Below are 144,179 nucleotides of genomic sequence, written 5' to 3'. Positions count from 1 at the left end.
GGGCAGGAGAGGGGGAGAAGCTTATGAGGCGATCGGATAGAATTCGAGCTCTACAGGGGAAGGATCATGGGAGTGAGAGGGGGAAGGTTCAGGGGGTGGGAGGGGATCAGAGGGGGGAGGGGGGGCAAATAGAGGAAGGAGGGCGGGGGGGTTTGTCTTTGTCTGAAGAGGAGGGGGGGTTGGATGAGTCTAAGAAGAAGAAGGGAAGGAAGAAGGGCGGGGGGGAGGGGGTGGGGAAGGAGGGAGGTTTTGAAGCCGGGGTTAGGGATTGGGCGGAGGAAGAAGTGGTTGAAGAAGGGGTCTGGGCTCTAGGTAGGGGTGATGTGAAGGAAGCAGTTAAGCAGGAAGAGGTTGGGAGACAGTCATCTTTCCCTACATAATGGCAGGTATTATATTATTATTTGCCACTCTGAATGTGGCGAGTGTGGCCTCCCAGAGGGCGCAATGTTTGGCCTTTGAGGGTGTTGAGAAATTAGGGGTCCCAAGCCCCCCCAAGAAGGCTAGGGTGACCTTAATCTGACTCCATCCCTAAATAGCACTAGTACTGGGGTAATCAGGGGGTTGTGAAGTTCTAAGAGGAATTGCCACTGAGAAAGACGTTAGATCTAAGAGACCCGCATTAGTCCGCCTCTCAGCACTGGCAAGGAATAGATACCAGCCTTATGACAAACTGGATTTAGGTTACAAGTTATATAATGCAGCGAGTGATAGCCTGATACAGCAGAAGCATTTATACTTACAGCCTTTCATCATTAAGTTAAGCCCACAAATCATCATTTGGAATAAGGATTTTTATTTGCACATCAGACTTTAATCAGGTACATTCAGCAGACAGATTCTGGGTACAACCGGACAGAGCCCTGCCGTTCCTCAGCTGCGTTGGGGATGGACTCCGAATCTAAGGCAAAATCTCCCCTCTTTTATACACAAACCTCTCCATAGAAGTGAATGGTGAGAAACCTTGCTCTCAATTTCTGAGATGATACTTTCCCACGCGGTCTTATCAGCATGTTTTGGGAACAAGTTCTTTTTCTCATCTCACGGTCGAGATGCCAGTTTCACATCTCCCTGTCGCAATACTTTTCACACCATCTTATGAACTCTGTATGACCTCTGTATCATTTTATACAAAAATTATAAGCCCTATTTTATTCATCTGATCCATCATTCTTTCATTACAGGTGCTGTATTTGATTTAAACATTGTACCAATTGTGGCAGGACTCATTGTTCAGACCTGCTTTTTGCAGATTCTCAAATATTAACTCATTTACTTGTTGTTTGGCCTAGTCAGTACTTTTTCAGTTGTTTTAGGCTGCATAGCTTTGGCCATCACTATTCCAGTGGTAGCCTTAAAGCCAGGCCATATATTAACATTCCCCTCTTCACCCTATCCCATAGGGTGACACCAGGGTTAACGTACCTTGGTACCATCCGTTCCAGAAGGTGGCAAGCTATCAAACGAGAGGGGAAGTTTTGCTCTTATGGATTGCTAGCAGATATTATGCCAGACAGAAAACTTTATTCGTAGGTGGTATATTTCTGGGCATATGGAATTCTCTTTATATTACCCAACCCCTTGGGCTTAACCCTGATGTCATCTCTCTTGAGACTTACTCAAACCTGTAGTGAGAAATGTTTTTATGAATGGGACTGATCCATGAGTTCATTTAAAAAATCCCATGAAGTATAGGTATACGGGTAATAGCAATTTCAGGTGGATCATACTAATACTTTCAGGTTTTGCTATGACTTCTATTGTATCTGTTGCATAGTACATGGGGAGATAATCCAATGTATCTATCTCAGTGGTCCTCGGAAGGAATAGTGGTTTTGATCAAGCATTGTTATGGTGGCTCAACAAATATATAGTTAGTACTCAGATTGCAGGCTGTTTTAGGTTGGAATGCCTGGACCTTCATCATTAGCATCCAATCATGAGCACTAAAAAGTGGATAGCAAGTATGAGGTTGTCTTATACAGCAAAAATGGTCAATCCTAGGAAAATTTATATTAACAAAGGTCATGCATGGATCTTGACATATGCATAATGACCTGGAAGTATGGGAAGCATTTTATATATCCTTTACCCCACTTGGAGCTTAGTCAAACCTACAGAAAGACATGCAGCTTAAATAAGCCTACACCAAAGTTAAACAATTGCATAACTGTTTGATACTAACAGAGTTTACATCTACATTATGATATCTTAGCCAGTATTAGGGTTTGATGTTACCCTTGTATCTGAGCAATATCAACTTCAATTTTAAATTACCTAAACAGAAATAACAGGGAAACTCTTAGAAAAACAATTAGAACGATAAAGAACAATAAAGAAAATAATAGGAAAATAAAATAAAACCTTTTCTAGACAGGATTACTGCTAAACTGAAAATAAAACAAAATATGAATCTATAATGTCCATAAACAGCAACAGTAATTCTCAAATTAAGTATCAGTTCTAAAGTCTCTTTCATCGATCATGGTTGAGGCGGTGGAAGCGCTGAAGAATCTGGACGGAGATCTGGAAGATCTAACAGGGCTGGGTTTTCAGGCTGGCTGAAGGAAGTTGCCGGTCTTGAGATGGTTAGGCTTGTAACATCTGGTTCTGTGGCTGAGTAAACCCGTATATCTTTCACATGGACCCAAAACTTGTGGTCCAGTAGTTTGCAAGGTGTAAAGATTATTGCCACAACTTTGGGGGATCTAACATCATTTGGGCCTGGATAGATCTTGAAGACGTACTTGTGGTGTACAAAGTGGGATCTTTTCATGTCTTTATTCTAGGCATACACTATCATAATCAGTCCATCAAGAATCAGGCTGGCAAAGGAATAAGCAAAATAACTGTATGCTTGAATGACACATAGCTATATCTTAGTGGGCATAATCAGTGTGAATTGAATAGGCATGAAAGACAATGTAAACATGGAGAAAACAGTGCTAATTAAGTGCAAAAACAAAAAGGGAAACCAGAAGGGTTCAATAATGAAAAGCCAATTTACATAAATAGCAAAATTTAGAGATGATGGTAAATGTTCAATTATTGATGTATGGAGGGCAATGCGTCGCAATCTATCGCCAATAGATATGGAATCTTCACCTACGATGACTACCATTCACCAAGGGTTGAGCCCTCAGCTGCAGGAGGCCAGCAGGACTTACGAGCTAGATGATTCAGAAGGAAGGGTAGAGGCCAAAGCTTTTTGTAACTCCAGTAAGTGGGGAGCCTATCTCTTTTGCTCATGGACCAATTGATGCATCTGTCGAAATTCACGCTGAATAATGTCTCGTTTCTCACAGCAGGTAATGTTGGGGTTTGTGTATCTGTCTTTTAATTTAGCGATTCTTTGCTGCAACATAGCCTTCAGATCAGATACATTATCGGGTAGTTCTTCTTTGCTAGTAGTCGTCTCCTCGGTGAGGGACGTCAACGGAATTCCTGTATCCATCTGGGGAAAGGCAAAACTTAAACAGACCAGTAAATTTATTGAATGAAGTCATAATGCTAGGAGGTGGGTCGTGGGTATAAATGGGGGCCAGGAAAGAGGCTTGGTAAGAAACAAAGCATCGAGAATGAAAAAAATTAAAAAAATTAAAAAAAATTAAAAAAATTAAAAAAATTAAAAAAAAAATTGAACAAATTAAAAAAGCACCCTGAAGGGTGTAAGATAGGCTTAATAAAAAAAAATAAAAATAAAACCAAATATGATACATCTGAATTGTAGCAAGGCGTATTCAGACGGCAATGCAAGACGGTTCCTCGAAAAAGACAAATGGAAGAAAAAAACATTAAAAAGTGCAGCCACTTGATTGACCTTTACATAGAGTTTAAGTAACCCTTTTCAATCAGTCAAAGAAGTAGGGAGAAGCATATCGCTTTAAGACAAAGCCACCACGTGGTAAGAGTTAGTTGAAGCAAGGTGTTAGTTAAATACACAAAGCATAAATTCAAGGACCGCTGCACACGAATAATGTACACCAGTTCTTCTCACAATCACTCACAGTGAAAGACAGAGAGATAAAAAGAGTAATAGTTGCCATATTGTGAAAACCTGTTTTAAATAGAAAGGAATCAGAAAGTGGAGTGTATAATTTTCCCAATTTATGTCTGAAAGCTTCACCAATTCTCAGTCCAAGACTACTATAAAATCTATGATCAGCGCAAAATGCTCCCCCAAATGGCCAGTTCAAGGGAATATTTCTCGCATTCATTCCATATAACGGATAATGGTTATTAAATATTTCTTCTTTCTTAGACAAGGAAATAATGAAAAGCTTTCAGATGTCACACATATCATAGAGAGATTTCAAAAATGAAGGCTTTATATTCATGAAAAAATTAAAGAAATGAATGTCACATCAATTTAAACAGCGTAATAGTTAAAGCAGAAAACATTTTAAAAAAATGTGCAATACACAGCTTTTATTTAAAAGGGATCCCGTATAAAGTAAAATGGCATAAATAAGTCAGTTAAGGTTCATATAAAAAAACATAAAATGAACATCCTCTGGGGATCGCTCATCCCTGCAGTTGATAAGAACTCCCCAGGGAAGATATGCATAGACACAAATAAATAATTTGCTGACTCAGTTAGGTCATTTGTGTGGTACCATAAATATACACTTGCAATTAAACCAGGAGACATATAAAATAAAAACATGTTATCTGTACTAGAAACAGAAACATCACACCAATATATATATACAGAGAAATGGTTTCTGGATACTAAATGAGAAGCTGAGTAGTATGAGTAACTGAGAGCAACAAAATTAGATCGGGTTCGGATTACGTCCAGTCATTATGGGGCGGTTAATATTGATCCCTAGGTCTGTGGTCACTGCAGTCTACGTTGATCCGGGTTCCACAAAGGGAATGACTGTCGTTCTGGGGGATTTTGACGGACCTGCGGTTTTCTAAATCTATATGGCTGCGTCTGAAGACATTCAGCAGCATAATGACCATATTGTTGGCAGCGATAACAGAGCACATCAGGATAGCGATCAGGGCTAGGCCGGGAACGATAGTCCCTAGGTCGTCTATTATCATCAGGAGGGCCCCTTAGGGGACCTCGCTGAGGTTGAGCGCGACGACCTCTTTCTTCTGGGTAAACAGTTCTACGGTCTAGGCGGTAGTACCGTGGGCCCTGATTTTGGCCGTTATTGTCATAGCGTTGGTCAGCATACATAACAATAACAGGGGGAGAAGTGTCAGGAGTATTGGTATCAGGGTCAGAGCTCTTAGAGGCTCTTTTCTCTTTGAGATCTTCAGTCTGTAGCACCTCCAAGTTAGTGTGTACTGTCTTACGGTGTTGGGCTTCATCTTGCTTGCTTTTAATAAGCCGTCTGCAATGATGAAGGATGTGTTCACGAATTTTAGGCCATTTTTCCAATTGGAGACCCACGGTGTTCTCTAACTTAAGTTTAATTTCTGAAGGTAAGGTTCCCTTCAGTAAATGGTAGAATACTGGAAGAGCATTATCAGAGTCAAATTTTTCCTCTGTTTCTTCCTTATAGAGGTCTTGGAGTCTGAGTAAATAAGCCTCAATAGGCTCTGAATCCATTTCCCATCTTTGGGAAGTGATAACCGAAAAGTCTTTAAGGGTCGGATACATGGTCCGGATTTCCTGAAATATTTTTGTCTGAATTTCAGTCAAAGGGTTACCATCATATTGGGTATCTGTAACAAATTTTGCATAGCCCGATTGAGTGAATATGTCAGTGACACTAGCGTGTGGGGTTCTGCCAAGGAGCGCTTTCATATCACCGACTGATAGAGTAGTCCCCAGGGTAATGTCCTGTAATTTCCTCAACCATCGGTTACCTCCCTGTGCAATGTCCGGGAGCTGTAGTATGAGGCTATTCAATTCAACAGCTGAAAGTGGGGTGTATTCCGTATGAGGGACACCACCTGACATTTTATTCAGCAGGGGAAAAAGTTTCACTTTCTCAGAGGGTTTAACCAATAGATCTATTGTGGCAGTTGGGGGAAAATGATTCTCATATTTTTTCCAAACTTGGAGACCTTGGATTAGGTAGAGGGTTGTTTTCTGATCCCAATGGGGGTCAGGGTGATCATAAATAAGATCTCTCACTAGTGAGAGCTTGTCTGATCGTAAGGATCCTTCACGCGGGAAAAGGGCGGACTGGGGCTGGAGTGCCTCAGACCATCCTGCAAGGTTATCAATCCATGGTTGAACATAATGCCATGAATTTTCATGTAATGCCACATATTGGGCAGGTGTGCTAGGTGGACCAGATAGGATAGGTTCTGTACTGGTATTTAGGGCGGGCAAAACTGTAGGATGATGGGGACTATCAATGACTGTAAGGCAGCGGCTAGATCCCTCATTAGTAAGATAACTTTGAGGGTGGCGTTGTCTGGTATGATGAGAAATAAGATCATGTTGTTGAGGAAAATCAGATTTTGGTGCAACAGATACCACGGTGTCCGGGGTATCAGGGCGCGGTTGTGTTGTTAGGGACTTGCGTAAGGAACGAAGTCCTTCTGAAACAAACGCGAGGCCATCTCCCATACTAGCCAATGTGTGACCGTATTGTTCTTCCGAGGGGACTGGGGTATTAGGTAACGTGAAACGAGGTGAATCGTCTGCAAGGGAAGGGATTACTTCACTATCTGAAAAAGGGGAGAAATGGAACATCGGAGGAGGCTCGTTTCGAATATCCTCTATGTCCGATTTTGTGGGGAGTTGTTGTTTTAAAACTTCCCATGCTTCGTCTAATGGGGAGAGTCTAACCTTCGGTCGCTCCTCATTAGCTGGTTTGGCTGGGAGTACCAAGGGACGCATTGGCCGTGCACCTAACGTGTCCCATCTAGGAAGAGTAGAACACTGAGGTTCTAGAATGGGCATTGAAGGGTTCACTGGGGCAGGGGGCGGTTTAATGAAACCCCGATCATAGAGTTCCTGACAAATAGCCCGTGTTTGTGTAGCAGGACTACATGGAATGAAACCCATTTGTCGCAATTGGGATAGGATAGACTGTAGGGATTCAGCGGGCAAGGGACCAGTTTGGACAGAAGAGTCCAAACGTAGTGGTGGAGGTGATGTTTGAGTTGTGTGCCCCATATGTGGGTAGGTAGTCGTTTGGGTGGTCATGTGTGAGGTCAATTCTGATTTTGGCTCAGGATAAGTGGAGGTCTGGGCAGCCACATCAATTTGACTGATAGCAGGGCGCTGGACGGTGATCGGAGCCGATGGGTTCGGGACACAAGGGTATTGCTCAATAATGGGGGGGGTATCTCAATCTCATAGCCTCCAATAGTACGATGTACATGAGGCGGTGGTGGGGTTAGCGTCTGGGTAGTTGCTTGCATCGTTGGAGCAGCAGTAATAGTAGGCAAGTGGGCGGTGGTCGTGGCCACTGGGATTGTTGAAGGGGTTAGGGGCGTCTGAGTTTGTGCCGACCCCTGAGATATAGGAATTGAGTCTTTTTGTGATGAGGGAAGAGATAGTTCCACTACACCGGCAATGTGCACGGTTGTAGGTGGGTCAAATATCATAGGCGCGGGAGATACCACAGGCAGCGGGGGTATCACTGTCTGTGATCCTTGAGATGAGGGGGTCTGTGTCTGAGATCCCTGAGAAATTTGTAGCTGGGGTTTATCACAATATCCCTGGGGTATTGGTGTATATCCCACTGCACATGGTAGAAGCTTGGTAGTACCTGCAGCATCATAGGGTGGAGGGGCCGTAGGTGTTATTGCCTCTTGGCAAGGGGCTTGATCGGTATCGAATTTAGCTAGACTCCTATCGTGCTGGTTTTGAGCAATAAGTATGAACTTATTAATAGCAGCTAAATGCTTATCCCTAGATTTTCCTGTTTTGTTGGATTCATTGTAGCAGACCAAGGCTTGGAGCTTGCCCTGATCAAATGAGCCCTTTGATGGCCATTCCAGTCCTTGATCCTTAGCGGACCAAGCGGTATGCCATGTCTGACATAAGCGGGTAAGTTCTTTTCTATCAGCAGGGAAAAAGTTGAGAACTCTTTCCAGGGGGCTAGTGGAGGACTGAGTGGACATAATGGATTTAGGAATAAGGGGAAAGCAATCCACATAGGTGGAGGTGTGCAGTGTAATATGGCAAATTAAATTCCCAATTGGATCCTAGTTCAAAGGCAGATCATTCAAAGGAAAACATGCATCATGCGTATAGAAAACACCTTAATACTCACGCGTCTTCAAGAGCGTCCCAGAAGTGGAACCTAAAACATAAATTACTAATTGGCGGAAAGCTCAATGCTTTTGCCGCAGGTTATATTAACAAAGAAATGATAGCCATGAATATGAGAATAGTGCAGGAGTCAGTTGTGTCACTTACTATATATAACCTACTCTAAAAATACTGCCCTCCAGAGTATGCTTCTATAGAAATTGACCATGGGATAACACTCGCCTTGGATCGCACATGGGATAACACTCGCCATATTGAAAACCCCAAAAGTGGGGGAAGCAAAAACTCCAACAAGATTTTAGCGAACAGCGAAAATAAGTTCTCTAAAATTAAAGGGCAGCGATCTAATTGGTTTTCGCTGGTTAGAAATATGGGAATACACTCGCCATATATGGGAATACACTCGCCATTTTGTCGCTAACCCCCAATAGATGCTTAAATATTCGTCTAGAAGAGAACAAAAATTTAGGGCCCCAGTCAACCTGTATACAATCTCAACCAATGCCTTAGGCGTCCCTTTATTGTCACGGCGATCATCTATACAGGTAACCCCTATATGGGCAATAATGCCGAATCCGCAGGCCACTCCGAAAATGGAATGGAAGTCTGCTCCTACTAATTGGGATACCGTCATCCATCGAAGGGGCACCTTCGATGGGTGTAAGTCTCAGACATCGGTATCAAAGTTAATTGCATGACACTAGTAGAGGAAAGTAAAAAAAAAAAATTTTTGAAATAAAGGGAAAAAGGAAATAAGAAATATAGCATGTCCCTAGAAAGAACCTCTGAAACCTAATCCAGAAGAAGCAAGCAAAAAAATTGTTTTAAAAGGAGGAAAAAAACATGTAAGCTCTTCAGGTAAGGCACAGTAATCCGACAACATAGAATAAGGTTGCCACACAGCAAACTATGAGAGGAAAGCTTAAGGGTGGTAGAGCAGAACAGGAAGGAAGCTAGGGTAAGCAGTACCAAAGCAATCATGCAAGACAAACAAAGCTGAAAAAGTCTGAGAAATACTTAATCTTGTAGAACAGTTTTAGCTAGGCTGAAAATCTAGAGATAAGGACCCTTGCATAAGTCCACCGTCGAGAATATGTTGAAAAAAAAAGTTCTACCAGTTTCGAGAGATGAAACCGGATTTGAAAGATACGAAAAAGATAAGAGAGGGAGTTAGTTAGATGGATTTAGGAGCAATACAGTTGACAGAGGATAGACAGTGAGAGGTAAAAAAAGAATACCTGTGTAAATGACTGTTTAGCTTGTACCACTTCAGCATAGAACAGGGACAAAAAAACGAACGGAAAAGGAGGAGGGAAAAAAAAAAATCACTTTCTGATCTTTTAAAAGTGAACTGTAGAGCCTCCTCTGCCGAAGCAGTGCTGGACTGATAAGGCAGCTAAAGTGGGCAAGCTTCCCAGATTCTCATGTCCTTGAGATAGTGAACTACAGCACTTGTTAGGGAAAACTTTTAAAAGTTACGGAAAGAAATGGCAGTTTCGAGAGCCTGGATAAGGATAAGGATATTAAAAAAAAATGTGAGAAAAAGGGGTTTAGAACTTACAGCTCTTCGGGCAAGTTTATTCGAAGCCCAAGAGGGAGTATATAATCAAGACTCACACCACATGGGACTGAGAAGGAAAAGGGATAGTTTTATAGGGAATCAAAAAAAATGATTTCTCGTTTGCACAGGAAGCCAAAAAGGTGTATGTAAGGTGTTAAGTTACCCCAATTGGTATCATGCGGGCCACACCCTTATAAATTTTACACGGACCACGAACAGTCGGTAGAGCATCAGAGAGGAGGGCAGGGAGGATTATTGTGGCAGAAAAAGGGGGACAAGAACAAAATGTTGTGAAGGAAGGGATTCAGATTGGACTTAAGGGAAAAAGAACGGCTATGGGGGTGGGGTGAGAGCACAGAACTGAGCAGCTGTGAAAAAGAGCAATCAGTTGAACTACGCAGTAGATAATAAAAGACAGGAAATGCGCTTCAAAGTGAAAAAAGCCAAGCCAGATTTAGACAGGTGGAAACCGGTGCCTTGTATGACAGCGGCATACAGAGATAAGAACTAAGAAAAGCAGAGACGGAACAGTATAGTTCACACAAAAATCCAAATCAGACGGAGTGCAGAGACATACACAAAGATGCAAAAAGAAAAAAAGCGGACACTCCTACTGACAAAAAAAAGGGGAAATAAGAGATACAAGACCAGGAAATATGTGTAACAGCTGAAACGACAGCACTAAATCATCAGATAGAAAGTATACATCTGTCACATAAGTATACCCACTACAGTTTCCCACAAGCATACGGAGAAACGGAAATCAGAGGTTGTAATACAGCGCTAAGAAAAAGAGCCGAGAAAAGTACAGGAAGAAGGGGCTGTGGGCTGAGTGGTTAGAGAGAAAACATAGTTCAGAGGACTGAAGGAACTGATTATACTTAGAGAGATAAGGGGAAAACAGCGGTTGGACGGCGGTAAGCCGCTACAAAGCTGAACATCGTAATTACTGTTGTCAGCTGAAAAAGAAAGAAAGTCGTAGAAAGTCCAACAGAAAGAATGAGGAGGAATAGAGTTGCACACACAGAGTGAAGGCAATAGCAGATGTGAAAAGGTGGGGGCTGTCAGTTTTGAAGAGTGGTTATAAGAACAGAGAAACCAGAAGGATTTTAGAGGAGAGCAATCTGAAAGCGTGCTGTTCTCCTAGAGTAAAGGAAATCCCCCCGAGACGGGAACATCAAAGAAACTGTACAGAAAAGAGAAGAGCAGGAATAGCCCCAGGGGACTAATAGGAAGAGGTAGGCAGAAGAAGTTAGGATGAAGGAGAACAGGAAAAGGGATTGGGGAGGAAAGTAAGATCGACAGAAGAAGAAAGAACAGAATACACAGTGAGAACGAGGGGACAGGGATTTGAAAAGGAGGGATTACGACAGGACCCAGGGTGGGATGTGAAACAGAAAATGCGCAATCTCTAAGGATTGTTAAGCGAGAATGCTAGCATAAAGACCAATCCAAAGATTTTGAACATTGAAATAAACTTGCAGCAAACCCCAAATCGCAGTCGCCTGGATTCGGTGTTATGCATCATTCACACAACAAGCACATCACGTGAATCAAAGAGATGGACAGGATAGGAGAAAAAAAAGAGGGTGAGAAAGAACAGAACAGAATATTGAAAGACAGTGACAGAATTTTAGTCAAGAGCTAGAATCAATCCCCACTTTGACAAAAATTCTCATGGCGTGTTCAAATCGAACGCTGGGTCACCAATGTTGAGAAATTAGGGGTCCCAAGCCCCCCCAAGAAGGCTAGGGTGACCTTAATCTGACTCCATCCCTAAATAGCACTAGTACTGGGGTAATCAGGGGGTTGTGAAGTTCTAAGAGGAATTGCCACTGAGAAAGACGTTAGATCTAAGAGACCCGCATTAGTCCGCCTCTCAGCACTGGCAAGGAATAGATACCAGCCTTATGACAAACTGGATTTAGGTTACAAGTTATATAATGCAGCGAGTGATAGCCTGATACAGCAGAAGCATTTATACTTACAGCCTTTCATCATTAAGTTAAGCCCACAAATCATCATTTGGAATAAGGATTTTTATTTGCACATCAGACTTTAATCAGGTACATTCAGCAGACAGATTCTGGGTACAACCGGACAGAGCCCTGCCGTTCCTCAGCTGCGTTGGGGATGGACTCCGAATCTAAGGCAAAATCTCCCCTCTTTTATACACAAACCTCTCCATAGAAGTGAATGGTGAGAAACCTTGCTCTCAATTTCTGAGATGATACTTTCCCACGCGGTCTTATCAGCATGTTTTGGGAACAAGTTCTTTTTCTCATCTCACGGTCGAGATGCCAGTTTCACATCTCCCTGTCGCAATACTTTTCACACCATCTTATGAACTCTGTATGACCTCTGTATCATTTTATACAAAAATTATAAGCCCTATTTTATTCATCTGATCCATCATTCTTTCATTACAGGTGCTGTATTTTATTTAAACATTGTACCAATTGTGGCAGGACTCATTGTTCAGACCTGCTTTTTGCAGATTCTCAAATATTAACTCATTTACTTGTTGTTTGGCCTAGTCAGTACTTTTTCAGTTGTTTTAGGCTGCATAGCTTTGGCCATCACTATTCCAGTGGTAGCCTTAAAGCCAGGCCATATATTAACAAGGGCCTCTCCACGATCCAGGCAGACTGTTTCCTAATCCAGGAGACACGCTTGCAAACTATGGAGGCAATCAGGCGTGCGAGGAGGGCCTGGAGATGGGGGCCTTCGGTTTGGGGCTTGGCAGGGGACAGGTATGGGGGGGTAGGGATATTATTTAAAACACATAAGGTACAGATTCAAAGGGTGATGGAATTAGGAGTAGGGAGGTGTTTGGTGGTGGATGTTTTGTGGCACGGGGTGGCTTCCCGGATTATTAATGTTTATGGGCCACAAAGTAAGAGGGAACGTTCACGGTTATTTGGTAAAATTAAACCTTATTTATACACGGCACGTCAGGTGGTTTGGGGGGGGGGATTTTAACACCATTTTGAGGAAACAGGATAGTGGAGGAAGGGCAGCGCAGGTGAGGTATGATGGGATACGGCTAGCTGGGATAATGAAAGGGGCAGGGCTGGTAGATGTGCACCTTGAATTTTCACCAGAGGTGGAGGGTTTCACATTTGCACGGGGACAGTGTAGGAGCAGGATAGACAGATTTTTGGTCCAGGAAGGGGCATGCGTTCGGGGGCCCAGGTTGGTGGACGTGGACTTCTCGGACCATAAACTGGTGTTGGTGGAGGTGGGGGGTTGGGCGGGGCATAGGCCGGGGAGGGGGTTATGGCGGCTTAACCTTAAATGGGTTACCGATGAGAAGGTCAAGGAGGAATATCGGGCCTTTTTGAGTGACCAGCTTTCGATCCAGGGTATTTTTCCCTCCATTGGAGAGTGGTGGGAGTTAGTGAAGAGGCGGACGAGGTTTTTTTTTCACCCGTCAAGCTCGGAGAGAAGGAAGGGAGAGAACTCGGCTGGGGACTGCCATTAAGAAACGAAGGGACTATCTACTCTCCAATGGAGGGAGAAAGGAGGATATTCTGGATTTGCAGGAGCAACTTGAAAAGGTCCAGTATGATCGATATGCCTCCTTGGTCTATGAACGGGACTTTGGGAAATTGGTCAGCCCAGACCCATTTATGTGTTGCAAGGAGCGGAGGGAGCATAGGATTGTGGGGGGTTTAAGGGACATGGGAGGGGTAGTTCAGGTGTCGAAGGGGGGGATTCTAAAGGTGGTGGAAGAGCACTTTGCACGATTTTTTTCAGATAAGCAAGTGGATAAGGAAGTGATGGGTCACTATATTGCGGGGACACCGGGGGTGGGAAGAGGGGGCCCGTCTCTTCAGGCCCTGTTGCGCCCCTGGTCGCTGGGGGAGGTAGAAGAGGCCATTGGGGCCTTAAGGAGGAAGACAGCACCAGGGCCAGATGGACTCACAACAGAGTACTATCAGGCATTTAAGCACCTTCTGGCCCCAATCCTGCTGCAAGTCTGGGAGGCTGCACGTCAGCAGGGGGTTTTACCCCAATCCCTGACCGAGGCAGCGTTGATTCTTCTGAGTAAGGGAAAAGATCCAGAGTCCTTGGCCAACTGGCGTCCAATTGCCCTGCTCAATGGTGATCGGAAGATATTCGCGCATATGCTTCTGAATAGGATGAAGGAGGTGGTGGGGGGGGTGTTGGCAAGTTCACAGGCCTGTGGGATTAAGGGGAGGGGGGTTCTGGAGGCAGCGGCTTGGGTAAGGGAAGGGGTGGAACATAGTCGGGGGGAAGACTAATGGTGGCATTAGATCAGGATAAGGCTTTTGACAGGGTACAGTGGGCGTTTCTTTGGCAGGTTTTAGAGCACTATGGGTTTCCTAGGGAATGGGTGGCTCAATTACGTTTATTGTACACGAGGGCACGGTGTTTTCCCCTGGTGAACGGTTGGAAAGGGAATAGGTTTGGGGTGACAGCAGGGGTGCGGCAGGGATGTCCTTTAAGCCCGGTACTTTATGCTTTTGCAATTGATCCCTTTGTTAGGCGGTTAGAGCAGGGAGGGAAGGAGGGACTTCGGGGGGTGGAGGTGTGTACAGGGTCTCAATTAAGGGTGGTGGCTTACGCTGATGATGTCACGGTGTGGGTGGCGGACACAACAGAGGGGGAGAAATTGAAAGGGGTCATTTCTGGGTACTCACAGGCTACAGGGGCTTTGATAAACTTCCAGAAAAGTCAGAGTCTGTGGGTGGGTCCTCCAGGGGGCTCTTTTGATTTGGGAGGGGAGTTTCCGGAGGCCATTAGCAGACTGCGGGTATTAGGGGTATATTTTGAACAGGGGGATTATGCAACCTTTAATTGGCAGCTGTGCATACAGGGAGCTAAGGAAAAGGTTGACAGATGGAAAGGGTGGAGGATGTCCATGACTGACCGGGTTCAGCTGATTAAATCTCACCTGGTGCCTATGTTTTTGTTTATCAGTTATATTTGTTTGTTGCCAGTGCATTGTTATACCACCCTATATAGTGTTTTTTTTCAGATGTTGTGGGGGAATCGGCTGAACCCGGTCAAGCGTAACATCACATACTTGGCCCGGGAAGAGGGGGGGGTAGGGATGGTAAACCCTGTACTTTTCTTTAGCTCCCTGTTTATTCAGTTTAACCTGGGACGGGCACTGGACAGAGATCCGCCAGGATGGGCAGGTAGCGTTCTGTCTTGGTGGGAGAGATTCTGGCTCCCGTGGAAGTTGGGAAGGAGGGTGCGGGTGGTAAGGAAGGGGGCTCCGGACCAGGTTGGGTACTATAGGCCCTTAGTTCGGCTGGTACGAGTTTGGGGAATTTTGGCAGAGGAAATAAAGACAGGGAGGAGGGAGGTATGGGTGGAACGGGTGAGGTCCCAAACATTCTCATCGCCCCTGGTACTGAAGGATGCACCTGGTCCAGTGCTGAGGCAGGGCTTGCGGTTGGTGGCCTCACGGAGGATCCCGCCGAAATACAGAGACATTGCTTGGCTGTCTTTTCACGGGAAATTGTATGTCAGAGGGAATATTAACTACAGGAATGTGCAGGAACGGGATTGCCCAAGGGGGGAGTGTGTGGGGAGGGAGGAAACGATGGAACATTTTTTACGGGAATGCCCTTTTACACAAATGGTATGTGGCAGGGTAGCAGCATTATTACACATCCCGAGTTTTAACTCATATTCATATGCAGATTGGGTTTACGGGCGGCAGGGGGGAGGTGGGTGGTTAGATCCGGTGACGGAGTTCCTCATCTCGGTGATACTCCGGTTTAGCCTCTGGATGGCTCGGTGTGGGGTCTCCTTGCACCAGGACTACCGATCAGCCGACAGCGTTAGTTGGGAGGTGGTTCGGGCGGTCCAGGGGGTAGCCCAGTGGGAACGGGTGGCGGAGGGGATAGCAAGAACCAATGTTTGGTGGAGGCATGTGCACTTGAAACCTCCATAGAGGGGTTGGACAGTTTATTTTGAATTGGCTTCGAGTTTTATTTGAATTTTATGTTCATTTAATTTCATTTTAGGATGGGTGGGGGTTGACAGTGTATATAGGTAGATAGGTGGATTTAAGGTGGGGGACTTGTTTGTATATATTTGGTTTGGGGTTATATGTTTCTGTATGGCTTTGCGTTTCTTTTTTAATAAAAGAGTTCTCCAAGCGTCTACCACCCTCTCCGTGAAAAAATACTTCCTGACATCTTTCCTGAGTCTGCCCCCCTTCAATCTCATTTCATGTCCTCTCGTTCTACCGCCTTCCCATCTCCGGAAAAGATTCGTTTGCGGATTAATACCTTTCAAATATTTGACTTTGTGTCCACTGGCAGTACTGCAGCCTCTTCCATTTGTATGGCTTGTAAGAGATGAAATAACTTGAATCATTAAAGGGATCCATGTCTGTCTGGCTGTTTGTCTGTCCAACAATGTAGAATGGGGTTGCCATCTCTTCCACTGTTCCAGAAGGCATTATCTGTGACTTTCTTGATTTTATACAACTTTTTTTCTATCTGTTTCCATTTTCATGTTGTTCTGTACTCTCTCAGATTTTATAAAATCAGGTGCCCCTTAAATGTTCTTGTGGGAACCCTTTCTGCTCTGGTTAGCGAATTTTCTTGTTTTTTTTGCTTAGGTTTTTGCATTCTTTTAGATGTTTTGTGCTTGAACCGCTTTATTAGTTCTGATTTTGCAAACTTGAATACAGTGGCGTACCTAGGGTAGTTGACACCCGGGGCCGGTCATTTTTTAACACCCCCCCCCCCCCCCAAATCCAGTACTAGGCATACCGAGAATACAAAACACTCAGGACCTATAGAGCAATTCTACCATACCATAAGCAGTAATTTGTACGAGTCACACAAGGAAAAGGAAAGCATCTTAAACACTACAGTGAGCACTAGAACATCAATTCACCTATTGTAAAACGAAAACAGACAGATTAGTACAGATCGTCGATCCTGCAGTCAATGCCAACCAAAAGCCATGTCTTTTTCACAAACACAGATACACCCTAATCCACTATAGAATAAGTAAGCATACACTTTCTATTTAGACAAAAATTAAACTGAACCCTCGATGCCAGACTCTGCATACAATGCAACACCACAGAAACAGAAAATGTCCCCTAGTACTGTGCAAAATATAAAGACAGCAGATGTAAATTTGAAAAAACTAACACCAATCACCACTTTACAAATTAACAAATAGAAATAAAACAAATACTGAAAATAAAATAATGCCATTTTATTGGACTAATACATTTAGCTTCCAGAGGCCAAAATCTCCTTCCTCAGGTCATTACAGTATAGTGCTGTTACAGTATCCTATCCTGACCTGAGGAAGGGGGTTTTGTTCTCTGAAAGTTAAATCAAAATGTATTAAAATTAGTCCAATAAAAAGATTACCTTATTTACATGTTCTATTTACAAACATTTATTAACACAGCTACAATACTATATCCTAAAGCAAAATAATAAAAATATATATTTACAGTTTGTTGTCTCTGGTTTCTGCTTTCCTCATCTTCTTTTCACTGTCTTCCTTCCATCCAGCATCTGTCTTCGCTCTCTCTCTGCCATCCAGTGTCTGCCCTCTCTAATGTCCCTTCCATCCACTGTCTGCCCTCTCTCTTCCTTCCATCCACATCTGCCCTCTATTTCTTCCCCTTCCATCCACCATCTGCCCCAGTCTGCCATCTCTCTCTCCCCCTTCCATCAACATCTGCCCTCTCTCTCTCCCTTCCATACACATCTGCCTTCTATCTCTGCCCCTTCCATCCACCATTTGCCCAGTGGCGTACCAAGGGGGGGCGGTGGGGGCGGTCCACCCCGGGTGCATGCCGCTGGGGGGTGCTGTGGCGCGCGCCTGTCGGCTCCCAGTTCTCTACGCTAAATTCTCTCGTTCACTGCAGCTCCCTCCTTCTGCCCCAGAACAGGTTACTTCCTGTTCCAGGGCAGAGGGAGGGAGCTGCAGCGAGCGAGAGAATTTAGCGTAGCGAACTGGGAGCAGACAGGTGCGCGCTGTGGCACCCCCCCAGCGGCGTGCACCTGGGGGGGTGTCATTTCGCCGGGGGGGGAGGTGTCATTTCACGGGGGGGATGCGCTGCACCCGGGGGGGGGCACATCAGCAATCCGCCCCGGGTGTCGTCGAGGCTAGGAACGCCACTGCATTTGCCCCAGTCTGCCCTCTTTCTCTCTCCCCCTTCCATCCACCATCTGCCCTTTCTCTCTGCCCCTTCAATCTGTCTGCCCTCCCTCTCCCATCCATCCAAGGTCTGCCCTCCCTCTCCCATCCATCCAGGGTCTGCCCTCCCTCACGCTCCCCACTTCCATCCAGGGTCTGTCCCCTCTCTCTCTGCCCCCTCTTTTCAGCCCCCAGTTCCAGCCCCCTTATTCCACCTGCCCCTAGTTCCAGCCCCAGCCCACATCTCCCACCTGCCCCCCTTTTCAGCCCCACTATCCCACCAGTCCCCAGCCCTTTTCTCCCATCAGTCCTGAGCTTCAGCCCCCAGCCACTTCTCCCTGTCCCCTTTTCAGCCCCTAGTTTCAACCCCAGCCCTTTTCTCTCACCAGTCCCGAGCTTCAGCCCCAGCCAGTTCTCCCTGTCCCCTTTATAGCCCCCAGTTTCAGCCCCTGCCCCATTTCAGCCCACAGTTCCAGTACTAACCCCCTTATCCCAAATACCCTCCTTTTCAGCCCCCAGTTCCAGCCCCCTTCATCCACCACATGCCTTGCATCCCCCCTTTTCAGCCCCAGACCCATTTTCCTACCTGCCCCAGGCATGGACCCATTCTCCCTCCTGCCCCCTTGTCAGACCCCAGGTCCAGCTTCAGACCCCTTCTCCCCTCTGAGCACCCCACTGAGCTCCCCAATCCCCTTCTCCCCTCTGAGCTCCCCCACACCTCCCCAATTCCCGTCTCCCCTCTGAGAACCCCTCTGAGCTCCCCCCACCTCTCCCCAATTCCCTTCTCCCCTCTGAGCTCCCCCACCCCTCCCCAGTCCCCTTCTCCCCTCTGAGAACCCCTCTGAGCTCCGCCACCCCTCCCCAATCCCCTTCTCCCCTCTGAGCTCCCCCACACCTCACCAATCCCCTTCTCCCCTGTGAGCACCCCTCTCAGCTCCCCCACCTCTCCCAAATTCCCGTCTCCCCTCTGAGAACCCCTCTGAGCTCCCCCACCCCTCCCCAATCCCCTTCTCCCCTCTGAGCTCCCCCACACCTCCCCAGTCCCCTTCTCCCCTCTGAGAACCCCTCTGAGCTCCCCTCCCCAGGCCACTACTCCCCTTTGAGCTCCCCTATTTATTTATTTATTTATTTATTTGTAGCATTTGTATCCCACATTTTTCCACCTATTTGCAGGCTCAATGTGGCTTACAATTGTTCTTTAATGGTGATCACCAATTTTGGAAAAGAAAAATACATAGTTAAGGTGGAGGAGACAAAGTAGATTAGGTGTTCAAGTAAGGGAGTTCATTTTCATAATAAGAAATAAGAGGTAATGGATAAGCACTCCCCTCAGCAAAAGAAACAGTGGATCCAAAAAAGTCCTCTCTCACGTGGTGTCTTCTTAGACAAGGTCTTTATTTGAAATCAATAACACAACAACCCGACACGAAACGTGTTTCGGCCGTAACGGCCTGCGTCAGGGGTCTATAGATAAACATAAATATAAAATCAATAAAAACATATGGATACTAAACTCAAACAAAAACATATATATCTTTGCAAAATACCATATATCCATTAGAGTAAAATGAAATAAAAAGGTAAAAAATGTGTACAAAAAGGAACGTACCTATTGGTTTTCAATATAAAAAATAATCATGTAGATCAAATTACCAAGCATTTAGCACTCTGCTGAGATTATCTATGATAAAAAAATATATATAAAAACATATTACATATGAATATTACGCAAAAGCATACAACTGTAATAACCAATACATAAAAGAGTATATATTTTTACACCACATATAAAGGATTCGTACAAAACAAGGATAGATGATTTGTATTATTATTATTAATAATGAAGTACAGATGTGTGTGCATCCCTATAACAATTGACATTTCAAAGGGAATCAAAAAAACAATCAAAAACACATTCAAAAAGACAAAACAACAGGGACATTTTGTGACTAAGCATCTAACGGGGCCCGAGTAATAAAGATACGGATTTCTAATAACTCAATAATAATAATTTAAAAAAAGGTTAAAACAAACCACAGAACTAGATGCAAAGGTTGAAAAATATAATATAAAAAAGTGTATATATACAGCGAAAAATAGTACATAAAGAAAAAATGAAATTATATGTAGAGGAAAAATATGTGTTATATAAGAATATATATAGCCAAATAAGTAGTGGAGCATGTAAAAATATATGTACTGTATGTACGTTCTGACTACAATAAGGGAGACATTAATAATAGATGTTTTAAAATGGAAAAATATTCCATGATGATGTACCAGCTTGTAAACTACGCTAATGTGAAAAGAAAATAGAGAAAATCAACAAAAAAATATATAAAAAATATATATATAAAAAAGGTGGTGGAGGTGCACTTTGTAACGTGTACCTGAACGAGAATAGAGAAAAATGTAGTAAATCTCGAGGACATTTCTAAGCATGGCTGCCGAGTTTAAATACGTTTCGTGTCGGGTTGTTGTGTTATTGATTTCAAATAAAGACCTTGTTTAACAAGACACCACGTGAGAGAGGACTTTTTTGGATCCACTGTTTCTTTTACTTTGCGTTTCTCCTGTGGAGAGGACACCTTCTGTGTGTGTAAGCACTCCCCTCTCCAGTCCCCTTCTCCCCTCTGAGCTCCCCCACGTCCTTCTCCCAACTGAGCCCCCCTCTCCCATCTGAGCCGCCCCCCCCCCCCCTCCGTGGAGAACCAACAGAGCCCTCTTCTCCTGCCACCACCCTGCGTTTTTTTTTTAAATCCATGTGTCTGCCCTGCTGTGTGCTGTGAAAAAAGAAAATCGCTTCGCTAGCGTCGGGCCTTCTCACGCTATGTCCCGCCCTCAAGGAAATAGGAAGTTACCTCAAAAGAGGGCGGGACATAGCGAGAGAAGGCCTGACGCTAGCAAAGCGATTTTCTTTTTTCACAGCACACAGCAGGGCAGACACGAGGCGCTGCCTGCGTCGCTGCATGGATTAAAAAAAAAACGCAGGGTGGTGGCAGGAGACGACGGAGCACTCCCCCACCCGCCCACACCCGGGGCGGACCGCCCCCCGCCCCCCCCCCCTTGGTACGCCACTGCTTGAATACCACTCCCCACCCCCCAGCTCCCCACAAGCACACTTAAAGCCCCTCACTCCTCCTCCCTGCACCCAGACACACATGTTCCACCTGCACTGCCCCCTTGTGGCAGGACTGGATGGATCTACTGGAGTCTGTAACTTCAGGAAGGGGAAAGACACTGTGATGTCAGATTGAAAGTTATACTTTTTATCTTGTTTAGTATTGATGTTTCTGAGGCTGTTGGTATTTTTCTTTACTTTGTATAGATTTTGCTGGTATTTGCTGTGATCCATTGATGCACAGGATTATTTGCCTGTGGTCTGATAGATAATAAGATTGAGGTCTGTCAGTTAAGGAGTTTATCACTTATATATACAGCAGCAGCAGATAAAAGTATAGGTATTTTATCTATGGGATTTTAAGGACACTATATCTGAATAGTGCCAGTGTGAAGTGATCCACAACAAGTACTGAGTTCTCCAATCCCTTCCTCTCCCTCAGAGATCCTCTGTGCTCAAATCTTCTGCTCGGTGTGTGGTGGTGGCCAAAAAAGCAAACAGGATGCTATGAATTATTAAGAAAGGGATGGTGAATAAGACTGAAAATACTATAATGCCTTTGTATCACTCCATGGTGCATCCGCACGTTGAGTATTGCGTTCAGTTCTAATGGCTGTATCTCAAAAAAGAAATTAATGGTGAATTGTGAATTTGAACTGCCTGTAGTGCAGACTAGAATAAAACTTTTTCTCTTTTCCCCTCATCTCCGGTTTCTCAGAAATGGGCCAAAATAAGAATGAGGGATTTCAGGGTAGAATACACCACCCCGGGGGGGGGGGAGGGGGGGAGGGGGGAGTGTAAGGGCCGCTTTAGGCTTAAAATTACAAAATGTGGCTTACAGGGGAAAGGATGGGGCAATTTCTTGCTGCACATGGAATACATCGTGAAGTTTATGTGATAATTGGAGATGAATAGCTTCAAGAATTCGGAATCTGGCACCAGTTAGGCTGCACAGCAACATGCAGCCATTCAGAAGCCTTCCTGCCTGCTTTTTTAACATTCTTGCTGCTATGCTTGGGGAATCGGGCCTAGAACCTGGAATCCCATGTGCACACTCATTAGGACCTCATCAGGGGCAATAGATCTCTATAGGAAGCTCAAGACCAGGTAACAAAAATGTTTTAATTTGTGTAATACCAGGTTTAAACAAAAAAGTTGTGTATTTAATGTTGGTGGGTTTCTGGGTGGGGGTGGGCTCTGTAGTGCCAAGGACGTTAAAAAAATGTTCATATATAAAACTTTTTTTTTTTTTAAAGTGGGCACTGCAGAGACCACCCCCTACCGAGAAACCCATCAACATTAAATATAAATGTTGGTAGGTTTTATATTTAATGCTGGTGTGCATCAGGGTTGGGGGGGGGAGATTGGGAAGGGTAGGGGAGATGGCTACAGGGATGACGTGATGGGGGGAAGGGTAGGGCTGATGCTGGGCTACAGGGATGGATGGGGGTAGGGAAGGGCAGGGCTGATGCCAGGCTACAGAGAGGGATGGGGGTAGGGAAGGGCAAGGCTGATACTGAGCTACAGGCCAATTTCAAAATTTGGTCCTCTATTCTCAATTGATGAGGGTGGCCGTATCTCAAAAAAGATATAGCGGAATTAGAAAAGGTTCAAAGAAGAGTGTCCAAAATGATAAAGGGGATGGAATTCCTCTCGTATGAGGAAAGGCTAAAGAGGTTAGGGCTCTTCAGCTTGGAAAAGAGACGGATGAGGGGAGATATGATTGAGGTCTACAAAATCCTGAGTGGTGTAGAAGGAGTAGAAGTAAATCATTGTTTACTCGTTCCAAAAGTACAAAGACTAGGGGACACTTGAGGAAGTTACATGGAAATACTTTTAAAACAAATAGGAGGAAAACAATTTTCACTCAACGAATATTTAAGCTCTGGAACTCTTTGCTGGAGGATGTGGTAACAGCGGTTAGTGTATCTGGGTTTAAAAAAGGTTTGGACAAGTTCCTGGAGGAAAAGTCCATTGTCTGCTATTGAGACATGGGAAGCAACTGCTTGCCCTGGGATTTGTAGTATGGAGTGTTTCCACAATTTGATTTTTTGCCAGGTACTTGTGACCTGACTTGGCCACTGTTTGGAAAACAGGATACTGGGCTAGATAGACCATTGGTCTGACCCAGTATGGATTCTCTTATGTTCTTATGTTGTCCCAAGCTTTCTTGAATTCAAGTAGTCTTATGCTCCACCACTTCCACCGAGGCTATTCCAGGCATCCACTACTGTTCTGTCCCATCTTCATCCTATGCCCGCTTGTTCCGGAATTGAAAGAGACCTGCCTCCTCTGCATTTATGCTATGAAGGTACTTAAATATCTCTATGATATCTCCCCTCTCCTGCCTTTCTTCCAAAGAATACATAGTCACATCTTGTCTGTCCCAATACACTTTATGATGAGGACCAGTGAGCATATCAGTAGCCGCACTGTGGACCAACTCCATCCTGTTTATGTCTTTGTTGAAGCTTCATCTCCAGAATTGTACACAATATTCTAAATGAGGTCTCACCAGAGTCTTATACAGGGGCATCTTCACCTCCTTTTTCCTGTTGGCTGTTTCTCTCCCTATTCACCCAAACATCTTTCTGGCTTTTGTTGTCTCCTTTTCTACCAGTTCAGACAACTTAAGATCATCCCAGCCATACGATCACAGAAAAGCTATTCCCCTCCTAAACTGTACTGTTCCCTGCAGCTCAAATGATTGACCCTGCATTTTTAAGTATTAAATCTTTCAATTCTTCATCACTAGATCCCTCCTGATTTTATCCACATTGTCAGGCGTGTGTACTATCTGCAAAGAGACAGACCTTACCAAACAGCTCTTCTGCAATATTGCTTATAAAAATGTTAAAAAGAATCGGACCAAGAACTGATCCTTGGGCTTCCCCTGAAATTGGCCGTTTTTTCTAGTAAATAAATAAAAGATGGCCCTAAATTGTATTGAAATGTGATAATGAGGTCAGGAAGTATTCCTTTGCAGTGCACAGGACGTGATGGTCTCAAATGTTTTCGCCAGGTGAGGGGCAGCGTAGAAGGTTTTGAGCACAGGATTTCCTGTCAGTTTTTCACCCTGAACTGCTGGTTTTGTCTTCTTTAACATGGGGACGGAGGTTCCTGCAAGTGTTCAAGACAGACAAGAATGTAAATATAATTTGCTTCAAGCATCACTGAGCTAGTTACTCACAGACAGATGTTCAGAAGTGCTGCTCCAGGGCACAGAGACTCCTTAATCTGAGAGCTATTGGAGGTGGAGATCTGAGGAGAGGTAGCTTTATTGCAGGGGAGAAAGATAGTTGAACAGGTAGAAGTAGTGCAAAGCTGGGTGACTGGAATGTGCGATATCTCATTAGGGAGAAGATATTTTCAAGGTAAAAACCCAAGTTCGTTGCAGGGAGTTCCAGCAGGACAAAGCTGTCTAGGCCAAGATGGTGAATGCCTCATGGCTGAAGGGCCAAAGGGGTGTTGAGGCTTCACACAGGCTCAGGGAGGAGCAGATAGAGACCAATGGGGACAGAGCCTGCCACCGGGTAGCAAAGGAGGTGATAGAGGACAGCCCTCGATTGGAGGGAAAGGTCATGCCTGGCTGACCTCCCAGGACAGAGATAGTGAGAATAACCAGGAAATGATAGCAGGAAGACAAAAGAGCCAAGCTTGGCAGGGAGAGAGAGGAGGTCTGGGCAGCCTCACAACCAGTGGTAACAGTTCTCATACAGCCAAGCAAGTGTGATTGCATTGCTTGTGAACTACATTACACACAATGCTTTGCTCACATATCTTTGCATAGTGAAAACTGCAGCAATGACAGTCCTTAGAAATGATAATAACAGTAAAAGCATTACACACATTTTAGGATCACGTTGTAAACTAGTGCGAGGCTGTCAGAGGACAGAACAGTCAGTCACTTTAATGCGCCTACAGGGATCAGTCAGTTTATTTATAAGTCATCTATGTGGAACTTTGTCAAAGACTTCACTAAAATCTAAATAAATCACATCTAGCCTCTCCCTCAGTCCAACTCTCTGGTACCTGGACCAGGCAAAGAAATTAATCAGATCCATCTGGCAAGACCTGTCTCTAGTAAAACTCTCTCCTCCAATTCCTCATGTCTCTCTTAAGATGTGACGGTCTCTGCCACTGTCTCACCCTCTGAGTATTTCTTTGTTTCTCTGATGTTTCCCTGGATAAACAGTTTAAAGTAGAAGATAAATAAACCAGATACAGTAAAACAAGGTAATAGAAACAAATGAAAAATAAACCAAATATGAGAAACTGTGAAGAATTGAAGAGAAGAGCAGGAGAGAGGGCTGAGAGAGGAACCGTGTCATTATCCATCATTTTGCACTCACAGACCTGGAGGAGCATAAAAAAGGTACCTTCCCTAATTCTGTACAACTACCCCCACCCAAAATTCAGCTTTCCCCATACTTAATCCGTAATCTAGGCCAGTAGAATAGTCTCTCTCTCTCTCTCTCTCTCTACCCTCTATCTTTCTCCCCCCCCCCCTCTCTCTCTCTCTCTCTCTCTCTCTATCTATCTATCTATATGTATATTCTTTTTGGGGGTGGGGTATCACACTCTCTGCCTGTCTCCCTGGGAGTGGCTGTTGTTCATGGTTTGAGTGCGTGTCACATGGTCGGACAGTCTCTCATTCATGCTGTCAGTTTGTGATGGTGTCTCTTTGTTCTCTATCAGTTTGTCTGAGGCTCTGATGGTTAATTTATCTACTGAAGTGTGGCAGTCTCTCTCTCTCTCTCTGTCTTTGTCTCATAGTTCTTAATTTTTAGGGCTTTTCATTTTCTCTGATGGGCTGTCTTTCTGTCCCAGGGGGGTGAGTTGGTCTTTTTCTCTGACTGTCAGAATATTACTGTCTCTCTCTCTTTCATGCTTTCTCTTTTTATGTTTCAATAATTTTTATTCGGGAGAACATATCAACAGATTTAAACAGTGCTTAATTTCTCTTGTTTTGCAAAATAAACCACATATCTTTACTAGCAAGCACCCTGCAAGATCTATACAACTGTTTATCTCCCCAGTAACTTTTTACATTTTATCCCCTGCCCTCCCTTTACCTCCCTCATCCTCCTTCCCCCCCTCCCGTTATCATCACAGTCTCTTACTTTGCAGGTCCCATTTTCTAAATGTTCTTAAGCATTTTCACATGTTCATTATTTGTCCTTTAGCTCGATTGGTCAGCGTAAGCCAAAACGGAGTCCAACAAGCCCAGAAGATCCGAGCATGGAGGGGTCGTTGAGTTCATGCTTTCTCTTTTTAAGGGCTTTTCAATCCCTCTGTGTCTCTCTGCATGTGATGAATGGTGTCTTAAATGTCTCTCAGGGCCAGAGGTGAGACGGTCTCTTTTTCTATCTCTCTCTGGCTGTCAAGGAGTATGACAGTCTACAATACAATACAATACAACTGATATTTCTTTCCGCATTTACCCCATTTAGAGACACATTACTGGGCATTTCTAGAAAGTACATTATCTGATCGATATTAACATTTAAGAAGCATTTACAAAACTCCCCAAAAGATAGGTTTTAAGATCTGATAACCTGAGAACTGAGCTCCAATGAGGATAATGTAAACCCAGATGGAAGGATCACAGTCTGTCTCTCTCTGGGGGTTGGATTCTCTTTAACTTTCAGGATGACAAGGTCTGTCTGTCTCTCTCTGTCGGGATGTGATCTGTGGCCTATTCCTGTCTCTCGGGTAGAGGTAGTCTCTTTGATAGGCACCGGGTATAAGAGGCTTGGAGAGGCTAAGCCTCCGCAGGGGGTTTAAATTGTTGATTGCAGCAGCTGCAGTGAAAGCCTGTCTCCAGCCTTGTGTAACCAGTTGTAGAAATTGGTGTAATTTGATTACCTTACTGCTGGGAGAGCAGAGCAGGGGGGGTTGGCTGGAGGTGTCAGCTGGAGGTGTCCTGGGTTGCCAGGGAGATATTTAACTAGAATTCCTGCACTTGAGCAGTTCATACCAAAGAGACTTGCACTGACCCCTGAAATTTTAAAAGTGCTAAAAATAAGTTTTAAAAGTATTTCCATTAAATCTAATTGCAGAATTTAGGTGCTAGGAAGTGGGATTGGTATGCTATGTACTCAAATTTGCTCAAGCCATATGCAAATTAGTCTGTTTTTGGGAGGTTCTCATTTGCATATTTATGGGTAAAAATGGTTGGGAATGTTTACAGCTTTAATATTAGGGCATGGCTCTGATCAAAAATATGAAGTTTCATCCAAAATCGAAGGGTTTATCTAGTGTTTTTGACTAAAAATTCCCATTAGAGTGTATGTATGTTAATCTGCATTCAAATAGAGCTCTCTGATTGGATGAGCAGCTCCTGTTAGAAAATCTGCCCGGTAATAGAGAGATTTGACTGAGACAGGATCTGCATGTTTGAGCTCCTTGTGTAAGAAAGGAAAGAAAGAATTGTTGTTTGATCTAAGTTGACTGAAATTATAAAAGAGTGCCTGATTATGTGGTAAATGAGAAAATATGTGAAAAGAGATTGGTGTTTGAGGTTTCTCTATTGAGAAAAGGATCTGAATATTTCACTTGTAAGCCTTCCCTTCGGATACTGGGCCAGCATGATCAGAAAAACAAAGTCACCAGACAACAAAGGTAGAAAAGATCATTTTATTTTCGTTATAGTGTTTGGAATATGTCCACTTTGAGAATCAGATGCTCAACATTAAAAGTTTATATTTATTTATTTATTTACTTATTTATGGCATTTTAGCCCACATTAAACATGAATTAGGATGTTTTGTGGCTCTGCATGAGAATTGTGATATTATGATCCCTTGTTTCATATTGTTGACGGTCTGCATTTTCCGTATGGGTGGTATATTGGTGTATTAGGTTCTGCCCAGTGTAATATTTATGGTACAGTAAGGTTCTGAGTGTGTTTTTGCACAAAGTTGTGCATAGTGTTTTGCAGTTGAGCAATTGTGCTTAGAATATGCTTTGAGCAACCACTTTATTCTTTGACATATAATACATATCTAATATCTAAATTTAATAAAAGGTATTGTGACTTTTATTTTATTTCTTTATTTTTTCTGTGTGTTATCAGACAATTATGGATTTAAGCGCCACCCCTGGCCCCACCCCTAACCCCCTGGCCCCACCCCTAACCCCGTCCCCTTTAGCCTCCCCAAACAGTTGGGCCACCGACCACCTAGACTTTCTATCTCCCTGTTTTTCTGCCAGACTATTACAGTCTCTCTATCTCTCTCTGTCTCTCGCAGCGGTTTTCCTCTATCAGTGGAAGGCTGAGTGTCACTTCGGAGCCGGCGGGCAGGGGATGCGGTTCCTGGATTGGGAGTTCATTAACCGGAAGGAGTTCATGTACTTCGACAGTGACATCGGGCACTTTGTGGGCAAAACGGAGGAGGGGGTGCGCAGGCGGATTATTACAACAATGACACAGCGTGTTTGGAGAAGAATCGGGCTGCGGTGGAGACATTCTGCAGATTCAACTATGAGTTGGATAAACCCTTCACCGAGCAGAGGAGAGGTGAGAGCAGAGACACCACAGGAGAGAGACGAGACAGAACAACCCCCCCCCCCCCCGCATTATCCAGAGCCAGGTCAGAGCACAACCCCCCCCCCCTCCCAAAAGAAAAAAAAACCGAGCACAACCCCTCCTCACCACTTCCCACCAAACGGGGATATAAATCCTGGGAGAGAAGAAACCAGGGACCCCAGAGAAACTCCACAGAAGACGGAGAGACACCCCCCCCCCCCAGTGCTAACAGCACACAAAAGAGGTGAGAACAGAATGGCCTCCTCCCCACGAGGAACAAGGGGGCAGATAGGGCAACGGCCCACTCAAGGATTAGCAGTCAAGTGACCGGTTTCTCTTCTGCTCCAAACTCCCTCCCTCCCCTTCTCTTCCCTGAACAGAACTGGGGGAACCAGTAAAGACCCCAGCTTAGGGGTTTAAAGAAAAAGATGTCCCCCTCCCCATAGGCTATTCTCCAGCTACCAGTCCCTGTGAGATGCTCCAATTGTTACCCTGTGTTCCTCTGTCCCTGCACCCATCATTTTCTGTCCCTCTATCCTCTGGCCATATGCAACAGACTCCCCTCCCCATTGCAGGCAGATAATTCTCCTTCAGTTATTACTTTTGACTTCCCCCCCCCCCCCCCCAACCAATTTCAACCTGCAGCTGAATATCAGCCAGTGTTCAGATCTGGCACCATCAGCCTTCACCCCCCCCCCTCCCCTTTATCTTGTCTGGTCACTGCAGAGACATTCCTCTGTCTGGGGAGTCCTGTAATCATTGATCTTTATTCCAGCCTCTGGATGTCACCATTAAGTGACTCCTTCCCCACCCCAGGCATAGAGCCAGGATCCTCCCATCATTTAATGCTTCCTGGGGTCTCAGTGGTGCCTCTTCCCTCTCCCATCAGCTCTGATGAATTTACTATGTGGAGTTCCAAATCTCACAGACCATATCTGCCCCTCCCCGGAGAATAATAATCAGGCTGTGTGTCTGTTTTACAGTCATCCCCAAAGTGAAAATCACCCCTACGAGGTCTCCCAGTTTGGAACACCAGAACCTGCTGGTTTGTATGGTCAGCGGATTCTTCCCCTCTGAGATTCAGGTGAAGTGGCTGAGGAATGGGGTGGAAGAGAGCAGGGTGGTCTATGCACAGCTCTTACAGAATGGAGACTGGACCTATCGGGTGGATGCGATACTGGAGACTGTCCCGGACCACGGAGACACCTACACGTGTGAGGTGGAGCACAGCAGCCTGCAGCAGCCCCTCAGAGTGAACTGGGGTAAGATCGCTACCCCCCCTCTTTATCTGAGTAATAATTTTATAGCAAATTCCCTAGGTTGCAAGGACAAGTAGATACGTATTTTAAGGCTGATTTATAAATACACTTAAAGGCCTAAAAAAATCTGCTGAAAGGGTGGTTAAAATGCAGCCAGGTTCCATTCACACCTGCTCAGGGGTTGGTGTAAGTGTATAAAGCTGAAATATGTGCATCAGTGAGTGTTTTATAACCGTTGTGTGCACTTCCTGACTCCAACCACACTGTGCACAAGCTACGGCCCTGAACACTCTGGTCGTGTAAAAGTGAGAAACCTTCTTGTCACCAGGCGCATTTTCATGAGGGGGACAATTTCATAAGAAGCCTTTTATGTGCCGACAACAGATTTTGTGAAAGGAAACACCTTTATAAAATGATCCCCCCTCCCCAGTGTCCATCTATTAGGAGTGCAGCCCCCCATTTCCTATTTAGCCCCCTAGTGTCCTTCTATTCAGAGTGTAGCCCCCCCAAGTGTCCTATTAGGAGTGTAGCCTCCCATCCCCCATCTTCAGCAGGGTGAAGAGCTCTTGGTCCTTTGTCTCATGGAGGGGGAATGGGAACTTTTAGGCTCTTAGGTCTGAGCAGATTGAACCCAGACCCTCACGTTTCACTCTCAGCTTGTGGTTCCAGTGGAGAATAAACCAGAGATTATCATGACACCTCTGGTGCCACCACATCTTGAATACTGTGTGCAGTTCTGGTCTCCATCTCTTCAATCAGATTCAGAGGAATTAGAAATGATTCAGAGAAGGGAGATCAAAATGAATAAGGGGATAGAATTACTATTACTACTACTATTTAGCATTTATATAGCGCTACAAAGCGTACTCAGTGCTGCACAAACATAGAAGAAAGACAGTCCCTGCTCAACAGAGCTCACAATCTAAATTGGACAGACAAACAGACAGCTAGGAGTGGGGAAATTGCAGTAGTGGGGGTGATAAGTGAGGGTACTGAGTAAGAGAGTCATGGTTAGGAGTTGAAAGCAGTAGCAAAGAGGTGGGCTTTAAGCCTAGATTTGAAGACAGCCAGAGACTGAGCCTCATATGAGAATGACTCTCATATGAGCAAGGTCTAAAGAGGTTAGGGCTGGTCAGCTTGGAGAAGAGACAGCTAAGGGGGGATACCATTGAGGAGCAGGTAAATGCAAATTAATTGTTTACACTGTGTAGGATCAAGGCTCAAAGCTAAAGCCGGCACTGAAAGGGGGTTTCCACCGGGTCAGCAGTCACGTTATTGTGCACCAAATGCTCTAATGGTTTCAGCACATGCACTAAAACCACTACCACAGACCACAGCAATTCCTTAAAAAAAAAAGACTAACTGGTGCATTTAGGACTGGAAGCTTAATGCCAGGTCCAAGCTCCCCCCGAAATGCCTCCCCCTCAAGCATACCCCCACATAACTAAGAAAAACTCCTGGTGGTCTGGTGGCCCCCCAACCCCCTCGGTGGCCCTAGATACAACCCAAATCAGAAGTTATCCCTGGTGGCCTAGCGTTGTCTTCCACCCCCCCCCCCCCCCCCCGGTAGCTGTAAGATGAAAGCAGGAGCAATACCCACTCGCTCCCGCTTCTCTTAGCTGCCATCTACGAAATGGCCCAGCCCAGTTCACGTCATCCTAACTACCGTATTTTCCTGGGGACCTTTCTTCTCATGATTCAAGCAAAATTCTTCTTGCACAAAGCAGGTGCAAGTGACCTGAACATACTCTAAACCCTCCTATTTTCAAAGTAAAGCTCTTCATGCACTTTCTTTATGAAAATTGTTGCAGAGATCATGTGGGGAAAAGACCCCAAAGATGATGCACTAGTGTGGGGAGTTTCAAAAATGCCCCCAAAGGGCACTGAGAGCGCACGATTCTCGGATGTCTAATTTATGAGAATCAAATGCTTTTTATTTAAATAAATCACTTTTCCACAGTCCCATCATTTTAGGGACACATGAGTGTGAGGAGACACTCATGTGTCTGTTGTACACATCACCTAATAGTCTCTAATTCCAGGGGATTGGCAAATGTTTTGTGCTCCCCATCATTCAGTCTGTGTAACTCCTATAGCTGAGCCTGGGCCTCTGCTCTCTCTGTCTATCAGCCTGTGAACACTTAGGCTTTGTGTTGTGTTTTATACAGAGCCTGAGACCTCGGAGTCTGCAAGGAGCAAACTGCTGACGGGAATCGTGGGGTTCGTGTTGGGGGTTGTGTTCATCATAGTGGGACTCATCATTTACCTGAAGAATAAAAAAGGTAAAATAATCAGAACTCGATAATCTCACCTCTTATTACTGTCAAATCACTGTTCAAGGTAACCACACTCACAGCCAGATAATGTCATCTCTCCTGGGATGCAGTGGGTGAGGCCCATCTACCATATAGGGGAATTTCTCCTTTATATGGTAGACAGGCCCCATATGGTATATCCCAGGATGCACTGTGTGGGGTGGTGTCGCGTCTTTGATGTTTTTTCTGTTGGTGAGCCCTCGAGTTTCCCCGAGCCCCACAAGGCCCCAGGGGACAGCCGAGCACCCCGAATCTTCACCCGCGGCGACCGCCGTTCACCGAGGGTTGAGCCCTCAGCTGCAGGCGGCCAGCAGGACTGCTGGAACCGTGGGGTGACGGCTGGCCTGGCTGGAAGTCAGCACGCAGTCTTTAGGAGAGAACTAGTAGAGGCGGCTTATGGCTCCAAGAGGAACTTCAGGCTCCAGAGGCCCTAGCAAGATGGCTAGCTGAAAACACAGTCTCTGCAGGTGGCTAGCAAGACGGCTAGCTGGAGAGGAACAATGTCTCTGGAGTTGACTAGCGAGGACGGCTAGCGGAAGGAAACACAGTCTCCGCAGGGGGCTAGCAGGACGGCTAGCTGAAGAGGAGCAAGGTCTCTGGAGATGGCTAGCAAGGACGGCTAGCTGAAGAGGAGCAAGGTCTCTGGAGATGGCTAGCAAGGACGGCTAGCGGAAGGAAACCCAGTCTCCGCAGGGGCTAGCAGGACGGCTAGCTGAAGAGGAGCAAGGTCTCTGAAGATGGCTAGCAGGGACGGCTAGCTGAAGAGGAGCAAGGTCTCTGGAGATGGCTAGCAAGGACGGCTAGCGGAAGGAAACCCAGTCTCCGCAGGGGCTAGCAGGACGGCTAGCTGAAGAGGAGCAAGGTCTCTGAAGATGGCTAGCAAGGACGGCTAGCGGAAGGAAACACAGTCTCCGCAGGGGCTAGCAGGACGAGACCCCTGTGTCGGCTTCTGACAAACGAAACGGAAGCACTGGACCCCTTCCGTTTCTTAGTTTAAATCCCCCGCTCGTCCTTCCTCTGATAACAGCTGGAGCCAATCCTCTTCGCCCAGGCAGGCAGAGGGACCCGGATTGGTCCTCCCGTCCGGCGGGCGGAGTTTCCCCGTGGATGCGCCAATCCGGCGCGAGTGGGCGGAGCTACCTCGCTGGTCCTGCTCCAGCGAGGAGGACGAAGACGCCGGCGCCGCCATCTTGGCCGGCGGATCCCCTTCTCCGAGGCCGGCGCTTGCTCCTCTGGATCGCCGGCCTCGGAGCAGCTTGCGGCAGCGCCGATCCCTTCGGCAGCCTCTCCCTGCCGTCCCGGATCCCACGGGCGCCCCTGGTTCCCGCTCCTTCCCGCGGACCGCCAGGTAAGGGCCCGGAACGGGACAGGTGGGGTTCCTCCAATTTTGTGTTTCAAGTTTAATCAATATTTGATATACCGCCTTTTAGAGATCTGTTGTGAGCTGTTTAGATTAAAATAATTGAAGGAAGAAAGGAAAAGGGAAAATAGTAACTGAGAGAGAGAGAACGAAGAGGTGCAATTCAACAGTATCAGAGCCCATAGGCAGCAGTGAGTTTGCATTGCTCTTTGGGCAAGTTACGAGGTCGGGGGCTAGGCTTAGGGTCATGGGGGATATGGGGTCCCGCTAGACTAACAGAGATTTTCTTCTATACCGGAGAATTTGTGTGGGGTTCAGACTGGGGGAACAGGGGTTGGGTTAGAAGGGGGGCATTAGACCACCAGGGATTTGATGTCAAGGGGAGAGAGGGGGAGCTGCCAGTCGGAAAACAATCGGGGAGCCCACTAGACTACTGGGGAGGAATCTAAGATGGGGATGGGGGAGGTATTTGAGTAGAGTCAGGAACAGGGAGGGAGGGAGACTGCTAGTGTGCTATAGGCTGGTGCACCAAGAAGTCCAGGGCAGGGTGCTTGAATTGAAGGGAGAGAAGGGGGTGTCACTAGACACCCACTCCTTTCAACAAACCCTTCTACTTTACCCCGAACTTGGTGAACAGTTTCCTGCGTTAAACGTGCATTGGAATCTTATGAGCATGGCTGCAAGGTACATAATGATCACGTTAACATGCATTTAAATACATTTTAATGTAGTCTGCGGTAATAGTTTCAGCACAAGTTAATATCATTTGAGCATTGATTGGCCAGTAAAACCAGGTTAAAGCTGAGCTGATGGTTTGTGCATCAGCCCCTCAGATTGCAGCTGTCTAGGAACATGAAAATACCTACAGCACTTGAATGTTTGCTCTAAACCTAAAATTCCATATCATCAAGCTGATCAATCCATAGACTGGTGGGTTGTGTCCATCTACCAGCAGGTGGAGATAGAGAGCAATCCTTTTGCCTCCCTATATGTGGTCATGTGCTGCCGGAAACTCCTCAGTATGTTCTCTATCTCAGCAGGTGGTGGTCACACACAGCAGCAGCTCTGGCTAGGTCTCCAAGCCTAATTTTTAGGTTTTGTTGAGTACCTGGGGTTGAGGGCTCTTCTTGAGCAAGTGCAAACCTGGTGGCGCCAGGTCCCTCCTTTTCTCCCCCCTCCCGCTGGCTCCGTAAAAAAAAAAAAAATTTTGGACGTCCTTAAAGGCGTTTATTTCGACGTTTATTTAAACGTTTATTGCAGCTACTCACTGGGACACCAGGTCGTTACAGCTCAGAGCGAGAAGCAGGTAATTTTTACCTTTTTATAGCGGGCAGGGGGTTCCCCGATCGATCTCCACGTGGCCTAGGGCGAGGGCGCGAAGAATCGCTCCCCGGACCGCGTGTGCGCTTCTAGCGGGGATGCGGGGTCTTAAAGTCTGATTCGCCCTTGTTGGGTGTCAGTTCGGAGGCCGGTCAGTGTCCCGGGTCTTCCTCCGGTGCGGCGGTTTTTCCCGCCATAAACGCCCATCCCCCGCTGCTCGCCTCCGCCATCTTGGCCGGCCACTCTGCTCGGACGGCTTCTTCTTGGGCCGCCCTTGAGCTGGGAGACGTTAATGCCATGGCCGCCCTTGATTTGGGCGACGGCAAAAAAGCGGCTAAAGTTAAGCGCCGTTCTTCCCGCACGGCTCCTTCGATGAGTGTCGCGCCGGACGCCATCTTGGATGCGCAGCATGTTTCTCCCCCGCTCTTGCGAGCGCCGGTTGAGGGTGCGTCTAGGGCTGTGGCCCAGGCTGCTGAAGTGCACAGTCTGGGGGGTTTCTCCCCCGAGTTTATTTTGCTGCTGCATCAGGCCTTCCTTATGCAAAACGCTGCCCCTTCTTCCTTGTCCGATAAAGGGGTTGAGGCCCCCGGCAGTAAACGCCCTCGGGTGGATTCCCAGGCCTTAGAGGACTCTGTTTCCTCTGATGTAGATGAGGGCAGCGTATCTGAGTTCTCCCAACGGTCCTTTGGGGATTCCTTGGAGGAGACGGATTCCCGCTCGGATGGAGCGGATGACCCCTCTGCAGCGCGGATCTTTCGCTCAGAGGATTTCCCCAACCTGTTAGTGCAGGCCATGAGCATTTTGAAGATTTCCTCTCCAGAGGACGTCTCTCCCTCAGCCCCTGTTGGCTCCGCCATTATGCTGGGGACAAAGCGCCCGCCTAGAACCTTCCACGTGCATGATGCCATGCACACCTTAATTTCGGCTCAATGGGATGTCCCGGAAGCGAGCCTCAAAGTGGCTAGGGCTATGTCCCGCCTCTATCCTTTGCCTGAAAGTGAACGGGAGGCCTTTCTTTGGCCTACCGTGGATTCTTTAATCACTGCGGTGACTAAGAAAACGGCGTTGCCGGTGGAAGGTGGCACGGCCCTAAAGGACGCCCAAGACAGAAGATTGGAGGCGGCCTTAAGGTCGTCCTTCGAGGCGGCTGCCTTAAGTTTGCAGGCCTCAGTTTGCGGCTCCTACGTGGCCAGGGCGTGCCTGACGATTGTGCAGCAGGCTTCCCCCTCGGATCCTTCCTTGAGGGCTGATTGGCCGGCCCTGGAATCGGGCTTGGCTTATTTGGCAGACTTACTGTATGATGTCTTGAGAGCCTCGGCTAAAGGTATGGCTCAGACAGTCTCTGCGCAGCGGTGGCTTTGGCTGAAACATTGGTCTGCGGACCACGCCTCTAAGTCCCGCCTGGCTAAGTTGCCTTTTAAAGGCAAGCTGCTCTTTGGGGTCGAGCTGGACAAAATTGTGACCGATCTCGGCACGTCTAAGGGCAAGAGGTTACCAGAGGTCAGGGCTCGGGCCAGTGCTCGCCCCGGTATCTCCAGAGGACGGTTTCAGGAAGCCCATCGGTACCGCCCGGGCAAGTCGGGCTCCTCTGCCCCCTCTTCCTTCAAGAGGAACTTCTCCCCCAAGCAGCATTCCTTTCGCAGAGACCGCCGTCCCGGAGGTGCGCCCTCCGGTCCTCCTCCAGGGTCTCGTACCCAATGACGGGGTCCTGGTCCATGGCCCAGTGCAGATTGGAGGACGCCTGTCCTCGTTTCTGGGCGAGTGGACCAGGGTAACTTCAGACGCTTGGGTGCTGGAAGTCATCAGAGACGGCTACAAGCTAGAGTTCTGCCGACCCTTAAGAGACGGGTTTGTACTCTCTCCCTGCAAGTCTCCGGTCAAAGCTGTGGCAGTGCAGCAGACCTTGGACAATCTGATCCGCCTGGGTGCGGTCATTCCGGTGCCAGAAAATCAGCTTGGCAAGGGACGTTACTCCATTTTCTTTGTGGTACCAAAGAAAGGAGGTTCTGTACGGCCTATCCTCGACCTCAAAGGGGTCAATCGGGCCTTGAAAGTTCGGCACTTTCGCATGGAGACTCTCCGCTCTGTTATAGCGGCAGTGAAGGCAGGGGAGTTCCTGGCATCCTTGGACATCAAGGAAGCGTACTTGCATATTCCCATCTGGCCTCCTCATCAACGCTTTCTGCGTTTTGCAGTCCTGGGCCGACACTTCCAGTTCAGAGCCCTCCCGTTCGGGTTGGCTACTGCTCCGCGGACCTTCTCCAAAGTAATGGTGGTCATCGCGGCCTTCCTGCGAAAGGAAGGAGTACAAGTCCATCCTTATCTGGACGACTGGTTGATCCGAGCCCTCTCTTATGCAGAGTGCGGCAAAGCTGTGGACCAGGTGATTGCTCTTTTGAGCTCCCTGGGGTGGATCATCAACTGGGAGAAAAGCCAGCTGCGCCCGACTCAGTCCCTGGAGTATCTGGGAGTTCGATTCGACACCCAAGTGGGCAGAGTGTTCCTGCCGGACAATCGGATTGTCAAACTTCAGGCTCAGGTGGACCAGTTCCTAGTAGCCTCTCCGCTTCGGGCTTGGGACTATGTGCAGCTGTTGGGCTCTATGACGGCCACGATGGAAGTAGTGCCCTGGGCCAGGGCTCATACGAGACCACTACAACACTCTCTGCTGCAGTGCTGGACTCCGGTGTCGGAGGATTATGCTGTGCGCCTTCCCTTGGACCCAGCAGTGCGCAAGGCGCTGAGCTGGTGGCTGAAGACAGACAAGTTGTCTGCAGGGATGCCTCTTGTTACTCCGGAGTGGATTGTCGTCACGACGGACGCCTCTTTGACGGGCTGGGGAGCCCACTGCTTGGGAAGGACAGCGCAGGGGCTCTGGTCTCCTGCAGAGGCAAAGTGGTCTATCAACCTCCTGGAACTCAGAGCCATTCGGTTGGCGCTTTTGGAGTTCCTCCCGGTACTGGCGTTGAAGCCAGTACGGGTCCTGTCGGACAATGCCACGGCTGTGGCCTATGTCAACCGCCAGGGAGGTACCAAGAGCGCCCCTCTAGCCAAGGAAGCCATGAATCTATGCCAGTGGGCGGAAGCGAACCTGGAACAGCTGTCAGCTGCCCACATTGCCGGAGTCATGAATGTCAAGGCGGACTTTCTCAGTCGCCATACCTTGGATCCCGGAGAGTGGCAGTTATCGGCTCAGGCGTTCTTGGACATCACGAAGCGCTGGAGCCAGCCGAGCCTAGATCTGATGGCGTCATCGGCCAATTGCCAAGTGCCGCGCTTTTTCAGCAGAGGACGGGACCCTCGATCTCTGGGAGTAGATGCTCTTCTCCAACAGTGGCCGACACAAGAGCTTCTCTATGTGTTCCCGCCCTGGCCCATGTTGGGCAGGGTACTAGACCGGGTGGCAAAGCATCCGGGCCGGATAATCCTGGTGGGTCCGGACTGGCCCAGACGTCCCTGGTATGCGGACTTGATCAGGCTCTCAGCGGACGACCCTCTGCGGCTGCCAGTGGAGCAGGGCCTGTTGCATCAGGGTCCCGTGGTGATGGAGGATCCCTCCCCCTTTGGTCTTACGGCCTGGCTATTGAGCGGCAGCGTCTGAGGAAGAAGGGCTTCTCAGACAAGGTCATCGCCACTATGCTGACAGCGAGGAAGCGCTCTACTTCTACTGCTTACGCCAGGGTTTGGCGTACCTTTGCAGCGTGGTGTGAAGCAGGCTCACTTTCTCCCTTCACTGCTCCAATTTCTTCAGTGTTGGCGTTCCTGCAAGAAGGTCTGGAGAAAGGCCTGTCGCTCAGTTCCCTTAAAGTCCAGGTAGCGGCTCTGGCTTGCTTCAGGGGCCGCCTGAAGGGTGCTTCCCTGGCTTCGCAGCCAGATGTGGTACGTTTTCTCAAGGGAGTTAATCACCTGCGCCCTCCTCTGCGCTCAGTGGTGCCTGCGTGGAATCTCAATCTGGTGCTAAGAGCCTTGCAGAAGCCGCCTTTTGAACCCTTGTCGAGGGCATCTCTGAAAGACCTGACGTTGAAAGCAGTCTTTTTGGTGGCTATCACTTCAGCCAGAAGAGTTTCCGAGCTCCAGGCACTCTCATGTCGAGAGCCTTTTCTGCAGTTCACTGAGGCAGGAGTGACTATTCGCACAGTGCCTTCCTTCCTGCCCAAGATTGTTTCTCGCTTCCATATGAATCAGCAGCTCTGCCTCCCTTCTTTTCGTAGGGAGGACTACCCAGAGGAATACTCTGCTCTCAAATATCTGGATGTGAGACGAGTCATCATCAGATACTTGGAAGTGACCAATGATTTCCGGAAATCGGATCATCTGTTTGTCCTGTTTGCAGGTCCTCGTAAGGGTCTGCAGGCTGCTAAGCCTACAGTGGCAAGATGGGTCAAGGAAGCCATTGCAGCGGCTTATGTGGCTGCGGGGAAGGTGCCACCTATCCAGCTGAAGGCTCACTCCACTAGAGCTCAGGCGGCCTCGATGGCAGAGGCCGGGTCCGTCTCCTTGGAAGAGATTTGCAAGGCGGCAACTTGGGCATCGGCCCATACCTTCTCCAGGCATTACCGCTTGACTGTGGCTGCTCGGGCGGAGGCCCGGTTTGGAGCTTCAGTGTTGCGGTCAGGGATTTCAATGTCCCGCCCTGGGTGAGTACTGCTTCGGTACATCCCACCAGTCTATGGATTGATCAGCTTGATGATATGGAAGGTAAAATTATGTATCATACCTGATAATTTTCTTTCCATTAATCATAGCTGATCAATCCATAGCCCCTCCCAGATATCTGTACTGTTTATATTCTGGTTGCATTTCAGATTCAAGTTTAGTCTTCAGTTCCTGTTCAGGAGGACTTCGTGTTCAAGTTTTTTCAATTGGATTCTTCAAGAGTTGAGACGAGTTTGTGTTACAGTGAGCTGCTGCATTCCTCTCCCCTCCGTTTTACGGGGCTGGATTGAGACATAAATTCTGCCGGTGCTCCCTCCCGCTTCGTGCGGCTGTAGGGCAGCTTTGTACCCCTCCCGCTTCGGCGGTGTTAGGGTCAGTCAGCTCCTCCCGCGGTTGCGGTTGCAGGATAAGCCAGATCCCCCCGCATCGGCGGGTGTGGTGTCCCTCCCCCGCTCCGCGGGGATGAGCTGGACGGATTCCCCTCCCCCACTTGTGTGGGGATGAGCTGGGTTAATTCCCCTCCCCCGTTTCGGCGGTGGTGAGCTGGGCAGAGTGTCCCTTTGTGGGTGTAATTCTCTAAGTGCTGAGTCCTGCGGATGGAGCTTGGATATCGACATACTGAGGAGTTTCCGGCAGCACATGACCACATATAGGGAGGCAAAAGGATTGCTCTCTATCTCCACCTGCTGGTAGATGGACACAACCCACCAGTCTATGGATTGATCAGCTATGATTAATGGAAAGAAAATTATCAGGTATGATACATAATTTTACCATCTTCACAGGCTCAAATTCCTGATCTTCCTGTATCTAGATTTAGGAATAACTGAATTGATTGATTGATTTCTTTCTTTCTTTCTTTTTTCAGGTACAACTCACCTTAGGATTCCTCCCAATGAAGGTAAATAATCTCTAGAGAAAGACTGTACCTGACGGTTTCCCTCAGCATATAGAAAGATGATGGATGAGACCGTGTGCAGAAAACACCCAGGAGAGTTTGTCTAGAATGCACCCAGAGAGTAGGGGACCTTGTAGTTAATATAATAGGTGGGGGTGAAGGCTTTGCAGTATATACCTTAGATGGTTTCCTACATAGAATTCACCTGGAAGGGAGCCCTTGCCCGTAACATTTCTTGGGGATTCTTTGCCCACAGTACAGTTGGGCAGGAAGCATTGGTGGGGAGGAGGCTGTGTTCAGAATATCCCATATTGTTTTAATCCCAGTAAGAGATATGTTAGGAAAGCTGTTTCATAAAGCATGAGAAGGTGATGGAGCGTGATGGAGAGACACAGACATAGAAACTTGGCCCAGCTGTAGGATGGGTTGGAGAGAGGGGGAAAGATGTACAAATCCAGGACTTAATGAGGTATCGGAGGACAGAGGAGAAGTTTGAGAAATAACCCCCTCCCCACCTCTCATTTATAGCTTTCTAATTCTTGTTACCCTTGTGATAGAGTCACATCCAGGATAGTTGGGTTAAGGCAGTTTCAGTCTGAAATACAAGTCCCAGAAGGCATTGCAGGCAAGGAGCCAGGGGGTGAGATGAAGAACCCGGACTAGACTCCTAGCTGCAATAGGGGAAGACATGGGTGTAAGCTGGCAGGACGTGTAGATTGGCTGCCACTAGTGGGAAAGAGAGATAGGAAACCCTGTGTGCAGGAGCTAATAATCAGTCTAATGTAAACTCCCTAGTCGTGGAGCAGGTACATTTGAATAATTAAAGAAATAAATGTATGGAAAGTCACAATTTCAAATAGGGTTCCCAAATAAACTCCACACAACCAAGGGATTTAACAAGAAAAGAAATATTAAAGGTTTATTAAAGGGTAAAGTAAATAGAAACACTGAGATATGTTTCTTAAAGGTGGTACCAATTTTTACAGGTTGATGGTATCAAATAGAACTAGTGCAAGATGTTAAATGCTTTGTGATAAGTTACAAAGGAAATAAAGGCAATTACAATTTTACAATTTCGATCACAGCTACCAAGACCCCAACTCCACATGTGCAGTAACCCAAAACATCCCACACATGTACACAGCTCTAATTAGTGTACTCAGATCTGATATATATAATTTGTTAATTTGTGTGCACACAATAACACTACCAGTATATCAAAATCTTCGCTAGCATCGCGTTGGGTACCTTGGTCTTCTCCACATCCACATCTCCTCAGTTGGTGAGGTCAGCTCACTGGTTCAGGGACTCCACGATACCTACTACTCTGACTCAAAAAACTTGTGGACTAACTAGATTCAAATAAAAGATAAGCAGGGGGAATTCCTATCTAAAACCTCCCAAAACACAACCCCTTTTTTTCTTGTTCTGCTACACCACTCCTCTAATCACACTGATGGGCTGCTAAACTAAATCCCCTAAAGGCAGGTAGGCTCTTAAATGCAGGGCTCGAGGGCAGACTGAGACTGGACAGTTTTCTTCCCAGGACAGGCTTCTGATATTTTCTCCTGAGGCAGACACTTGCTGGCAGGTACTCAAAAAAAAGTTCCTTTAGAGTCTGGGCATTCAGTGCAGGGGGGGATGTCTCTCTGTCTCTCTCCTGCTCCGGAGCTTCTTCCCTCTCTGAATCAGCCTCCCCTTTACAGGACAGCTCTCTCTCTCCTCTCTGAATAGGCAGACAGACACACACACGGATACACTGAGTAGACTTCTCTGGGATGCAGGGACCTTGTCACGTGGCTATTCAGCTCTGCACAGCTCCCAACCAGCTTCCCAGTGTTACAGCAAATCTTCTGCACCAGCTCACTCCAGGCCCCCTTTCTCCTCTTCTGTTCCTGTCTGCTTCAGTGCCCAGCCACACTCACCAGCACTCTTTTTCTCCTCATCTGGGGTTCATTAGTGAGTCCTCTATCAGCCTGCTGCTGTCTCTCCTTGTCTTGATTGGATCTTATCCTCATCCAGCCTGCTTGAGCATGCCCCTCTGCCTGAGTCCGATTTCTCCTCTCAAGCCATGCTTGCAGTCCCCATTGTCTCCGATTGCCTTCTTCTTCCCAGGCAGCCACTGCACTGCAAAACTTCTTTGTCCCACTTCTCTGTCCCCTGGATTGGCTTGAAATTAGCGCCAATCTAAGGATCAGACTGCCTCCTGCTGTCCCATTGGTCCAAATTCTTGCCTTTAGCAGATCCTGGCTCCTATTGGCTATCTTCCACACTGTCCCCTCCTCTATTTCCAGCTCTCAAACAGCAAATCAGCAGCCTTGTATTGGGCTCTCAGACAGCCAATTGGAAGATTTGTAATACGTTTCCTGTCTTTCTCCCACAGTTACAAACTGCTGAAACTTTATTAAACCTCCAGCATTTATGGACACCTGAGTTCTTTGTTTTATAGCAGTGCTGGAGCATTCTAAACACTTTAAACATTCTAACAAAAAGGTGCTAGTATTGTTGCTGGCTCTCAGCTTGTCCTCTGTGTCTCCCTGCCCTCTGCAAGATGCCCCCCCCTGGGAAAAAGGGGAAGGGGGAGACAAGGTAAAGGCTTCCTTTTTTTTCTATATTTACACTAATGCTTAACTCAGCTGGTATGGATGTGGGGGAAGCTAATGGAAGGAGAATGATTGGTTGTGGTAGCAGAAGCCAGGGATTGATTAGGCAGGTGGGAAAGAGTCCCAGGAGAAGAGAGGGGAGAAGAAGGTAGAGTGAAGCAGATGCAGGGTGAAATCCCTTGGGTGTGAGAAAGTCCCCAAAGCATTTGCAGGCTGAAAACCCTTGGGTAAGAGAGGTCCCTAAAGTATTTGAATCTACCAGTGAAGCGGATGTAAGGTGGAATCAATCCCTTGGGTATGAGAAATCCCTAAAGTATTGAACCCCTTCCAAAGGTAATGAGAGTAGAAGGTAGAAATTGCTGCTTTGTGATTGAACTGATGATGAACTGAATGAACTGCCTATGTGGAATTGAACTGTGTTGAAAAGCATTGCTGAACTGAACTGAAAGGGATAGCCTTGCTAATTGAATTGAATTATGCCTGACAGAGGGGGAAGCCTGGAGATGTATTAAGTAGTGAATCTCCTGTTTCCTGAGGCACTATTTGCAGAACTTTAATCCTGAAAGGGCTTGGGGTGTGATACTGAGAAGGAAGAGACTGTGAAGGTGCTGGAGTGGTGAAGATACAGCGGGTGATCGTGACAACCTCTAAAATAAATAACTTCTCAAGTTATCACTTTTGATAGTCTCTGATGCTTGTCCTCCTTTGGTCTCCTGAGTTAAGCTGATCTCTGAGACCTCCAATCCATCATCTGAGACAGCAATGCAACCTTATGTCTAAAGCCTCCCACAGCCTAAGGATCAGGAAGGCGCCTCCGGCATCAGCAGCCAGGATTTAGAGGAACCGCTGCAGTCCCTACTGACACCTTGGGGTTTCCACTAGTGCTCCCAATACCTACAGCTGAGACCCTTCTCTGACCATGGGGAGAGGACTGAACCCCACCTGTAAGGAGCCCCTGCACCGTATGTTCTGAAGCACTTAAGAATCTCAGATCTATTCCTGTATGATATGTGACTGACAGAAATATTCTCTCCCATTTATTAACACCCTCTAGACTGGATCATTTCCTCCTCTCTGCTACACACGAAACTTACTGCACTATGGTACTATCTTCATTCTGAAACCAGCTGATGGACTGGGTGGACTTGTGATATGATCACATCAACAGGACAGTCACAACTAAGGACTGACATGCAAGTGGATCCTACTGTGAGAACCTTAAAGCAGGGGATGGGGTCCTTCAGTGCAGTCAGTGTTATTGGTTGGTTTGTTTTGAAACCAGTTGTTGTAGCTGTGCAAATGGGAGCAGCCAAAAGAAAAAACTTCTGATCAATTGGGGCAGTGAAACAGGGCTGGTGCACAATGAGATCTTCCCAATTAAACTGAACAATCCTGATTATCCCAACATTATCCATCCATCCTGTAAAAATGCAGAAATGGACTCTCACTTTTAAATATTAAACTTTGTTTGAAAGGTGATATATAATGCAGGTGATTTCCAAAAGTCATTTACCAGATAAGTGGCTATTAAGCCAGGAAAATGGGCTACTTGAAAGTGATTGGTTTATAGTTAATTTTGCTTAAATAAGAAATCACTCTGGAAAATATTTTAACAGAACGGTGTACAAGATCAAAACAAAACCTCCTGATGCATCAGGGCAAAACAAGGGGGATCCTTATTCCTTGTGGAGGATTTTGAAGTCCTTTCAACAACGAGGACTATGGTTTGGATACACCACCCTCTTAAATATTAAATCTGGAACACGGGAAAAGTGGTGAAATCCACGTTCAGATAAGTGCACAGCATGAAGCTTGATTTTTGAGAAACTGTTTGATAATGTGAGTCTGTTAATTGAGAGAACTTGGATATTGGAGCCATTAAATACTTTTTCTATACTCGGCTTTTTCGGAAGCAATATTTTCTCCCTTTGGGGAGCTTTTCATTGCTCTTTTTACCGAGTATAATTTGTTGGAAACCAGTGGTAGGAAGCCATTTTGAGATGGACAGCGTTGGATGATCTCTCTGGGCAGTTGTTTATATAGGTTGTTTATATTCACCAGAACATAATCTGTTATTCAGGTTTTGTTTTAATTTGTTTGAACCAATAAAGAAATATTCATCCATTTCTTAATGTCTTCCGCCTTCCCATCTTCTTCTATAATGACTCTGTGTGTGATTCTGTGTTCACTGTGGTAAGTGTGTGACTCTCATAGAGTGGCATAATGAAACGGCGCCGGCCATCTATATGACCAGCCATCTTCGGCGCCGGCTCTGCAAAGGGGCGGAGCCAACTGTATTATCAAAAAAGATAGCCTGCCATCTTTTCTTTCAATAATGCGGTTTGGGCCGGCTAAATGTCAACATTTAGGTCAAATGTTGAGGTCGCCGGGTTTACAGATGGCCGGCTTCAAAAAAAGTGGAAAAAAAATCCAAGTGCTTGTCTGGGATGTCTTTAAGGACATCCCTAACATGCACTTTTTGAACGGGCCACCTCTGGATTACAAGACCAGTGCTCTAATCACTTGGCCACAGCTCCACTTACGGAGCTGTCCCTCCCTTTTGATTATGCCCCTTCAGGTCTCTCTCAGCCATTCACAGACAGGGGTCTCTCTCAGCCACTCACAGGCAGCTAAATGCGCTGTGATTGGCTGAGAGCAACCCCTGTCTGTGATTGGCTGAGAGAGACCTGAAGGGGCATAATCAAAAGGGAGGGCCACCTAAGTAAGTGGAGCAGTGGCCAAGTGGTTAAGGCACCAGTCTTGTAATCCAGAGATGGCTGGTTCAAATCCCACTGGTACTACTGAAAAAACCACACAGAAATACTTCTGATTTAGGATGTCCCTGACAAGAAATTGGATTTTTTTTGGGGTGGGAGGGGATTAGTGACCACTGGAGGAGAAAGGGGAGGTCATCCCCGGTTCCCTCCGATGGTCATTTGGTCAGTTGGGGCTACTTTTTGAAGTTTGGTTGTGAAAAAAAGGGACCAAGTAAAGCCGGCGAAATGCTCGTCAAGCCTAGCTTTTCTTTTTCCATTATCGGATGAAGCCAGCCATCTCGTGAGCACACCCCTGTCCCGTCTTCACTACCCTACCGACACGACCCCTTGAAATTTCACCGGCTCCACGATGGAAAGCAGTTGAATCCGGCCAAAATCAGACGGCCATCTTCCGATTTGTGTCGGAAGATGGCCGGCGATCACTTTTGAAAATGAGCTGGATAGTACCATAGGACTGCAGCTTATTTGGAATTTCTGGTTCAAGCCCTGAGTTGGCTATTCTGCTCCACAGGTTGGCCAGACCTGCGGTGCTGCGGAGGTGGTGTTTGCAAATCCTAGGAGGAAAGTGTCATGGTCATCACTCAAGGGTAATATCTAATAGCTGGATTCAGGATTACAGGAAAGGATCCCTAATACATGTGGTTTCACCCAGGGCCAGTGCAAATCAGGTGACAGGGTCAGCTCTGGCACGAAAAAACTCCAGCAAAGGCCTTGGCTTGGTTGGGCCTGTGTAGAAGACTAGATGGCCAGGGAGGAGGGTGTTTAAGCGGGTCAAATTGGTCTCCCCCCCCCCCCAATCACCTACAGCTGTCATGTTATTAATACTGTATGGGGCAGAAAGTTGCTTGGGTCACAGCCTCAGGCTCCCCCCCCAATTGTGCTATTTATGAGGAGGTGGGGGCTGATGAGGACAGGAAGAACTAGAGGGTAAAAGATAGGGAAAGAAAGAGGAGTGAGGGAGAAAGAGGACTGAGATTTACCTGAAAGTGAAGAAAGAACATAAAGTAATGAGGATGTAAGGAAGAGATTTAGGGACAGAACAAAAATGAAAGAGAATGAGATTGAAGGAAAAATTAATGTCTGTTGAGGAAATGTAATGAAAACAGCAGAGAGAAGAAAAAGTGGAGAGACTGAAAAAGGATTCAGAGGACAGAGAATAGAAAATCAGAATAAGTGACCAACATATACAAAATAAAACAAACAGAAAACACATGTAGAAAGAAGCCTCTTATTTTAGGTTTTGTGACTGGAATATGTAAGGTGATGCTCGTCACTTTATAGATGGAGGCTTTTGCAGGCAGTGATGGTTTTTATCAGATCTATGTGAGTTTTATCCAAAAATATTAACATGAGCTTCTAAGACCACTGAGGTCCCTTCTTCAGATGTGAATAATTTCTCAGATGTGACAACTGAAGCAACATCCTGAAACAGTACAACATGCTGCTTATCCTAGAAATAAGCAGTGGATTTTCCCCAAGTCCATGTTAATAATGGTCTATGGACTTTTCCTTTAGGAAGCAGTCCAAACCTTTTTTAAACCTCACTAAGCTAACTGCTTTTATGAAATTTTCTGGCAAGTAATTCTAGAGTTCAATTACATGTGTGAAGAAATATTTTCTCTGATTCATTTCAAATTTACTACTTTGTAGCTTGATTGCGTGCCCCCCTAGTTCTAGTATTTTTGGAAAGAGTAAACAAGCGATTCATGTCTACTCATTCCACTCCACTCAATGTTTTATAGACCTCTATCATATCTCCCCTCAGCCATCTGTTCGCCAAGCTGAAGAGCCCTAGCCGCTTTAGCCTTTCCTAATAGGGAAGTCGTCCCATCCCCTTTATCATTTTCATCGCCCTTCTCTGTACCTTTTCTAATTCCACTATATCTTTTTTGAGATGCGGTGACTAGAACTGAACACAATATTCGAGGTGTGGTCAGACCATGGAGCAATACAAAGGCATTATAACATCTTTATTTTTGTTTTCCATTCCTTTCCTAATAATACTTAACATTCTATTTGCTTTCTTAGCCGCCGCAGTACACTGAGCAGAGGGTTTCAACGTATTATCAACGACGACACCTAGATCTATTTCCTGGTCGGTGACTCCTAACGTGGAACCTTGCATGACGTAGCTATAATTCGGGTTCCTGTTTCCCCCAGAATGCATCACTCTGCACTTGCTCACATTAAAGGCCATCTGCCATCTCGATGCCCACCTTCCTGGTGGGAGGGTGGAGTTATTTTGGGAGGAGGGAGTGAGTGTTTTAAACCTTAATTAAAAAAAAAAAAAACCTTTAGAAAAGTGAGGTTGTGCTTAGTTCCCTTTATGCCTGATATAAAGCAAGCGGAGGATGTCTTTATAGTGATTTGGGGCTACATTGTTTTTACTCTTTTTATAGTATACTAGTAAAAAAGGCCCGTTTCTGAAAGAAATGAAACGGGCGCTAGCATGGTTGTCCTCTAATGGCCATTATGTTTTTAATGGAACTGTTAGGAGAGAGTATGTGTGAGAGAGTGAATGAGTGTGTGTGAGAGAGTGAGTATGTGTCAGAGAGAGAGAGAGAATGTGATTGAGAGACAGAATGTGTGTGTGTGTGTGTGTGTGTTTGAGTGAGAGAGTGTAGTGTGTGTCCCCTGTGCACCAATTATGCTCTCTCCCCTGCATTCATCCATATGCAGCAAAGTCCTCTGTGCCCTGCCCCCTTCATCCATCCATCTGCAGCATCTCTCCCCAGCCCCCTCCATCCATCCTGGTGCAGCAATTCTCCTCTGTCCCTTGCCCTCCCCCCCTACATGTGCATCAACTCTGCTTTCTCCCCTGGCCTCTCCTCCATCCACACATATCCAGGGCCCCCCTACCTCCATCTCTCTCCCCTCTGAGTTCCAGGCCCCCTCCCTACCTCTCTCTCTGTGTGCCCTCCGAGTTCCAGGCCCCCTCCCCTTTGAGTTCCAGGACCCCCTCACCTCCCCTTTGAATTCCAGGACCCCCTCCGCTCCCCTCCCCTTTGAGTTTCAGGACCCCCTCCCTCCCCTTCGAGTTCCAGGATGCCCTCCCTCCCTCCCCTCCCCGTTGAGTTCCAGGATCCCCTCCCTCCCCTTCGAGTTCCACACCCCCGCGCCTCCCTCCCTCCCCTTCGAGTTCCAGGACCCCCTCCCCTCCGACTTGCAGGATGCTCCCTCCCTCCCTCCGAGGTCCACGCCCCCCCTCTCCTCCAACTTCCACGCCCCCGCACCTACCTCCCTGCTGGCTGTATTTTAAAAATTCTTACCTTGGGGTGCGGCGTTCACAGTGAAAGCGAGCGGTGCTTCACACTGCCTTTGCATGTATCTCAGCTCTGCCCCTGGTCCCACCTTCATTTCCTATTTCCTGCTCTCACTGGCAAGCAGCTGCCGGTCTTTTTTACCGCTGCCGTTCAGCTGTCAGTGTCTTTCGAGTGCTGAAGCAGCTCCCACTCGTCTTTTTTGCCAGTGCCGTTCAGCTGTCACTGGTGTTAAACATCTGAAGCGGCACCTCGAGAGTAACATCTCTGCCCTCTCTTCGTTATTGTGGTTGCGCGCTTCCCGTCTCCCTGCTAGGAGTAGTAACATCTCCTGACATCAGGCAAGCAGGGTTCTAGTGTGGGCCAGTGATGTGAGGAGATTGTTACAATCCCAGTGAGACACATTGGAACGTTGCAGGTGCAAATTATTATATAAACCTTGGAGCTGGGACCCGTTTGACCCCATCTATCCCCCCCGCCCCCCCCTTTGGCCTGCCCCGCCAATAACTCGCCGACACCAGAGTTGGGTAACCATAGGCCGCAGCTTGCTTTATTAACCATGTACTTAATTAACTTCATTAGTTTGACGAAGCAATAGGCCCCCCCACCCTGAGCTACATATGTCCAGGCTTAACAGCAGCAGTTAGCCCCCCCCCCCCTCTGCCGCTCGCCATGTTAGCAAAGCGGCAACTTCTCGGCTTCTTCCGGGCCCCACCATCACAGCAAGGGCTCTAAGCCTTGCGGACCTCCGCACATCTTCCGGGTCGCCCGACCCGCCTGTCAAGCCCTGGCTCAGCCCCCATGAGCCATAGCTCCCGTAGCTCAGGGTTTGATTGCTTCTTTTTGCCACAGGGGGAGGTTCTTGTGCCTGCAAGGACTCTCCCTCCCCCCCAAGAAAGCTGTGGCCTACTCAGACCCTGTCCCCCCAGTTGTTTTCCAGACATTCCTGGATATCCCACAAAACAAGTCCACGCCCACCTCGGACAAATGCACCTGGTCCCTCGCAATTAATCCCACACATTGGGTGTCCACCCAGTCATCCCTGATTTTGGAGACCCCCCCCCCCCCCCCATCCACACCCTGACCTGCCACAACCAACCAACAAGTGTGGTAAACAGGCCTAGCAGCCCGTAGTTCAAGGCGTTGTACCCCTCACCCCAACCTCTCAAGAAGGCCAGATGTACCTCCCATAGGCTCCCAAAGCCCACCTGCCACTACTGTGAATGGTGTCCACTCCTAAGCCCACTTGACTGGCACTTGCTGCCGCCCCAATGCAGAAGGAATGCATCCCAAATTGCTCGGGATCTCCCCCGCCACTCCAAGTCACAGACGGAGTACTGCTGCCAATGGGTACCTCGTCAATACCGTGCCGTCGGCGTGCACCAACCATGAGGGGGAGCCCCCAGGCCGAACCTCTAAGTAATCTGTCAACAAGGCTACTGGACCGGAGTCCCTACCTTGAACCCCCCTCGACCCTATTGTGCTCCTAAGCCCGCTTGACTGGCACTTGTTGCCGCCCCAATGCGGAAGGAATGCATCCCAAATTGCTCGGGATCTCCCCCGCCACTCCAAGTCACAGACGGAGTACTGCTGCCAATGGGTACCTCGTCAATACCGTGCCGTCGGCGTGCACCAATCATGAGGGGGAGTCCCCGGGCTGAACCTCTAAGTAATCTGTCAACAAGGCTACTGGACCGGAGTCCCTACCTCGAACCCCCCTCGACCCTATTGTGCTCCCTACCCTCCTCTGGTCTGCTTTAGACCGTAACAACTTGATGCACCACATGCCGTCCTGAATGCGTACATTCTCGTGCAGTAATCGCCACCAGCTCCCCCACACGAAAAGCCCCATAAAAGCCCAGGCAAAGGTGCCCGGAATGGTCTGGCTTCGAAAGCCGCCCGAGCCACCCCCAAGTATGTGCAACAATCGCACTAACAAGCCGTGGGTGATCAGCCTATGCGCATCCTCCATTGGAGGAACCATTCTGCTCCAACCTTTTACGGCACTGCCCACTAGGAAATGGGTACTAGGTTGACCCCCATTCAAAAGCCTTGCTGAAAAACGTGAAGCCCGCCAGCGCTGCCTAACCGCACTACTCGATCTCCCTTGACTCTGAGCGTTGTCGATGTATGCGGCGAGCTGCTCATCGGTAGCCTGCCCCCTGGACCAGCCCTCACTCTGAAGTAAGATAGACACTTGGACATAGCCGCTGACATAGGCCCTCAGCATCTTCCACACCTTGGGTCTCCGAGTCGCCAAAGCTGCTCCGTCCTCTGCTGCCCTTCCAAGTCCGCTTCCAGTTCTAGGCCCTGAAAGGCTCAAATTGCAAGCGAGACAGTGCATCAGCTACCCGATTATCCAGCCCAGAAACATGTCTAGCCTGAAGGTGTACATTCAGACGCAAACAGCGCCGCACAAATTCCCGAATCTGGGAGTTCACTGACAAACGCCGCGCCGTCCACCACCTCCATGACCCCCTGATTGTCGCACCACCCTAGTATGCTCCTATCCCGCAGCCGCCCCACCACAGCTCGCGGGCTACCCCACCGGAAACAATTCCAAAAAGGTGATGTGCGCTGTAAGTCCCGCCGCAACCCAGCTGACCGCCATGGGGCAGCACACCAAGCACCCACACAGTACACTCCAAAGCCCAAGCTCCCCGCCGCAGCTGTAAACAGCTCTAAATCCACATTGGACCCCACTGCACTCCACAGTGCCCAAGTACCATTAAATGCCAACAGGAATTCCAGCCACGACCACAGATCACTGCGCACCCCCGCAGATAATCGGACATGATGGTGAGGCTGCACTACCTCGGATGTCACCAACGCCAGATGCCGCGAAAAGGCACACCCCATCGGGATGACACTACAAGCAAATTTTAGACTCACCTAGAAAGACTGGATGGCCTCCAACGTGGCCGTCCTGCCCTGCAACACCCCCATGATCTGCTCCTCCAGCTGAACCACCTTCTCTTGCAGCAGCCTCATCACCATGCACCCCTTGTCGATCTCGATGCCCACCAACGTCAGAACCGACGTCAGAAATGACGTCAGAAGAAGGCGGGACATTGAGCGAAGGGAAGACTAGAGACGTCGGGAGCGCCGCCTCCTTCACTGACGCTGCGCCTTCGTTCGCTGCCGAAGGTAAATTTAAAAGGGATCTTGTGGGGGGGAGGGGAGAAGAGGGTGGGCAGTTGGGACATGGCCCAGGGAGCGGGAGGGCAGCGATCACCTTCACGGGGGGGGGGGGGGGCGCAACTGCTCGTCTGCGGGGGGGGGGGGGGCGGGCGCCAACTGATCATCTGCAGGGGGGCGCCACAGACCCTGTCCGAACCCAATTAGAAACTACCCACCCCTGGTAAGAAATAATGAACCGACCTACCTGTCGCCATGCCCTGCCTCCCGGGCGAGAGCCCCTCTTCCTGCCATACCCCCCATCTCGGGTCTCCCGCAGCCTGCCCGCCCATCCAGGGAGCAGCCCGGGGGAGGGGGCACTGGCGCCATCCAGGAAGTCAGCCCAAAAAGGGGCCAGGCCCCCCACTGCTGCGGACCCCACCCCAATGTGGCACTGCCCGCTCTTCATGGTGCTCCCTCCCCCAGCACCCCCCCTGGAAAAACTTTGCTGAGGCCCTCGGAGTGTCCCGCGCCACCCTGCTCACCCCCACAGCTTGCCCGCTCACCGGACACCCCCTTACCCGCTACTCGAGCCGGCCGCTGGGGCTCCTAACGCTCTCCCCCCCTCTCCCCTGCGATCCCCCTCCTGAGGAAAAGAGGCCTCCCCCACCAGCCCCACCCCCATCACATCTCCCATCGTCTGCACACACCCCCACCCCCCCAGCCTATGCCCACATGCTGCCTGCTGCCGTCTATGGAGTCACTGGCACAGAAGCAAGCTCCACATATTCCTGACTGTAATGCTTCTGACTGCCAACCCGGGACTCAATCCCCTAATGTTTCAGTCATAACTCAGTGCAGGCAGGAACTGTGCCTTCGAGCCACTGAAGCTGTGTGTCTGTAAGTTTTCCCACCTCATACAGCCTCGCTCCCTCTTGGAAAGCTGCACAGCTCGCCACAGCAAACCGCCTCCGAGAAACAGGGAAAACGCCCTGAGCCTCGGAGGACCTTCTTTTTATTCCCCCCTTAGCCCCGCCCCCCCACGCCGCCATCCACCAATGGCAGCCCCCCAAAGACCCGCCAAGCAGCCACTAGCTTTAAACTGGCCACTCACTCAGGCGAAGGAAGGATTTGGGAGAGCTGGAATTGGAGCATCCTAAAAGGGTTGGGATGAAGGGAGGGGAGAAGTAGATCTAATATGAGGGAGAATGCTATTGGTGACCTCCAAAATACAGTTGGACAATAGGGGCACAAATTTGGATGGTCTGAACCAGTTAATCTGTAGTTCAGATGATATATAGGTTACACAGCATACATCCAAGTAGCTCCCGCGTTAGTTAAATAAGTAAAGTTGGGGAGGGAAGGGGGGAATTCAGGCTGGGAGGGGATTTGTTACATTCTAGATTTAAGCTGGTTTGTATTGGATTGGTTAGAATTTCTTTCCTTGTTGTAACCAAGACTGTTATGGCTAAAGAGGGGTGGGACAGGGGGGAGGAGATGGGGGATATAAAAGGGGGGGGGGGGGAAGAACGATGATGGATAATAGAAAATTTGAAATTGAAGAAAGCACTTATATATCTAGATTTCTGTATTTTTCTAGTGTTAAGTGAGCAATTATTTGTCATCAATAAAAATGTTGAACTTAAATATATATAAAAATAGAAGGGTGGGTGGGGATAAAATGTTAAAAGTTTGATGACGGACAGTATCATGTTGTTTTTACTGAGTACATTTTCCTATTTGACTATCTGTTGTTCATTTTGTTGAATGTGTTTCTTTTGAATTGTCATCAATAAAAAATGTTGAACCATAAACTGGCCACTCACCGCAAACCCTTCCGCGCGTCATGCACGTTGCACTTCTGACCCCCTTCCCCCTCGCTGGCCCCTAACTAGAGCTGTCTTGAACGGGCCCAGCCCTCGTTTAACGGGGCCTGTCGAGACAAGCTCTCGGGCCTTTTATTATATTAGATTAGTTCATTTTCCAATGTTCATTTGTTCTATGTGCTGCACATTAATTTAGTTAAAAGACCTTATTAAATTAAAAGAAAACTTCTAAGCCCCATCATGTATCTCCTGTCCCGGTTCTTGTCCGACTGGTGCACAAACTCCAGGCTCTCAGTAGCACTGACACTTCTCACTCCCTGGTGACTGATGACACAGCTCAGCTTCAAAACCTGATTGGCTCACACACCTCTCTCCAGTGTTTCAGTGGAGGGGTTTTGCTGGTGTCAGTAGGGGTAGCAGTGCCAGTCTCCCTGTCACCCAGAAAGGGGTCTTTACTGGCTTTTGTCATTTCTTTTACTTTGTTTAATAAATAAAAACACGATGGTCTCTATCCGAGCGCCTGGAGCTGGGGGCTGCAGTCTGGGGGTTCTGATAATGATCCTGACTGTGCTGAGAACCCACTTAACTCACTGTGGGAACCCTCCAGGTAAGAAACCAAGAGAGATCTCTGATAGTGACAGGGCAGAGGACTGACAGAACTCACTTCAGGGACCCTCCAGGTAAGGATAAGAGAAAGACTGGGATCACGACATTTCTATATGTGACACTATGGAAAACCCACCACCACAACTGGTTGCAGGGACCCACAGATAAAGATCAAAGGTCAAGAAATATTTGATGCTGATATTGCTGAGAACTGACATAGCTCATTACAGGACTCGTCACTTAAACATCTGTGAGGGATTGGGGAGGAGGGGTGATGTGTGGGGCTTGAAGAAGTAACTTTGTAAATCTAGGTGCTTTGAAAAGAAGCCTCTGTGTGTGTGTGTGGGGGGGGGGGGGATGCTTTAGCTATAGGGAGATGGACTGTTGTGCATGGAGAATGTGTCTGTCTGGGGTCAGTTTTGTGTGTGGGATTTATTTTAGTGGCTATGTATGAGGTGGGATATGTTGGAGTCGTGCATGTGATGATGTGAGAGATCTGATTGAGGAGAGTGTGTTAGTGTGTGTGTGTGTGTGTGTGTGGAGGGGGTGAAGTGTGTAGGTAGAGCAGGTGTCCAAGTGTGGAGAGTGTATTGGGGGGGGGGGGGGTATGTCTTTCTTGGTTTGCCATTTTTGGCTCTGGGAGTGAAGAATTTGAGTTGCATCAGTTGTGAATATTCTCAGCCTGTAACTATCTTCTAAAGAGGGTGATTTATCGGGAGTTACTGTTCTCTGAAAACAGTAACCTGACCATTTTTTGTTCCTGTTTTTGAACTTGCCTGAAGGATTCCCATTTTCTTCCTGCATGTATAATTTGGTTACTTTCCCTCGTGTGTTCAGAAAGTAATTTTACCCATAGACAAACAGACATGAACCTAGGCGGGGATAGTGCTGGGCAGACTTATACGGTCTGTGCCAGAGCTGGTGGTTGGGAGGCGGGGTTGGTGGTTGGGAGGCGGGGATAGGGCTGGCCAGACTTATACGGTCTGTGCACTGAAGAGAATAGTACAAATAAAAAAAGTAGCACATATGAATTTATCTTCTTGGGCAGACTGGATGGACCGTGCAGGTCTTTTTCTGCCGTCATCTACTATGTTACTATGTTACATTAGTTCTTATGTTCCATAAATATGGTAATACTGACACTTTGTGGCCACTGGAGGTACTGCAGCCTCTTCCATTTGTATGCTTTGTAAGAGAGGAAATAACTTGAATCATTAAAGGAGGGATCCATGTCTGTCTGGCTGTTTCTCTGTCCAACAATGTAGAATGGGGTTTCCACCTCTTCCACTGTCCCAGAAGGAGTTATCTGTGACTTTCTTGATTTTATACAACTTTTTTTCCTATCTCTTTCCATTTTCATATTGTTCTGTACTCCCTCAGATTTTATAAAATCAGGTGCCCCTTAAATGTTCTTGTGGGGACTTTTTCTGCTCAGGTTAGAGAATTTTCTTGCTTTTTCGCTTAGGTCTTTGCATTCTTTTAGATGTTTTGTGTTTGAACAGCTTTATTAGTTCTTTTTTAATATTATTTATTTATCATTTTACTTAATTACATTCACATTTATCACATAAATGTAAGGAAATACAGAAATGAATATATAAAGGAAAACATTTTCTCTCAACAATATATATTTACATAATTGTCCACAATAGGAAGATGCAAGATCAGGAAAACAATCTTAAAGAAAATAAGAAAAACTCAAAATGGTTAATCTTACACGTCACATTTTCTGAGGGAGGAAGGTTAATCGGTTATTGCAGCCGGTACAGTGGTAACTGAAGGAAGTTGCTGCAGAGGATTCTTCATCTGTTTCCACAAACTCTTATAATTTCTTAGGTTCAAACAAATAAATAATAAGGAAATTAACAGCTTTATTAGTTCTGATTTTGCAAACTTGAATACCACTCCCCACTCCCCAGCTCCCCACAAGCACACTTAAAGCTCCATGCACCCAGACACACATGTTCCACCTGCACTGCCCCCTTGTGGCAGGACTGGATGGATGTACTGGAGTCTGTAACTTCAGGAAGGGGAAAGACACTGTGATGTCAGATTGAAAGTTATACTTTTTATCTTGTTTAGTGTTGATGAGTGGAGGAGTGGCCTAGTGGTTAGGGTGGTGGACTTTGGTCCTGAGAAACTGAGTTTGATTCCCAGCACAGGCAGCTCCTTGTGACTCTGGGCAAGTCACTTAACCCTCCATTGCCCCATGTAAGCCTTAACCCTCCATTGCCCCATGTAAGCCGCATTGAGCCTGCCATGAGTGGGAAAGCGCAGGGTACAAATGTAACAAAAATAAATAAAATGTTTCATTGGCTCTTGGTATTTTTCTTTACTTTGTATAGATTTTGCTGGTATTTGCTGTGATCTATTGATGCACAGGATTATTTGCCTGTGGTTTGATAGATAATAAGATTGAGGTCTGTCAGTTAAAGAGTTTATCACTTATATAAATACATCAGTAGCCGATAAAAGTATAGGTATTTTATCTATGGCATTTTAACGACACTATATCTGAATAGTGCCAGTGTGAAGTGATCCACAACAAGTACTGAGTTCTCCAATCCCTTCCTCTCCCTCAGAGATCCTCTGTGCTCAAATCTTCCACTCTGTGTGTGGTGGTGGCCAAAAAAGCAAACAGGATGCTAGGAATTATTAAGAAAGGGATTGTGAATAAGACCGAAAATACTATAATGCCTTTGTATCACTCCATGGTGCGTCCACACCTTGAGTATTGCGTTCAGTTCTGGTGGCCGTATCTCAAAAAACATATAGCAGAATTAGAAAAGGTTCAAAGAAGAGTGACCAAAATGATAAAGGGGATGGAATTCCTCTCGTATGAGGAAAGGTTGAAGAGGTTAGGGCTCTTCAGCTTGGAAAAGAGACGGATGAGGGGAGATATGATTGAGGTCTACAAACTCTTGAGTGGTGTAGAACGAGTAGAAGTAAATCGATTGTTTACTCGTTCCAAAAGTACAAAGACTAGGGGACACTTGAAGAAGTTACATGGAAATACTTTTAAAACAAATAGGAGGAAAAAAATGTTCACTCAACAAATATTTAAGCTCTGGAACTCTTTGCTGGAGGATGTGGTAACAGTAGTTAGTGTATCTGGGTTTTAAAAAGGTTTGGACAAGTTCCTGGAGGAAAAGTCCATAGTCTGCTATTGAGACAGACATGGGAAGCAACTGCTTGCCCTGGGATTTGTAGTATGGAGCATTGCCACAATTTGGGTTTCTGCCAGGTACTTGTGACCTGACTTGGCCACTGTTTGGAAAACAGGATACTGGGCTAGATGGACCATTGGTCTGACCCAGTATGGCTACTCTTATGTTCTTATGTTGTCTCAAGCTTTCTTGAATTCAAGTAGTCTTATGCTCCACCACTTCCACCGAGGCTATTCCAGGCATCCACTACTGTTCTGTCCCATCTTCATCCTATGCTCGCTTGTTCCAGAGCTTCCTTTCAGTTGAAAGAGACCTGCCTGCATTTATGCTATGAAGTTACTTAAATATCTCTATGATATCTCCCCTCTCCTGCCTTTCTTCCAAAGAATACATAGTGAGATCTTGTCTGTCCCAATACACTTTATGACGAAGACCAGTGAGCATATCAGTAGCCACCCTCTGGACCAACTCCATCCTGTTTATATCTTTGTTGAAGCTTCATCTCCAGAATTGTACACAATATTCTAAATGAGGTCTCAGCAGAGTCTTATACAGGGGCATCTTCACCTCCTTTTTCCCTTTGGCTGTTTCTCTCCCTATTCACCCAAACATCTTTCTGGCTTTTGTTGTCTCCTTCTCTACCAGTTCAGACAACTTAAGATCATCCCCTCCTAAACTGTACTGTGTTCCCTGCAGCTCAAATGATTGACCCTGCATTTTTAAATGTTAAATCTTCCAATTCTTCAAACTTCACTAGATCCCTCCTGATTTTATCCACATTGTCAGGCATGTGTACTATCTGCAAAGAGACAGACCTTACCAAACAGCTCTTCTGCAATATTGCTGATAAAAATGTTAAAAAGAATTGGCCCAAGAACTGATCCTTGGGGCACATCAATGGTAACGTCCCATTCCTCGGCGTCAGCTCCATTTACCGTTCCCTCTTCGTCACCTCCCACTTAACCAGTTCCTAACGCAGAGGCCAATGCTCAAAACTAGCGCCAGCATTAGCATGCGGTTAATGCCAGGTATCTGTGCATGTAATTGTGCGCCGAATGCTCAGAGGTTTCGAGCGCCAGTAGAAATGCACATGATAAAGATGGCCCTAAATTGTATTGAAATGTGTGATAATGAGGTCAGGAAGTATTCCTTTGCAATGCACAGGAGGACGTGATGGTCTCAATATTGAAACATTTTCGCCAGGTGAGGGGCAGCATAGAAGGTTTTGAGCAGAGGATTTCCTGTCAGTTTTTCACCCTGAATTGCTGGTTTTGTCTTCTTTAATATGGGGACGGAGGCTCCTGCAAGTGTTCAAGACAGACAAGAAGTAGCAAAGCATGTGCGTGTGTCCGAGTGAAATACACATCAGCTCCAGTTCTTCTATGCTTAAATATAAACCTCACAAAATCTCCCAAGTGCTAGTAATATTTGCAAGGCTCATATTTAGGTCCTGAAGAAAAAACGCTAATGTGGGCTGACACTGCGGTTTTTCTCTGTGCCAGTGCACAAGATCCGCGCTTACTGCAAAACCTTTCTGCATATGTGTCAGGCGTGTTCTGTGCACATAGGAGCCGACTCTGTGGGTGCTGTGGGTGCTTGAGCACCCCCAATATTGAGAAAATTGTCTGTATGTGTCCAGGGAGGGGTTATTTCCATTGGGCTTAGCACCCCTAATAATTTTGAAAAGTTGGCTCCTATGTCTGTGCGCATGTGACAGGCATGTTCCTCCTTCCACTTCCTGTTTAATAGTGCAATTTAACTGGCATCAAATGTAAATATAATTCACTTCAAGCATCACTGAGCTAGTTTCTTGCATTATTGTTGCGTTGTGGGTTCATCTGTTACAAGAAATGATTTATCTTGGGGGAAAGAGCTCTAGAGCACTCGCTACTGTTTATAATTTAAGAGCAGGCGCTGTATTTATAAGTTTTAGGATATTAATTTCTCCACCAATCACCAAAGGTGATAATTGCAATAAATTAAATAAATTAAGTATATATAAAAGATACCATATACTCAGAACAAAAAGAGACCGTATTTTTAGCTTCAAAAAGGTTGATTTAATATACAATTGCACACGAGAGGTAGGTTTTAAGAGATCTTTACAGATAATCTGTGCTTAAGTAAGGCAAGGTAGCAGGTCTAGATCAAAACTTATGTTACTTACAAGTCCTTGTTACATAGTATGAACAGCATTAGGTAAGCACATGTTCAGGACAGGAGGGCTTCTGCAGTGAGTGGATCTGAGTTGCTTGCAGTTGAAGAGAATCTGAATCTTGGGGAAACAGCTTTTGCTTTTATATCTTGCAAGCTGCAGGAAGACATGCCATGTGGATCTTTGTCCTGGTTTCCTGGTTTCCACACGACCCTTGGGCATTTGCAAAGCATTGTGGTATCTTGGTCTCTTGTCTTATGACATCACAAGACTTGCTGTCTGGATCTTGCTGACAAATGGTCTTTTGATGTGAAAAGGCTTCCTGCTCAGTCTCTGGAGCAGATACACATTACAAGTCCTTCCTTTCTGCACATGTCTGAAAGCTGATGGGAGGGGCAGGTATACCTTTGACAAGCAAATGTCTTGTTTATGGTTTCCCCTCTGAAGTCTTTGTTATCAATAGCTGGAGTTATGCCTTCTCCAGACTATCTGTCTGCTGGTGGAGATGTCTATGTGATTCTTCAAGTAGCCACCTTAGTCATGCTTTTGTTCAGTCTTTTTAGGTGGGAGGGTGGGAGGGCAGAGAGAGTTTTATTTCTCTTTGAAGCACAGTACCCTTTTGGTCTCTTAAATGTCTTCGTAATTAACTAGTCCTACTACCAGAAATTCCCAAGGAAAAGGGGAAAGAAGGTACATCTTTTAAAAGCTGCCTTTTTATATTGATAAAATAATTCTGACAATTGGCTTATACCATAATATTCCCTCTCTTGGTTGTGAGTGAAAATAAATTTTTAATATATTGGAATGAGGAACCATAAAATAAACTATAAAAGCTAAAATGAAAAAAAAAACCTAACTCTAACCTAGTACAGTTGCATAATTTCAAAGAACAATAGCACAGGTACTGAACTGTTTACATGGGCATGTGTATTGGAAGAGGTGAATCTTTTAATAATGGACATTGAACAGACTGGACCGTGCAGGTATTTTCCTGCCGTCATCTACTATGTCACATCACTATGAATCTTGGAATATGTCCTTAGCTGGAATATGACTGTTATAAGCAAAAAGACTCATCATTATTACTTTTGTTTACTCATGACTTACATTTAGGTAGCTAGGGTTAAGTTTTCTGTGGTCAGTTTCATTAGGCTTTCATTCAGTCAGGTGGCAGAGTATGGCTTTGCTCTGGTTTAAAATAGGATTGCAAGTACACTTTATATGACTTCAGCCACAGAAGTGCCATTTTGCTCTATTTCCAGAGACCACCTCTTTTTGTGTCACCTGCTCAGGGGCATAGGCTGCTCCCAAGTTTGTGCCACAGGATATCTTACCCAGTATGCTAGCCAAATCAATAGCATGAGAGTGCGCAATTGACCAATTTATACCACTGCAATGGGGTGGAACAATCTATTCAGTCACTATTCTCAGCGTTTGACATTCCAAGGAAAAATACTCTGTGAATGTTTCCCTATATTCTCTATTTCAGAGGCTAACTGATGTATTAATAACAATAACATGTAAGGGAATAGGTAGCAGTTCAGGGGTGTGTATGGATAAATCATTGGGAACATACTGCAGCATTGGTCTGCAATTACTAAAATCGCTTACTATGAACAGTACATCATTAGCAGTAATAGAAGGACAGATAGTTCTAATACAGAAACAAGAATGGTAATATGGAACTGCTATACTACTGTTTCATTAGAAATAAAAAAGACATATGTATGCAATTATAGTAATAATTTCCTAGGTTACTATTACACACAAAACAATTATTCCTATCAATCCTATGCAATAATATTTACTTAATCATTGACCAAATAAACAAAAACAGAGTCATGGTATAGTGCCATGAAATACTGTTCAGAGAGAAACTTTTTTTTTTCAGAGAGAAACTATTTATGGGTAATGAGTGTGGTAAAAGGTTACCATATTTATCTGCTTTAGCAGTGTTTAATGTAGCAAATTAATAGACAATACTCATGTGTTTAATGTTGCAAAGAATTTAGAAAAGATATGTCAATTGTGCTTTGCACACAGCCAATATTTCATTCCAGGGAGAGACATTGTGTGCATACTGGCTGTAATCAGAAACATTCACTATACTGACTGTATCTGATAGATCATGTAAAGAGAAACCTTTGCTCATAATTTCAAATATACACATGTGAATATATAACCTTAGATAGCAATTAGTAGACTTACTATATGTGAGCCATAGCTTGAATAATAGTGAACATGGTTTTCTTTTCTATAGCTCGTCTGCCAATGAAAATGGTCTCTTTTTTTTTTCTTTCTTGGACAATGTGAACTAATGGAGAAACTGTTGGTAGGGAGGGTCTATGAATGTCTGTGTATAGTTTCTTGGGTACCCCATAACATAAATCAAACATATAACATGGAGACTACATGACAAACAAAGAACTCTATTAGGCCTTTAGATCTCCGATCGTCCATTCCAGATCCAGGATTGAGCTTAACCTGCAAGTAGAACACAAGAACACAAAAGCAACGTACGTGGCATCCATCTTGGATTGCCAAAGCATTTTCATTCATTTAGAAATAAGCAACAATTAGCAAAATTATACATGGTTTTTATCTCAAGTAGAACAGCATAGATCTATTCATTTAAAAATGTAGAAGAGGCATAGATCTATTTTAAAATATAGAACAGGTATCTGAGATAGCCATGTATGTATTGATTACTAGCACCATTAAAATATTAATATCTCATAAGTATGAACTCGAACTCTGAAAAAGAAAAAAAAAGACATTTTAACATTAATTTAATTTAGCAGGTCACATGGCTCTCTGGTTCTGGTGGGGGGATCCCTCTCTTGTTCACAGTTCCTTCCCATAATCTTAGACCATAGTATGTGAGCAGCGTGCAGTGCAGACAGGCTTTATTTTCTTAAGCTTTAGTTTCTTTTCTATAAAAATAAGCATATCTTGTTAATTCACATTAAAGCACAATATTAAGTTTCAGCTCAGGTGGGAGTTACTTATTGGACAGAGGCAATTTTAAAATTTCTTACCCAGTATTTTAGTTTCAACTCCAGTGGGAGTCACTCATCAGAAAAAGACATTTCTAAATCCTTAAACAATATTATATAGGTACATCTATTTCTCAAACATACTATAGTCACAATAGAAGCTACATCTTTAAATCTTAATATTGCAGAGAGACATTATTAAATCTTATACATTCAAACGAATAATAGAAGCTACATTTTTAGAAGCTTTTTTTTTCAGAGAGAAACTTTTTTTTTTCAGAGAGAAACTATTTATGGGTAATGAGTGTGGTAATCTTATACCATAACACATCCATGGCTTTGAGCATCGGCCCCTCAGTCAGTCACTTTAAGGCGCCTACAGGGATCAGTCAGTTTACTTATAAGTCATCTATGTGGAACTGTGTCAAAGGCTTGGCTAAAATCTAAATAAACCACATCTAGCCTCTCCCTCAGTCCAACTCTCTGGTACCTGGACCAGGCGAAGAAATTAATCAGACAAGACCTGCCTCTGGTAAAACTCTGTCTCCTCTAATTCCTCATGTCTCTCTTAGGATGTGACGGTTTCTGCCACTGTCTCACCCTCTCAGTATTTCTTTGTTTCTCTGATGTTTCCTTGGATAAACAGTTTAAAGTAGAAGATAAATAAACCAGATACAGTAAAACAAGGTAATAGAAACAAATGAAAAATAAACCAATATGAGAAACTGTGAAGAAATGAAGAGAAGAGCAGGAGAGAGGGCTGAGAGAGGAACAGTGTCATTATCCATCATTTTACACTCACAGACCTCAAGAGACTGCTGAGGAGCTTAAAGCAGGTATCTTCCCCAATAAACCTTGGAGCTGGGACCCCGTTTGACCCCAGCTATCCTTTACCCCAACCCCTCCCTCCCCCCAAATAACTCCTTGACAACCAATTTTGGGTAACATAGGCCGCAGCTTACTTTATTACAATTAACTTCAATTAACAAGAACAATATAAGCCCCCCTTTCTCGAGCTACAAGAGTCCAGGCATACATCAGCAGTGGCTGCCCCCCCCCCCCTTTAGCCGTTCGTCATAAGAGCAAAACGGCCACTTCCGCTTCCGGGCTCCGCCACAGCAGCAAGAACCCTACGCCATGTGGACCTCCACACCTGCAGCCCGGGTCGCCTTGGCTCAGCCTCCATGAGCACTCTCTCCTGTAGATCAGATTTGTTATGTTCTTTTTTTTGCCGTTGCAACAGCTTCTATTCCTGAAATGCAAACAAAAACACCATCCCCCCACCTCCCCCTTGCGAGGGTGGGCGGATGGGTAAACGCCTCTGAGGATCTAAGGGAACGCCCTGACCTCGTCACTATCCCCCAGCTTTATTTTCTTCTTTACTCCGCCCCCCCCCCTTCAGTCTCTCCTTCCAATCAGCTTCCTGCCTCTTCCTTTTGCCAGCCCCTTAACCTGAAACTCTCCAATCACACGACGGATTCGTGCTGAGGAATCCTCGTGGACCCGATCCTCCCCCCCCCCCCCCCCCCCCCCCGCTTCCTCTGCCCGCCTTGAGACCCGGTCGAATGGGCCCAGCCCTTGTTTAACTGGGCTGTCGAGACGAGCTCTGGGGCCTCTTATTCTGTTCAACTACCCCCACCCAAAATATAGCTTTCCCCACCAGGGGCGTAGCTACAGGTGGGCCTGGGTGGGCCTAGGCCCACCCAATCTCAGCTCAGGCCCACCCTGTCTCAGCCTCTGCACCAATCAGGTGCTTTATAAACTGATTACCCTGCACACACGCACAGCCGCAGAACACTTTTTTGCTGCTGTTTGGGCTGCCCTGGCCTGAAGTCGAGTTGGGATTCGGGAGGGGGAGGAAGTTTTGGAGCTCTGGCACTGCATTTTTTTTATTAAACTTAGTTGCTGCTCCCTCCTCCCTCCTCTGCTGTGCTGCTGGAGAAAAGGAATGCAGCAAAATCGGCCAGGGAAGTTATTTGTTTGCAGCTCCGGCACTGCTTTTTTAAACTTAGCAGCTGCCCCCCTCTCCTCATGCTGTGCCATGCTGCTGAAGAAATTTGGACACTCCTCAGCAGCGTCTGGGGCTGATCCATATTTCTCCAGCAGCATGGCACAGCACTGGGGGGGCGGGAGGGCAGAAACTAAATTAAAAACGAGCAGCACCAGAGCTCCAAATAAACAACTTCCTGGGCTGATTTTGCTGCACAGTGGAAGCAGCAGTGCTGTACCCGGTGTGTGGGGGCAGGAGCAGAAGCTAGAAGTGCGGCATTCCCCCCCCCCCCCCCCCAGTCAAGCCTACTCTGTGGCCTCCTCTTCAGCACACTGCTTCAGGGCCTCATCAGGGGGTACTGCAGTAGACTCTGCAGGGAAGTGCTACCCAGGTAAAAAAAACAAACAAACCAAGTTTCTGTGTAGGGTTGGATTGCTGGGGGGGGGGGGGGGGGGGGGTTGGTTGGTTGGGGAGGGCTTTGCACTGGTCAGGTTAAACAAACAGTTGTATGTATAATGGTGATTTAAAAAAAAAAGTTTTATAATTTCATTTTGGTGGGCTTGGGCTCTGCAATCCCCAGGTTAAAAAAAAAGTTTTATATTTCATGCTGATGTGTTTCTGGTTGGGGGTGGGAGATTGGAAAGGGCAGGGCTGATGCTGGACTACAGGGAGTGGTGTGGGGTAGGAAAGGGTAGTACTGATGCCAGGCTACAGGGAGGGATGGGGGAGTAGGGAAGGGAAGGCCACTGTTTATGCCAGGCTACAGGTCAATTTCTAATTTTTGGTCATTTATTCTGTAACTGGCCTAAACAGCCTAATAGTGTGGGTGGCTGTTTGATTGTGTTGTGTTCATATCTGTCCTTTAACAGTACAAAGTACTTACACGTCCGACTGAAGTTGAGACTCCTGAGGCAGATGCCCCATGCACCAAAACACAGGACTGCATCGAGTCTTGATACCTTTTAAAAAAAAAAAAAATAGATCCTATGAACTGTATATCGTTTTAGTTGACCTTTTGTTTTTGATATTTTTCATAAATATTCCTTGGTTGGCGCTTTCTTGGTTGTTGTTGTTCTCTATTTATGTTGATGCAGGACAGCTGTTGGGCAGACTATTTACTTAGATATCCATCATCAAGAGCATTCTAAGGCATTATTTATATATACATACCCCCCCCCCCCAATTTATATTATTTATATATACATACCCCCCCCCCCAATATTCAGTGCTATTTAACCAGTCAGCAACATCCACTAACCACTTAAATATCATTTAACTGGCTAACCGCAAATATTCAGCGGAAGATAGCCAGTAATCTAAATATTTGCGGCTAGCAGCTAACCAGCTATGTCGCCCGTGTCATGACTCTTGGAGCTTGGTAATTAGAAACCCCAATATCATGGAGCATAACCCTGGAACAGCAATCACCTGAAGTCTCTATTATTTTATGAAGTCTCTTTTATTGAATAAATCACAGATAATTTACTCACAGATAGATGTTCAGGATACAGAGACTTCTTAATCTGGAGGCTGTGGGAGGTGGAGGTCTGAAGAGAGGTAGTTGTATTGCAGGGGGAGGGGAAGGTAGTTGAACAGGTAGAAATAGTCCAAAGCTGGGTGACTGGAATGTGCAATATCTCATTTGGAAGAAGATATTCGCAGGGTAAAAAACCAGGTTCTTTACAGGGAGTTCTCAGCAGGACAGAGCTGTGTGGAGCCAGATGGTCCCTGGCTATAATGGTGAAAGAAGCCCCGCGTGGCTGAAAGGACAAAGATGTGGTGGGGCTTCACACAGGGAGGAGCAGATAGAGACCAATGGGGACAGAGCCTGCCATCGGATAGCAAGGGGTAGTCCTAGAGATAGGAGGGAAAGGTCATACCTGGCTGACCTCTGAGGACAGATAGTAAGACTGAACAGGAAGACAAAAGAGCCAAGCTTGGCAGGCAGAGAGAGAGAGAGAGAGAGAGAGAGAGAGAGAGAGAGAGAGAAGGTCTGAGCAGCCTCACAACCAGTGATAACAGTTCTTACACAGCCAAACAAGTGTGGTTGCACTGCCTGTGAACTACATTACCCACAGTGCATTGCTCATGTATTTTTCTAGTGGGAAACTGCAGCAATGATAGTCCTTGGGACTGAGAATAACAGTAAAGGCATTACACACATTTTAGGATCACGATATAAACTAGTGCGAGGCTGTCGGAGGACAGAACAGCCCGTTATAGCCAGTTAGTGTCGATGGTCAGTGCTGAGTTAAGCAGTTAAATAGTACTGCATAAATAGCACCTTAACCATATAGCGCTGAATATCTGTTAACCGTTTTAAGTTCCAGCGGCCAAACATAAAACCAGAAATTCAATGCCGATTGCCGGATGGGGCGCAACATTGAATTTCCTGGTTCAGCACTGGCAGCAGGTTTTAACTGCACAGCCTGCCAGCAGTTGAATGTCAATCCCATGGTGCCCACCCATATTAGCTCTGGGCCCACCCAAAATGTCATGTCTGGCTACGCCACTGTAATCCCCACACTTAATCTGCAATCTAGGCCAGTAGAATAGTGTCTCTCTTTCTCTCTCTCACACGGTCTCTTTTTCTATCTCCCTGTTTTTCTGCCAGACTATTACAGAGTCTCTTTCTCTCTCATACTTCATTTTTTAGGGCTGTTCATTTTCTCTGATGGGCTGCCTTTCTGTCCATGGGGGTGAGATGGTCTTTTTCTCTCTCAGAATGTTACTGTCTCTCTCTCTCTTTCATGCTCCCTCTTTTTAAGGGCTTTTCAATCTCTCTTTTTCTATCTCTCTCTGGCTGTCAAGGAGTGTGACAGTCTACAATACAATACAATTGACATTTCTATCCGCATTTACCCCATTCCGAGACACATTAGTGGGCATTTCTAGACAAGTACAGTATCTGATCGATATTAAAATTCAAGAAGCATTTACAAAAGTCAAAAGATAGGTTTTAAGATCTGAAAACCTGAGAACTGAGCTGCAATGAGGATAATGTAAACCCAGATGGAAGGATCATCATCACAGTCTGTCTCTCTCTGGGGGTTGGATTCTCTTTAACGTTCAGGATGACAAGGTCTGTCTCTCTCTGTCGGCATGTGATCGGTGGCCTCCTCCTGTCTCTCGGGTAGAGGTGGTCTCTTTCTATCTCCCTGTTTTTCTGCCAGACTATTACAGTGTCTCTCTCTCTCTCTCTCTCTCTCTCTCTCGCAGCGGTTTTCCTCCATCAGGCGAAGGCTGAGTGTCACTTCAGAGCCGGCGGGCAGGGGATGCGGTACCTGGAACGGCACTTCATTAACCGGGAGGAGTATGCGTACTTCGACAGTGACATCGGACACTTTGTGGGCAGGACTGAGCTGGGGGTGGCGCAGGCGGATTATTGGAACAATGACACAGCGTACATGGAGCTGACACGGGCTGCGGTGGAGACATTCTGCAGACACAACTACGAGACACATAAACCCTTCACCGAGCAGAGGAGAGGTGAGAGCAGAGAGACCACAGGAGAGAGACGAGGCAGAACAACCCCCCCCCCCCCCCCCGCATCATCCAGAGCCAGGTCAGAGCACAGACCCACCCCCCCACACAAAAGAAAAAACAAACAAATGAGCACAGCCCCTCCTCACCACTTCCCACCAAACGGGGATATAAATCCCGGGTGAGAAGAAACCAGAGACCCTTGAGAAACTCAGAGAAAACAGACAGACAAAAGAGGTGAGAACAGAACGGCCCCCTCAAGGATTAGCAGCCAAGTGACCGGTTTCTCTTCTGCTCAAAACTCACTCCTTCCCCTTCTCTTCCCTGAACAGAACTGGGGGAACCAGTACAGACCCCAGCTCAGGGGTTTAAAGAAAAAGATGCCCCCTCAAAGACATGGGATCAAAGGCCCCCCTCCCAGGGCCGCTGAGAGGGGGGGACAGGGGGGATAAAAGTCCCGGGGCCTGGGCCTCCAGGGGGGGGGCCGCCGCCGCCTGGCCCACCCTCTGTCGCCGCCTGGCCCGCCCTCCGTCACTCCCAGAACTAACCTTAAGCCTCCTTTCACTTCGCAGCAAGCAGCAGCAGGTCAGGCCACTCCTTCCTTCCATGTCCCACCCTCGCCTGACGTAACATCCGCGAGGGCGGGGCACGGAAGGAAGGACGAGAGGTCTGCCCTGCTGCTGCTTGCTGCGAAGTGAAAGAAGGCTTAAGGTTAGTTCCGAGGGCCCGGCCCGATAGCGGGTGGAGGGGGGCCCGGCGACCTCGGGTGGGTGGGCGGCGACCTCGGGTGGGGGAGGCCCGGGGGCAGCCTTGTCCCGGGCCCGGCTCTCGGCGGCCCTGCCCCCTCCCCATAGGCTATTCTCCATCTACCAGTCCCTGTGACATGCTCCATCTGTCACCCTGTGTCCTTCTGTTCCTGCACCCCTGTCATTTTCTGTCACTCTGTCCTCTGGCCACATGCAACAGGCTCCTCTCCCCATTGCAGGCAGATAATTCCCCTTCAGTTATTACTTCTGACTGCCCCCCCCCCCCCCCCCCCCCCAGTTTCATGCTGCTTAATTACAGCCTCCAGCTGAATTACAGCCAGTGTTCAGATCAGGCATCATCAGCCTTCACCCCCCCCCCCCTCTTTTCCCCTTTATCTTGAGCCAGATGCATCAACCAAACGTAAAAAAAGCAAAAACGTAAAAGCTGTTACCGAATTTAAAAAAACAAACAATGCAGCAAAAAAACAAGTCACACATGTTCGGTGTGGTATTTGAAAGTACAATGCATCAATCTGCTGGAATCCCCGTCGGTAATCGGCCCCTAAAGCATGCGCAGAGCAACCAAACATTATGCTGGCTGCTCTGCGCATGCCACAACGTCAAAAAACAAAACACAAACACGTGGATCGGGAGGGGGCAAAGGCGCTCGTCAGGAGCGTCCTGTATGGACGGACTTGCTCCCCCCACCTGTGGTTGCCGCTGCCGCTCTCTCCTTCCTCCCCCAGCATTAAATAAAAACACAAAACAAACCTCAAAGCTTTAGGAGCCCTGGCCCCCCTCCCTTCCTGTCTCAAAACTCTTTCTCCACACAGCTCCGCCTCCCTCCGCCCCGTGCCCCGCCCCCGCCACCCCCCCTGAGATCGTCGCCATCGCTCCCCCCTCCACAGCCCCCCCCCCCCGCATTACCAGGCCGTGCAGTGCCTCTCCTCTGCATGAAGGCGCTGCACGGGCAAGAAGACCATCAGATCGCTGCAGTCTTCAGGACGTCTCTCTCCTTCTCTGACCTGGCCCCGCCCCCGTCTGACATAAGAAACCTACATCAGACGGGGGCGGGGCCAGGGCAGGGAAGACGAAGGAGAGAGACGTCCTGAAGACTGCAGCGATCTGGTCTTCTTGCCCGTGCAGCGCCTTCATACAGAGGTGAGAGGCACTGCACAGGCCCGGTAATGCGGGGGGGGGGGGCCCAGAGGAGGGAGGGAGCGGCGGTGACAATCTCAAGGGGGCCGGCGGGAGTGGGGCATGGGGCGGAGGATGGCGGGAGGCGGAGCTGTGTGGGGAAAGAAAGAGTTGAGAGACAGGAAGGGAGGGGGGCCGGAGCTTTGATTTTTGTTTTCTTTTATTTAATGCTGGCGGAGGAAGCGGGGAGCAGCAGCAGCGACCATGGACGGGGGGGGGGGGGGGGGGCAAGGACGTCATTAAAGGCCACTCCTGACGAGCACCTTTGCCTCCTCCCGAACGTTTTTTTTTTCTTTCAGTTTTATAGTGATGCAGGGGGAGCGGGGAGCAGCAGTGACCTCGGGAATCAATAAAAGACGCCCCTGACGGGCGTTTTCGCCCCCCCCTCGCTTTTTTTTTTGTTTTTTACATTACAGTTTTCAGTCGGATAGCCCTAACGACAGGTACAGACCTGTCGTTAGCTTTCCGGCACTTTTCCTGCGTTAGGGTAGTCAGAAAACTTTGATGCATCTCGTTTGTATGGGGTTTCTACACAATTTGCTCATCTGCATTCCGTTTTCGTTTTCTGCTACCTTGGTCGGAAAATGGCCTTTAATGCATGCCACGGTTCGAAAATTCTTTGTTAGAGGGTCGTTAAAGGGTCATTAAAGCTTAGTGCATCTTCCTCCTTGTCTGGTCACTGCAGAGACATTCCTCTGTCTGGGGAGTCCTGTAATCATTGATGTTTATTCCAGCCTCTGGATGTCACCATTAAGTGACTCCTTCCCCACCCCAGGCATGGACCCAGGATCCTCCTATCATTTAATGCTTCCTGGGGTCTCAGTGGTGCCTCTTCCCTCTCCCATCAGCTCTGATGAATTTACTATGTAGAGTCCCAAATCTAACAGACCATATCTGCCCCTCCCCAGAGAATAATAATCAGGCTGTGTGTCTGTTTTACAGTCCCCCCCAAAGTGAAAATCACCCCTACGAGGTCTCCCAGTTTGGAACACCAGAACCTGCTGGTTTGTATGGTCAGCGGATTCTTCCCCTCCGAGATTCAGGTGAAGTGGCTGAGGAACAGGGTGGAAGAGAGCAGGGTGGTCTATGCACAGCTCTTACAGAATGGAGACTGGACCTATCAGGTGGATGCGATACTGGAGACTGTCCTGGAGCACAGAGACACCTACACGTGTGAGGTGGAGCACAGCAGCCTGCAGCAGCCCCTCAGAGTGAATTGGGGTAAGATCATCCCCTTCCCCAGCTGTTTATCTGAGTAATACTTTTATATCAAATTCCCTAGGTTGCAAGGACATGTAGATGCGTGTTTTAAGGCTGATTTATAAATACACTTAAAGGCCTAAAATAATCTGCTGAAATGGTGGTTAAAATGCAGCCAGGTTCCATTCACACCAGCTCAGGGGTTGGTGTAAGTGTATAAAGCTGAAGAATGTGCATCAGTGAGTGTTTTATGGTTCAACAATTTTATTGATGATTCAACATGTCAAACACACTCATCATGTTCAAACTAAACAGTTGGATATTTAATATATTGAGACAAATGCATCAGAACTTTTATCATCAGTGTTTTACATTTTCTCTCCTCCCCCCCCCCCCCAAAGCCTTAGACCAAACAGATTATCATTATTATGAGTGACAAGCTAGTGACAACGTATACAATTACTGCTAATACCAGTTCAATAAATTGTTTCAATATAGATTGTTACTACACCTCAGTGAGTGTTTTATAACCGTTGTGTGCACTTCCTGACTCCACCCACACTGTGCACAAGCTATGGCACTGAACATGCCTGGGTCCTGTAAAAGTGAGAAACCTTCTTGTCACCAGGTGCATTTTCATGAGGGGGATAATTTCATAAGAAATCTTTTATGTGCCAACAACAGATTTTGTGCAAGGAAACACCTTTATAAAATGATCCCTCCAAGACTTCAGCAGAAGTCTCGCGAGGCCGCTGCTGGAAGTCTCGGCGGCCATTTTTAAATACTCGGAGTTGCAATTGACCAAAATCTCACACTAGAAAACCACGCAAAAAATACAACAAAGAAAATGTTCCAAGCAGTGTGTAAACTCAGAGTAAAACCTTTCTTCCCAGGGGAAATATTTCGCAACCTGGTACAATCAATGGTGCTAAGTCACCTAGATTATTGCAATTCACTATATGCTGGATGTAAAGAACAAATCATGAAGAAGCTCCAAACAGCCCAAAACACAGCAGCCAGACTCATATTTGGAAAAACGAAAGTGCCAAACCCCTAAGAGAAAAATTACATTGGCTCCCAATAAAAGAACGTATTACGTTCAAAATCTGCACCCTGGTTCATAAAATCATTTACGGAGAGGCTCCAGTCTACACGTCAGACCTCATAGACTTACCACCCAGGAACACTAATAGATCAGCACACACATTCCTGAATCTCCACTATCCTAACTGTAAAGATCTAAAATATAAATTAACACATGCATCCAGCTTCCCCTACATAAGCACGCAGCTATGGAATGCCTTACCACTAGCCTTGAGAAAAATCCACGACCTAACTAACTTTCAGAGACTACTGAAGACCAACGTGTTCAAAAAGGCATACCACGATACAGCCTAACTACCAGTCAACGAAACTCAAGCCTGAACTAGATAAAACCCAACTCACTATACTGGACTACTATAGACTACTCTACCACGAATGAACTTTAACGCAATACCACCTTATCTCTAATTCCGATAATGAACTCTTTATAACTGACTGTTTAATCTACTATGCCAAACATGTTCTAATGTAATACCATGTGTATCTCTCACTCCGGAAATGACGATCGCCAGGACGGAATAATGTAAGCCACATTGAGCCTGCAAATAGGTGGGAAAATGTGGGATACAAATGCAAATAAATAAATAAATCCCCCCTCCCCAGTGTCCTATTAGGAGTATAGCCTCCCACCATCCCCCCCCCCCCCCCCCCCCCCCCCCCCCCGTCCTCAGCAGGGTGAGGAGCTCTTAGTCCTTTCTCACGTGGAGGGGGAATGGGAAATTTTAGGCTCTTAGGTCTGAGCAGATTGAACCCAGACCCTCACTTTTCACTCTCAATTAGTGGTTCCAGTGGAGAAGAAACCAGAGAATATCATGACACCTCTGGTGCCACCACTTCTTGAATACCGTGTTCAGTTCTGGTCTCCATCTCTTCAATCAGATTCAGAGGAATTAGAAATGATTCAGAGAAGGGAGATCAAAATGAATAAGGGGATAGAATGACTCTCATGTGAGCAAGGTCTAAAGAGGATATGGCTGGTCAGCTTGGAGAAGAGATGGCTAAGGGGGGATACGATTGAGGAGCAGGTAAATACAAATTGATTGTTTACAGGGTGTAGAGTCAAGGCTCAAAGCTAAAGCCCTCACTGAAAGGGGGTTTCCACCCGGTCAGCAGTCACCTTATTGTGCACCAAATGCTCTAATGGTTTCAGCACATGCACTAAAACCACTAGCACAGACCACAGCAATTCCTTTAAAAAAAAGGCTGACTGGTGCATTTAGGACTGGAAGCTGAAGGCCACGTCCAAGCTACCATTAGAAGGGTTGGTTGAGAGAAGAGACAGCAACACCCTTCCCCTTACAGGATCCCCCCAAAATGCCTCCCCCTCCAGCATACCCCCACATAACTAAGAAAAACTCCTGGTGGTCTGGTGGCCACAGATACACCCCAAATCAGAAGTTATCCCTGGTGGCCTAACATTGTGTCCCCTCTCTCCCCTCCCCCCCCCCCCCCCCCCCCCCCCCATAGCTGTAAGATGGAAGCAGGAGCAATACCCACTAACTCCCGCTTCTCTGGGCTGCCATCTACGAAATGGCCCAGCCCAGTTCACATCCTAACTACTGTATTTTTCTAGAGACCTTTCTTCTCATGATTCAAGCAAAATTCTTGCACAGTGACCTGAACATACTCTGAACTCACCTATTTTCAAAGTAAAGCTCTTCATGCACTTTCTTAATAAAAATTGTTGTAGAGATCATGTGAGGAAAAGACCCCAAAGATGATGCACTAGTGTGGGGAGTTTCAAAAATGCCCCCAAAGGGCACTGAGAGCGCATGATTCTCAGATGGCTAATTTATGTGAATAAAATACTTTTTATTTAAATAAATCACTTTTCCACAGTCCCATCATTTTTAGGGACACATGAGTGTGAGGAGACACTCATGTGTCTGTTGTACACATCACCTAAGAGTCTCTAATTCCAGGGGATTGGCAAATGTTTTGTGCTCCCCATCATTCAGTCTGTGTAACTCCTGTAGCTGAGTTTGGGCTTCTGCTCTCCCTGTCAATCAGCCTGTGAACACTTAGGCTTTGTGTTGTGCTTTATACAGAGCCTGAGACCTCAGAGTCTGCGAGGAGCAAACTGCTGACGGGAATCATGGGGTTCGTGTTGGGGGTTGTGTTCATCATAGTGGGACTCATCATTTACCTGAAGAATAAAAAAGGTAAAATAATCAGAACTCGATAATCTCATCTCTTATTACTGTCACCTTCACTACTAAACACAATCAAACTCACATCCATATGGAGTGAGGTGCTGAAGGTAGACTCCTGTCACACTACTTCTGTGAGACCTCCAGAAACACGTAAAAAGAAATTCTCTAAACTGGCCCCTAAAATTATGTCATAGATGTGTAAATGCTAGCTGTATTCTATAATGTCTGCTCCTAAGTCATTTAGGGGCCCATTCTATATATGGTGCCTAGAATCTAGGCATGTCTAATAGAGAAGCCTAGGCATACTTTATAAGACACGCCTAAATTCAGATGTGTGTATAGAATATTCCTAGGCTGTGTGTATGTGCATAGATTTAGGTGCATCCATTTACTTCCTATGAAAATTTGGAGTAAATACCTTTGCCTAAATCTACATGCACTGGCCTGTAACCACGTGCAGAGATGTGATTGATAGGTGTGGCACACCCACACTCATGTGTGAAAATTTACGCACGATGCTTTACAGAATACGCCTAGCAAAGCATGTGCGTATTCTAATTATGGCCAATTAGGTTTGATAATTGGTCATTATCGGCTAATTATTGCTGTGCAAGGCCCTAAGAGTTAACCTAACTGAGGCTTTGGGGCCTACTCTGTGTCAGCCTAAGGCCTCTGGGAGAGCCCCTCTGACATTCTTCCCCACCCCACCCCACCCCACCCCACCCAAGTCTGAACCCTGGGGATATCAATACTGGATGTCTGCTGCCTCTGGATGTTTCTACCCCTGTGCTTTCGAGCAATAAAACACCAGAATCTGCACAGGAAAATGATAGAAATAAAGCCACTGTCTCCATAAACTGTACTAGTTCACAGGAATTCACACTTTCTTGGTGAATCAGGATACATAGGATCAAAGGAGGCCGCCGGTGTGTGGGAAAAGTTTTTAAACCTTCAGAGAGGGACAAAGTCAAAAGCATACATTCACATACACACACACACACCTTCAGACTGCGGGCGTAGCCAGACCTCACGGTGAGAGGGGGCCAGAGCCTGAGGTGGGGGGCACATTTTGGTCTGCCGCCCTACCGCCTCACTGTCCTGCTGGTCCCCACCCACTGCCACTGCAAATACCTTGGCTGGCGGGGGTCTGCAACCCTCGCCAGCTGAAGCCTTTTCCAGCGCTGGTCTCCGGTGCTGCCTCATTGCCTGCCCTGCTCTCTCTTCCCCTCATGTCCGGCACGCACCTTTAAGTGAAACTGAGCATGCTCAATTTCACTAAAAGGAGCGTGCAGGATGTGAGGGGAAGAGAGAGCAGGACAGGCAATGCGGCGGCGGCACCAAACACCGACACTGGACGAAGGCTTCAGCTAGTGGGGGTTGGGGACCCCTGCCAGCAAAACCAGGGACCCAGAGGAAATTTGGGGGGCCCATGCCCCTGTGGCCCCACATAGCTACGCCACTGTTTCAGACACACATCCACACACACCTCCCACCTGCATCTATTCCACACAGCCCGCTACTCAGCACATTCATTGACTCAGGTGTGCCGAAGCAGTGCTGGATTATCTTTCTGCCCTAAGCCTATTTCTAGATAAAATATCTTTTGCCAATCCACCTTTGTGTGTTATATTTTTGTGCTACACTCGTTAAACAATTGAGTCACGTACGTAGATTTTGGCATGCACACAAATGTACGCGCGTACGTCCACACACCTTATATAGAATCCCAGGGTTAGCATATAAATTTGAGGGGGGCTGCACATGAGTGCAGTATGGATGGGCTATGGTTGTGTCTCCAAGTAACATGCGCCACTTATAGAATTCTATCGATTACGAGCGGACCTTGGTGCACTTAGTTGCGCCCACTTACGCCTTCTATCGATGCAACTTAAGTGGATGCGTCTAAATGTTCACATGCCAATGCTGACTTATGCTTCAGTTCTATAAAGGAATCTTGGAGCCCAGATGTCGTTATAGAATTCATGCTATGCACGGCCCATTGTGGTGTCCATTTATAGAATTGCCCCGTTACACATCCGAATTCTTTGTAAAAGCTGTGGATAAGGTCAGACAGTATCATATTCCCTTGAGTTGTCCGTCTTTGTTAAAATCTTGCTGCTATTGGTTAGAACTTCATGATGTCACCACTGTGTGTGTTATGGGTGGTGACTTAGAGAGTTTGCTGATTGGCTGAGGCACATCCTGGTCCTGCTCAAGTTCCTGATCTTACTGTCCTTGTGAAAATACTGCTGTTTGTCAAAGTGAGTAATTCTAGTTTGGCTTTCTTCTTCTTTTTTTTTTTTTCAGGTACAACTCAACTGAGGATTCCTCCAAATGAAGGTAAATAATCTCTGAACAGAAACTGAAAATGACTGTACCTGAAAGTTTCTTGTTGGATATGTTGCATGAGAGTGACTGTGCCTGATGGTTCCCTTTGTGATAGTATCTGTGCAGTCAGAGGAACAGTGACCTACTCAACATATATTTAGTGGGACCATGTACAGCCAGGAGAATTTCTGTCTAGAGTGCACCCAAGGGAGCAGGATACCTTGTATTTAATATATCTGCTGGGGTGCTTTGCAATACATATCCAGAGTGGTTTCCTACATAGAATTCACCTGGGAGGCAGCCCATGCTCAGAATATATCTTGGGGATTCTTTGCTCATCATACAATTGGGCAGAAAACACCGGGAGGGTGGGGGGTGAATAGGGAGGCTCTGTTCAGAATATCACTTATTTATAAAGCAGTTTTCCTAACACATATTTCACTACATGAGAAGGTGATACAGTAACACAAACCGTGAGGAAAAGACACGGACACACACATAGACAGACCTGGTCTGCTGTGGGATGGGGTGGAGGGAGGGGTCAGGATATACAAATTCAGGTCTTACTGATGTGAGGGCAGCAGGGGCGTAGCCAGGCCTCGATGGGAGGGGGGCCATAGCCCAAGGTGGTGGGCACATTTTGGCCCCGCTACCGCCCTCCTGCCGCTGCTTCTGCCTCCCCCGCTTCCGCCGCTGGAAGGTACCTTGGTTGGCAGGGCCCCAACCCCTGCCAGCTAAAACATTTGTCCTGTTCTGGTCTCACATTGCCTGGCGCCCTGTCCTGTTTTCAGCGCTGTGCACGGCGCTGAAAACAGGACAGGGTGCCAGGCAATGTAAGACCAGCGCTGGACAAAATCCTTAGCTGGTGGGGTTGGAGACCTCCACCAGCCAAACTGGGGGCCCTGGAGCCAATTGGGGGGGGCAGGCCCCTGTGGCCCCCCTGTAGCTATGTCACTGGGGCGGCAGAAAAGAGAAGTCTCATTTACAGTTCTTGTTTCCTCTCTAGGTTAATAACCACTGTTTACAGCTCTCTGATGCTTGTTCTCCTTAGGTCTCCTGAGTTAAGCTGATCTCCGAGACCTCCAAAACGTCATCTGTGACAGAAAAGCAAACTTCTATCTAAAGCTTCCCACAGCCTAAGGATCAGAAAAGCGCCTCCTGCATTAGCAGCCGGGATTTAGCGGAATCAGTATTTCTATCAATGCTCCTCACACCTACAGCTGAGCCTCTTCTCTGACCCCGGGGAGGGGGTTCAGCCCCAGCTGTAGGGGCTGTTGCACTATCTGTTCTGTACTGCTTAGGGATCTCAGATCTGGTTCGTCTCGAGACAACTGGCCATGGTCCAAAAATATCCAGTCCCACAAAGGTGAATGGTGGGTCAGTGCTCAGCCTTTTGGATGGCAGGTCTGCCATTCTTTGGTCTTGGTGTTTGCCTCGCAGTTTTCGGCACTTGATGCATCTGTGGATGGTTGCAGTGATGCACTGCTTCGCTCCGACGATCCACACTCCTGCGGCTCTGATTGCTCCTTCGGTGAAGTGTCGACCTTGGTGCTTGACCTGCTCGTGGTAATGGCGCATGAGCAGGGTGGATACCGGGTGCCGGCCTGGGGTGATCCAAGGGTTCCTTTCGCTCTTGTCTATCTTGGCGTGGGTGAGGCGGCCGCCTACCCTTAGCAATCCATCCTCGTCCTTGAAGGGATCTAGTTTCCAGAGGGGGCTGTCCTTTGGGATCGTCTTCCCTTTGCTGACGCACATGTACTCTGCAGCGTATGCTTCTTGTTGTACCCGAAGCAAGACTACCTTCTCTGCCCGGACAAATTCTTCAACAGCCAAGGGCTTGGAACAGAGATGCCAGTGATGACACTTGCCTGTTTTTCTATCGGGGACTCTGCTGGAAAGAACGCGTGATGTGGATAAGGTGGGCTATGGCTCTTTTCAGCGTCACCCACCGTGAGAATCGGTTGAAGCGGTGCGTTCCCGGGGTGTCCTTGGGTGAGACACTCGTGGCGAGGACCTTGACTATCGGACGGATTTCGACATCATCTTCTGGGTTCACCAGTTCAAAAGAGTTTGTGGTAGTTGTAGTGGTGCTTTTTGGTTGCAAGAGGAATTTCGGCCCTGTCAGCCAAGTCGTTCGCATCAGGTGCGTTGCTGGGACAGCCCTTGTGGCATGGTCCGCTGGGTTGTGGTCGGTTGACACGTAATGCCATTGGTTAGGTCTGGTGGATTTTCGGATGCGTTCCACTCGGTTACTCACATATACATGGAATCTTCTGTTCTGGTTGTATATGTAGCCGAGTACGACCTTGCTGTCTGTGTAGAACTTGACTGAGTCTATGTGGGTATCCATCTCGCTTACAACCAGTTCGGCTATTTCTACTGCTAGGACTGCTCCGCAAAGTTCTAAGCGTGGCACGGTTTGCCCACATTGCGGGGCTAGCTTTGATTTGCCGAAGATGAATCCCGCACGGATGGCATCGCAAGCATCTATGGTCTTCAGGTACGCCACTGCAGCTATGGCTTTCTCCGAGGCATCAGAGAAGACGCAAACCTCTTTGTGGCGGGCGTTCGTGAGAGACACTGGGACATATGTCCGTGGGATGTGGAGTTCTTCAAGTGTCTTTAGGGAGTTTCTCCATGTGTCCCACTCTTGCCTTTTTCCTGGTGGCAATGGGGCACCCCATTCAGTTGAGCTTGAGGAGAGTTCGCGAAGCAGTGACCTCCCTTGGATGGTGACTGGTGCTACGAATCCTAGTGGGTCATACAGGCTATTCACCGTAGACAAGATGCCTCGTCGGGTGTACGGCTTCTCTTGCGTGCAGACTCGGAAGGTAAAGGTGTCTGTTTTCAGGTCCCAGCTTAGGCCGAGGCTGCGCTGTAGAGGAGGGGTGTCCACTCCTAGGTCCAGATCCTTCAAGTTCATAGCGTGGTCTGCTGGAGAGAACGCTCTCATCACATTGGCGCTGTTGGATGCGATTTTGTGGAGTCTCAGATTAGCTCCCGCTAGCATCATCTGTGTCCTTTTCAGCAGGTCAATGGCTTCTGTTTCAGTGGGTAAGGACTTCAACCTGTCGTCCACATAGAAGTCTCTCTCCACAAACTGCCTGGCATCAACGCCGTGTTCCTTCTCTCCTTCACGTGCTGTCCGTCTGAGCCCGTAGGCAGCTACTGCTGGTGACGGGCTGTTTCCAAAAACATGTACCCGCATTCTGTATTCCACCACGTCTCCATTGATGTCGTCGTCGTGGAACCACAGGAACCTTAAGTAATTCCTGTGGTCTTTGTGGATGGTGAAGCAGTAGAACATTTGCTGGATGTCAGCCATCACGGCAATGGGTTCTTTTCTGAAGCGGATTAAGATTCCCAGTAGGCTGTTGGTTAGGTCGGGCCCAGTGAGCAGCACGCTGTTCAGTGAAGTCCCTTGGAACTGGGCGCTAGAGTCGAACACAATTCGGATTTGTCATGGCTTCTGTGGGTGGTATACCCCGAAGATAGGTAGGTACCAGCATTCCTCGTTATCTTTCAATGGTGGGGCAAGCTCCGCGTGGCCGTTGGTGAGCATGTTTTGCATGAAGGCTGTGAACTGTTGTCTCATCTCTGGTTTCCTCTTCAAGGTCCTTTGTAGCGAGGCGAGTCGGGAGAAGGTGTAACTCCTGTTGTTTGGGAGTCAGGCCCTGGGCTTACGAATGGAAGGGGCGCTACCCAGCCGTTTGACTCGTCTTTCTCTAGGCCTTTGTCCATAATGTTCAGGAACTCTTTATCTTCTATAGAGAGTGCGAGTCTGTCATCGTCTTTAGTGGTCTGGAACACCGAGCTCCCCAGATGTTCTCCTAAACCTGCTGCGGAGCTGGTTTTATGGAGTGAGACGTTATGTTCTTTGTGTTCGTGAACCTCTTTGGTAGTCAGGTGATTGGCGCACGATTCAAATAGCATGGCGCGTCCACTTCTAAGACACTGGTGGAGAGCGCACAGATGTTCGGTCTTATCGTCCGGTTGAGGCAGACACCGCCCACTATTGTCCATCCCAGATCGAGACGGTGCGCGTAGGGAGCACCCCGTGGGCCTCTGCATGATTCATGGATGTCCAGGAGTTCTGGTGCGTCGCGACCCAGCAAGAGTAGGATCTCAGCGTCTGGATCCAAGGGTGTGAGTTGGTTGGCTATAGGTCTCAGATGAGGGTGACTCCACGCGACCTCTGGTGTAGGAATCTCATCCTTGTCATCTGGTATCTGGTCACATTCCATTAGTGCAGGTAATTTTGACTTGGTGCTTCCATCTATTGCTTCTATCGTATAGCCGCTTGCTACTCTCCCCAACACTTGTGTGACTCCTGCGCACGTTTTAATGCTATATGAGGAGTAGCTTTGCTGGATTCCAAACAGGTCGTAAAACTCTGACCTTGCAAGAGATCGGTTGCTTTGCTCATCTATGATAACATACATTTTGACTGCCTTCTCCGGCCGTCCTTCGGGATACACTTTGGCCAGGCATATCTTGGTGCAGGATCTCCCTTCGCGGCCTTTACCGCATATTCTCGTGCACTTTGGCGTGGCTTGGAGTGCCTGTGCCCCTACCTCTCCCGTCTCCTCGCCGTGATTCGCTTCAGGGTTGGATGCGGTTCGGCATCACCCGGGCGTGAAGTGTTGGTTTGCTGGCCACTGCCGCGTTCTGTATACTTGCTAGGTGCTCTGCAGTCCTTGGCGATATGATCTGAAGAAGCCCAGCACCTATAGCAAAGTCTGTACCTTGTGAGCAGTTCTCTACGTTCCTCCCACGGTTTCCTTAAGAACTCTCGGCACTTTCTGAGTGGGTGGGGCATCCCATGTATAGGGCATGGTTCTTTGGGATCCTCTACGTTCTCTGTGGTGAGAGAGGGGTCAGCCGGTGTAGACGTTGCGGGCGACACTCCTGTCTTGTGCACAGATATGGGTCTTCGGCCTAGTTTGGCTGTTTTCCCTTCCAGGGATTGGCTTGATTCACATGGCTCGACCATGAACCATGGATCGTTTCTCCTTTTGGCTATGTCTCTTATGAACTTTGCGAAAATGTTGAAAGGGGGATATTTCCCCTGATTCTCTTCCTTGTAACGTGTGCCAACTACTGACCACTTCTCCCTTATGTCGTATGGTAACTTCCCCAGGATACTCTTGGTGCCTCGAGGTGTGTCTAGCTGGCTGAGGTTTGTAAAGCTGTTCTCGGCCTTGACTGCTTCCAGCTCGTGAAGGAGGTTTCCCAACTCTTGCAGCTTGTGGTTGTCTCTGCCAGATACCGCTGGGAATCTGTCCAGCCTATTGAACAATGAATTTTCTATGGCTTCTGAGCTGCTGTAATACTCCTCGAGTCTTCCCCACATCTCTTTTAACCCCTCAGACGGGTTATTCAAGTATGAATGCTTCAACTCCTCCACACGTGCGGCTGCTCCCTTTCCCAGCCAATGTAACATCATGTTCATCTCTTGCTTGGGTGTGAGTCTCATGTCCACGATAGCATCCTAGAAGTCTGATTTCCATGCTCTGTACCGCTCAGAACGGCCGTCGAACTGGGTAAGCCCTGAGTCCCCCAGATCCTTGCGTGCCAGATATCTCACTAGTTCATCTCTGGTTGAGGTTCTGGGCTGGTCAGTCATAACCATTGCGGGCTGGCTGGTCTCGGTCTCAGTGGGAATAGGTGCAGAGTATGGCCACCCTGCCATTTCTTGTTTGTACGAAGTGCGTGTAGCTGGTGCTCTTCCGAGAGACGGTGACCCAGACTCTCCTTGCCTCTGGCTGCCGTATGGCACTGGAGCCCGTGGCTGGGGTGGGACATCCATTTCATCGGCTGCTCCCAGGGCATAAGCCAGCTGCGGTGCATCGAAGCTTGTACGAGTGTGTAAGCTGGTCGGTGAGGCTTGATTCCCTTGGTGTGCTGTACTTCCGTGTTTGAGGGCTCATCTAAATCGAACCGTTCCACTGTCCTGACAGGCAGTGGGGAGTGCGTTGACACGTAAGTTTCGGTTCTTAGAGCAGGGTCTTCAAACAAGAGGTGGTTAAGTCGCTCGACCTCATCATGCTGTCCCACAGCATCTTCGAGGGAGTTAGCTCTCGCCTCCAGTTCAACCAACTCTCTATTTTGCCGGAGTGCTTCTATCATGATGTCTAGCTCAGATTTTTTTACGAGCACCCTCGGACTTTCTGTGTGCTTCCTCGGCCTCTCTGTGTGCTTCCTCGGCCTCTAGCTTCAGGGTGGTTTCTTGTTGAATGAGGGCCTTCACTTGGGAGGTCACCTCGCTGATTTTCGACTGGTTGGAGCGATTTGTTGCGTGTGACCTGGAGGATCTTGAGCTTTTGGATGAATGTATGGAAGAGTGAGAATGCACGGAGATGCTGTCTTCTGGAGCTACAGAATGGTTGGAGCGATTTGTTGTAAGTGACCTGGAGGATCTTGAGCTTTTGGACGAATGTTTGGAAGAGTGAGAGCGCACGGAGATGCTGTCTTGTGGTTCTACAGTTGCATTTGTTGTTATCTCTTCGGCTTTGGCTACCTCTGTATAGCGCTCATGATCCGTGGAGTTCTTTTTCAAAGAGACTCTGCTCTGTGTTTGTCTCTTGTGTGTCCGGCGCAGAGGACGCTTCCTCCGGTACAATTTGTGAGACATTGAATTCTGCCATCATGTACTGGTTTGCTTATCTGTCTTTATTAAGTGAAAAGTCAACTCTTGTGTGCAGGGGGGGCTGGGGATGTAAGGATTACCCAGCACGAAGCAGTTTGTCTTTCAAGCTGTTGGATTCAACTGGATCAAGTTTCACTGTTATGTTACTGGGCAAAGGGGGAGGGAGGGGGGACTGGAGAGAGTAGCTCTGAGTCAGGGCTGTGGCTTCAAGCAGTAACCTAGCAACAGATTGCCTCCCGCCCTTCTTGCCCAAAGACCTTCAGGGCTCAGATTTCTGAGGCTGGAGGGAGAGGGGAGGGGGACCTTCCAAGTGTCCTCAGTGATCACAGAGGTGTGATATTCAGACAAAGAGCTAGCTGCACATTCTTTGGCTCACTCTGATGTCTTGCTTGCTTCAAAGTTAAACGTTCACAGGTTTGTCAATACAAAAACAGTTTTCTTCTCTCTCTGACTTTTTAGCTGCTGGCTATATTTACTGATGACCCAGAAGTGGTGGGGGCTGCTCTCAAGCAAGGAAGAATACTTAGAAACACAATAGAAGGGCGTTTAACTCAATCACCCTTAGGACATGCAGCACAGCTTCTGGTTTGAGTTTAGAACTCCACAATCTTCTGCTTTTTCACAACTAAGTTCCTCTGATACATGCTTTTAAACTTTAAACAGTCCAATGTTGCTTTCTTTAGCTGCAAGTTCACTTAAATGCATTTCAATTAACATAGGCAGTGCAAGCAGAGTCACTGATTTCTTTAAACACAGTGCAGATGGCTGTCTCAAAGGCACATCCTGCTGATGCTTCTTTCACAAGCTCCACTTATCTAGTAAATGCATTTTAACTTTAACAGATCATCCAACATTGCACACAGTTACTGATTTCCTTTTCTTTTCCACACACTTGACCCTTCTGTTCTCTTAAAGGCACAGTTGTCCTGCTCCAAACTTTCCTCACAGCTATTCAGTTATAACCACTGGATTTTTTTACTGTCATGACTCTTGGAGCTTGGTAATTAGAAGCCCCAATATCATGGAGCATAACCCTGGCGCAGCAATCACCTGAAGTCTCTATTATTTTATAAAGTCTCTTTTATTGAATAAATCACAGATAATTTACTCACAGATAGATGTTCAGGATACAGAGACTTCTTAACCTGGAGGCTGTGGGAGGTGGAGATCTGAAGAGAGGTAGTTGTATTGCAGGGGTGGGGAAAGTAGTTGAACAGGTAGAAATAGTCCAAAGCTGGGTGACTGCAATGTGCGATATCTCATTTGGAAGAAGATATTTACAGGGTAAAAAATCCAGGTTCGTTACAGGGATTTTCAGCAGGACAGAGCTGTCTGGAGCAAGATGGGGTCATCTCCATGCCCCTGGCTGGATGGTGTTAGCATACCTCATGGCTGAAAGGACAAAGAGGTGATGGGGCTTTTTACAGGCTCGGGGGGGATGCAGATAGAGTCCAATGGGAACAGAGCTTGCCATCGGGTGGCAAGGGGTGGTCCTAGAGATAGGAAGGAAAGGTCATACCTGGCTGACCTCTTAGGACAGAGATAGTAAGGCTGAACAGGAAATGGTAGCAGGGAGACAGAGGAGCCAAGTTTGGCAGAGAGAGAGAGGGGAGGTCCAGGCAGCCTTACAACCAGTGGTAACAACTCTTGCACAACCAAGCAAGTGTGGCTGCACTGCCTGTGAACTACATTAACCACAGTGCCTTGCTCATATATCTTTACAATGAGAGACTGCAGCAGCGAAAGTTCTTAGAAATGAGAATAACAGTAAAGACATTACACACATTTTAGGATCACGTTATGAACTAGTGCAAGGCTGTCAGGGAACAGAACAATTATCCCAGTGTCCTTCCCTGGATCAGAGGCTGGAGTGACGGGAAAGGGAAATGGGACTTGATATACTGCCTTTATGAGATTTTTGCAACTACATTCAAAGCGGTTTACATATATTCAGGTACTTATTTTGTACCAGGAGCAATGGAGGGTTAAGTGACTTGCCAGAGTCACAAGGAGCTGCAGTGGGAATCAAACTCTCAGTTCCCCAGGATCAAAGTCCACTGCACTAACCACTAAGCTACTGGTAGGGATGAGTTACTGATACAGCTTCTCATTTTGGAGCTTCAGGCAGGGGAGTCATTTACCTTCCTTAACTGCAGCTGTTCTGCTCTTGTTCCTTGTGATCGCGGGCAATGCACGTAACATAAGTACATAAGTAATGCCACACTGGGAAAAGACCAAGGGTCCATCGAGCCCAGCATCCTGTCCACGACAGCGGCCAATCCAGGCCAAGGGCACATGGCAAGCTTCCCAAACGTACAAACATTCTATACATGTTATTCCTGGAATTGTGGATTTTTCCAAGTCCGTTTAGTAGTTTCATCGCATGCCCCCTAGTCCTAGTATTTTTGGAAAGCGTGAACAGACGCTTCACATCCACCTGTTCCACACCACTCATTATTTTATATACCTCTATCATGTCTCCCCTCAGCCGTCTCTTCTTCAAGCTGAAAAGCCCTAGCCTCCTTAGTCTTTCTTCATAGGGAAGTCGCCCCATCCCCGCTATCATTTTAGTCGCCCTTCGCTGCACCTTTTCCAATTCTGCTATATCTTTCTTGAGATGCGGCGACCAGAATTGAACACAATACTCAAGGTGCGGTCGCACTATGGAGCGATATAACGGCATTATAACATCCTCACACCTGCTTTCCATACCTTTCCTAATAATACCCAACATTCTATTCGCTTTCCTAGCCGCAGCAGCACACTGAGCAGAAGGTTTCAGTGTATCATCGACGAACACCCAGATCCCTTTCTTGGTCCGTAACTCCTAACATGGAACCTTGCATGACGTAGCATAATTCGGGTTCTTTTTTCCCACATGCATCACCTTGCACTTGCTCACATTAAACGTCATCTGCAATTTAGCCGCCCAGTCTCCCAGTCTCGTAAGGTCCTCTTGTAATTTTTCACAATCCTGTTGCGATTTAACATCTTTGAATAACTTTGTGTCATCAGCAAATTTAATTACCTCGCTAGTTACTCCCATCTCTAAATCATTTATAAATATATTAAAAAACAGCGGTCCTAGCACAGACCCCTGAGGAACCCCACTAACTACCCTTCTCCATTGTGAATACTGCCCATTTAACCCCACTCTCTGTTTCCTATCCTTCAACCAGTTTTTAATCCACAATAGGACATTTCCTCCTATCCCGTGACCCTCCAATTTCCTCTGTAGCCTTTCATGAGGTACCTTGTCAAACGCCTTTTGAAAATTACACAATATCAACCGGCTCCCCTTTGTCCACATGTTTGTTTACTCCTTCAAAGAATTGAAGTAAATTGGTCAGGCAAGATTTCCCCACACAAAAGCCGTGCTGACTTGGTCTCAGTAATCCATGTCCTCAGATGTGCTCTGTAATTTTGTTTTTAATAATCCCCTCTACCATTTTCCCGGGCACTGACGTCAGACTCACCGGTCTATAATTTCCCGGATCTCCCCTGGGGCAGGAAAATAACCTTCCAGGGACAGGAAAATACCCACTGTACCTGAATGTATCTCACCTTGAGCTGCTACCAAAAAATTAATTGGATATATCCAAAATCCCTTCCCTTCCCATTTGGGTGAATCATGGTTAATCCCAATAACTAAAGTGTTTCCTGCTAACAAAAATTCCTATTATGGATTCTACTTTAACTTCCATTATAGATCCCTCTGCAATCAGCCAGGCATGCGATGAAACTACAAAGTAGTAAATTTAATACGAATCGGAGAAAATGTTTCTTCACTCAGTGTGTAATTAAACTCTATAATTCGTTGCCAGAGAATATGGTAAAGGCGGTTAGCTTAGCAGGGTTTAAAAAGGGCCTGAACAGCTTCCTAAAGGAAAAGTCCATAGACCAGTGATGGCGAACCTTTCAGAGACCGAGTGCCCAAACAGCACCCCAAAATCTAATTATTTATCGCAAAGTGCCAACAGGATAATTTAACCTGAATAACAGGTGCTGGTACTTATTATGGGCGGGGTCACCACATTTGACTCCACCCCTATGATAGCCACACCCCTTACACCAGCCATGGCGCATATAAACAGACATCATTGAAAATATTATACTAGTATAGGAGAAAAAAATAACATGATTTTTTTTTTCATTATAAATCATTTCTGTAAACTGTTACAGCTCCAGTATACCCAGTGCAAAATAAGACAGCAGATGTAAATTCTCAAATTGGACATATTCCAAACACTAAAATAAAAATAAAATGATTTTTTTTCTACCTTTGTTGTCTGGTGATTTTGTTTTTCTCTCAATATTGGTCCTTGTCTCTGATTCTGCTGCTCTCTATCTGTCCTCTTAACTCCATTTCCAGGGCTTCCTTTCCATTTATTTCTTTACTTTCCTCCTTTCTTCTTCATTTCTTGCCCTCCATCCATAAGTAAAAGCTGGGTCTTCCTCTGTGGAATTGACTGGAGGAGGTATAATGTGGATCTAGCTTTTGCCTATTTTCTCCATCCATGTGCAGTTTTTCTTCTCCCTGCCCTCCCCTCCATCCACCCATTTCCAGCAACCCTCCTCTCCCCCTGCCCTCCCCTCCATCCACCCATGTCCAGCAACCCTCCTCTCCCCACCATCCACCCATGTCCAGCAACCCTCCTCTCCCCTCCATCCACCCATGTCCAGCAACCCTCCTCTCCCCGCCATCCACCCATGTCCAGCCACCCTCCTCTCCCCTCCAACCACCCATGTCCAGCCACCCTCCTCTCACCTCCAACCACCCATGTCCAGCCACCCTCCTCTCCCATCCAACCACCCATGTCCAGCCACCCTCCTCTCCCCCCTGCCCTCCCAGCACTAGGCATCCCTCCCAGCATCAGGCATCCCACCCACCCAGCACCAGGCATCCCTCCCTCCCTCCCTCACACCAGGCACCAAGCATCCCTCCCTCCCACCCAGCATCAAGCACCAGGCATCCCACCCAGCATCAAGCACCAGGCAGGCATCCCAGGCATCCCTCCCACCCACCTAGCATCAGGCCTTCCTGCCTCCCACCCAGCATCAGGCCTTCCTTCCTTCCTCCCTCCCACCCACCCACCGAGCACCAGGTCGTCTGCCCCCCCCGGCCGAAATTTAAAAGTCATACCTGCTCGGGGTTAAGGCGGTGTCGGCAGCAACAGCAGCAGTGAAAAGCGTGCTGATTCAGCGCACCTTCAGCCTTCCCTTCTGTCTCTCAAGCTCTGGTCCCGCCCTTGGAGAAACAGGAAGTGAGGGCAGGACCAGAGCTTGAGAGACAGAAGGGAAAGCTGCAGGCGCATCAAGCCAGCACACTTTTCACTGCTGCTGTCGCTGCCGACGCCGCCTTAACCCTGAGCAGGTATGACTTTTAAATTTTGGAGGGGGCAGAAATTTGCTGAGGCGACAGCACGCGTGCCAACAGAGAGGGCTCTGCGTGCCATCTCTGGCACGTGTGCCATAGGTTCGCCATCACTGCCATAGACCATTATTAAATTAACTTGGGGAAAATGCACTGCTCATTTCTGGGATAAGCAGCATAAAATGTATTGAACTTTTTTGGGATCTTGCCAGGTATTTGTGCCCTGGATTGGCCACTGTTGGAAACAGGATGCTGGGCTTGATGGACCTTTGGTCTGTCCCAGTGTGGCAATACTTATGTACTTGTGATAGGGAAGAGGATGGAGAGACAGAAAATACTGATCCCAACACCCTGGCTGCTGTCTGCCTACAGGAGTCATTGAACTCCCTGCGTTCCCTTTCTTAATACTGATCCACACCATCTAGTGATCACTATATACGAGATGAGCACCCACTATAACATCAGAAACACTGTTCCCATTTGCAAGCACTGAGTTCACTATGGCCCCATCCCGCGTGGGCTCCATTACCAACTGCTGTCGTTCTGTTATAAAAACAGCAGGGATTATAAAATTAGGGGTGTGTAAGCCAGAGAATGTTCATTTTGTGTTATTTCCCATAGGGAATATTCATTTTGTTTGGAGTTTTTTGGGGGCATGTTTTCATTACGGGAGGAATGTCATTCTGAGGATCTCTCTTTTGGAAGAGTGTACATTATTTCCAAACAAGGTTAGATGCATTCATGAGCTATCAGAAAACAGTGCACATTTTCTTCTAAATAATGCATCCCTCTTGCAAATAGCATGTGTTTTTGAGAAAGAACATGAACACTTTTTAAAGAGTACACATTATAGGTGACGAAAGAAAAAAACATGACATTTTGAGAGTTTTTCCTGCTCATTTGCATTTCATAATGAAACGATCTGGGTTATGTTTGTTGACGTTTTCCATGTCGTTTCAAACAAATATACAATCCTATTATAAATCCTAGTGTTTATGGTAAGAAATGCAGGACTGGATTAGCCTATTCTGATAAAGTGGAGTCACTTGCAGGGATGACCAAAATTCACGGGGGCATGATAGCGTAGTGAAGGCGGGACTGGGGCATGCGTAACACATGGGCGTCCTCGGCCGATAATGGAAACAAGAAGGGCGTCCCTGACAAGCACTTGGCCGACTTTACTTGGTCCATTTTTTTCTTGCGACCAAGCCTCAAAAAGGTGCCCGAACTGACAAGATGACCACCGGAAGGAATGGGGATGACCTCCCCTTACTCCCCCAGTGGTCACCAACCCCCTCCCACCTCTTATTACTGTTACATCACTGTTCAAGGTAACCACACTCACAGCCAGATAATGTCATCTCTCCTGGGATGCAGTGGGTGAGGCCCATATACCATATAGGGGAATTTCTCCCAGTGCCGTACCGAGGGCAGCTGACACCCAGGGCGGGTCGCCACTGCGCACCCCCCCCCCCCCCCGGGTGCAGCACGGTGCCCCCCCTCGGCGCGCACCCACCCCCCAGAGCGCATTGTTACTTACTTTAGAAGCAGGGTTGCCAGGTGGAAAATTTTTTTCCAGCCCACTGGAGCCCAAAAAACAGCCCAAAAACCGCCCAAACACAAACCCCGCCCCTGACACCCCCACCCCCGCGTCATCACCCCCGCCCCCGCCGTCAACAACCCCGCCCCCGCCGTCACCGGCCCCGCCTCCCACGTCACCGGTCCCGCCTCCCCGTCATCGGCCCCGCCTCTCACGTCATCGGCCCCGCCTCCCCGTCATCGGCCCCGCCTCTCCGTCATCGGCCCCGCCTCCCATGTCATCGGCCCCGCCTCCCACGTCACTAACCCCGCCCAAAACGTCATTAACCCCACCCAAAAACGTCACTAACCCCGCCCCCCCGCGGCCGAAAAAACCGCCCGAAGCACAAAAACCAGCCCAAAAAACCGCAACCCGCCGCGGGCAAAAATTTCCCGCGGCGGGTCGCGGAAAACCGCCCAATTGGGCGGTAAAACCGCCCACCTGGCAACACTGTTTAGAAGCGAGGGGTGTTACTTTAAAAGCGAGGGGCGGGCAGGAGGGCCGATCCGCCCCCGAGTCCACGTCGCTGGGAGTTGCGTCGGCTCCATTAGTTCATTGCTCTCTCTGCCCCGGAACAGGAAGTAACCTGTTCCGGGGCAGAGGGAGCAAGGAACCAATGGAGATGACACCCCCCCAGTGGCGTGTACCCGGGGCGGACCGCCCCACCGCCCCCCTTCCTACGCCACTGATTTCTCCTTTATATGGTAGACAGGCCCTGTATGGTACATCCCAGGGTGCACTATGTGGGGTGGGGTTCCTCCAATTTTCTGATCCAAGTTTAATCAATATTAGATATACCGCCTATTTAGAGATCTGTTGTGAGATGTTTAGAGTCAAATAATTGAAGGAAGAAAGGAAAAGGGAAAATAGTAACAGAGAGAGAGAAAGAAGAGGTGCAATTCAACAGTATCAGAGCCCATAGGCAGCAGTGAGTTTGCATTGCTCTTTGGGCAAGTTACGAGGTCGGGGGCTATGCTTAGGGTCATGGGGGATATGGGGGTCCCACTAGATTATCAGAGATTTTCTTCTAGACTATCAGAGAATTTGTGTGGGGTTCAGACTGGGGGAACAGAGGTTGGGTTAGAAGGGGGCCATTAGACCACCAGGGATTTGATGACAAGGGGAGAGAGAGGGAGCTGCCAGGTGGGGGAGCTGAGTCGGAAAGCAATTGGGGAGCTCACTAGACTAAAGGGGAGGAATCTTTAAGCTGGGGATGGGGGGAGGTATTTGAGTAGGGACAGGGAGGGAGGGAGACTGCTAGGGTGCACCAAGAAGTCCAGGTCAGGGTGCTTGGATTGAAGGAAGAGAAGGGGGTGTCGCTAGACACCCACGCCTTTCAACAAACCCTTCTACTCTACCCTGGACCTGGTGAACAGTTTCCTGTGCTAAACACGCAATGGAATCTTTTCTTGTGAGCATGGCTGCAAGGTACTTAATGATCACATTAACATGCATTTAAATACATTTTAATGTAGTCTGTGGTAATATTTTCAGCACAAGTTAATATCATTTGAGCATTGATTGGCCAGTAAAACCCGCAGTAAATCCAGGTTAAAGCTGAGCTGATGGTTTGTGCATCAGCCCCTCAGATTGCAGCTGTCTAGGAACATGAAAATACCTACAGTACTTGAATGTAGCTCACTTTCATCTACAACTGAAAAAGGTGTGCTCTAAACCTAAAAATCTTCACAGGCTCAAATTCCTGATCTTCCTGTATCTAGACTTAGGAATAACTTTGAATTGATTGATTGATTTCTTTTTTCAGGTACAACTCAACTTCGGATTCCTCCCAATGAAGGTAAATAATTTCTAGAGAAAGACTGAGAGTGACTGTGCCTGACGGTTTCCCTCAGCATATAGATGATGGATGGGACCGTGTGCAGAAAACACCCAGGAGAGTTTGTCTAGAATGCACCCAGGGAGTAGGGGACCTTGTACTTAATACAATAGGTGGGGTTGAAGGCTTTGCAGTATATAGTGGTTAGACCACTATAAAGCACATATCACCCTCCAATGGAGAACGAAAGACTCACCTAAGAAACAAACACAAAAAACTTACACCACGAGAGGAAAAATAGACCCGGTTAAATTCTGGCAACAGATCTACCACAACGGATGGAAAATAAAGGCAGACACAATCCAATTCCTCTTAGAATGGGATAATAGATGCAAATCAATACTAGACAACATTGCCCCAATCCAAACCAGAACCTCGCACAGAAAGAACTCAATACCATGGTTCAACGAAGAACTGAAAAAACTCAAAACACAAGTTAGAAAATTAGAACGTGCGTGGAACAAAAAGAAAGAGGATCCCACACAACGCTTGGAAACAACTTCGAAGGAAATATACCATCAGACAAACCAAAAGACTATACTACAAAACTGAAATTGGACCAAACTACAAAGACACACACAAACTCTTCCAACTCGTGAATAAACTACTAGACACCACACCAGTCACGAACAACAGCAAAGACACACCAGGAGCTGACAACCTTGCGAAGTACTTCAAGGAGAAAACCATACAACTGCGACTCAAAATACCTGTTAGCCCCATCGAATACACTACACTGCTAGACTGTCTAGACCCAGACCCTGGAGTATACCCAGCAGATAGGATTTGGGCTGAATTCGAAATACTATCAGAAGATCTCATCTCACAAACGCTTAAAAGATTCGCCAAATATCATTACAAACTAGATTTGTATCTTCCTATTTCCATTATCCATGATGTATTGTAAGCCACATTGAGCCTGCAAAGAGGTGGGATACAAATGCAATAAATAAATAAATAAATAAAATATATGCCCAAATAACCTTATGAAATCGGCCCCTCAACAATTTATAACAGACCTAACGAACCACGTGAACTTTATGCTACAAAATGGACTCTTCCCAAAGAAGAAAGGAAACATTTTACTCACCCCCATACCCAAAGATGCAAAGAAAAATGCTAGTGAATTAACTAACTATAGACCAGTAGCATCCATTCCCTTCATTACCAAAATAACCAAACAACTCACAGATTATCTAAACAAGTTCTCAATAATACATGACTCCCAGTCAGGATTTCGCTCTAATCACAGTACTGAAACCATACTAGTTACGCTGATGACCAAATTCAAACAAATGATAGCAACCGGCAAGAACATACTACTTCTACAATTCGACATGTCAAGCGCCTTTGACATGGTTGATCATGGAATTCTATTACACATCCTCGAATACTTCGGTATCGGAGGCAACGTTCTCAATTGGTTTAAGGGGTTCCTAACTACACGCTCATATCAAGTGACATCAAATTCGATTACATCAGCCACATGGACACCTGAATGCAGAGTTCCACAGGGATCCCCCCCTCTCACCGACCATATTCAACCTAATGATGATACCCTTGGCCAAACTACTATCGAACCAAAACCCCAACCCATACATATACGCTGACGATGTAACGATCTTCATCCCATTCAAACAAGATCTAAAAGAAATTTCCAATGACATCAACCAAAGTCTACATATCATGCATTCCTGGGCAGATGCATTTCAGTTGAAACTTAATGCAGAAAAAACCCAATGCCTAATACTCACCTCGCAACACAACATGAACAAATTTACCACCATCAACACACCAAAACTAAATCTACCAATTTCGGACACCCTAAAAATTCTTGGAGTTACCATTGATCAGCACCTAACACTTGAGAATCACGCGAAAAACATAACCAAAAAGATGTTCCACTCAATGTGGAAATTAAAAAGAATAAGACCATTTTTCCCAAGGACCGTCTTCCGCAATCTGGTACAATCATTGGTACTCAGTCACCTGGATTATTGCAACTCATTCTACGTCGTCTGCAAAGAGCAAATACTCAAAAAACTCCAAACAGCCCAGAACACAGCAGCCAGACTAATATTCGGAAATTCAAAATATGAAAGTGCAAAACCCCTACGAGATAAACTACACTGGCTCCCACTTAAAGAACGCATCACGTTCAAAGTATGTACCCTAGTTCACAAAATCATCCATGGCGATGCCCCAGCCTACATGTCAGACCTAATAGACCTACCATCCAGGAATGCAAAAAAAATCTTCTCGCACATTCCTTAATCTTCATTTTCCCAACTGTAAAGTCTAAAATACAAATTAATGCACGCATCTACCTTTTCCTATATGAGCACGCAACTCTGGAACGCGTTGCCACGCAACCTAAAAGCGATCTATGAACTGACCAAATTCCACAAACTACTGAAGACCCATCTCTTTGACAAGATATACCACAAAGATCAACACATGTAAAATTCTCCACATATATCCAGAAATGTCTTATAATGTCTTCTGCTATACCACTATCATGTATTCCATTACCATGCAACCCCAAATCCTTCTGTAACACCAAATGTATATTCTCTTCTTATTTCCACCATCCATGATGTATTGTAAGCCACATTGAGCCTGCAAAGAGGTGGGAAAATGTGGGATACAAATGCAATAAATAAATAAATATATACCTTGGATGGTTTCCTACATAGAATTCACCTGGAAGGGAGCCCCTGCCCAGAACATTTCTTGGGAATTCTTTGCCCACAATACAGTTCGGCAGGAAGCATTGGTGGGGAGGAGGCTGTGTTCAGAATATCCCTTATTGTTTTAATCCCAGTAAGAGATATGTTAGGAAAGCTGAGAAGGTGATACAGAAAGAAAGACCGTGATGGAGAGACACAGACATAGAAACTTGGCCCAGCTGTAGGATGGGATGGAAAGAGGGGGAAAGATGTACAAATTCAGGACTTAATGAGGTATCGCAGGACAAAGGAGAATTTTGAGAAGTAAACCCCTCCCCACCTCTCATTTATAGCTTTCTAATACTTGTTACCCTCTAAAATAAATAACTTCTCAAGTTATAACCTTTGATAGTCTCTGATGCTTGTCCTCCTTAGGTCTCCTGAGTTAAGCTGATCTCCGAGACCTCCAATCCATCATCTGAGACAGCAACACAACCTTATGTCTAAAGCCTCCCACAGCCTAAGGATCAGGAAGGCGCCTCCCGCATCAGCAGCCAGGATTTAGAGGAACCGCTGAAGTCCCTACCGACACCTTGGGGTTTCCACCAGTGCTCCTAATACCTACAGCCGAGCCCCTTCTCTGACAATGGGGAGAGGACTGAACCCGACCTGTAAGGAGCCCCTGCACCGTATGTTCTGAAGCACTTAAGAATCTCAGATGTATTCCTGTATGATATGTGACTGACAGAAATATTCTCTCCCATTTATTAACACCCCCTAGACTGGATCATTTCCTCATCTCTGCTACACACTAAACTTGCTGCACTATGGTACTATCTTCATTCTGAAACCAGCTGATGGACTGGGTGGACTTGTGATACGATCACATCAACAGGACAGTCACAACTAAGGACTGACATGCAAGTGGATCCTACTGTGAGAACCTCAGCACTGCAGAGCTTAAAGCAGGGGAGGGGGTCCTTCAGTGCAGTCAGTGTTATTGGTTTGTTTGTTTTTAAACCAGTTGTTGTAGCTGTGCAAATGGGAGCAGCCAAAACAAAAAAACCTGATCAATTGGGGCAGTAAAACAGGGCTGGTGCAAAGTCAGATCTTCCTAATTAAACTGAACAATCCTGATTATCCCAACATTATCCATCCTGTAAAAATGCAGAAATGGACTCTCACTTTTAAATATTAAACTTTGTTTGAAAGGTGATATGTAATGCAGGCGATTTCCAAAAGTCATTTACCAGATAAGTGGCTATTAAGCCAGGTAAATGGGCTACTTGAAAGTGATTGGTTTATAGATTATTTTGCTTAAATAAGAAATCACTCTGGAAAATATTTTAACAGAACGGTGTACAAGATCAAAACAAAACCTCCTGATGCATCAGGGCAAAACAAGGGGGATCCTTATTCCTTGTGGAGGATTTTGAAGTCCTTTCAACAACGAGGACTATGGTTTGGATACACCACCCTCTTAAATGTTAAATCTGGAACAGGGGAAAAGTGGTGAAGTTAATCCACGTTCAGATAAGTGCACAGCTTAATTTTTGAGAAACTGTTTGATAATGTGAGTCTGTTAATTGAGAGAACTTGGATGTTGGAGCCATTAAATACTTTTTCTATACTCAGCTTTTTTGGAAGCAATTTTTTCTCTCTTTGGGAGCCTTTCATTGCTCTTTTTACCGAGTATAATTTGTTGGAAACCAGTGGTTGGCAGCCAGTTTGAGATGGACAGCGTTGGATGATCTCTCTGGGCAGTTGTGGTTTCATTTCTTTATATTATTTTCATACTAATGATTCATTAGTTTCTCTCTTTAACAAGTAAGCAAAGGATTTTTTATATAGGTTGTTTATCTTCACCAGAACATAATCTGTTATTCAGGTTTTGTTTTCATTTGTTTAAATCAATAAAGAAATATTCATCCATTTCTTAATGTCTTCCGCCTTCCCATCTTCTTCTATAATGACTCTGTGTGTGATTCTGTGTTCACTGTGGTAAGTCTGTGACTCACATAGAGGCCAGCCATCTTCGGGGCCGGCTCTGCAAAGGGGCGGAGCCAACTGTATTATCGAAAAAGATGGCTGGCCATCTTTTCTTTCGATAATACGGTTTGGGCCAGCTAAATCTCAACATTTAGGTCAAATGTTGAGATCGCCGGGTTTACAGATGGCCGGCTTCAAAAAAGTAAAAAAAAAATCCAAGTGCTCATCAGGGACGTCCTTAAGGACATCTCTGACGTGCACTTTTTTGAACGCCACCTCTGGATTACAAGACCAGTGCTCTAATCACTTGGCCACAGCTCCACTTACTGGGATGTCCCTCCCTTTTAACTATGCCCCTTCAGGTCTCTCTCAGCCATTCACAGACAGGGGTCTCTCTCAACAACTCACAGACAGCTAAATGCGCTGTGATTGGCTGAGAGAGACCCCTGTCTGTGATTGGCTGAGAGAGACCTGAAGGGGCATAATCAAGGGAGGGCCATCTAAGTAAGTGGAGCTGTGGCCAAGTGGTTAGACCACCGGTCAGAGATGGCCGGTTCAAATCCCACTGGTACTACTGAAAAGGCCACACAAAACTACTTTTGATTTAGGACGTCCCTGACAAGCACTTGGATTTCTTTTTGGGTGGGAGGGGATTAGTGACCCATTAGAGGAGAAAGGGGAGGTCATCCCTGATTCCCTCTGATGGTCATTTGGTCAATTGGGGCTCCTTTTTGAAGTTTGGTTGTGAAAAAAAAGGGATCAAGTAAAGCCGGAGAAATGCTCGTCAAGCCTAGCTTTTCTTTTTCCATTATCGGGTGAAGCCGGCCATCTCGTGAGCACGCTCCTGTCCCGTCTTCACTACCCTACCGACATGACCCCTTGAAATTTCACTGGCTCCGCGACAGAAAGCAGTTGAAGCAGGCCAAAATCGGCTTTCAATTATACCGATTTGATCGGTTTCAGGAGATCGCCAGTCATCTTCCGATTTGTGTCGGAAGATGGCCGGCGATCACTTTTGAAAATGAGCTGGACAGTACCATAGGACTGCAGCTTATTTGGAATTTCTGGTTCAAGCCCTGAGTTGGCTATTCTGCTCCACAGGTTGGCCAGACCTGCGGTGCTGCGGAGATGGTGTTCGCAAATCCTAGGAGGAAAGTGTCATGGTCATCACTCAAGGGTAATACCTAATAGCTGGATTCAGGATTACAGGAAGGGATCCCTAGTGCATGTGGTTTCACCCAGGGCCAGTGCAAATCAGGTGAAAGGGTCAGCTCTGGCACGAAAAAACTCCAGGAAAGGCCTTGGCTTGGTTGGGCCTGTGTAGAAGACTAGATGGCCAGGGAGGAGGGTGTTTAAGCGGGTCAAATTGGTCTCCCCCCTCCCCCATCACTAACAGCTTTCTAGTTATTAATACTGTATGCGGCAGAAAGTTGCTTGGGTCACAGGCTCAGGCTCCTCCCCCCCCCCAATTGTGCTATTTATGAGGAGGTGGGGGCTGATGAGGACAGGAAGAACTAGAGGGTAAAAGATAGGGAAAGAAAGAGGAGTGAGGGAGAAAGAGGACTGAGATTTACCTGAAAGTGAAGAAAGAACATAAAGTAATGAGGATGTAAGGAAGACATTTAGGGACAGAACAAAAATGAAAGAGAATGAGATTGAAGGAAAAATTAATATCTGTTGAGGAAATGTAATGAAGACAGCAGAGAGAAGAAAAAGTGGAGAGACTGAAAAAGGATTCAGAAGACAGAGAATAGAAAATCAGAATAAGTGACCAACATATACAAAATAAAACAAACAAACAAACAAACAAATAGAAAGCACATGTAGAAAGAAGCCTCTTATTTTCAATGTTGTGACTGGAATATGTAAGGTGATGCTCGTCACTTTATAGATGGAGGCTTTTGCAGGCAGTGATGGTTTTTATCGGATCTATGTGAGTTTTATCCAAAAATATTAACATGAGCTTCTAAGACCACTGAGGTCCCTTCTTCAGATGTGAATAATTTCTTAGATGTGACAACTGAAGCAACATCCCAAAATAGTACAATACATTTCATGCTGCTTATCCTAGAAATAAGCAGTGGATTTTCCCCATGTCCATTTTAATAATGGTCTATGGACTTTTCCTTTAGGAAGCAGTCCAAACCTTTTTTAAACCTCACTAAGCTAACTGCTTTTATGAAAATTTCTGGCAAGTAATTCTACAGTTCAATTACATGTGTGAAGAAATATTTCCTCTGATTCATTTCAAATTTACTACTTTGTAGCTTGATTGCATACCCCCCTAGTTCTAGTATTTTTGGAAAGAGTAAACAAGCGATTCACGTCTACTCATTCCACTCCACTCAATGTTTTATAGACCTCTATCATATGTCTCCTCAGCCATCTCTTCTCCAAGCTGAAGAGCCCTAGCCACTTTAGCCTTTCCTAATAGGGAAGTCATCCCATCCCCTTTATCATTTTCATTGCCCTTCTCCAGTGGTGTAAGAAGGGGGGGGGGGCGGTGGGGCGGTCTGCCCCGGGTGCACGCCGCTGGGGGGGTGTCGGCTCCGTTGATTCCTTGCTCCCTCTGCCCCGGAACAGGTTACTTCCTGTTCCGGGGCAGAGAGAGCAAGGAACCAACGGAGCCGACGCAGCTCCCAGCGACGTGGACTCGGGGGCGGATCGGCCCTCCCACCCACTCCTCGTTTCTTCATTTCTTCGTCAATTAAGAATGCGCTCCAGGGGAGAGGGTGCGCGCCGAGGGGGTGCGCCGTGCTGCACCCGGGGGGGGGGTGCGCAGCGGCGACCCGTCCCGGGTGTCAGCTGCCCTCGCTACGGCTCTACCCTTCTCTGTACCTTTTCTAATTCCACTATATCTTTTTTGAGATGCGGTGACTAAAACTGAACACAATATTCGAGGTGTGGTCGGACCATGGAGCAATACAAAGGCATTATAACATCTTTATTTTTGTTTTCCATTCCTTTCCTAATAATACCTAACATTCTATTTGCTTTCTTAGCTGCTGCCATATACACTGAGCAGAGGGTTTCAGCGTATCATCAACAACGACACCTAGATCCCTTTCCTGGTCGGTGACTCCTAAAGTGGAACCTTTGCATGATGTAGCTATAATTTGGGTTCCTGTTTCCCCCCAAAATGCATCACTTTGCACTTGCTCACATTAAAGGCCATCTGTCATCTCGATGCCCACCTTCCTGGGTGGAGTTATTTTGGGAGGAGGAAGTGAGTGTGTTAAACCTTAATAAAAAAAAACTTTTGAAAAGTGAGGTTGTGCTTAGTTCCCTTTATGCCTGATATAAAGCAAGCGGAGGATCTCTTTATAGTACTTTGGGGCTAAGTTGTTTTTACTCTTATTATTGTATATTAGTTGCATTTTCCAATGTTCATTTGTTCAATGTGCTGCACATTAATTGTTAAAAGACCTTATTAAATGAAAAGAAAACTTCTAAGCCCCATCATGTACCTCCTGTCCCGGGTCTTGTCTGACTGGTGCACAAACTCCAGGCTCCCAATAGCACTGACACTTCTCTCTCCCTGGTGACTGATGACACAACTGAGCTTCAAACCCTGATTGGCTCACACACCTCTCTCCAGTGTTTCAGGGGAGGGGTTTTGCTGGTGTGCCAGTGTCAATAGGGGCAGCAGTGCCAGTCTCCCTGCCTCCCAGAAAGGGGACTTTACTGGCTTCAATTCTTTTGCTTTGTTTAATAAATAAAAACACGATGGTGTCTGTCCGAGCGCCTGGAGCTGGGGGCTGCAGTCTGGCAGTTCTGATAGTGATCCTGACTGTGCTGAGAACCCACTTAACTCACTGCGGGAAACCTCCAGGTAAGAAACCGAGAGAGATCTCTGATAGTGACAGTGCAGAGGACTGACAGCACTCACTGCAGGGACCCTCCAGGTAAGGATCAGAGAGAGACAGTGGGGTCAAGAGACATCTGATAGTGACAGTGCAGAGGTCTGACAGCACTCACTACAGGGACCCTCCAAGTAAGGATTAGAGAAAGTCTGGGATCAGGACATTTCTACATGTGGCACTGTGGAAAACCCACCACCACAACTGGTTGCAGGGACCCACAGATCATTTAGGGGCTCTGAAATCAAAGGTCAGGAAATATCTGATGCTGATAGTGCTGAGAACTGACATAGCTCATTACAGGACTCTTCACTTAAACATCTATGAAGGATTGGGAGGGGTGATGTGTGGGGCTTGAAGAAGTAACTTTGTAAATCAAGGTGCTTTGAAAAGAAGCGTGTGTGTGTGTGTGTGTTGTGGTTGTGGGGGATGTTTTGCCTATAGGGAGACGGACTGGTGTGCATGGAGAGTGTGTCTGTCTGGGGGGGTCTGTTTTGTGTGTGGGATTTGTGAGTTGGGGTTTGTGGGTCTAGAGTTATGAGTTTGGATAGTGGCTATGTATGAGGTGGGATATGTTGGAGTTTTGCATGTGATGATGTGACAGATCTGATTGAAGAGAGTGTGTTAGTGTGTGTGTTGTGTGTGTGGAGGGATGTGTGTAGGGAGGGAAGGTGTCCAATTGTGGAGGGTGTGTTGGGGGGGGGGGGGGAGTATGTCTTTCTTGGTCTGCCTTTCTGGGTCTGGGAGTGAAGAATTTGAGTTGCACCAGTTGTGAATATTCTCAGCCTGTAACTATCTGCTAAAGAGGGTGATTTATCGGGAGTTACTGTTCTCTGAAAACAGTAACCTGATCTTTTTTTTTCCTGTTTTTGAACTTGCATGAAAGATTCCCATTTTCTTCCTGCATGTATAATTTGGTTACTTTCCCTCGTGTGTTCAGAAAGTAATTTTACTCATAGACAGACAGACAGACAGACAGACATGAACCTATTTCACATTAGTTCTTATGTTCCATAAATATGGTAATACTGACACGTTGTGGCCACTGGAGGTACTGCAGCCTGTTCCATTTGTATGCTTTGTAAGAGAGGAAATAACTTGAATGGTTAAAGGGATCCATGTCTGTCTGGCTGTTTCTCTGTCTAACAATGTAGAATGGGGTTTCCACCTCTTCCACTGTCCCAGAAGGAGTTATCTGTAACTTTCTTGATTTTATACAACTTTTTTTCCTATCTCTTTCCATTTTCATATTGTTCTATACTCTCTCAGATTTTATAAAATCAGGTGCGCATTACATGTTCTTGTGGGGACTTTTTATGCTCTGGTTATAGAATTTTCTTGCTTTTTCGCTTAGGTTTTTGCATTCTTTGAGATGTTTTGTGCTTGAACAGCTTTATTAGTTCTGATTTTGCAAACTTGAATACAACTCCCCACCCCTCAGCTCCCCACAAGCACACTTAAAGCCCCTCAATCCTCCTCCCTACACCCAGACACACGTGTTCCACCTGCACTGCCCCCTTGTGGCAGGACTGGGTGGATGTACTGGAGTCTGTAACTTCAGGAAGGGGAAAGACACTGTGATGTCAGATTGAGGGTTATACTTTTTATCTTGTTTAGTGTTGATGTTTCAGAGGCTCTTGGTATTTTTCTTTTTTTTTTAAATTCTTTATTTATATCTTTTCCAGTTTACATACCCAAAGCTAAACTTTGTCAAAAAATATAAGACATTTCAAAGAAATATACATATCATTATGGAAAATCCATAAAAAGAAAATAATTTCCTTATTACATAGTCCTCTAATGTGGGAGACTGAATATACATAAACCTTATATAGAGGATAAGGATATCTCACAAAGAAACATATATTTAGAAAAAATAGGTATTGAAGATGTTACATCTTTCATTTATCAAAGTCCGATGTTAGATACCTGAGGGGATTTTATAACTCTCGCATTTAAAAAGGATCTAAGTTGTACTGGATCAAAAAAATGGTATGTCTTGTTTTCAAAAAAGATAACACATTTACATGGAAATCTTAACTGAAATTTAGCCCCCAATTGTATTGTCTCTTATCGTAAAAGAAGAAATTTCTTCCTCCTTGCGTGATTCTGGAAACATCCGGAAAAATCTGGATATTCTCACTCATATATGTAACAGAGGAAATTTGTCTTAAGTATTGCCTACGTATGGCCTCTTTATCCATAAGGAAAACAAAAGACACCAGTAAAGTAGATCTATATACAATATCTTCTTGTGACTGTTCCAACAGAGCAGAAACATCTAAAGTCTCTTGAACTGGCTCCTTTGTTTTTAAACCAGGATTAGGCAACACATATATATTTTTTGTTTTGGAGGGAGATTATCCTCAGAGTACTTAAAAACTTCTTTAAGAAACTTATTAAATGAGTCTCTCAAAGGGGTGAATTTGAAAAAAGGAAAATTCAAAATTCTCAGATTTAAACTTCTTGCCCCATTCTCTAAGTTTTCAATTTTTCTGTGTACCAGATCAGCATTCTGGAGTAATTTATTTTCTTGTTCTTTTATTTGAGTCACTGAATGTTCCACTTGTTTTAAGCTTGCCACATGGGATGCTAATTCTGATTGTAAACAATCCATTTTTATCATATTTGCATTGGAAGTCTTAACAAAACTCAGGCATACCTTGTGCAAGGATTCCATTGCACCCCAAAGAGAATCCAACATCACCGTCGCTGGTTTCTCCAAGGGCAGCAGTTGAAGCTCAGGAACTGGCTGTGCTTCAGCCATTTGTCGCACAGCAGAAATGTGCTCAGAGAAAATTCCACTGCTGCGCTTGGGAGTGGAAGTTTGGTTCGGATCTTCCGGAGTTTTCTTGGGGTGAGGCGCTTCCAAACTGCCGATGGAGTTCTCCCCTCCGCGCTGCACAGCTCCACACTCTGGCTGCTGGGCGGGACTTCCGTTGATGCTGCCTCCTGCCTCGCGAACCAACCGTGGACTTCTGGAGCTGAGTAAAACTTCACTCTCCAAGCCTGAGCTCCTCTCTGCTATGGGCAATGGAGCGCCCAGAGATGTCACTGGAACCGCGAAGTCTGTGATCGGAGGTTGCCGTCGGGTAGGTTCTGTCGAGGGTAGGGAGAAACCCCCTCTAACTTTCCCTTTCCTCTTAGGCATATTAACAAAGGAAAAACTTTCTCAAAGAAGAGATTCTTCTCCGAGTGTGTTCCCCACGTCCTTTCATGATGCCATCTTGAATCAGTCTCCGGCTCTTGGTACTTTTCTTTAATTTGTATAGATTTTGCTGGTATTTGCTGTGATCCATTGATGCACAGGATTATTTGCCTGTGGTTTGATAGATAATAAGATTGAGGTCGGTCAGTTAAGGAGTTTATCACTTATATATTCAGCAGCAGCCGATAAAAGTATAGGTATTTTATCTATGGCATTTTAACGACACTATATCTGAATAGTGCCAGTGTGAAGTGATCAACAAGTACTAAGTTCTCCACTCCCTTCCTCTCCCTCAGAGATCCTCTGTGCTCAAATCTTCTGCTCGGTGTGTGGTGGTGGCCAAAAAAGCAAACAGGATGCTAGGAATTATTAAGAAAGGGATGGTGAATAAGACCGAAAATGCTATAATGCCTTTGTATCACTCCATGGTGCGTTCGCACCTTGAGTATTTGCGTTTAGTTCTGGTGGCTGTATCTCAAAAAAGATATAGTGGAATTAGAAAAGCTTCAAAGAAGAGCGACCAAAATGATAAAATGGGATGGAATTCCTCTCGTATGGAGGAAAGGCTAAAGAGGTTAGGGCTCTTCAGCTTGGAAAAGAGACGGATGAGGGGAGATATGATTGAGGTCTACAAAATCCTGAGTGGTATAGAACGAATAGAAGTAAATTGATTGTTTACTTTTTCCAAAAGTACAAAGACTAGGTACATGGAAATACTTTTAAAACAAATAGGAGGAAAATAATTTTCACTCAATGAATATTTAAGCTCTGGAACTCTTTGCTGGACGATGTAATAACAGCGGTTAGTGTATCTGGGTTTAAAAAAGGTTTGGACAAGTTCCTGGAGGAAAAGTCCATAGTCTGCTATTGAGACAGACATGGGAAGCAACTGCTTATCATTAACTGTGGGGGGGGGGGGGCATTACAGCGAGTGCTAGGAGCTTTTGGACCAGGAACAGACCCTCTGCGCAGTACGTCTACTCACAGATGAGCCCCCACTCTGCTCAGGGTTGCCAGGTAGAAATTTTTTTTCCCACCCAAACGAGCCCAAAACCAGCCCAAAACCCGCCCAAAGTCAAACCCCACCCCTGACACCCCCACCCCTGCCGTCATCAACCCCGCCCCGTCATCGGCCCCGCCTCTTCCGTCACCGCCCCGCCTCCCCGTCATCGGCCCCACCCAGAACGTCACTAACCCCGCCCAAAACATCACTAACCCCGCCCAAAACGCCACTAGCCCCGCCCCCGCAGCCCAAAAAACCGCAAAAAAAACCGCCGAAAGACCACAAAACAAGCCCAAAAAAACGCAACCCGCCGCGGGCAAAAATTTCCCACGGCGGGTCACAGAAAACCGCCCAATTGGGCAGGAAAACCACCCACCTGGCAACACTGACTCTGCTGTGACAAGCCCTCCCTTTTTATTAGGCTCTGAGCCCATGTCCAGAGCTAAGGAAAGTTACAGAATGCTTAGGACTGTGGGAACGTGGTCACATGTTTTCCAACTCCAGGTGGCAAGGCTGGACCTGGAAACAAGAACCATCCTCCACTTTGCATACCAAATTAGTTAGAGCTGTGTCTTAGGTTACAGCAGACACATTCCTAAGGTCTTAAGCTTAAGCCCACCCACCCCAAGACAGACACTTCATAAATAACTTTCCCAAATACACTACTTATCACAAATTAACTCCGCCCATATTACAACTGTCTCTGAAAAGAAAACCCCTCATTATCACAGGAATCCCCAGTCTTCTACTCACCAGCTAAGGATTACTGCTCTAATAATAAGGATCTCAGCTAACATATCCATAGGCTGCTATTCTCACTATGTCACACCTGTTCATACCCATTTCAACCAATCAGGAATTATTCTCTGTAATAATTGTGGTGTTTTAGTTTCAAGACCAATTATCTGGAAACTTAAGACTTGTCCTATCTGTCTGCAGCTCACTAAATTAAAACACAAGCTCAGTAAAGTAAAACAGGAACTAGATGCACTTAAAGCAGCATCTAGGACCGCACAATATCATACTGCACAGAATCATACCAAATTATCACCACTACCACAAAGGATAAAACCACCTAAGAATAGATGGATCACGGTAGGCTCAGGCAGACTTCGTTATGTGACAAGAAAGCATCCGACCTCACAAGTGTTGCCCCTACAAAATTCTTTTACTCCATTACAGCACTGTGATGTTCTTGAAAACAGAACGGAAGCCAAAGAAAAAACAATAAAAGTGGAACAAAAAGATATTAAGGTACCCAAAGAGAAAAGAAACCCCCAAATCACTAATGTTGAAACGCATACCAGGAAATGTAGATGGAAAGCGATGACCACAAATGCTCGCAGTCTAAGCAATAAAGTTCATGACCTTCAGGCCCTGATGTTGGAGGCAGACTTGGATGTTGTTGCAATCACGGGAGACGTGGCTCAATGGTTCCCATGAATGGGATGCAAACATACCAGGCTATAATCTATTTAGGAAGGATAGAGAGGGTTGTAAAGGTGGAGAAGTAGCTCTGTATGTGAGGAATGAAATCACAGCGACTGAAATGACAGGGACCTGGGGAAAGGAAGAAGCGATATGGATCACCTTAAAAAGAGAGGATAGAACCTCTGTCCACGTGGGTGTTGTCTACAGACCTCTGACACAATTAGAGGAACTAGATAAAGATCTGATCGCAGATATTCAAAAATTAGGAAAGAAAAAAGAGGTTCTGTTGATGGGAGATTTCAATCTGCTGGATGTAGATTGGAAGGTTCCGTCTGCAAAATCGGAAAGAAGTAGAGAGATAGTGGATGCTTTACAAAGTGCTCTGCTCAGACACATGGTGATGGAACCCACGAGGGAGGGAGCGACGCTGGATCTGGTGCTCACAAATGGGGATAGTGTATCAAATGTCCGAGTGGGTTCCCACCTGGGCAGCAGTGACCATCAAACAGTTTGGTTCAATATGACAGCTGAAGTGGAGGGCGGCCACTCAAAACTCAAAGTCTTAGATTTCAGGTGTGCTGATTTTAGTAAAATGGGGGAATACCTGAGGAAGGAGCTGATGGGCTGGGAGAACGAACAAGAAGTGGAAGGACAGTGGTCCAGGCTGAAAGAAGCTATAAATAGAGCCACAAACATTTATGTAAGGAGAGTAAATAAAAGCAAGAGAGAAAGGAAACCAATATGGTTCTCCAAGCAAGTGGCCGAGAAAATAAAGGCTAAAGTGTTGGCGTTCCTGAAATACACCAAAACTCAAGAAGCTGAACACAGAGAGGAATACCGGAGGAAACTGAAAGAAGCCAAGAGAGAGATATGTCTGGTGAAAGCGCAAGCGGAAGAAAAAAATGGCTAGAAATGTAAGGAGGGGTGACAAAAATTTCTTCAGGTATATTAGTGAAAGGAGGAAAACAAATAAAGGAACTGTGAGACTGAAAGACGCTGCGAACCGCTATGTAGATAACGATGAAGAAAAAGCAAATTTGCTAAATAGATACTTTTGTTCTGTATTCACAGAAGAAAATCCTGGAGAAGGACCGCGATGAACTGGCAAAAGTGCAAATGAAAATGGAGTAGATATAGCACCGTTCACGGAAGAGAGTGTGTATAAACAACTTGAAAAGCTAAAGGTGGACAAAGCTGTGGGACCGGACGGGATCCACCCCAGGATATTAAAGGAGCTCAGAGTGGTTCTGGCGGGTCCTCTTAAAGATTTGTTTAATAAATCATTGGAAATGGGAGAGGTTCCGTGGGATTGGAGAACGGCGGATGTGGTCCCTCTTCACAAAAGTGGTGATAGGGAAGTAGCTGGAAACTACAGGCCGGTAAGCCTCACTTCGGTTATTGGAAAAGTAATGGAAGCGATGCTGAAGGAAAGGATAGTGAATTTCCTGGAAGCCAATAAGTTGCAAGATCCGAGACAACATGGTTTTACCAAAGGGAAATCGTGCCAAACGAATCTCATTGAATTCTTTGACTGAGTGACTGGAGAATTAAATCAGGGATGTGATATAGACGTAATCTACCTAGATTTCAGCAAGGCTTTTGACACGGTTCCCCACAGGAGGCTCTTGAACAAACTGGACGGGCTAAAGATAGGACCCGAAGTGGTGAACTGGATTAGGAACTGGTTGATGGACAGACGCCAGAGGGTGGTGGTAAATGGAATTCGCTCGGAGGAGGGAAAGGTGAGTAGTGGAGTGCCTCAGGGATCGGTGCTAGGACCGATTCTGTTCAATATATTTGTGAGTGACATTGCTGAAGGATTCGAAGGTAAAGTTTGCCTGTTTGCGGATGATACTAAGATTTGTAACAGAGTGGACACCCGGGAGGGAATGGAAAACATGAAAAAGGATCTGCGGAAGCTAGAAGAATGGTCTAAGGTTTGGCAATTAAAATTCAATGCGAAGAAATGCAAAGTGATGCACTTAGGGAGTAGAAATCCACGGGAGACGTATGTGTTAGGCGGAGAGAGTCTGATAGGTACGGACAGGGAGAGGGATCTTGGGGTGATAGTATCTGAGGATCTGAAGGCGACGAAACAGTGTGACAAGGCGGTGGCCGTAAGTAGAAGGTTGCTAGGCTGTATAGAGAGGGGAGTGACCAGCAGAAGAAAAGAGGTTTTAATGCCCCTGTATAAGTCGTTGGTGAGGCCCCATCTGGAGTATTGTGTTCAGTTCTGGAGGCGTATCTTGCTAAGGATGTAAAAAGAATTGAAGCGGTGCAAAGAAAAGCTACGAGAATGGTACGGGATTTGCGTTACAAGACGTATGAGGAGAGACTTGCTGACCTGAACATGTATACCCTGGAGGAAAGGAGAAACAGGGGTGATATGATACAGACGTTCAAATATCTGAAAGGTATTAATCCGCAAACAAACCTTTTCCGGAGATGGGAAGGCGGTAGAACTAGAGGGCACGATACGAGATTGAAGGGGGGCAGACTCAAGAAAAATGTCAGGAAGTATTTTTTCACGGAGAGAGTGGTGGATGCTTGGAATGCTCTCCCGCGGGAGGTGGTGGAGAGGAAAACGGTAACGGAATTCAAACATGCGTGGGATAAACATAAAGGAATCCTGTTCTGAGGGAATGGATCCTCAGAAGCTTAGCTGAGATTAGGTGGCAGAGCCGGTGGTGGGAGGCAGGGCTGGTGGTTGGGAGGCAAGGATATTGCTGGGCAGACTTATATGGTCTGTGCCCTGAAAATGACAGATACAAGGTAAGGTATACACAAAAAGTAGCACATATGAGTTTATCTTGTTGGGCAGACTGGATGGACCATGCAGGTCTTTTTCTGCCGTCATCTACTATGTTACTATCCAGCTAATAATCGAAAGTAATCGCCGGCTATTTCCCGACAAAAATCGGGATATGGCCGGCGATTTCGCAAAAGCGGCGAAAAGCGTATAATCGAAAGCTACATTTGTGATAGCTCCACCGCAGTATGCAGATCCCTGGAACAGTTGTTGTTGGTTGCAGTGGACTGCAGAAAGGCAGAGCCAGGCCCATCCCCCCCCTACCTGTTCCACTTGTGGTGGGTAATGTTGAGCCCTCCCAAACCACCCAAAACAGCACATAAGGGAAGGGTGCTATGCACCTGAAAGCTAATTTTGTTGTTTATAAAAGATGTTTGAAGTGCCCCCTAGGGTGCCCGGTTGGTGTCCTGGCATGTGAGGGGGACCATTGCACTACAAATGCTGGCTCCTGCCACAGCCAAATGCCTTGGATTTTGCCGGGTTTGAGATCACCGGCAGTTCTTTCCATTATCGCGGAAAAACAAAAGTGGCGATCTCAAACCCGGCGAAATCCAAGGCATTTCGCCGGTCCACACCATATTATCAAAAAAAAAGATGGCCGGCCATCTTTTTTGAAAATACGGTTCCACCCAGCTGTTGCGCCGCCGCCAAAATAGATCGCCGGCGACGTTCGATTATTCCCCTCCACGTTATCTTCTGCATTTCAACTTATTTTTGTATTTACAAGAAAAGTTACTTTCGGTCAAATACAGAGTTGAAAAACAATCATTTAAAATTCACTTCCATTACACCATCTTCATCCTATGTCCGCTTTTTCTGGTGCTTCCTTTCAGTTGAAAGAGACCTGCCTCCTCTGCATTTATGCTATGAAGGTATTTAACTATCTCTATCATATCTCCCCTCTCCTGCCCTTCTTCCAAAGAATACATAGTGAGATCTTGTCTGTCCCAATACACTTTATAACGAAGACCAGTGAGCATATCAGTAGCCACCCTCTGGACCAACTCCATCCTGTGTATATCTTTGTTAAAGCTTCATCTCCAGAATTGTACACAATTCTCTAAATGAGGTCTCACCAGAGTCTTAAACAGGGGCATCTTTACCTCCTTTTTCCTGTTGGCTGTTCCTCTCCCTAATAATCCAAACATCCTTCTGGCTTTTGTTGTCTGCTTTTCTACCAGTTCAGACAACTTAAGATCATCCCAGCCATACGATCACAGAAAGGTTATTCGCCTCCTAAACTGTAGTGTTCCCTGCAGCTCAAATGATTGACCCTGTATTTTTAAGTATTAAATCTTCCAATTCTTCAAACTTCACTAGATCCCTCCTCATTTTATCCACATTGTCAGGCGTGTGTACCATCTGCAAAGAGACAGACCTTACCAAACAGTTCTTCTGCAATATTGCTTATAAAAATGTTAAAAAGAATCGGCCCAAGAACTGATCCTTGAGGCACATCAATAGTAACCAACCCATTCCTCAGCGTCAGCTCCATTTACCGTTCCCTCTTCGTCACCTCCCACTTAACCAGTTCCTAACGCAGAGGCCAATGCTCAAAACTAGCGCCAGCATTAGCATGCGGTTAATGCCAGGTATCTGTGCATGTAATTGTGCGCCGAATGCTCAGAGGTCTCGAGCGCCAGTGGAAATGCACATGATAAAGTTGGCCCTAAATTGTATTGAAATGTGTGATAATGAGGTCAGGAAGTATTCCTTTGCAGTGCACAGGAGGACATGATGGTCTCAATATCGAAACATTTTCGCCAGGTGAGGGGCAGCAGAGAAGGTTTTGAGCAGAGGATTTCCTGTCACTTTTTCACCCTGAACTGCTGGTTTTGTCTTCTTTAACATGGGGACGGAGACAGACAAGAAGTAGCAAAGCATGTGCGTGTGTCCGAGTGAAATACACATCAGCTCCAGTTCTTCTATGCTTAAATATAAACCTCAGAAAATCTCCCAAGTGCTAGTAATATTTGCAAGGCTCATATTTAGGTCCTGCGAAAAAACACTAATGTGGGCTGACACTTAGGTTTTTCTCTGCGCCAGTGCACAAGATCCACGCTTACTGCAAAACCTTTCTGTGCATGTGTCAGACATGTTCCTCCCTCTACTTCCTGTTTAATAGTTCAATTTAACTGGCATCACTCAGATGTATATATAATTCGCTTCAAGCATCACTGAGCTAGTTTCTTGCATTACTGTTGCGTTGTGGGTCTATCTGTGGCTTTGAGCATCGGCCCCTCAGTCAGTCACTTTAAGGCGCCTACAGGGATCAGTCAGTTTATTTATAAGTCATCTATGTGGAACTGTGTCAAAGGCTTTGCTAAAATCTAAATAAACCACATCTAGCCTCTCCCTCAGTCCAACTCTCTGGTACCTGGACCAGGCAAAGAAATTAATCAGATCCATCTGACAAGACCTCCCTCTAGTAAAACTTTCTCCTCCAATTCCTCATGTCTCTCTTAGGATGTGACGGTCTCTGCCACTGTCTCACCCTCTGAGTATTTCTTTGTTTCTCTGATGTTTCCCTTGATAAACAGTTTAAAGTAAAAGATAAATAAACCAGATACAGTAAAACAAGGTAATAGAAACAAATGAAAAATAAACCAATATGAGAAACTGTGAAGAAATGAAGAGAAGAGCAGGAGAGAGGGCTGAGAGGAACAGTGTCATTATCCATCATTTTGCCTCTCTCTCTCTCTCTCTCTCTCTCTCTCTCTCTCTCTCTCTCTCTATATATATATATATATATATATATATATATGTATTCTTTTTTTGGGGTGGGGTATCACACTCTCTCTGCCTGTCTCCCTGGCAGTGACTGTTGTTCATGGTGTGAGTGTCTGGGTGTCACATGGTCGGACAGTCTCTCTCTCATTCATGCTGGCAGTTTGTGATGGTGTCTTTGTTCTCTATCATTTTGTCTGAGGCTCTGATGGTTCATTTCTCTACTGAAGTGTGGCAGTCTCTCTCTCTCTCTCTGTCTCTCTCTCTCTATCTGTCTCATAGTTCTTCATTTTTAGGGCTTTTCATTTTCTCTGATGGACTGTCTTTCTGTCCCTGGGGGTGAGATGGTCTTTTTCTCTGACTGTCAGAATATTACTGTCTCTCTCTCTCTCTCTCTGCATGTGATAGATGGTTTCTTAAACGTCTCTCAGGGTCGGAGGTGAGACGGTCTCTTTTTCTATCTCTCTCTGGCTGTCAAGGAGTGTGACAGTCTACAATACAATACAATTGACATTTCTATCCGCATTTATCGCATTAGAGACACATTTCTGGGCATTTCTAGAAAGTACAGTATCTGATCAATATTAACATTTAAGAAGCATTTACAAATCTCCCCAAAAGATAGGTTTTAAGATCTGAAAACCTGAGAACTGAGCTGCAATGAGGATAATGTAAAACCAAATGGAAGGATCACAGTATGTCTCCTTCTGGAGATTGGATTCTTTTAAACTTTCAGGATGACAAGTTCTCTCTCTCTCTCTCTCTCTCTCTCTCTCTCTCTCGCAGCGGTTTTCCTCCATCAGGTGAAGATTGAGTGTCACTTCGGAGCCGGCGGGCAGGGGATGCGGTACCTGGAACGGCAGTTCATTAACCGGGAGGAGTACGCGTACTTCGACAGTGACATCGGGCGCTACGTGGGCAGGACGGAGCGGGGAGTGTGGCAGGCGGAGAATTGGAACAATGACACAGCGTTCATAGAAGGCGAAAAGGCTGATGTGGACAGATTCTGCAGACACAACTACGGGGCATATAAACCCTTCACCGAGCAGAGGACAGGTGAGAGCAGAGACACCACAGCAGAGAGACGAGACAGAACAACACCCCCCCCCCCCTCGCATTATCCAGAGTCAGGACAGAGCACAGACCCCCCTCCCAAAAGAAAAGAAAAAGAGCACAACCCCTCCTCACCACTTCCCGCCAAACGGGAATATAAAACCCGGGAGAGAAGAAACCAGAGACCCTTGAGAAACTCGAGAGAAAACAGACAGGACCCCCCCCCCCCCCAGTGCTAACAGCACATAAAAGAGGTGAGACCAGAATGGCCCCCTCCCCACCAGGAATAAGGGGACAAATAGGGCAAGAGCAAGGATTAGCAGTCAAGTGACCGGTTTCTCTTCTGCTCAAAACTCACTCCTTCCCCTTCTCTTCCCTGAACAGAACTGGGGGAACCAGTACAGACCCCAGCTCAGGGGTTTAAAGAAAAAGATGCCCCCTCAACGACATGGGATCAAAGGCCCCCCCTCCCCATAGGCTATTCTCCATCTACCAGTCCCTGTGACATGCTCCATCTGTCACCCTATTCCTTCTGTCCTCTGGCCACATTCAACAGGCTCCTCTCCCCATTGCAGGCAGATAATTCCCCTTCAGTTATTACTTTTGAACCCCCCCCCCCCCAATTACAGCCTCCAGCTGAATTCCAGACAATGTTCAGATAAGGCACCATCAGCCTTCACCCCCCCCCCCCCTCCCCTTTATCTTGTCTGGTCACTGTGGAGACATTCCTCTGTCTGGGGAGTCCTGTAATCATTGATCTTTATTCCAGCCTCTGGATGTCACCATTAAGTGACTCCTTCCCCACCCCAGGCATGGACCCAGGATTCTCCTATCATTTAATGCTTCCTGGGGTCTCAGGGGTGCCTCTTCCCTCTCCCATCAGCTCTGATGAATTTACGTATAGTCCCAAATCTCACAGACCATATCTGCCCCTCCCCAGAGAATAATAATCAGGCTGTGTGTCTATTTTACAGTCCTCCCCAAAGTGAAAATCACCCCTACGAGGTCTCCCAGTTTGGAACACCAGAACCTGCTGGTTTGTATGGTCAGCGGATTCTTCCCCTCCGAGATTCAGGTGAAGTGGCTGAGGAACGGGGTGGAAGAGAGCAGGGTGGTCTATGCACAGCTCTTACAGAATGGAGACTGGACCTATCGGGTGGATGCGATACTGGAGACTGTCCTGGAGCACGGAGACACCTACACCTGTGAGGTGGAGCACAGCAGCCTGCAGCAGCCCCTCAGAGTGAACTGGGGTAAGATCACCCCCTTCCCCAGCTGTTTATCTGAGTAATACTTTTATATCAAATTCCCTAGGCTGCAAGGACAAGTAGATGCATATTTTAAGGCTGATTTATAAATACACTTAAAGGCCTAAAAAAATCTGCTGAAACGATGGTTACAATGCAGCCAGGTTCCATTCACACCTGCTCAGGGGTTGGTGTAAGTGTATAAAGCTGAAATATGTGCATCAGTGAGTGTTTTATAACCTTTGTGTGCACTTCCTGACTCCACCCACACTGTGCACAAGCTACAGCCCTGAACACGCCTCAGTCGGTGGGTCATGTAAAAGTGAGAAACCTTCTTGTCACCAGGCGCATTTTCATGAGGGGGATAATTTCATAAGAAACCTTTTATGTGCAGACAACAGATTTTGTGCAAGGAAAAACCTTTTTAAAATGATCCCCCCTCCCCACTGTCCTATTAGGAGTGTAGCCCCCCGTTTCCTTCTATTCAGAGTGTAGCCCCCCCCAGTGTCCTATTAGGTGTAGCCCCCCCCCCCCCCGTTTCCTTCTATTCAGAGTGTAGCCCCCCCAGTGTCCTTCTATTAGGAGTGTAGCTCCCCCCCAGTGTCCTATTAGGAGTGTAGCCCCCCGTTTCCTTCTATTAGGAGTGTAGCCCCCCCCAGTGTCCTTTTAGGTGTAGCCCCCCCCCCCCGTTTCCTTCTATTCAGTGTAGCCCCCCAGTGTCCTTCTATTAGGAGTGTAGCCCCCCCCCAGTGTCCTATTAGGAGTGTAGCCCCCCGTTTCCTTCTATTCAGAGTGTAGCCCCCCCAGTGTCCTTCTATTAGGAGTGTAGCCCCCCCTGTGTCCTATTAGGTGTAGCCCCCCGTTTCCTTCTATTAGGAGTGTAGCCACCCCCCCCCCCAATGTCCTATTAGGAGTGTAGCCCCCCGTTTCCTTCTATTCAGAGTGTAGCCCCCCCAGTGTCCTTCTATTAGGAGTGTAGCCCCCCGTTTCCTTCTATTCAGAGTGTGCCCCCCCCCAGTGTCCTTCTATTAGGAGTGTAGCCTCCCATCCCCCGTCCTCAGCAGGGTGAAGAGCTCTTAGTCCTTTGTCACACAGAGGGGGAATGGGAACTTTTAGATTGTAAGCTCTTTGAGCAGGGACTGTCTTTCTTCATGTTTAATTGTGAAGCGCTGCGTACGGCTGGTAGCGGGCTCTTAGGTCTGAGCAGATTGAACCCAGACCCTCACGTTTCACTCTCAGCATGTGGTTCCAGTGGAGAAGAAACCAGAGAATATCATGACGCCTCTGGTGCCACCTCGTCTTGAATACCGTGTGCAGTTCTGGTCTCCACATCTTCAATCAGATACAGAGGAATTAGAAATGATTCAGAGAAGGGAGATCAAAATGAATAAGGGGATAGAATGACTCTCATATGAGCAAAGGTTATAGAGGGGGTTTGTCAGCTTGGAGAAGAGACGGCTAAGGGGGGATAGGATTGATGAGCAGGTAAATGCAAATCCATTGTTTACACTATGTAGGGCCAAGGCTCAAAGCTAATGCCGGACCTGAAAGGGGGTTACCACCAGGTCAGTTCTGACATTATTGTGCACCAAATGCTCTAATGATTTCAGCACATGCGCTAAAACCATTAGCACAGACCGCAGCAATTCCTTTAAAAAAACGCTGACTGGCGCATTTAGCACTGGAAGCATAACGCCAGATCCGGGCTAGCATTAGAAGGGTTGGTTGCGAGAAGAGAAAGCGACACTGTACTCCAGACAGACTCCCTCCAAAATGCCTCCCCTTGAGCATAGTTCTGACTCCCACATAACTAAAAAAAAAAAAACTCCTGGTTGCCTCCCCAACCCCCACGGTGGCCCCAGATACACCCCAAATCAGAAGTTATCCTTGGTGGTCTAGCGTTGTCTCCACCCCCATAGCTGTAAGATGGAAGCAGGAGCAATACCCACTCACTTACGCTTCTCTGGGCTGCCATCTACAAAATGGCCCAGCCCAGTTCAGTTCATCCTAACTACCATATTTTTCTGGGGACCTTCTCACGATTCAGGCAAAATTCTTCCTGCCCAAAGCAGGTGCAAGTGACCTGCATGTACTCTCAACCCAGGCATTTTAAAAGTAAAACTCTTCATGTTCTCTTTTGGTGCAGAAATCATGTGTGAAAAGACCCCAAAGATGGTGCACTACTATGGGGAGTTTCAAAACTGCCCCCCCAAGGGCAATGAGGGTGCAGAATTTTCAGATGGCTAATTTGTGTGAATAAAATGCTTTTTATTTAAATAAATCACTATTCCACAGTCCCAAAATTTCTAGGGACACATGAGTGTGAGGAGACAGTGTCTGTTGTACATATCACCTAAGAGTCTCTAATTCCAGGGGATTGGCAAATGTTTTTTGCTCCCCATTATTCAATCTGTGTAACTCCTGTAGCTGAGCCTGGGCTTCTGCTCTCCCTGTCAATCAGCCTGTGAACACTTAGGCTTTGTGTTGTGTTTTATACAGAGCCTGAGACCTCGGAGTCTGCGAGGAGCAAACTGCTGACGGGAATCGTGGGGTTCGTGTTGGGGGTTGTGTTCTTCATAGTGGGACTCATCATTTACCTGAAGAATAAAAAAGGTAAAATGATCAGAACTGGATAATGTCACCTCTCCTATTACTGTCACCTTCACTACTAAACACAACCAAACTCACATCCGTATGGAGTGAGGTGCTGAAGGCAGACTCCTGTCACTACTCCTGTGAGCCCTCCAGAAACATGTAAAAAGAAATTCTCTAAACTGGCCCCTAAAATTATGTCATAGATGTGTTAATGCTAGCTGTATTCTATAATGTCTGCTCCTAAGTCATTTAAGGGCCCATTCTGTATATGGTGCCTAGAATCTAGGCATGTCTGATAGAGACACCTAGCCGTATTTTATAAGACGCCTAAGTTCAGATGTGTGTATAGAATATTCCTGGGCTGTGTGTCTGTGCTTAGATTTAGGTGCGTCCATTTACTTCCTATGAAAATTTGGTGTAAATACCTTTGCCTAAATCTACACTCACTGGCCTGTAACCGCGTGCTGAGATGTGATTGATAGGCGTGGCATGCCTACACTTCTCATGTGTGAGAATTTACGCACGATGCTTTACAGAATACGCCTAGCAAAGCATGTTCGTATTCTAATTATGGCCAATTAGGTTTGATAATTGGTCGTTATCAGCTAATTATTGTCAGTATTACCTTATGCTGTGCAAGGCCCTAAGAGTTAACCTAACTGAGGCTTTGGGGCCTACTCTGTGTCAGCCTAAGGCCCTCTGGGAGAGCCGCTCTGACATTCTTCCCCACCCCACCCCACAAGTCTGATCCCTGGGGATGTCAATATAGGATGTCTGCTGCCTCTGGATGTTTCTACACCTGTGTTTCTGAGCAATAAAACACCAGAAAAAGCCACTGTCTCCATAAACTGTACTAGTTCACAGGAATTCACACTTTCTTGGTGAATCAGGATACATAGGATCAAAGCAGACCAAATAATATCATAGGCCGCCTCACTGCCCTGCTGGTCCCCACCCACTGCCACTGCAAATACCTTGTCTGGCAGGGGTTCGCAACCCTCGCCAGCTGAAGCCTTGACCAGAGCTGCCGCGTTTCCTGCCCTGCTCTCTCTTCCCCTCATGTCCGGCACACTCCTTTTAGTGAAACTGAGCATGCTCAATTTCACTAAAAGGAGCGTGCAGGATGTGAGGGGAAGAGAGAGCAGGACAGGCAATGCAGCGGCGCCGGAGACCAGCACTGGATGAAGGCTTCAGCTAGCGGGGGTTGGGGACCCCTGCCAGCAAAACCAGGGGCCCAGAGGAAATTTGGGGGGCCCAGGCCCCTGTGGCCCCACATAGCTACGCCACTGCTTCAGACACATATGCACACACCTCCCACCTGCATCCATTCCACACAGCCCGCTACTCAGCACATTTATTGACTCAGGTGTGCTAAGCAGTGCTGGATTATCTTTCTTCCCTAAGCCTATTTCTAGATAAAATATCTTTTGCCAATCCACCTTTGTGTGTTATATTTTTGTGCTACAAACCCTCCTGCCCCTAAGAAGTGAATCTGGGACCAACAGGAAGGAACCCAGAGAACCAGACCAAGTCAAGGGCCAACATCTGACCTCTAGGGGACATCTTCTTTATTTTTATTTATTTATTAGGATTTATTTACCACCTTTTTCAAGGAATTCACTGAAGGCAGTGTACAGTAAGAATAGATCAAACATGAGCAGTAGGCAATTAGAGCAGTAAAAATATTTGAACAGTACAAAGTATGGCATGGTATACTACTTTAATATTGAGCAGGAGAAAAACAAACTCTGTTGAAATAATCTAGCTCTCTAAAAGGAGTTTGCAAACTTTATAATTAGTTAGTTTGTGAGTGTCCCTTTAATTGTGGAAAAACCTGTGATTTGGGTGTCCCTTTATTAGTTACAAAAAGAAGGTGAGAGAGTTTTTCATCTCATTCGCTTTTTCTCACTAAATATGAGTTTTTTGCGTCTGGGTTTTTTTTCTCTTTTTCCTTCTTAGGGAACCAGTGATATTAACCTACTCCTGATATAACAAGGATATAGTAAATACTTTTGTATTTTTCCTGTTTGGAGGTTTGAGGTTTCAATTGTTTTGTAATATATTTAAAGTGGAGGTTTTTCCACAATTAAAGGGACACTCACAAACTAACTAATTATAAAGTTTGCAAACTCCTTTTAGAGAGTTAGATGGTATACTACTTGCAATGACAACACACTATGTACTAGAACATTATAATTGGCAGTGAAGGGTAAGGCAAAGTTGTAACATATAGATGAGTAAGAAAGTAGGAAGAATTAGAAAGTAAGGTGATTGATTGTAATTATCATACCTAAATGACTCATTAAACAATTGAGTCACGTACGTAGATTTTGGCATGCGCACAAATCACCGCCTATACGTCCACACACCTTATATAGAATCCCAGGGTTAGTGTATAAATTTGAGGGGGGGTTGCACATGAGCGCAGTATGGATGGGCTCCAAGTAACATGCGCAACTTATAGAATTCTATCGAATACAAGCGGACCTTGGTGTGCTTAGTTGCGCCCACTTACGCCTGCTATCGATGCGACAAGTGGATGCGGCTAAATGTTCACATGCCAATGCTGACTTATGCTTCAATTCTATAAAGCAATCTTGGAGCCCAGATGTCGTTATAGAATTCATGCTATGCGTGGCTCATTGTGGTTTCCGATTTATAGCATTACCCCCATACACATCCGAATCCTTTGTAAAAACTGTGGATAAGGTCAGACAGTATCATATTCCCTTGGGTTGTCCATCTTTGTTAAAATCTTGCTGCTATTGGTTAGAACTTCATGATGTCACCACTGTGTGTGTTATGGGTGGTGACTTAGAGAGTTTGCTGATTGGCTGAGGCACATCCTGGTCCTGCTCAAATTCCTGATCTTACTGGTCTTGTGAAAATACTGCTGTTTGTCAAAGTGAGTAATTCTAGTTTGGTTTTCTTCTCCTTTTTTTTTTTCAGGTACAACTCAACTGAGGATTCCTCCAAATGAAGGTAAACAATCTTTGGATAGAGACTGAAAATGACTGTACCTGAAAGTTTCTCGTTTGATATGTTGCATGAGAGTGACTGTGCCTGATGGTTTCCCTTTGAATACAGAAAAATGATAGTATCTATGCAGTCAGAGGATCAGTGACCTACTCAACATATATTTAGTGAGACCATGTGCAGAATACAGCCAGGATAATTTCTGTCTAGAGTGCACCCAAGGGAGCAGGATACCTTGTATTTAATATATCTGCTGGGGTGCTTTGCAATACATACCCAGAGTGGTTTCCTACATAGAATTCACCTGGGAGGGAGCCCATGCTCAGAATATATCTTGGGGATTGCTTGCTCATCATACAATTGGGCAGAAAACACCAGGAGGTTGGGGGGTGAATAGGGAGGCTCTGTTCAGAATATCACTTATTTATAAAGCAGTTTTCCTAACACATATTTCACTACATGAGAAGGTGATACAGTAACACAGACCGTGAGGAAAAGACACACACACAGATAGACAGACCTGGTCTGCTGTGGGATGGGGTGGAGGGAAGGGTCAGGATATACAAATTCAGGTCTTACTGATGTGAGGGTAGCAGGGGCATGGCCATGCCTCGACGGGAGGGGGGGCCATAGCCCAAGGTCGGCACATTTTGGCCCCGCTGCCGCCCTCCCGCCGCTGCTTCTGCCCCCCCCCCCCCCAGGGTGCCAGGCAGTGTAAGACCAGCGCTGGACAAACTCCTTAGCTGAGGGGGTTGGGGACCTCCACCAGCCAAACCGGGGGGCCTGGAGCCAATTTGGGGGGACCTAGGCCCCAGTGGCCCCCCTGTAGCTACACCACTGGGGCAGCAGAAAAGAGAAGTCTGAGAAATAAGACCCTCACCTCTCGTTTACAGTTCTTGTTTCCTCTCTAGAATAATAACCACTGTTTACAGCTCTCTGATGCTTGTTCTCCTCAGGTCTCCTGAGTTAAGCTGATCTCCGAGACCTCCAAACCGTCATCTGTGACAGAAAAGCAAACTTCTATCTAAAGCTTCCCACAGCCTAAGGATCAGAAAAGCGCCTCCTGCATTAGCAGCCGGGATTTAGTGGAATCAGTATTTCTATCAATGCTCCTCACACCTACAGCTGAGCCTCTTCTGTGACCCTGGGGAGGGGGTTCAGCCCCAGCTGTAGGGGGCTGTTGCACTATCTGTTCTGTACTGCTTAGGGATCTCAGATCTTTTCTGTATTATTTTTGAGAGCGTGTTCAGTAACTCTGAAACTGTTAGGAGTATTCTGGCTCATGTATTAACGTCCCCCAAACTAGATCATTTCCTCCCTCTTCCCCATTATATTTAAGGTTCTATGAAAGGCACTCTGATCACCGTAAGAGCAGTATCACATCTTTCTCACCTTTAAGGGCACCAGAAATCTCTTACAGCGATAATAATGCTACTCACAGTCATTAATCTGTAATTATTCCTGTGTGCGGCATTTATCCACAATCAAATAGTGATGCAACAGCGATTCACGCCTGATAGACAGAACAGGTCAGGATGGGGCTAGAGACACAGAGTTTGTCACTTCAGAGCACTGGAGAGCTCAGCACACAGAGCCGCTCACCTCTAGGACTGGAGAGCTCAGGGGATGGGGACAAGAACTAGAGGCCGACCGAATTTCAGTTTCTGATTCAGGTTTCAGCTGAAAATGCCGGTGCATTATTGGCTGAAACTGAAATTATAACCCCCCCCCCCCCCAATTACTCTTTGCTGCTCCATCCTCCCTGACCACCCATAGGCCCTCCCCTGGGCTACCTTAAGCAAGCCCTGGTGGTCTAGTGGTCTCTTCAGGAGGCAGGAATAGACCCCACTCGTTCCTGCCTCTTGCCGCTGCTCCGTTGAAATGGCTGCCGAGACTTCCCATGGCAGCCTCACAAGATTGCCGTGGGAGGGCCCGGCAACCATTTTGCAATTCTTACCAGCCATTTTGATGGAGCAGCGGCACAGGGCAGGAATGAGTAGGGTTCATTCCTACCCCCAAACAGGCTGTTGGACCACCAGGGCTTGCTTCCTAACGTAGGCCAGGGGAAGGCCTATGGTTGGTGTTGGACAGGATGGGGGTGGCGGAGAGTGAGTGGGGCCACTGCCGGGAGGGGGATGGGCCTTCTTTTATGGTCAGGTGGGCTCTTTCTGACAAATCTGAGTGGCTAATTTCAAGTGCAGATTTGGTTTTGGCAGAAAGCAAAGATCCAGGTTTCATTCGGGTTCTAACAAGAGCACGGGGATTAAAGGGCAATGGGTGAAGATCCTGGGGACAGGAGGAGGAAGTGACGTCACCAAGCTGCATGGACACTTGAGAGTGAAGCTCCGACATCCCCGCGGCGATAACGAGCATTAAAGTAGAGCGAATCATGGCTGGAGAGTCAAATTAACAATTGGCACTGCTCAGAAGAAAGGGCAGCAGCAGTGTATGAGTTCAACTCGAGCGGCAACGGACCTATCGCGATTTGCATTCCTCGGAGGAGCGACGGCGGTGAAAAACAAGATGGCGGAGGTTCGGAAGACTAGAGAGCTGGTGAATGGGGAGAAACCCAAGCCTCCAGAGCACCTGCAGGAACAACTGAAAGACGCAGAATTAGAAGGGGGAGAGCCTCCGAATCTGCAGAGCTGGCTACAAGACATCAGCGCGGATCTAAAAGCTTTACGGGCTGAAGTAGTGACGCTGGGAGCTGACCTACGAGGGGAAATTCGGGAGCTGGGCTCGCGCCTGGAAGACACTGAGGCACAGGTGGAAGCCCATGGCGAAATGCTGGGAGCATTAGACCATCAGATGGCAGAAATGCAGGGTGAACAACAACAGCTGCTGGATAAAATTGAAGATTTAGAGAACCGAGGCCGGCGCTGCAACTTAAGATTTCGAGGCCTACCAGAAACTCCTGCATATCAAGACTGTGAGCAAGTAATCCAAAACATGGTCTGTGAACTGTTCTCACTCAATGGAGACACAGTGGAGACGGAAACAAAACAGATAGAGAGAGCGCACCGGGCGCTGGGTCAGATGCGCAACAATCAGCCCAAGGATATCATCGCGTGTTTCTCCAGCTACAAGACCAAAGAAAAGGTATTGAAATTGGCGCCCCAGACCCAGGAGTTCAAATGGGACTCGTATGCAATTGAAATATATCAAGATCTGGCGGCGGCGACTCTCCGGAGGAGAGGAGAACTGAAGCCCTTTACAAAGCATCAGAGAGCTCAAAATACAATACAGATGGAAACACCCTTTTGCCTTGGTCTTCTATAAAGATGGGAAACAACACCAAGTCAAGTCTGTAACCGAGGCGAGGGTAATATGTCCGGAGGCAGTGGAACCAGAAGACAGAACAGCGGCTGGCAATGGAAGAAAGCCCACTCAGAGGTCACTTCCTCCAAAATGGCAAAGAGTGGGAAAAGGTCAGAAGAGGCTGCAGCGCCAGCAGTCAGCTACACGAATCACCTGAATTTGAAAATACCTAACTGATGGGACTGTTACTAAAGTTACTGTTATTGTTGGTTTCAGAGAGGCACCTGTTGAGCAACTCTCCAGCCATGGGCAAAAGGTAGTTTGGGTTATGATGTTGTGGTGGGGTATGTGGGAAGCAGAACAGCGGCTTCCTTCTCTTAATCTAGACACTCACTGGTACACACAGTAGTGCTCTATAATAAATAAGGGTAGAAAGGGAGGGGGGTGGGGATTTCTATACGGGGGATGGGAATGGATGGAAATGTACTATGTATGATGCAAGACGATGGCAAGATGAGGGAAAATGTCCTAAATGTAAGTGGGGCTGACAAGGAGGCATTACGAATATTAAGTAATAATGGGGATATTAAATGTATGTTACTCAATGTAAGAGGGTTAAATATACCAAGAAAACGGCAATTGCTATTCCGGGAACTGCAGCGGCTCAAAGCGGATATAGGGTTTGTACAAGAGACCCATCTTAAGTCAAGATATGAATGTCTGTGCAAACATAAGCAATATCCCTCTATCTACTTTGCGTATAGTAGCGACAATACGAAAAGTAAGGGAGTGCTTATAGCATTCAGTGGCACGAAACCATGGGAGATAAGGAAAGTAATGAAGGATAAGGGCGGGAGGTATTTGTTAATTGTCTTTGCACTCGCTGGAAGAGTATATACTGTGGTAAATGTCTATGGACCTAATGCAAACCAGGGAGACTTCTTTACAAAGTTAGATCAGTTGCTTACCAGAAACATCGAGGGATCCCTACTAGTGGGAGGGGACTTTAATCTTACAATAAATCCATCTGTAGACAACTCATCATCCAACACAACATATGCCAAACAAGATAGGTGGAAATTCCAAGAATTTATAACACGCTGGCAATTAATAGACTTTTGGCGGAAAGACAATCCCACACAGCGCACATACACTTACTTTTCTACAGTACATCAAACCTCATCCAGAATAGATATGTGGCTAGGGGACACCTCTCTTCTGGGAGTGGCTGGGGATCATAAAATTCTCCCTCGCACGTGGTCAGATCACTCCTCGGTGATACTACAACTTAAAGGTCTAGGACCTGACAAACTGAAGCATACATGGCGCCTAGATGATGCCTTGCTGGCTGATCTAACTAACATATCCCAGGTGGAACAACACATTAAAGAATATATCAACTTTAATGACAATGGAGAGGTTTCCCCTATTACAGTCTGGGAGGGTTTCAAAGCAGTCCTAAGGGGTCACTTGATAGCATTGCGATCACAGGTGTGGAAGAAGCGCTGCGCCAAAGAGAACGAACTACGCCAGCAGTTGGCTAAGACTGAGGCGCGACTGCAGCAGGGGACTGCTCGGGCCCCCTCGTGTCTCAGGGAGCGGGCACACGAGCTCCGCACTCAATTACATGATCTTGAATGAGCGGATTTGGCAGAAAAACTACAACGAGTAGGTCAGATGCACTTTGAATTTGGCAATAAGCCTAGTAGGCTTCTGGCCCACAAACTATCACAACATGTTTGCAGAAATATGATTGGGGGTCTTCAAGACGCAGGAGGGACTATACAATCAGACCTTGACTTCCTAGAATCAGCATTCAGGGGATACTACAAAACGCTTTATAGGCCAGAGACTGACTGTGGAAAGGAGGCGATTACAAACTACCTAGCAGGTGTTGGACTTGCAAGACTCCCCCGAGACGTTAGCCCGCAACCTAGGGGTTCTCATTACGTTAGAAAAGGTGGAGTGGGCGATTAGGGGACTATCTCATAATAAAGCCCCGGAACCCGATGGGTTTACGAACAAATTTTATAAACTTTTTGGGAAATTGCTAGCCCCCCTACTGCTCAAAGTATTCAATTCGCTAGAAGAGACCACTGGCTTGCCCCCGACGTGGAACCTGGCGACGATAACTGTTCTGCCTAAGCCGGGCAAAGACCCGCAGCTGTGCAGCTCGTATAGGCCTATCTCTCTTTTGGGAGTGGACTACAAAATATTTTCTAAGATTATGGCCACTAGGCTGCAGAAATATCTTCCATTACTCATCCACGAAGACCAGGCTGGGTTTGTACAGAACTGCCAGACTTTTGATAACATACGGCGAACATTACAATTAATTCAGGGGGCGCAAATAACTAATACCCCCCTGTGTATATTGTCGCTGGACGCAGAGAAGGCCTTTGATCGGGTTAGCTGGCCATTTCTTTTTGCAACTCTGGAAAAGGTTGGCATAGGGGGGAAGTTTGCAGAATGGCTGCATTTAATATATAAGACACCGGCAGCAGCTGTGCAGATTAATGAGACACTCACTCACCCCTTCTCCCTTCACAGAGGTACTAGACAGGGGTGCGTGCTGTCCCCGTTGTTGTTTGCTCTGGTGGTGGAACCATTGGCAGCCACAATCAGAGCAAACTCAGGTATTCGGGGACTGAGAGGAGGGGAAATAGAAACCAAAATCCTCCTATTTGCAGACAACATCTTGCTTACCTTAAAGCAGTGATGGGCAACCTTTTGAGCTTGGTGTGTCAAAATTCGCCAAAAAACCGAGCATAACTCGGGTGGTGTGTCACTTCGAGAAAAAAACCATAATTTCGCGATATTTATAGTTTAAATAACAAAAATGTATAATTGTAATATATAACTGTATTTAATAAACCAAAACCTATTTATTTAACTTACCTGCTTAGTGACTTCTTTGTTCATCTGTCAGTCGGTTTCTTTTGTTGGTCTTGATATTATTTAACTTGTGTGGGGTGCCGTGAACTAAGATAAGTGAGGGGGAGGGGGAATTCTTTAACTAATCTGCCTATTAATGACTTTTTTGTTGCTGAATTTCATTGGCTAAATCTTCAATTGAAGGTTGGTATTTTGTACACTTCAAGCCCAAGCAAGCACTACTAACTTCATCTTTCAATCTGTTTCTTTTGTTGGTTTTGATATTATTTAACGCTGAGAATAAGGTTTCACAAAACTACGTAGAGGGAAAAATTGTGAGTAAAGCCATTGCTATATTTTTCAGGGTGCTAAAAGTGTCTGGTAATCGGATCCAGGCACTCCAAATTTCCTGGTAACTCAGATATTCTCTTAATAATTGCATCTTTATTCTGCATATCATGAAATAGAACTGGTGCACATCTTAGGAGAGTTTCTTTAATAAATTCTCCCTCACTGAGTGCTTTTCCATGCTGAGCTATGGAGTGAGCAATGCTCAAACTTGCAGATGTTAAATTTGTAGAACCTTTTACAAATTTAAGGATGGACTTAGATTGGCTCTTATAAAAGTGTAGCTGCCTGGAAATGTATTCCTTCCTTTCATCCTCACTTTTTTTCAAGAGCTGGGAATGATTAGTTTCAAAATGTCTATTTATATTCCACGTTCTGCTTACTACCGTTTCAGTACATAGAACGCAAAATGATCTGCCATTTTTTTCTATAATGCCATACATCTCGGTCCATGTCTCTTGAAAGGGTCGGCTACTGCTACTACCACTTCTTTTACTTAACCTTGGTTTTTTATTTTTTGGGTTCTCCATCAGGGGGGCAGTGACAGAAGATAGAATTATAGATAGCCTGTTAGCCCTGCAGGCAATTAGGGGTTAACTAGCCTAACTGACCACCTTATGTAAATTAAGACGGCTGCCGCTATTTCTAATGGCGGGAAACGGCACCCATAGCACATGCCCTCGCCTCTCCCAGCCTCCCCCTCACCTATCTCAGCAATGATGGTCAATTAGAAATCCACGACACCCCAGAACAGTAGGTTGGATGATGGTTGCTGTGGTTATGTGGTAATGGCGATCACAGGGCCCCCAGAGATGCGTCCCCCACGGCATTCCGCTGCTCTCTGCTCCGCCGGCCGGAAGTGAGGTCAAAGATCCCCTAACGGCCGTGCAGGAGCCGGGGCAGAGGGAGCAGCAGGGAGGGAACAAGCGGAGGACTCGGAGGGAGCCAATAGGAGCGCACAAGGCACCCCCCCAGCGGGTAAACATGCACGGGGGGGGGGTGATTTCGCCGGGGGGGGAGGTCGCGCTGCACCTGGGGGGGGGACGCATCGGCGATCCACCCCGGGGAAACGCCACTGCTTCTCTGTATGTGGCCACATGCGGCTGCGTGTCACCGAAAATGGCTAAGCGTGTCAGTACTGACACGCGTGTCATAGGTTCGCCATCATGGCCTTAAAGGATCCCCTGACAGCCTTCCCGGTCATTGGAGAAGAAATACAAAAATACGGGGTGGTCTCGGGATTCAAAATTAATTTTGATAAGTCAGAGGCACTGGATGTGAATCTACCTAATTCTCAGATACAATTGTTGAAAGAGCAGTTCCCCTATAGATGGGCAAGTAAATATATCAGTGTTATGATTGGGGTCAGAACCCCTCTCAAACTTACCTCTTTCCTGGGGGTCAGCTTCTTAGCTGGCTTCTGTTTCTTTTCTCTGTCCTTTCTGAGCTGGCTCTGTCTCTCTGTGCTGGCAGCTTCCAGCAGCATGGGGTTAATTGTTTTACTTTACTACAGCTGTGTGTTGCCTGAGTTGCTCTACCTCTCTTTGGGTGTACTGGCTTCAAGTGCTTCATGGTTTTGCATTGGTGTGGGTTGGGCCTCTCTGGGTCAGTGTGCTTTTGCCTAGGTCTAGGGAGTGTGACATCATCAGGGAGGGCCTTGATAAGGAAGTGGTGTTGTTTCCTTCAGAGCCTTTGCAACAGTGGTGTTTGCTTAGGTAAGGTGGTGCAGTGTGCACTTCTGACTTTGTGTCTAGTTTCCCTGCTTGCTTTTGCTAAGGTCCAGGTTAGTGTTAGTGCAGTGTGCACTGGTGACTGTGTGTTTAGCTTTCCTGCTTTTCCCTTATGGTTCCCCTGCTCTTGGTTTTGGAAGCATTGCTGTGTGTAGGGCTTTGGAAGCTCTGTTGCTGATAGAAGTACTTCAGGGTTTGGTGTTAGGAACACTGCAGAGTTTGCTGTTAGAAGTACTTCTGGTGTTTGTGCTATTGGGAGCATTGCAGTCTTTGCTGTTGGTGTTTGGTGCTTTAGAAGCACTTTTGGCTTATGTGTTAGCTTCCCTGCTTTTTCCTTGTGGCTCCCCTGTCTTCCCTTTTAGTGGTAGGAGCTCTTCTGGTTGCTTGCCAGAGTAGTGCTTAGGAAGCACCTTGTTAGTTGTATCTAGCTTGCTAGAGCAGTGCTTAGGTAGCTTGGTAGTTTTGTGTTTAGCTTATTAGTGTAGAGCTCTGCTTGTAGCTTGGTGCTTAGTAGCACCTGTGTTAGCTTTGTGTTAGTTCCCTGCTCTGTTAGTTTAGGGCTTAGGAAGTCCCTTTCTTGAGCAGGGCTTAGGAGCTCCTGTTTAGTATAGGGCTTAGGAAGTCCTTTTGTCAGTTTACTGTTAGGAACACTCCTGTTGGTTTAGGGCTTGGGAGCACGTAGATCAGTTTAGGTTTAGGAGCACTTCTGTTTCCAGTCCTGGTCCCTGAGTCATCCGGTATCCAGTAAGTCCTGCCGGCTACTCGAACCCAGGAGCTCAACTCCTGGGGGGGCTTAGTAGCTAAGCGCAGGTGAAGCTATGTGGACCAGTCCAGTGTGCTCCAGTCCAGTGTGTTCCAGTCCGGTGTGTGTTCCAGTCTGGTGCGCTCCAGTCCAGTGTGTTCCGGTCCGGTGTGTGTTCCAGTCCTGTGTCCTCCAGTCCGGGGGATTGCAGTCCAGTGTTCCAGTCCTGTGTCCTCCAGTCCGGGGGATTCCAGTCCATGTGTTCCGGTTCGCTGGGCAGTGCCTGCAGTCCCTGCCGGTGTGCTTGCCCAGTGTTGGTTGGTGGGTTTTGCCTGCTGCTGTCGCTCCTCGGCAGCAGCCCAAGGGCTCACGTTTGTTCCAGAGCCCGGCCCCGCGGGCTCTGAACCTGAGAACCTGACAATCAGATACCTTGGGGTTAATATAACACGTCGGATGGAAGATATTTTCAGTACTAATTTCCCCAATAAAGTACAAGGTATTTTACAGGATCTAGAGCGATGGGAAGGTTTGACCCTGTCCTGGGTGGGAAGGATTAACGCTATAAAGATTATAGTCCTCCCAAAATTGCTATACTTGTTTATGGCCTTGCCAATTGACATTCCGGATGCCTTTTTCCGGGGCCTGCAAAGTAGAGTGTTCTCGTTTATATGGAGGAAAAGGCCACCACGGGTAAAGCGAGAGATGATGTACCAGCTTAGGAATAGGGGAGGCATGGGGGTCCCATCTTTTTATACATACTATTGCGCAGCTCACTTGCAAATTCTGGCTATCTGGCTGCAGGATGCAGGGAAAATTTGGACCTGTATAGAACAAAGTTGGCTAGAACCATTCCCTCTTAGAGCAATACCCTGATTACCAAAACATATAATTAAAGAGCTAATCAAGAAGAGTCCCCCAACTCTTTGGTGGCCACTGAATATCTGGTGCAAGGTACGAGAGCAGTTCTTTCCAGAGCGGGTATACTTTAGACACACATTCCTTAGATTCGCCCCCCAGTTTGGCCCAGGCAGGCTGGATACAGCATACCAGGACTGGGAGGATATGGGCTGTGTGAGCTGGGGCAGATGTGTGAGGAAGGCCAGGTCCCCTCATACCAAGAGCTCTGCCGGGAGCATGAACTTTCACCACTACAGGCCTTTCAATACTACCAGGCATGAGACTTCATTAGACGTAAAGCAGTGGAGGAACTAAGCCTAGAAGAAACACAATTAGAAAAGGGTTTAATGGGAGGTGGAGGAACGGGAGGTATCTCCAGAATATACAAAGCATTACTAGCACGTACCTACCCAGTAGAACACTACACACAAAAATGGGAGAGGGCTTTAGGGACCGCATACGACGCAACACAATGGGCACGAGCCTTTAAATCCCTGCTTAGAGTGTCGGTATCCAGTGCAATGGTAGAAAATGGACACGATTCTATATAGCTGGTATTACACGCCCAGCCGCCTGGTTAAAATATTTAATTCAGGCTCGGCTATGTGCTGGCGGGAATGTGGGATGGAGGGAGACGTGTCATATATGGTGGGCATGCACTCAGGCACAAAGGTACTGGGAGAAAATTGTGGATTTTGTGTATTCAGTAACTGCTATAAAGTATCAGATGAAAATGGACTACTGCCTCCTACACTTTAGACCGCCAGAAGTGAAAAAACATGTTCACCAGTTTGCCACGCAAGTGTTTGTTGCAGGTAAATTGGTACTAGCGGCATCCTGGAAGAGGCCCCGACTGCCGGAATTATCAATTGTGTTGGAGAAACTGAAATATATTCAGCTGATATCTAAGCTTACCGCATTACATAAGGGACAAATAGCTCAATATCAGAAGATCTGGGACTTGTATGATACATGGTCATCCACCAAAGTGAGCTTATAAGTACTTCTTATATGGATGGCTATAGGGGTAGGGCAGGGGTGGAAGGGAGGGAGGGAAGAGATTGAGGGTGGAAGGGGGTTGCAAAATGGTTAGTATTCAATGTCTAGAGTTATAACTGTTAAAGGTTTGTGAAATGTTACTGAGTAATGTCAACCAGGAGATAGAACTGTATTAACTGGTACCGATGTTTTATGACTGTGACAAAATGCATAAATAAAGAACATTAAAAAAAAGATCCTGGGGACAGGAGGGCTTGGGAATGGGGACATTGGGAGGTTGCGAGTGTCTGCCCTGAGTGTAACACTGAGGTATTCTGGCTTCTGCTTATAGGTTGCACCAGGGCTTTGTTTGAGGGGGTACTTGGGGGTACTGAGTACCGGCACCTTTTCCATTGTCTGCTAAATTTGACCCATGCACCCCAAGTTTTAATGGAAGAGCTCAGGCTCTACACACCAATTCTACCTTGTCATAGATTCTGTGACTAGTTGCAGGTGGCCTGGCTATTGTGGGGTGGGTCCCTCAGTGATCACTTCACCCCTGAAGGGTGACCTAGCATTTGAGTACCAGCACCTTTTTTGCTAGTAAAAATGCACTGGGTTGCACCTTCATGTGAAGAGATTCATGTGATTTATTTCTGCAGGGAGAAAGGACGTCTTTAGCTAATTACTGAACTTTTCAAATTTTGAATTTCTTCCTGCTGCTCTGCCCTGTGTGATGTACCATTTGGTAACAATAAACCTTTTATATGTTACATGTATGACGGTTGACCAGTATTACTGGGGGGTTCTACTTACACTGTGGAACCTCCCAGGGACGAGAGAACAGATGAACCTCCTTCGTTCCTCCTTAGACAGTGAGATACAGGATTCTCCATCCTTCCCACCTAATGTCAGTGATCACATGGGGTTAAGAAAGGGGTGAGGACCCCTCTGTCCTTTATAGGGGATGTAGGTGATTACACAGGGTCAGGAAAGAGTGAGCTTGAGAGAGGGGAACCTGTGATTTACATAGGGTTGGGGAGGGATAAGCTCATGGAAGACGGAAGACTTTATTAATGGATTTTGGTGATTGCAACAGAGGAGGGAGGGGTTGTTGTTTTTCCGACTATGTTTAAGGTTATTGTGCCTCTCTGGGACATAGTCACCAGGCCCTATGTGTTTTTGCAGAGTAGCTTTGGCTCAGTTTTGGGTTATGATGTTAAATCTCTGGTGCATTGTGGGATCTGGATAGGGTCATTAGCAATCCCATGTCTAAAGGAACAGATCAACCCAGTCCTGTTTTAATTCCCCCCCCCCCCCCCCCCCCCCACCGTGCATGGATTTATACTTCTGAGTCCCCCAGCATTCAATGGGGTAAGATCAAAGTGTGGCTCAGTAGGACATGTGATTGGTACTGAGAGGGACTGTGGTACAATCCCAGTGTCCTTCCCTGGATCAGAGGCTGGAGTGACGGGAAAGGGAAATGGGACTTGATATACTGCCTTTCTGAGATTTTTGCAACTACATTCAAAGCGGTTTACATATATTCAGGTACTTATTTTCTACCAGGGGCAATGTAGGGTTAAGTGACTTGCCCAGAGTCACAAGGAGCTGCAGTAGGAATCAAACTCTCAGTTCCCCAGGATCAAAGTCCACTGCACTAACCACTAGGCTACTGGTAGGGATGAGCTACTGATACAGTTTCTCATTTTGGAGCTTCAGGCAGGGGAGTCATTTACCTTCCTTAACTGCAGCTGTTCTGCTCTTGTTCCTTGTGATCTCGGGCAATGCATGTAACCTTCCAGGGACAGGAAAATACCCACTGTACCTGAATGTATCTCACTTTGAGCTGCTACCGAAAAATTAATTGGATATATCCAAAATCCCTTCCCTTCCCATTTGGGTGAATCATGGTTAATCCCAATAACTAAAGTGTTTCCTGCTAACAAAAATTCCTATTATGGATTCTACTTTAACTTCCATTATAGATCCCTCTGCGATCAGCCAGGCATGCGATGAAACTACAAAGTAGTAAATTTAATACGAATCAGAGAAAATATTTCTTCACTCAATGTGTAATTAAACTCTAATTTGTTGCCAGAGAATATGGTAAAGGCGGTTAGCTTAGCGGGGTTTAAAAAGGGCCTGAACAGCTTCCTAAAGGAAAAGTCCATAGACCAGTGATGGCGAACCTTTCAGAGACCGAGTGCCCAAACAGCACCCCAAAATCTAATTATTTATCGCAAAGTGCCAATAGGACAATTTAACCTGAATAACAGGTGCCAGTACTCATTATGGGCGGGGTCACCACATTTGACTCCACCCCTATGATAGCCACACCCCTTACACCAGCCATGGCGCATATAAACAGACATCATTGAAAATATTATACTAGTATAGGAGAAAAAAATAACATGATTTTTTTTTCATTATAAATCATTTCTGTAAGCTGTTACAGCTCCAGTATACCCAGTGCAAAATAAGACAGCAGATGTAAATTCTCAAATTGGACATATTCCAAACACTAAAATAAAAATAAAATGATTTTTTTCTACCTTTGTTGTCTGGTGATTTTGTTTTTCTCTCAATATTGGTCCTTGTCTCTGATTCTGCTGCTCTCTATCTGTTCTTTTAACTCCATTTCCAGGGCTTCCTTTCCACTTATTTCTTTACTTTCCTCCTTTCTTGCCCTCCATCCATAAGTAAAAGCTGGGTCCTCCTCTGTGGAATTGACTGGAGGAGGTATAATGTGGATCTATGTGAGCCACTGAACTCCTGCCATCTGAAGTACTTGACCTGGAAGGTCATTTTCTTGGTGGCAGTCACTTCAGCTCGTAGAGTCAGTGAGCTTCAAGCCTTGGTAGCTCATGCTCCTTATACGAAATTTAATCATAACAGAGTAGTCTTCCGCACTCACCCTAAGTTCTTGCCGAAGGTGGTGTCGGAGTTCCATCTGAACCAGTCAATTGTCTTGCCAACATTCTTTCCCCGTCCTCATACCTGCCCTGCTGAACATCAGCTGCACACATTGGACTGCAAGCGAGCATTGGCCTTCTATCTGGAGCGGACACAACCCTATAGACAGGCCGCCCAAATGTTTGTTTCTTTCGATCCCAACAGAAGGGGAGTGGCTGTTGGGAAACGCACCATTTCCAGTTGGCTAGCGGATTGCATCTCCTTCGCTTATGCACAGGCTGGGCTGACTCTTGAGGGTCATGTCACAGCTCATAGTGTTCAAGCCATGGCAGCGTCAGTGGCCCATTTGAAGTCAGCCACTATCGAAGAGATTTGCAAAGCTGCGACGTGGTCATCTGTCCACACATTCACATCTCATTACTGCCTACAGCGGGATACCCGACGCGACAGTCGGTTCGGGCAGTCGGTGCTACCGAATCTGTTTGGGGTCTAGAATCCAACTCCACCCCCCCCCCCCCCCAAGGCCCAATTTTTGTTCTGTTCCAGGCTGCACTCTCAGTTAGTTGGGAAAAGTCAATCTCAGTTATGTCCTCGCCGTTGTGAGGCCCAATTGACCAATATTTGTTGTTTTGAGTGAACCTGGGGGCTAGGGATACCCCACCAGTGAGAACAAGCAGCCTGCTTGTCCTCGGAGAAAGCAAAAGCTACATACCTGTAGAAGGTATTCTTCGAGGACAGCAGGCTGATTGTTCTCACCAACCCACCCACCTCCCCTTTGGAGTTGTGTCTTCCCTTGTCTTTGTCTTTGCTATGTACTGGACTGACGAACACGCTCGCGTTCGGGCGGGAAGACGGTTGCGCATGCGCACGGTGCATGCGCATGCGAGGGCTAGCAAACACTGTTGCTAGTGAAGATCTCTGATCGAAGGGGCTGCCGTGGACGTCACCCATCAGTGAGAACAATCAGCCTGCTGTCCTCGGAGAATACCTTCTACAGGTATGTAGCTTTCGCTTTCAGGTTCCTGTTTCCCCCAAAATGCATCACTTTGCACTTGCTCACATTAAAGGCCATCTGCCATCTCGATGCCCACCTTCCTGGTGGGTGGGGTGGAGTTATTTTGGGAGGAGGGAGTGAGTGTGTTAAACCTTAATTTAAAAAAACTTTTGGGGGGTCACGTGATGCCGTTGGTGGGTCACGTGATGTTGGGCAGATAAGACGCTCGATCGCTCAGCTCCTCCACACCCACAAAATAATCTGCTTTTTCGGACCCTCCGGGAACCCCCCGAGCGCCGGAGCTTAAGTTGATCCATAGCGGATGGGGCCCGTGTGACATTGAGAAAGTTGGGTGTTGGCGTGGATTTGGGTGTCGGGGCATACCGGTGAAAACCCCAAGGCCTGGCAAAGAGCGTGTCCCTGCAGGACGCCCTAAAATGGCGGCACAGCAAGCCAACACCCCCATGGTTACGATCCAAGAGGAAGCCATAAGGGAACTTACAAAGCAACTAACGGCAGTTTTGGACAATCAGCTATTGAAGCTACAAGCGTCTGTGGATGACATCCAGGAGAATTTTGAGAGCCAGGCAGCGCGATTGCAAATGGCTGAGGAACGAATCAGCAGGCAGGAAGACCGGGTGGAGGCAGTAGAAAGCCATCTGGAGGCGGCAGAGGCACAAGCCAAGCAGATCCTACAGCTCGCAGATGATTTGGAAAACAGGAGTAGACGCAATAACATCCGGATTGTGGGCCTGCCAGAAACAGTACAAGATAAGGAGCTACGAGAATTCCTGACCAGCTGGCTCCCAGGTTATGTTGACATACAACTGAAGGGTGGACCACTGATTGTGGAGCGCATTCATCGGGTGAGTGTTGCCTGGGAAGGAGCTCAAAAACCCAGACCATTGCTGGCAAAGGTTCTACACTGATAAAGAGCATAGAGTCAAGCTCATAGTGGAATATAAAGGAAGCCGTGTTCTGTTGTTTCAAGACTACTCCGCCCGAGTGTCTGAGCAGTGGAGAAGAATGGGACAGCTTTGTAAGCCTTTGTTGGACAGGGGTACTCGCTTTGCAGTACTTTACCCTGCGAAAGTACAAGTGGTACACAATAACAGTACCTTTTTTTTCACTGACCCAGCTGACCTGAAAGTGTTCGTGGACAAGCTATGAACCTGTATGGGTGGGACATAGGCGGCATGAGTGGCGAAGTCACTGGATGGAAACGGTTGAGCGTTCAGCGAGAAAAGTTACAATTCCTGGTTAGTTTTTGGAAGGTACCAAGAGTTACTTGAGTGGTCACAGGAAGAGAAGCGAGCCAAGAGGAAGGAGATTGCTGAATGAACTTAGTTCTATAATCGGCTGTGAAACACTCCATGGGTACCTCTTTATTTTTGTTACTCTAATTCTGTTGTTTTGTGTTCAAAATGTTTGCTATGTGCTGTGAAGCTCCTAAAAGCAGCAAGGGGGGGGGGGGGGGGGGATGTTATGTCTGATGAGGAAGGGAGACGTGGGGGTATGGCTGTGGGGGATTTGGGGAAGTGTATGGCTTGTGTGGGTTATGGGTAGCCATAGAGGAGAATGGGGGAGGTGGGGGGAATTGGGGAAGGGGGGATTGGGGGGAGGGAGGGGGACTGAACCTGAGGGGTTCAGGGGATAGGGGTGGGTCTCCAGGTGCGGGTAGATTTGATCACAGGATCAGTGGACAGGGAATATGGGAAGAACAGTGGACGACGGGAGGGCCTGGCTGGGGGGGGGCCTACCCGTCTGTTAGAGATTTTAATTTTCTAAGAGTCAAGACATATGCAAAAATCTGGCTGTAGCAAAATTGCGCATTGTGACTCTTAATGTTGATGGGATTCACTCCCCTGTCAAGAGGATGTGGCTCTTGCAATACTTAAAAAGGCTGAAGACAGATATAGCATTGCTACAGGAAACTCATCTGGATAAGATAGAGCACGCTAAATTGCGGAGAGACTGGGTAGGAGAGGTATACTTTGCATCATATAGTGAGTGCCAGAGAGGAGTGGCAGTATTGATAAATAAGGTCTTGGCATTTACATTACATGAGATAATGCAGGACCCAGAGAGAAGATGGGTGATAGTCACAGGCCACCTTCAGGGGGTTAGAATAGCACTCTGCAGTCTTTATGCCCCGAACATATATTCATTGGTGCCGACTCCGTGGGGGCTGTGGCTGCTCGAGCACCCCCAACAATTCACCCACCGGAAGTTCAGCAGAGGCAGGCAAAGGTGACCGACCGTCCCTTCCTCCATTCCTCCCTCCGAGATGGGCGTCCAGTCCTCCCTCCCTCCGAATTTTAAAGTCATCGTACCTCATCATTGGGGGGGCAGGGGTTAATTACGGAGGCAGTCAGCAACAGTGATGAAAAGCGTGCAGCACTGTCTGTGTGCAGGCTTCGGCTTCAGTGAGTCTTCTCTCTCTCTCACAGCTCTAGACTCCCACCCTTGCAGAAACAGGAAATGAGGGCGGGACCAGAGCTGTGAGAGAGAGAAAGAGAAGACTCACTGAAGCTGAAGCCTGCACGCAGACAGTGCTGCACACTTTTCATCACTGTTGCTGACTGCCTCCTTAACCCTCCCCCCCCCCCCCCCCCAACGACAAGGTAAGATTACTTTAAAATTCGGAGGGAGGAGGTGACGCCCTGGAACTCAGAGGGAGGGAGAGGGGGGCCTGGGACTGGAGAGGAGGGAGGGGGCTCTGGCACTGGAGGGGGAGGGGGGAATGCACCACCTTAAAAAATAAATTCAGCACTCCCAATAATTTTGAAAAGTTGGCTCCTATGCATATATTCACATCAGTTCCTTAGCCACATTCGCTCTACGTTAGCAACACTGGATGACTATCCCATTATAGTGGGGGGGGGGGGGGGGCGACTTTAATATCACTAGTGATCCATCTATTGACTGTCATCCTTCAAGGCAACCTATGAGGGACCATCATAATAAGGGAGTGCGGAGCTGGCGCTGGTAGATTTTTGGCGCCTGTTACATGAAGAGGAGAGAGATTTTACATTCTTCTCTCACCCTCACAAGGCCCATGTGCGGTTGGATTATGTCCTGGTGCCGGGAGCTTGGCTAGGTAGGGCACAAGGGGCGGCAATCGGGGAGGCGGAAATTTCGGATCATGCAGGAGTATGGGTTGATACTGAGTGGAATGTCAGCGCTTGCCCAGTTCGATGGCGCATGAACCCAGCTTTATATCAAAGCGCAGAATTCAGAGAATATTTGAAGGTGGCATGGTCAGATTATGTGGCTGAAAATGGGGTGGAAGAAGTAAGGCCGCGAGTATACTGGGAGGCAGCAAAGGCAGTCCTTAGGGGGAAAATAATTGCATATATGGCAACGAAGCGTAAGACAGGGAACCAGGATGTAGTACTGGCAGGGCGATGACTGGGAGAAGCCCGGCGAAGGTATATATCTCATCAAGTGGAGGAGAATAGGCGATTATTCAAAACTTGCTGAATAAGCGTGCCTTGCACAGTATTAAACTATATAAGTATGGTCTCCATAGATGGGGGAATAAGACTGGGAAGCTGCTGGCCTCCCTGGTGCGGCAACGGTTGGGGAAAAGCTACATTGCAAAGTTGAAAGGTGCAGGGGGAGAAAGGATCACCAAACAAGTAGATATTGTTTGTGCTTTTTCGTGCTGCATTCTAGAGCCGTTCAAAATCAGCACTACTTACACATACAAAACCTCTAACTGTTATCTTGGGAACCCTGGACAGCTGGTTAAGTCTGCTTAAAACAATAACAAAAAGAAAAGAGAACCAAAAGAAGCTTGGGGTTTACACAGCTTTATTCTTTATCCACAATTAGGACAAAAAATAAGAAATAGAATAGACACAGAACAGGATAGAAAGAAAAGCATTTTACAGAAATGGAAATACATTGGAAAAGGGGTCAGGATATTCTTTCAGACTCCCTGGCTTGGGGCCAAAAGAGATGTACGCTGCTCCCCTTTCCTGCCTTACAAAAGAGTTTAAATAGGGTTTCTTCTCTTACAGTACAAAGGAGGGAGGTTCTCTCCCCCCCCTAGTTAGCATCTTGTAAATACAGTCAGGATCTCCTGTGTTTATAGTATCAATAAAGAAATACATTGCATATGTTTGCATTTCCTGAGAAGATGCATTTGTTCTTTTGTCAAAAAGGTAACAAAATGTTTTGGATCATTATCTCTATTTTGGTCATATTTGCAGCTTTCCCACAAAAGAATATCTGTCAGAACTTTTGATCTTTTGTCTCAGTATTTTCCCTATTCTAAAGAGAGGAGACAGGAGTTAACTGCTTTTCTTTAGAGGTGATATGTTGCAAGCTTCTGACAGCCCAGGTCATTCTTATTCTAAAGAGGGGAGACATAGATTCTCTTGTGTTCCAGGAAATACATAGTAAAACTTATTTTATCTGGCTCCTTGGAATCACTGTGGATTGAAATTCCATGTGCAAAGGGGAAAAGGATAGTGATAGGAGTGTACTACCGTCCGCCTGGCCAGGACGAACAGACGGATGCGGAAATGTTAAAGGAAATCAGGGACGCAAACAAACTGGGCAACACAATAATAATGGGGGATTTCAATTACCCGCATATAGACTGGGTTAATGTAACATCTGTACACGCAAGGGACATAAGATTTCTTGATGAAATCAAGGACAGCTTCATGGAACAGCTAGTTCAGGAGCCGACAAGAGAAGGAAAAATACTAGACTTAGTCCTTAGTGGTGCTCATGATCTAGTGCAGGGGGTAACGATACGAGGGCCGCTTGATAACAGTGATCATAATATGATCGGTTTTGATATTGGCATTGAAGGAAGTGAAACTAGGAAATCAAGTACGCTAGCGTTTAACTATAGAAAAGGTGATTACGACAAAATGAGAAAAATGGTGAAAAAAAGACTGAAAGGAGCAGCTCGCAGAGTAAAAAACTTGCATCAGGCGTGGATGCTGTTTAAAAACACCATCCTGGAGGTTCAGGACAAATATATTCCACGTATTAGAAAAAAGGGAAAAAAGACTAAACGTCAGCCGGCGTGGCTAAACAGTAAGATAAAGGAAATCATTAGAGCCAAAAACAATCCTTCAGAAAGTGGAGAAGAGAACCAACTGAAAGTAACAGGATAGATCATAAGGAATGCCAAGCCAAATGCAAAGCGGAGATAAGGAGGGCAAAAAAAGGACTTTGAGAAGAAATTAGCGTTGGAAGCAAAAATACATAGTAAAAATTTTTTTAGATACATTAAAAGCAGGAAACCGGCCAAAGAGTCAGTTGGGCCGCTGGACGAAAATGGTGTTAAAGGGGCGATCAAGGAGGACAAAGCCGTAGCGGAGAAATTAAATGAATTCTTTGATTCGGTCTTCACCGAGGAGGATTTGGGGGGGACACCGGTGCCGGAAAGAATATTTGAAGCGGGGGAGTCGGAAAAACTAAACAAATTCTCTGTAACCTTGGAGGATGTAATGGGTCAGTTCAGCAAGCTGAAGAGTAGTAAATCACCGGGACCTGATGGTATTCATCCCAGAGTATTAATAGAACTAAAAAATGAACTTGCGGAGCTACTGTTAGAAATATGCAATCTGTCCCTAAAATCGAGTGTAGTACCGGAAGACTGGAGGGTAGCCAATGTTACTCCGATTTTTAAGAAGGGTTCCAGAGGAGATCCGGGAAATTATAGACCGGTGAGTCTGACGTCGGTGCCGGGCAAGATGGTGGAGGCTATTATTAAGAATAAAATTGCAGAGCATATACAAAAACATGGACTGATGAGACAAAGTCAGCACGGATTTAGTGAAGGGAAGTCTTGCCTCACCAATCTAATGCATTTTTTTGAGGGGGTAAGCAAACATGTGGACAATGGGGAGCCGGTTGATATTGTATATCTGGATTTTCAGAAGGCGTTTGACAAAGTGCCGCACGAAAGACTCCTGAAGAAATTGCAGAGTCATGGAATCGGAGGTAGGGTATTATTATGGATTAAGAACTGGTTGAAAGATAGGAAGCAGAGAGTAGGATTGCGTGGCCAGTATTCTCAGTGGAGGAGGGTAGTTAGTGGGGTCCCGCAGGGGTCTGTGCTGGGTCCGTTGCTTTTTAATGTATTTATAAATGACCTAGAGATGGGAATAACTAGTGAGGTAATTAAATTCGCCGATGACACAAAATTATTCAGGGTCGTCAAGTCGCAGGAGGAATGTGAACGATTACAGGAGGACCTTGCGAGACTGGGAGAATGGGCGTGCAAGTGGCAGATGAAGTTCAATGTTGACAAGTGCAAAGTGATGCATGTGGGTAAGAGGAACCCGAATTATAGCTACGTCTTGCAAGGTTCCGCGTTAGGAGTTACGGATCAAGAAAGGGATCTGGGTGTCGTCGTCGATGATACGCTGAAACCTTCTGCTCAGTGTGCTGCTGCGGCTAGGAAAGCGAATAGAATGTTGGGTGTTATTAGGAAGGGTATGGAGTCCAGGTGTGCGGATGTTATAATGCCGTTGTATCGCTCCATGGTGCGACCGCACCTGGAGTATTGTGTTCAGTACTGGTCTCCGTATCTCAAAAAAGATATAGTAGAATTGGAAAAGGTACAGCGAAGGGCGATGAAAATGATAGTGGGGATGGGACGACTTTCCTATGAAGAGAGGCTGAGAAGGCTAGGGCTTTTCAGATTGGAGAAGAGACGGCTGAGGGGAGATATGATAGAAGTGTATAAAATAATGAGTGGAATGGATCGGGTGGATGTGAAGCGACTGTTCACGCTATCCAAAAATACTAGGACTAGAGGGCATGAGTTGAAGCTACAGTGTGGTAAATTTAAAACGAATCGGAGAAAATTTTTCTTCACCCAACGTGTAATTAGACTCTGGAATTCGTTGCCGGAGAACGTGGTACGGGCGGTTAGCTTGACGGAGTTTAAAAAGGGGTTAGATAGATTCCTAAAGGACAAGTCCATAGACCGCTATTAAATGGACTTGGAAAAATTCCGCATTTTTAGGTATAACTTGTCTGGAATGTTTTTACGTTTGGGGAGCGTGCCAGGTGCCCTTGACCTGGATTGGCCACTGTCGGTGACAGGATGCTGGGCTAGATGGACCTTTGGTCTTTCCCAGTATGGCACTACTTATGTACTTATGTACTTATGGCTCCAGAGATCTGTTTCACTGAGGGGGGTTTCTTCCCTTTCTGTGAGATACAGTATTTGATCTGTTGTCCCTCTGAAACAGATCTTTGCATGTGCTTATTTCCTTCCTCCTGGTTACAGAAAAAATCATTCTCTCTTGCTCTGAAGCGGCCTCACCCAAAAGACACGAGAAAGAACTCTGTCTCCCAAACCCCCTGAGGCCTTATCCACACTTATGGGAGAGATCATGGGCAGTCAGGTTTACAATTACCTGGCTGAGCAGGAATGGGGTGGAGTGAATTGCTTCCAGCAATAGCTGTTCTCATAATCAGAAGGGGCGAGATCTTCATTTCTCCCTGTCTAAAAAATGAAAAATTAATTTTGTGCATGGAATATTGGAGGCCTTCTCTGAGCCTCCTCCAACAATATACAGAAAGAGTTCTCGCACTTTTATGCATCACTATATGAGCCCGTGATTTCTCTAGTCAGAGGTGCGAAGAGTTCTTTCGACATCTGCAGCTGCCGCAATTGGCAATAGAACAGATAGCACGATTAAGCACACCCATAACAGGAAAAGAAGTACAGGCAGTGATAAAACAATTAAAAATTGCCAAAGCGCCCGGTCCGGATGGGCTAGGAACAGAATTTGACAAAATTTTGCAAGATCATTGTATACCAGCCTTCATTGACATGAGTGATGATATTCGTGAGTCCCAGACACTGGGGCACACAATGAATCACGTTTTTATAACTGTGATGCCCAAACCGGGGAAAGATAAGGAGTTGGTGGGATCGTATAGACTCTCTCATAAATCAAGATCTTAAGATTCTGGCAAGTGTGTTAGCTGCAAGGCTGGGAGAATTTCTTCCCCTTTTGGTACATACAGACCAAGTGGGCTTCGTAAAGGGTAGATTCGCATCAGCAAATATTTTGAAAGTCTGTCGAATACTAAGAGAAGGTAGACACAGGTGGGGAGATGCGATAATACCAAGTTTGGACGCCAAGAAGGCCTTTGACAAGGTCTTGTGGCCATACCTTTTTTGGGTCCTGCAACGTTTTGGTATTATAGGGGCCTTTCTGGATTGGGTACAAGTATTATATAGTAACCTCACGGCCCAGCTGTTAGTAAATGAGACCCTCACGCCTAAAATTTTGTTGGGGCGGGGGACGCAGCAGGGATGCCCGCTCTCACCTTTGCTGTTTGTGCTGTCGCTAGAGCCATTGGCAGCTCGGATACGTCAAGAAAGGAAGGTGCAGGGTATAAGTATGGGAGGTATTGAGTATCGGGTTAACATGTTCGCAGATGACATGTTGTTGCTATTGGACAAGGCGCAGGAATCATTACCGGCAGTGATGGAGATAATCAGAGAATTTGGAGAATTTGCCGAGTTGCGTATTAACTTTGGGAAGTTGGATAATGGAAGTAAGAGGGGTAATGCGTCTTCCAATTCAGGAGATCGGTGGTTGTGAAGGGTACATACTGGTAGGCCTGTACCTGTATAACCTGACCCTGATTATTAGGATCCGGTAAAAGGGGGGAGGGGGAGGAAACTGTAACAACAAAAATTGATGATAGCGACTTTGGAATATTGTGCATAAGACTGATCAATTTAAATCCTGTCATGTACTCATTCAAAAGAACGTGTTACACTGTGTAATCATCAATAAAAAATGTTGAAACATAACTTTGGGAAGTTGGAGGTGCTGGCAGTGTCAGCTCAGTGTCTTAGCACTACTGTGGAAATCTTCCCTTTGTTATGGGCTAGTACAGGGATAAAATACTTAGGGGTGTATCTGAGTTCTGATTACAAGTGGATGTATAAGAAAAATGTCATAGAGAAAGTAGAACTGGTTCGGAGAATGTGCACGCAGTGGAAGGACCTTCCAGTTAATTTTCGAGGTCGCATAGCACTGGTTAAGATGGTGAGGCAGCTTGGGCAAAGAAGTCATATTTGTTAATTCTATTTTAATTTTTCAGTCCTGCAAGTGAGGAATGCCATCTGGTTTGGATTACTCAAATGTCTAGCTTTTGCTAGGCTAGAGGTTAGAAAGGTCAGAGAGAAATGAAACTTTCTTTTTTGAGTAATAGATATTATTTTACCACATCTGGATACCATTATGAGTAAGGCATACTGGACAGTTTCGCAGGCAGATTAAAAGATTAGCAAGCATGCTGGTTAGAAAAAGATATAGATATTCTTGATAATTTAGATTTTGTCTTATAAGGAATTC

General features: G+C 46.6%; 2 protein-coding genes across 3 annotated transcripts; both read left to right on the top strand.

Moving 5' to 3' along the window:
* The first annotated feature begins 54,453 nt into the window (after positions 1-54,453).
* On the top strand, positions 54,454-96,213 carry LOC115466160 (H-2 class II histocompatibility antigen, E-S beta chain-like). 2 transcript variants are annotated; one of them, XM_030197243.1, is made up of 7 exons: positions 54,454-54,559; positions 68,086-68,355; positions 71,235-71,513; positions 74,645-74,758; positions 77,057-77,089; positions 92,445-92,477; positions 95,621-96,213. In XM_030197243.1, exons 1-7 carry the CDS (start codon positions 54,454-54,456, stop codon positions 95,632-95,634), a joined length of 849 nt encoding a protein of 282 aa, XP_030053103.1. In that variant the 3' UTR covers positions 95,635-96,213. The 2 variants fall into 2 exon arrangements, with proteins under 2 accessions (XP_030053103.1, XP_030053104.1); XM_030197244.1 differs by lacking the exons at positions 92,445-92,477; positions 95,621-96,213 and adding an exon at positions 78,129-78,164.
* A 4,663-nt stretch (positions 96,214-100,876) lies between these two features.
* On the top strand, positions 100,877-121,700 carry LOC115466162 (HLA class II histocompatibility antigen, DRB1-10 beta chain-like). The gene is made up of 6 exons (XM_030197247.1): positions 100,877-101,006; positions 112,999-113,268; positions 114,240-114,518; positions 117,012-117,125; positions 120,057-120,089; positions 121,040-121,700. Exons 1-6 carry the CDS (start codon positions 100,901-100,903, stop codon positions 121,051-121,053), a joined length of 816 nt encoding a protein of 271 aa, XP_030053107.1. The 5' UTR covers positions 100,877-100,900; the 3' UTR covers positions 121,054-121,700.
* Positions 121,701-144,179: the final 22,479 nt, after the last annotated feature.

This window comes from Microcaecilia unicolor, chromosome 3 (assembly GCF_901765095.1).
Source record: "Microcaecilia unicolor chromosome 3, aMicUni1.1, whole genome shotgun sequence".
NCBI lineage: Eukaryota > Metazoa > Chordata > Amphibia > Gymnophiona > Siphonopidae > Microcaecilia > Microcaecilia unicolor.
Note: the sequence above shows the minus strand (reverse complement) of the source record. Positions and strands in the feature narration are given on the sequence as shown.

Bases quoted from the DNA above. Each gene is read 5' to 3' on its own strand.
- LOC115466160 (XM_030197243.1), top strand. From the start codon at position 54,454: ATGGTCTCTATCCGAGCGCCTGGAGCTGGGGGCTGCAGTCTGGGGGTT. The intron at 71,514-74,644 runs GTAAGATCATCC...TGCTTTATACAG, and splicing joins GCCCCTCAGAGTGAATTGGG to AGCCTGAGACCTCAGAGTCT. The intron at 74,759-77,056 runs GTAAAATAATCA...TTTTTTTTTCAG, and splicing joins TTACCTGAAGAATAAAAAAG to GTACAACTCAACTGAGGATT.
- LOC115466162 (XM_030197247.1), top strand. From the start codon at position 100,901: ATGGTGTCTGTCCGAGCGCCTGGAGCTGGGGGCTGCAGTCTGGCAGTT. The intron at 113,269-114,239 runs GTGAGAGCAGAG...TCTATTTTACAG, and splicing joins CTTCACCGAGCAGAGGACAG to TCCTCCCCAAAGTGAAAATC. The intron at 114,519-117,011 runs GTAAGATCACCC...TGTTTTATACAG, and splicing joins GCCCCTCAGAGTGAACTGGG to AGCCTGAGACCTCGGAGTCT.